The 142,666-nt window shown below is 45.0% G+C and overlaps 2 protein-coding genes and 1 pseudogene across 5 annotated transcripts in view; 2 read left to right on the plus strand and 1 right to left on the minus strand.

The window, feature by feature from the left end:
• The window catches only part of LOC130456099 (uncharacterized), a 4,613-nt gene extending 3,890 nt beyond the window's left edge, over positions 1-723 (plus strand). The window contains exon 2 of one of the 2 annotated variants that reach the window (XR_008914422.1): positions 555-723. Coding sequence is in view for 1 of the 2 variants with exons in the window: in XM_056808865.1 (XP_056664843.1) it covers positions 140-473 (334 nt within the window). In the remaining variant the exon portion in view is untranslated. Of the gene's footprint in view, positions 1-139 lie in introns of both variants that reach the window. The other variant, XM_056808865.1, reaches the window with a different exon arrangement.
• Positions 724-23,839: 23,116 nt separating this feature from the next.
• LOC100027598 (5'-nucleotidase domain-containing protein 2-like) lies at positions 23,840-112,205 on the plus strand. Of its 3 annotated transcripts, XM_056809220.1 has the most exons (15): positions 23,840-23,993; positions 24,408-24,644; positions 91,786-91,970; positions 92,739-92,813; positions 92,975-93,030; positions 93,510-93,603; positions 94,511-94,639; positions 99,620-99,680; positions 100,071-100,173; positions 100,416-100,517; positions 103,599-103,680; positions 105,913-105,999; positions 106,165-106,305; positions 108,910-108,974; positions 109,406-112,205. In XM_056809220.1, exons 3-15 carry the CDS (start codon positions 91,926-91,928, stop codon positions 109,665-109,667), a joined length of 1,302 nt encoding a protein of 433 aa, XP_056665198.1. In that variant the 5' UTR covers positions 23,840-23,993; positions 24,408-24,644; positions 91,786-91,925; the 3' UTR covers positions 109,668-112,205. The 3 variants fall into 3 exon arrangements, with proteins under 3 accessions (XP_056665198.1, XP_007506407.1, XP_001377850.1); XM_001377813.4 differs by lacking the exons at positions 23,840-23,993; positions 24,408-24,644 and adding an exon at positions 84,912-85,259; XM_007506345.3 differs by lacking the exons at positions 23,840-23,993; positions 24,408-24,644; positions 94,511-94,639 and adding an exon at positions 84,911-85,259.
• LOC107650486 (heterogeneous nuclear ribonucleoprotein D-like) lies at positions 79,825-80,588 on the minus strand (annotated as a pseudogene).
• Positions 112,206-142,666: the final 30,461 nt, after the last annotated feature.

Raw genomic sequence — 142,666 nt, forward strand, 5'->3', positions numbered from 1 at the left:
CTAACCTGCTTGGGACACCTTTGGGTGGAGGAGGTGATCAGATCCCAAGAGCCACACCACTGCCCCCCATGGTCTACGAGCCTCAGCCTCAGTCACTTCCCGAATATCTCCATCGGCCCTTTGTTGATGCTGGCAACAGGAGAGATGAAGGAAGGCTGTCCCAGGTCCTCCCAGACAATCAGCACCGCAGACATAGATCAATGGCCCTTGCCCTACCGGAGAGCATGCTGGCATCTCTGTCTGGAATCAGAGATGGAAGATTGGTAGAGGGAAGAAGACCAGGAGTGGCTGCTGCTGCCCACTGCCAGTCTCACCCCTACGGCTCTCAAGGACCAACAGTCAGGAATGAAAATGGAAGACCTAGAGCTCTTCCCCGGCACCCAAGATCCCCAAACCTCCTAGGTGGCTTTGTACAGGATGATGAGAGGGAGGAATATTTTCCCTCAGCCCAGATCCACCCAGGGGCATTATAATTGGGGTCTAGGAAGGACTAAAGCCCACTATCATATTCACTTCCTTCCCTCCCCTCCCCTCCCCTTCCCTGCCTCCTGCAGCTTTCCTGGAGATTGCAGAAGAGCAGAAGGCCCAAAGTCATCCTCTCCCCAGATATTGCTCATGGAGGATGTTCTTTGAAGTTTTAATGTGTTATTTTACATTCTTTTCTCTAAAAATAAAAAGCTCACCCGTCCCCAAAAGAAAAATAAAGATCTTCTATGGTGACTTCTTCATAGTCCTGCTTACTTCTGCTCCTCAGTCATCCCTTCTGAAAACACAGCCTCCTCCATCTTCCTGCCCCTGCTTCCCCCCATGCCACCTGCTCCCTTTCCCTGTGCTCCCAGGCTCTGCCCCCTGCTCCCCACCCCCTCCAGGCTCCCAGGGAAGGAGCCCTCTGGGGTAGAGGACTTGGGTAGAGAACAAGGTGGAGGTTGGGCTGGGAAAGCCTGGCACCCTGGTCTAGACCCCCTGCCTCCAGCTTCCTCCTCCACGGGGCCCTCCTCTGTCTCTAGCTTCCACCACACTCAAGGTGGGGAGGAGGTAGGGGCAGAGAGCCAGCTTGCCAGCCCGCCAGCCCTGAGGTAGCAAGCCCAGGATGTGGGCAGTCTCTGGTCTGGCCTCCACCTGGCACAGGCTTGACTGCAGTCAGGGACGGAGAGCCCATCTTCTCTGGGTCTGTTACACAGAGCCTGCCACGAGGGAAGGTGCAGATGTGGGCACCTTGGCAGTGACTAGCTGGTTTTCCTGGGCATCAGAAGGGAGGGGAATCCTCTCAGGCCAGGATCTGCCCCCTTCGTGCCCTGCTGCTCCAGGGCCAGGGCCGGCTCCCTGGGGTGGGGGGCAGGCTGCTTCCCTCCTCCCCTGGCTTCCATGACCCCTAGGCTCTGCTGATTGCACACAGGGGGCTCCTGCCCCAGGCTCACATGGGCTGGGGCCATGCTGCCAACTGTCGCCTGCTTCTAGAACCTTCCCCCTTGACTGCTCCAGCTGCCCCTGCCTGCCTGGCTTGCTCTGCTTCCCCAGCTCAGGAGTCAGCCTGGGCTGCTCCTCCTGGGAGAGGAGGGAGGGCACGGAGGGATGAATTGGGGCAACTGAGTGAACCCACGTGGCAGGCTCCATCTTGTGCCTCTGGTTGGGAGCTGGCTGGGCTCCCTCTCTGGTCAATGGTGGGACCAGCCGGATTCTGCCGAGGGCTGAGAACATTTTACTGAGTTGTGGGCATTGTGGGGAAGCCTGAGTGCACTATTGGGAGCTAAGCCAGGAAACTGGCCCAGCGGGACCTGCTCAGAGCCCATTCCAAGGGCCTGGCTAGACTGAGCAGAAATTCGGAACTAGCCTCGGGCCTGGCCTCCCCACTCCCTCCAGAGTGGGCTCTCCCTGGAGGCTGAGGGCTGGAAGGGACCTTAGAGGGCAGCATCTCCCACCCTCTCACTTTATAGCTGAGGAAACAGAGGCCCAGAGAGGTGAGGCCTCTGGACCGGGGAGGAAGGGGCTGAGGCAGGGCTCTGCGGCCCAGGGGGCTCTGTGCTGGGGGCTCAGGCAGACCAGGGAAGGCTGAAGAAGGCTCTGGTCCTGAGGGGAGGGAAAGTGCTGGGGGATCCACAGCGGCAGCCCAAGGCAGGGGCTCCTGGCCTCGACCCCCGCCCCGCCCCGCCCCGCCCCCAGGTCCCCCCCTCTCCTGAAGGAACCTTCGGGCAGCCTCTGCCCAGGAGAGCAGAGAAAGCTGGGCGGGGGAGCTGGGCCACAGTGCCCACAGAGGCCTCGGAGTCCCCGGAGTCCCTCTGGGCTCCTGGGCGCCCCCGGCATGGCTGAGGGGCCCGGGGCTGCCCCAGCGCTGAGATGAGGCACCACCCTCCGTCTGGAGGGCTGGAGCAGAGGCTGCTGCCCAAGCGCGCTGGAGCGTTCTGGGAAAGACAGGCCGGGCCGGTGTCTCGGGCCAGGGCCTTCCAGGAGCGCTCTTTGTGGTTCGGGAAAGCTGACAGTGCAGCCCCCCAGCACGCGGGGACCCCCCGGGACACGTCGGCCCCCGAGAGTCCCCGAAGGCGGGGGTGGGGGGTGGGGGGGGGAGAAAGGCCATCTGGGGAGAGGACAGGCAGGAAGCCAGGTCAGATGGGAGGGAGTGCCCGGGAGTCCCCGAGGGAGGACGTGGGGCCCGAGTGTGGGGCCTGGGGGCGGCGTGGGGGGTGCAGGCGGGCCGGAGGGCCGGCGGAGAGGTGCAGGGGCGGAGCTCCTGGGCTCTGGAGGGACGTGCTTTTTGCCTTTTGCAGAGAGGCTAACTGGGCTGTGTGTGTTCCCTGAGGGAGCCCCGGGGCTCGGGGCACGGAGGTCCCCGGTGACACTCCCTAAGGAGCTTCCCGAGGACGGATTGGGCCAGCCTGCTGCTGCCCCCGCGGAGGCTCGGGCCAAGGTCACAATTGAGGCTGAGCTGTCCAGGGCTGAGAGCTGATTGGCCGAGGGCTCCATTGTGACGTCACCGCCCAGCCAGTGAAATTGAGGCGCTCTGGCGGGCTTCAGGCAGAGGAGTCTTGTTTAACACAGCGGCTGCTGCGTCCAACAGCCCTGGCCAGGGTGAAGGCAGGCCGTGGAATGAGCCACCACCGCATGGGGTACTGATGCCATCCCTTGTTCTGAAGGCAGCCCGGGAAGGGGCCTGGGCTGGAGCCGTGGGGGGGGTCCCCGAGGGGGAGAGGAGCCCCCAGTTTCTGTTGTGGCTCTGTGTGTCTGGCTCTGGGTGGCTGCTTTTAGGCATTGCCAGACGGGATTCCGAGAAGGGCTGGGCTGGCCCCGGGTCCCTCCCTGTCCGTGACCGCGGACAGCCTCAGAGCCCTCGCCCGTCCCCCCCGTTCAGGCTTCCCAGCTGAGCTCTTTGGCAGACCCAGGCTCAGCACCCTCGACTTTTCCTAGCCTGCTGCCGGGGCTCGGAGGCAGGGAGGGAGAGGCCCTCGGGCGGGCGGGCGTCCGTCTTTCCCGCCTTGGGCCATTCTGCCCTCTTTCGGGGAGGCCTAACTGTGTGCAGGGAGCCAGCAGGGAGGGTGCAGGATTCTCCCTGCCACGCTGGGGGCTGGGCACAGCGTTTGGGGCTTTTCGGTATCTCCATCTGCGTCTGAGGTTGCCTTCCGGGAAGGCGGGTGGCCCAGGGGGTGCTTGGGAGCGGCAGCCAAGGTTTAAAGCCCCTGGCGATAGAGGAGAGCCCAGAGGTGTGGGCACTGGTCTGCCACCCCTTGTGTGTGGTATACATAGTTTGCGTTTATATGTGTGATTACATGTGCTATGTGTATGTATTAGTGAGTTATGGTGTGTTTATTTCTGTGTGGTACCTATACATTGTGGGAGAGATATATGGATTTCTATATGTGGTTAATGTGTACGTGAGTGTGGAATGTGTATTTGTGTCAGGGTGATAGGGCATGTATATATATGGTATGTGTGCTTCTTGTGCTGTCTGTTGGAGGGTGAGATGTATATTTCTGTGTGGGATAAGAATGATTATGGTAGGGAGCATGTATTAGGATTTTGTGTATGGCGTGTACATGTATGGGGAAGTATGGTGAATTTGTCTTTAGTGTATATTTGGATATGTGTTCTATGAAGGTTGTTATACATTTATGTGGTCGATGGGTGAGTGGTATATATGTTGTGTCAGTGTATGTATGACTGTGGTATGTTTGTGTTTCTGTGTGTGAGAGCCATGACTCCTGGGGGCCCCTTCTCAAAAACCTGTGCCCCAGAACACTAATGAGTACATGGAATGGTGAGTGTGTGTAGTTGTGGTGTGTGTCAGCATTTGCATGTATGTGCTGTGGGTGTGGTGTGTATGTGAGTGTGAGTGCTATGACTCATCCTGGTCCCCTTCTCACAAACCCTGGGTGCCCTCCCCCACCAGTGCACTTAGCCCAACCCAGCAGGTTTCTCCCACCCCACCCCGGGTATCAATGGTGATGAACATTCCCCAGCAGGAGCTTCCAGACTGCACAACACAAGCCCACAGATGCACCCCCAGGAACCTGCCTGTGGGCCCCAGGGGAAGGGTGCCTGGACTAGGGCCAGGACAGACCAGGGGCCAAAGGCAGAGGATGGGACCGAGCCAGGAGGGGACTCACGGGTCAGGTCTGTCTTTGCTTCCATCTACCACTGCCAGGTTCTTGCACTGATGCCTGTAAATCTTGAATTCTCCAAATGCTTCATCATAGTCCAGAGCCAATTCATCATGGCATGGATGGACACAGGTTGGGAGGGAACCAGGGGTCAGACTGTCCTTGATCCAGAGGTAGGTAAGGAGTTAGGTAGAGAATGAGGGAAGGAAGATATGGAGAGGTAAAGAGGGATGTGAGGAAGAGGAAGGAAGGAGGGATGGAGGGGGAAGAATGGTGAGAGTGATGGGAGATGATGGAGGGAGGTAAGGAATTAGGTAGAGAGGGAGGAGAAAGTATGGAGGGAGGGAAAGATGGGAAGGAATGATGGGGAGAGAAGGAGGGAGGCCTGGGAGGGAAGTAGAGAGGTTTAAAGGAATACAGGGAAGGAAGTGGTTGGAAGGCAGGGAGGGAGGAACATATGAGAAAGGGATGGAAGAATGTAGGGAGAATGGAATGGTGGGAGGGAATGAAACACATAAAGAGGAAGGGAAAGAATGAGTAAAGAAGGTAAGAAAGGAGAGGAGGGAGTTAAAAAATTAGGTAGAGGAAGAGGGTATGGGAAGGGGGTAGGAAAGGAGAGAGTGGGGAAGGGAGAAATTGAGGGAGGTAAGTAGGGAGAGGGACATAGGCAAGGCATTAGGTAGAGGAGAAGGTACAAAGAGCAGGAGGGAAGGGGAATGGTATAGGGAGGGACGTAGGGGGATGTTTAAGAGGGATCTAGGAAAGGCAGAAAGGTGGTAGGAAAAAGGAGGAAGGGATTCAAAAGGGAAGGAGTGAAGGAATGAAAGGAGGGAGGGACAGAAGGAAGTAGGAAAGTAGGGAGGAGAGAGGGGGAGAGGATGGAAATAGGGAGAAAGGAAAGGAGGGAGGCAGGCAAGGAGGGGGAATGAATGATGTAAGGAAAGAAGTGGAAAGGAGTGAGAGAGGAGAGAAATAGGAAGGAGGGGGAAGATGTAAGGAGGGAAGGAGGGAGGGAGGGAGGGAGAGAGGGAGGGGAGGGATTGAAAGAGGGGAAGGAGAGAGGGAAGGATGAGGGGAGGAGGCAAGGAGAGCAGGGAGGGAAAGGAGGATGGAAGGGAAGTAAGGGACAAAGTACAGAGGGAAGGAGGGAGGGAGAGAGGCAAGGAGGGAGGGAGATAGTGAGTGAGAAAGGAGTGGGGGGAGGACGTAAGAAGGGAAGGAGGGAGAGGAGACAGCCAAAGAGAGAAGGAGGGAGGCAGGCAAGGAGGGGGGATTGAATGATGTAAGCTTAGAAAGAAGTGGAAGGGAGGGAGAGATGAAGAAAATAGAGAGGAGGGGGTAAGATGTAGGGAGGAAGGGAGGCAAAGAGGGAGGGAGGCAAAGATGGAAGAAGGGAAGGAGGGAGGGAGGGTAAGGGAGGGCAAGGAGGGAAGAGAGAGAAGGAAGAGAGAGATATAAGAAGGAAAGGAGGGAGGGAGGGAGGCAAAGGGGGAGGGAGTGATGTAGGAAGGAGAGAGGGAGGGAGAGGAGGGAAGTAGAAAGGAATGAGAGAAGGATGTAAGGAGGAAAGTAGGGAAGGAAGGAGGAAGGGAGGAATGGAGAGAGAGGTGGAGTTGGAGGGAGGGAGGTACAGTGGGAGGGAGAGAGAGAGAGGTGGAGTGGGAGGGAGGGAAGTAGAGTGGGAGGGAGGGGGAGAGAGATGGAGTGGGAGGGGAGGAGAGAGGTGGAGTGGGAGAGAGGAGAGAAGAAGAAGGGAGGGAGGGGGAGAGAGAGGAGGGAGGAAGAAGGAAGGGAGGCGAGGAAGGATGGAGGGAAGTAAGGAGCAAAGTACAGAGGGAGGGAGGGAGAGAAGAGGGAGGAAGAGAGAGGAAAGGGAGAAATTGAGCTCCGGAGGGAGGGAAGGAGGGAGACAGGGAGGAAAGCAGAGATAAGGAGGGAAGTAGAGGAGGGGTGGGATGGAGGGAGAAGGGAGAGTTAAGGAATGGGAGGAGGTAAGGAGGGAGGAAGGGAGGGAAGGATGTAAGGAGGAATGTAGGGAAGGAAGGAGGAAGGGATGGAGGGAGAGAGAGGTGGTGTTGGAGGGAGAGAGATAGAGGGGGAGAGGGAGAGAGAGGTGGAGTTGGATGGAGGGAAAGAGGTGGAATTGGGAGGGAGAGAGGTGGAGTTGGGAGGGAGAGAGGAAGAAGTGATGGAGGGAGAGAAGTGGAGTGGGTGGTGGGAGGGAGGAAGGAGGAAGGGAGGCGAGGAAGGATGGAGGGAAATAAGGAGTAAAGTACAGAGGGAGGGTGGGAAAGAAGAAAGGGGTACACGAGGGAGGGTGGGAAAGAAGAAAGGGAGAGAGCTGCGGGAGGAGGCAAGGAGGGAGACAGGGAGGGTAGAGATAGGGAGGGAAGTAGAGGAGGGGAGGAATGGAGGGAGAGGGGGGAGGGAATAGAGTTAGGGAATTGGAGGTGGTAAGGAGGGAGGAAGGGAGGGAAGTATGGGAGGGAGAGGAATAGGAGGGAGGGAAGAGAGATGTAAGAAGGAAAGGAAGGGGCAGGCAAAGGAGGAGGGAGTGATGTGAAGAAGGAGAGAGGGAGGGAGAGGAGGGAAGTAGAAAGGAATGGAGGGAAGGATATAAGGAGGAAAGTAGGCAAGGAAGGAGGGATGCAAGGAGAGAGAGGTGGGGAGGAGGGAGGTTGGGAAGGAGGGAGGGAGAGTTGGAGTTGGAGGGAGGGACGTAAGAGTGGGAGGGAGAGAAAGGTCAAGTTGGATGGTGGGAGACAGAATTGCAGGGAAGGAGAGAGAGGTGGAATGGGAGAGAGGGAGAAAAGAAGAAGGGAGGGAGGGAGAGGGGTGGAGTGGGAGGGGGAGAGAGACTGGAGGGAAGGATCGAGGTGGAATGGGAGAGAGGGAGAGAAGGAGGGAGGGAGAGAAGGGATGGAGGAAGAGAAGTGGAGTGAGTGGGTGGGATGGAGGGCGGGAGGAAGGGAGGCGAGGAAGGATGGAGGGAAGTAAGGAGCAAAGTACAGACGGAGGGAGGGAGAGCGGAAAGGGAGGGAGGGAAGGCAGTTAGGGAATTGGATGAGGGAAGGAGGGAAGTAAGAAGGAAAGTATGGAAGGGGAGGGAGAGGAGGGGGTGGGAGGAAAGAGAACAGGAAGAGAGATGTAAGAAGGAAAGGATGGAGGGGGCAGGCAAAGGAGGAGGGAGTGATATGAGGTAGGAGATAGGGAGGGAAAGGAGGGAAAAGTAGAGAGGAATGGAGGGAAGCATGTAAGGAGGAAAGTAGGAAAAGAAGGAGAAAGGGAGGGATGGAGAGAGGGAGTGGGGAGGGAGCGAGCGATGTGGAGTGAGAGAGGGAGAGAGGAAGAAGGGTGGGAGGGAGAGAAGTAAAGTGGGTGTGAGGGAGGGAGGGGGAGGGAAGGAGAAAGAGGAGGGAGGAAGGAGGAAGGGAGGTGAGGAAGGATGGAGGGGGGAAGTAAGGAGCAAAGTACAGAGGGAGGGAGGGAGGGAGAGAGGAAAGGGAGGGATTGGGCTCAGAAGGGAGGCAAGGAGGGAGACAGGAAGGGAAGCAGAGATAAGGAGGGAAGTAGAGGAGAGGGGAGTGATAGAGGGAGAGGGGGAGGGAAGGTAGTTAGGAAATTGGAGGAGGGTAAGGAGGGAGGAAGAGAGGAAGAACAGAGGGGGAGGGAGAGAAGTGGAGTGGGTGGGAGGGAGGGGGAGGAAGTGGGAAGGAGGGGGAGGGAGGGGGAGAGAGAGGGGGGGAGGGAAGAGGAGAGAGAGAGAGGAGGGAGGAAGGAGGAAAGGAGTTAAGGAAGGATGGAGGGAAGGAAGGAGCAAAGTATAGAGGGAGGGAGCGAAGAAAGGGAGGGACAGAGAGGGAGGAAGGGGAGTGATTGAGCTCCGGAGGGATGCAAGGAGGGAGAAAGGAAGAAAAGCAGAGATAAGGAGGGAAGTAGAAAAGGGAGGTATGGAGGGAGAGGGGGAGGGAAGGGAATTAGGGAAGTATGGAAGGGAGGGGAGAGGAAAGGGAGGAACGGAAGAGAGAGAAGGAAGAGCAATGTAAGAAGGAAAGGAGGGAGTGGGCAGGCAAAGGGTGAGGGAGTGATATGAGGAAGGAGAGAGGGAGGGAGAGGAGGGAAAAGAAGAGAGGAATGGAGGGAAGGATATAAGCAGGAAAAAAGTAGGGAAGTAAGGAGGAAGGGAGGGAGGGAAGGGAGGTGGAGAGGGAGGGAGAGAAGTGGAGTGGGAGGGAGAGAGGTAGATTGGAAGGGATGGAAGGAGGGAGGGAGGTGGAATGGGAGGGAGGTAGAGAGGTAGAAGGGAGAGAGGGAGAGAAGTGGAGTGGGTGGAGTGGGAGAGAGGGGGAGAGGAAGAAGGGAGGGAGGGAGAGAAGTGGAATGGGTTGGAGGGAGGGGGAAGGAGGGAGAGATGAGGGAGGAAGGAGGATGGGAGGTGAAGGAAGATGGAGGGGAGGTAAGAAGCAAAGTACAGAGGAAGGGAGGGAGAGAGAGGAAGGGGAGTGATTGAGCTCTGGAGAGAGGCAAGGAGGGAGACAGGAAGAGAAGCAGAGATAAGGAGGGAAGGTAGAGGAGGGGAGGGATGGAGGGAGAGGGGGAGGGAAGGAAGTTAGGGAATTGGAGGAGATAAGGAGGGAGGAAGGGAAGTATGGAAGTATGGAAGGGAGGGAAAGGAGGGGGAGGAACAGAAGAGAGGGAAGGAAGAGAGATGTATGAAGGAAACGCGGGAATGGGCAGGCAAAGGGTGAGGGAGTGATATGAGGAAGGAGAGAGGGAGGGAGAGGAGGGAAAAGAAGAGAGGAATGGAGGGAAGGATATAAGCAGGAAAAAAGTAGGGAAGTAAGGAGGAAGGGAGGGAGGGAGAGAGGTGGAGTGGGAGGGAGAGAGGTAGATTGGAAGGGGTGGAAGAAGGGGAGGGAGGTGGAATGGGAGAGAGGTAGAGAGGTAGAAGGGAGGGAGGTGGAATCGGAGGGAGGTAGAGAGGTAGAAGGGAGAGAGAGAGAGAAATGGAGTGGGTGGAGTGGGAGAGAGGAGGGAGGAAGGAGGAAGGGAGGTGAGGAAGGATGGAGGGAAGTAAGGAGCATAATATAGAGGGAGGAAGAGAAGAAAGGGAAGGAGAGAGGAAAGGGAGAGATTGGGCTCAGAAGGTAGGCAAGGAGGGAGACAGGAAGGGAAGCAGAGATAAGGAGGGAAGTAGAGGAGGGGAAGGATGGAGGGAGAGGTGGGGAGGAAGGGACTTAGGGTATTGGAGGGGCTAACGAGGGAGGAAGGGAGGGAAGTAAGGGACGTATGGAAGGGAGGGAAAGGTGGGGGGACAGAAGAGAGGGAAGGAAGAGATGTATGAAGGAAACGCGGGAATGGGCAGGCAAAGTTTGAGGGAGTGATTGTGAGGAAGGAGAGAGGGAGGGAGAGGAGGGAAAAGAAGAGAGAAATGGAGGGAAGGATATAAGGAGGAAAGTAGGGAGGGAGGGAGAGGTGGAGTGGGAGGCAGGGAGAGAGAGTGGGAGGGAGGGAAGAGATAGAGGTGGAGTTGGGAGGGAGGGAGAGAGGAAGAACGGAAGGATGGAGAGTAGTGGAGTGTGTGGGAGGGAGAGAGGGGTGGGATGGAGAGAAGTGGAGTGGGTGGGATGGAGAGAGAGGAGGAAGGAGGAAGGAGGAAGGGAGGTGTGAGGAAGGATGGAGGGAAGTAAGGAGCATAATACAGAGGGAGGGAGGGAGAGAGGAAAGGGAGGGATTGGGCTCAGAAGGGAGGCAAGAAGGGAGACAGGAAGGGAAGCAGAGATAAGGAGGGAAGTAGAGGAGGGGAGTGATAGAGGGAGAGGGGGAGGGAAGAGAGTTAGGGAATTGGAGGAGGTAAGGAGGGAGGAAGGGAGGGAGGGAAGAGAGAGGAAGAGAGAGAGATGTAAGAAGTAAAGGAGGGAGGGAGATAGGCAAAGGTGGAGGGAGTGAGGAATGGAGGGAAGGATGTGAGGAGGAAAGTAGGGAAGGAAGGAGGAAAGGAGGGAGGGAGAGAGGTGGAATTGGAGGGAGGGAGTTAGAGCAGGAGGGAGGGAGGGATAGATGTTGAGTGGGAGGGAGAGAGGTGGAATTGGAGGGAGGGAGTTAGAGTGGGAGGGAGGGAGGGAGAGATGTTGAGTGGGAGGGAGAGAGAGGAAGAACTGAGGGAGGGAGAGAAGTAGAGTGGGTGGAGTTGGAGAGAGGGAGAGAGGAAGAAAGGTGGGAGGGAGATAAGTGGAGTGGGTGGGAGTGGGGAGAGGGGAGGGAGGAAGAAGGAAGGAAGGTGAGGAGGGATGGAGGGAAGTAAGGAACAATTTGGTACAGAGTGAGGGAGGGAGAGAAGAAAGGGAGTGAGAGAGAAAAGAAAACGATTGGGCTCAGAAGGGAGGCTATAGGAGGGAGACAGTTCAGGAAGCAGAGATAAGTAGGGAAGTAGAGGAGGGGGAGGGATGGAGGAGAGAGGGGGAGGGAAGGGAGTTAGGGAATTGGAGGAGGTAATAAGGGAGGAAGGGAAGGAAATAAGGAAAGTTTGGAAGGGAGGGAGATGAGGGGATGGGAAAGAAGAGAGAGAGATGTAAGAAGTAAAGGAGGGAGACAGGCAAAGATGGAGAAGGTGATGTGAGGAAGAAGAGGGAGGGTGAGGAGGGAAGCAGAAAGGAATGGAGGGACAGATGTAAGGAAGAAAGTAGGGAAGGAAGGAGGATGGGAGTGAGGGAGAGGTGGAGTTGGAGGGAGGGAGGTGTAGTGGGATGGAGGGAGAGAGAGGAAGAAGGGAGGGAGGGAGAGAAGTGGAGTGCATGAGGGTGAGGGGGAGGGAGGGAGAGATAGGTGGAGTGGGTGAGAGTGAGGAGAGGGAGGAGAGATAGGTAGAGTGGGAGGGAGGGAGGTAGATTGAGAAGGAGGGAGAGAAGTGGGGTGGGAGGCAGGGAGGTAGAATGGGAGGGAGGGTATAAGGGAGGGAGGGAAGGAGGGAGAGAAGTGGGGTGGGAGGCAGGGAGGTAGAATGGGAGGGAGGGTATAAGGGAGGGAGGGAAGGAGGGAGAGAGGTGGAGTGGGAGGGAGGGAGAGAGGAAGAAGGGGGAAGGGAGAGAAATTGAGTGGGAGGGAGGGAGGGAGAGAGGAAGAATGGAGGGAGGGAAGTGGAGTGTGTGGAGTTGGAGAGGGAGAGAGGAAGAAGGGAGGGAGGGAGAGAAGTGGATTGGGTGGAGTGGGAGTGGGAGGGAGGGAGAGAAATGGAGTGGGTGTGAGGGAGAGGGGGAGTGGGTGGGAAGGAGAGGGGTGGGAGGGAGAGAGAGGTGGAGTGGGAGGAAGGGAGAGAGGAAGAATGGAGGGAGGGAGAGAAGTGGAGTGGATGAGAGGAAGGGGGGAGGGAGGAGGTATGGAGGTGAGGAAGGATGGAGGGAAGTACAGAGCAAAGTACAGAGGCCAGGAGGGAGAGAAGAAAGGGGAGGGAGAGAGGAAAGGGAGGGATTGGGCTCAGAAGGGAGGCAAGAAGGGAGACAGGAAGGGAAGCAGAGACAAGGAGGGAAGTAGAGGAGGGGAGTGATAGAGGGAGAGGGGGAGGGAAGAGAGTTAGGGAATTGGAGGAGGTAAGGAGGGAGGAAGGGAGGGAGAAGTGGGGGAGGGAGGGAAGAGAGGAAGAGAGAGAGATGTAAGAAGTAAAGGAGGAAGGGAGATAGGCCTTAAAGGTGGAGGGAGTGAGGAATGGAGAGAAGATGTGAGAAGGAAAGTAGGGAAGGAAGGAGGAAAGGAGGGAGGGAGAGAGGTGGAGTGGAAGGGGGAGGGAGGAAGGAAGAACTGAGGGAGGGAGAGAAGTAGAGTGGGTGGAGTTGGAGACAGGGGGAGAGGAAGAAAGGAGGGGGAGAGATAAGTGGAGTGGGTGGGAGTGGGGAGAGGGGAGGGAGGAAGGTGAGGAGAGATGGAGGGAAGTAAGGAACAATTTGGTACAGAGTGAGGGAGGGAGAGAAGAAAGGGAGTGAGAGAGAAAAGGGAAGGATTGGGCTCAGAAGGGAGGCTATAGGAGGGAGACAGGTCAGGAAGCAGAGATAAGTAGGGAAGTAGAGGAGGGGAGGGATGGAGGAGAGAGGGGGAGGGAAGGGAGTTAGGGAATTGGAGGAGGTAAGGAGGGAGGAAGGGAAGGAAATAAAAAGGGAAGTTTGGAAGGGAGGGAGATGAGGGGTTGGGAGGGAAGAGAGAAGGAAGAGAGATGTAAGAAGTAAAGAAGGGAGACAGGCAAAGATGGAGGAGGTGATGTGAGGAAGAAGAGAGGGGAGAGTATGGAGGGAAGCAGAGAGTAATGGAGGGACGGATGTAAGGAAGAAAGTAGGGAAGGAAGGAGGATGGGAGTGAGGGAGAGGTGGAGTTGGAGGGAGGGAGGTAGACTGGCAGGGAGGGATGGAGGTGTAGTGGGATGGAGGGAGAGGTGGAGTTGGAGGGAGGGAGGTAGACTGGCAGGGAGGGATGGAGGTGTAGTGGGATGGAGGGAGAGGTGGAGTTGGAGGGAGGGAGGTAGACTGGCAGGGAGGGATGGAGGTGTAGTGAGATGGAGGGAGAGAGAGGAAGAAGGGAGGGAGGGAGAGAAGTGGAGTGCATTAGAATGAGGGGGAGGGAAGGAGGGAGAGAGGTGGGGAGGGAAGGAGGGAGAGAGGTGGAGTGGGAGGGAAGCAGAGAGAAAGAAGGGGGAGGGAGAGAAATGGAGTGGGTGGAGTGGGAGAGGGGGAGAGGATGAAGGGAGGGAGGGAGAGAAGTGGATTGAGTGGAGCGGGAGGGGAGGGAGGGAGGGAGAGAAATGGAGTGGGTGGGAGGGAGAGGGGGAGGGAGAGAGGTGGAGTTGGGAGGGAGAGGGGGAGGGAGAGAGGTGGAGTTGGGTGGGAGGGAGAGGGAGAGGGAGAGAGAGGTGCAGTGGGAGGGAGGGAGAGAGGAAGAAAGGAGGGAAGTGGAGTGTGTGGAGTTGGAGAGAGGGAGAGAGGAAGAAGTGAGGGAGGGAGAGAAGTGGAGTGGATGAGAGGGAGGGGGGAGGGAGGAGGGAATGGAGGTGAGGAAGGATGGAGGGAAGTACGGAGCAAAGTACAGAGGCCGGGAGGGAGAGAAGAAAGGGAGGGAGGGAGAGGAAAGGGAGGGATTGGGCTCAGAAGGGAGACAGGAAGGGAAGCAGAGATAAGGAGGGAAGTAGAGGAGGGGAGTGATAGAGGGAGAGGGAGAGGAAAGAGAATTAGGGAATTGGAGGAGGAGGTAAGGAGGGAGGAAGGGAGGGAGAAGTGGGGGAGGGAGGGAAGAGAGAGGAAGAGATGTAAGAAGTAAAGGAGGGAGGGAGATAGGCAAAGGTGGAGGGAGTGAGGAATGGAGAGGATTGAGGAGGAAAGTAGGGAAGGAAGGAGGAAAGGAGGGAAGGAGAGAGGTGGAATTGGAGGGAGGCAGGTAGAGGAGGAGGGAGGGAGGAAGAGAGGTGGAGTGGAAGGGAGGGAGAGAGGAAGAACTGAGGGAGGGAGAGAAGTAGAGTGGGTGGAGTTGGAGAGAGGGAGAGAGGAAGAAAGGTGGGAGGGAGATAAGTGGAGTGGGTGGGAGTGGGGAGAGGGGAGGGAGGAAGGAGGAAGGAAGGTGAGGAGGGATGGAGGGAAGTAAGGAACAATTTGGTACAGAGTGAGGGAGGGAGAGAAGAAAGGGAGTGAGAGAGAAAAGGGAAGGATTGGGCTCAGAAGGGAGACAGGAAGGGAAGCAGAGATAAGTAGGGAAGTAGAGGAGGGGAGGGATGGAGGAGAGAGGGGGAGGGAAGGGAGTTAGGGAATTGGAGGAGGTAAGGAGGGAGGAAGGGAAGGAAATAAGAAGGAAAGTTTGGAAGGGAGGGAGATGAGGGGATGGGAGGGGAGAGAGAAGGAAGAGAGAGAGGTGGGAGACAGGCAAAGATGGAGGAGGTGATGTGAGGAAGAAGAGAGGGAGGGTGAGGAGGGGAGTAGAGAGGAATGGAGGGACGGATGTAAGGAAGAAAGTAGGGAAGGAAGGAGGATGGGAGGGAGGGAGAGGTGGAGTTGGAGGGAGGGAGGTAGACTGGGAGGGAGGGATGGAGGCAGTGGGATGAAGGGAGAGAGGAAGAAGGGAGGGGGAGAGAAGTTGGAGTGCATGAGAGTGAGGGGGCGTGGGTGAGAGTGAGGGGAGGGAGGGAGATGGAGTGGGAGGGAGTGAAGGAGGGAGAGAGAAAGAAGGGGGAGGGAGAAAAGTGGAGTGGGTTGAGGGGGAGAGGAAGAAGGAGGGAGGGAGAGAAGTGGATTGGGTGGAGTGGGAGGGGGAGGGGAGGGAGAGAAATGAAGTGGGTGGGAGGGAGAGGGGGGAGGGAGGGAGGGAAGTGGAGTGTGTGGAGTTGGAGAGAGAGAGGAAGAAGTGAGGGAGGGAGAGAAGTAGAGTGGATGGGGGGAGGAGGGAGGGAGAGAGGAAGAACAGAGGGAGGGAGGGAAGTGGAGTGTGTGGAATTGGAGAGAGGGAGAGAGGAAGAAGTGAGGGAGGGAGAGAAGTGGAGTGGATGAGAGAGAGGGGAGGGAGGAGGAATGGAGGTGAGGAAGGATGGAGGGAAGTAAGGAGCAAAGTACAGAGGCAGGGAGGAAGAGAAGAAAGGGAGGGAGAGAGGAAAGGGTGGGATTGGGCTCAGAAGGGAGGCAAGATGGGAGATGGCAAGGGAGAAGTAGAGGAGGGGAGAGATAGAGGGAGAGGGGAGGGAAGAGAGTTAGGGAATTGGAGGAGGTAAGGAGGGAGGAAGGGAGGGAAGTAAGAAGGGTAGTTTGGAAGGGAGGGAGAGGAAGGGGAGGAAGGGAAGAGAGAAGGAAGACAGATGTAAGAAGTAAAGAGGTAGGGAGACAGGCAAAGGGGGGGGGAGGGAGTGATGTGAGGAAGGAGAGAGGGAGGGAGAGGAGGGAAGTATCAAGGAATGGAGGGAAGAATGTAGGAAAGGAAGGAGTAAGGGAGGGAAGGAGAGGAAGGTAGAGTGGGAGGGAGGGAGGGATGTGGAGTATGAGGAAGGTAGGGAGAGGAAGAAGGAAGGGAGGGAGAGAAGTGGAGTGGGTGAGAGTGAGGAGGGGAGGGAGGGAGAGAGGAGGAAGGAAGGAGGAAGGGAGGTGAGGAAGGATGGATGGAAGTAAGGAGCAAAGTACAGAGGGAGGGAGGGAGAGAAGAAAGGGAAGGAGAAGAAAGGGAGGAATTTGGCTCAGAAGGGAGGCAAGGAGGGAGACAGGAAGGGAAGCAGAGATAAGGAGGGAAGTGTAGAGGAGGGGAGGGATGCAGAAGGGGGGAGGGAAGTGAGTTAGGGAATTGGAGGTCGTAAGGAAGGAGGAAGGGAGGGAGGGAGAGAGAGCTGGAGTTGGAGTGAGGGAGGTAGAGTGGGAGGGAGGGAGAAGAGAGGTGGAGTTAGAGGGAGGAAGGTAGAGTGGGAGGGAGGGAGGGAGGGAGGTGTAGTGGGAGGGAAGGAGAGAAGTGGAGTGGGTGAGTGGAGGGGAGGGAGGGAGAGAGGAAGGAGGAAGGAGTAAGGGAGTTGAGGAAGGATGGAGGGAAAGTATGGAGCAAAGTACAGAGAGAGGGAGGGAGAGAGATGAAGGGGGGATTAATCTCTGGAGGGAGTCAAGGAGGGAGAAAGGGAGGGAAGCAGAGATAAGGAGGGAAGTAGAGGTGGGGATGGATGGAGGGAGAGGGGGGAGGGAAGTAAGAAGGGAAGTATGGAAGGAAGGGAGAGGAGGGGGAGGGAAGGAAGAGAGAGAAGGTAATTGGAGAAGGTAAGGAGGGAGGAAGGGAGGGAAGTAAGAAGGGTAGTATGGAAGGAAGGGAGAGGAGGGGGAGGGAAGGAAGAGAGAGAAGGTAATTGGAGAAGGTAAGGAGGGAGGAAGGGAGGGAAGTAAGAAGGGTAGTATGAAAGGAAGGGAGAGGAGGGGGAGGGAAGGAAGAGATAGAAGGAAGAGAGAGATGTAAGAATGAAAGGAGGGAGAGGGCAGGCAAAGAGGGAGGGTGATGTGAGACGAGAGAGGGAGGACGATGAGGAAAAAGTAGAGAGGAATGGAGGGAAGGAGGAAAGTAGGGAAGGAAGGAGGAAGGGAGGGAGGGAGAGAAGTGGAGTTGGAGGGAGGGAGATAGAGTGGGAGGAAGGGGAGATTTTGAGTGGGAAGGAGGGAGGAAGAGGGAAGAGAGGGAGGATGAGGTTGAGTGGGAGGGAGGGAGGTAGAGTGGGAGGCAGGGAAGGAGGGAGGGAAGTGGATGGGAGGGGAGGGAGAGAGGTGGAGTGGGAGAGAGGGAGAAATGAAGATGGGAGGGAGAGAGGAGGGAGGAAGGGAGGGAGAGAAGTGGAGTGGTTGGGAGGTGGTGGAGAGAGGGGGAGAGATAGGAGGAAGGAGCGAGGAAGGGAGATGAGGAAGGAAGTAAAGGAGGGAGGGAGACAGGCAAATATGGAGGGAGTGATGTGAGGAAGTTGAGAGGGAGCGAGAGGAGGGACATAGAAAGTAATGGAGGGAAGGATGGAAGGAGGAAAGTAGGGATGGAAGGAGGGAGGGAGGAGAGCGGTGGACTGGGAGAGAGGGGGAGAGGATGAAGGGAGGGAGGGAGGGAGAGAATTGGAGTGGGTGGGAAGGAGTGAAGGGGAGGGAGGGAGAGAGGAGGAAGGAATGGAGGTGAGGATAGATGTAGGGGGAATTAAGGTACGAAGTACATAGGGAGGGAGAGAAGAAAGGGAGGGAGAGAGGAAAGGGAGGGATTGGGCTTAGAAGCGAGGTAAGTAGGGAGACAGGAAGGGAAGTATAGATAAGGAGGGAAGTAGAAGAGGGGAGGGATGGAGGCAGAGGGGGAGGGAAGGGAGTTAGGGAATTGGAGGAGGTAAGGAGAGAGGTAGTGTGAGGGAAGTAAGAAGGGAAGTTTGGAAGGGAGGGAGAGGGAGGGAAGAGAGAGAAGGAATAGAGAGATGTAAGAAGTAAAGGAGGTAGGGAGACAGGCAAATGTGGAGGGAGTGGTGTGAGGAAGGAGAGAGGGAGGGAGAGGAGGAAAGTAGAGAGGAATGGAGGGAAGGATGTAAGGAGAAAAGTAGGGAAAGAAGGAGCAAGGTTGGGAGGGAGAGGTGAAGTTGGAGGCAGGGAGAGAAGTGGAGTGGGTGAGACGGGGGGGGGGGAGGGAGGGAGAGGAGGGAGGAACGAGGAAGGGAGGTGAGGAAGTAAGGAGCAAAGTACAGAGGGAAGGAGGTTAGGGAATTGGAGGAGATAAGGAGGGAGGAAGGGAGGGAAGTAAGGGAAGTATGGAAGGGAGGGAGAGGAGGGGATGGATGGATGGAAGAGAGATGTAAGAAGGAAAGGAGGGAGTGGGGCAAAGGGTGAGGGAGTGATGTGAGGAAGGAGAGAGTGAGGGAGAGGAGGGAAAAGTAGAGGGGAATGGAGGGAAAGATGCAAGGAGGAAAGTAGGGATGGGAGGGAGAGAGGTAGATTGGGAGAGAGGGAGAGAGAGGTGGAGTGGGAGGCTGTGAGGTAGAGTGGGAAGGAAAGGAGGGAGAAAGGTGGAGTGGGAGGGAGGAAGAGAGGAAGAAAGGAGGGAAGGAGAGAAGTGGAGTGGGTGAAACTGGGGGTGAGGAAGATGGAGGGAAGTAAGGAGCAAAGTACAGAGGGGGGAGGGAGAGAGGAAAGGGAGGGATTGGGCTCAGAAGGTAGGCAAGGAGGGAGACAGGAAGGGAAGCAGAGATAAGGAGGGAAGTAGAGGAGGGGAGGGATGGAGAAGGGGAGGAGGGAAGGGAGTTCGGGAACTGGAGGAGGCAAGGAGGGAGGAAAGGAGGGATGTAAGAAGGGGAGTATGGAAGGGAGGGAGAGGAGGTGGAGGGAGGGAAGAGAAAGAAGGAAGAGAGATGTAAGAAGGAAAGGAGGGAGAGGGCAGGCAATGGGGGAGGGAGTGATGTGAGGAAGGAGAGAGGGAGGGTGAGAGGTGGATTTGGAGGGAGGGAGAGAGAGAAGTGGAGTCTGTGGGAGGGAGGGTTGAGGAAGAAGAGAGGGGGGTTGAGGAGGGAAAAGTAGAGAGGCATGGAGGGAAGGCTGGTAAGGAGGAAAGTAAGGAAGGAAGGAGGAAGGTTGGGAGAGAGAGAGGTGGAGTTGGAGTGAGAGAGGTAGAGTGGGAACGAGGGAGAGAGGTGTTGCGGCAGAGTGGAAGAGTGGAAGAAGGAGGGATGGAGAGAAGCGGAATGGGTGGGAGGGAGGGGGAGGGAGATAGGTGAGGAAGGATGGAGGGAAGTAAGGAGCAAAATACAGAGGAGGGAGGGAGGGAGGGAGAGAAGAAAGGGATGGAGAAGAGGGATTGATGCCAGGAGTGAGATAGGAAGGAAAGGGGGATGTAAGTAGGAATGAAAGGAGAGGTAGGGAGAGAAAGAGAAGGGGAATGGAGAGGTAAGGAAAGAGGGAAGTAAGGAGTGAAGGATGGATGGAAGAGGCAAGGAGGGAAGGAGAATATAAGGAGGGAAAAAGGGAAGAAGGAGGGAGGGAGGGAGAGAGTAAGGGAGGGATTTAAGTAGGGAAGGGGAGGGAGAGAGGAAAGTTGTGAGGGAGGGACATTTCTCCCTATTCTCCTCCCTTTTACAAATAAGTTTTATTTTCAATATCTGTTTCTGCAAATCTCTACCAAACTCCCAACCTCCCAAATTTCCTTCCTCCCTCTCTATCTACATATGTTTTTCCATCTTTCCTCCTCTCCCTAAGAACCTCTCTTCCTCTCTCCCACCCTACCTCCCCCCTTCCCTACCTCCCCCCTTCCCTACCTCCCTCTTTCCTGTCTCTTCTTACATCCCTCCCTTCTTTCCAGTCTCCCTAATTTTGATGTGGGCCGATGCATTCCATTAACCCCACTAAACACCTGTAAATCTTTCTACCATCTTCTCACACTACCTATCTTCATATCTCCCTCCCTCCCTATGCTTCTAACCACCTCCCTCCCTCAGAACTTCCCTCCCACTCCCTTTTTACTTCCCTACTTCTCTCCTTACATCCCTCCCTCACTTCTCTCATTTCCTCCAGGGAGGAAACCAGGGCTAGCTAGGATGAGTGGAGGGAGGTAATTAGGCAAGGGAGGGAATGATGGAGGGATGGAGGGGAGGGAAGGGAAGGAGGGAAGGAGAAGGTACTTAGGGGAGTTCGGTAAAGAAGAGAGTAGAAGAGAGGGATACAGGGCATGAAGGTTGGGAGGGATAGAGGGAGGGAAATGGGGAAGGAGTAAGGTAGGCAAGGAGGGAGAGAATGAAGGAATGTAAATGGAGAGCATAGGGTGTTGACATTGGAGAGGGAAAGAAGGAGGTAGCAAGGTATGGAGATAGGGAAAGAAGGAGGGGGAGGTACAAAAGGAAGGGAGGTAGATGCAGAGGAAAGGGAGGGAGGATAGGTAAAGGGAGAGGAAGGGAAAGAAAGGAGGATGGTTTAGAGGGAGATAGGGAGGGAGGCAGAAAGGGAGATATGAGGCAGGGAGGTTTGGAGAGGGAGGAAGGGGAGGCAAGGAGGTAATTTAGGAGTTTTTGAAGAAGGTATAGAGGGAAGGAGGAGGGAGGGGGGAGTGATGTCTAGAGTGTGGGAGAATAAAAGAGATAGGACTTAGGGAGGAATGGAAGGGGAAGGAGGAGGGAGGAAAACAGGGAGAGAGAGAGAGAGAGAGAGAGAGAGAGAGAGAGAGAGAGAGAGAGAGAGAGAGAGAGAGAGAGAGAGAACGCTAATTTACAATTTATCTTTGCTTATTCCTGTTTATCTTAATTCTTGTGTTTGAACTTCTTAGTTTTCTGCTCTTAGATCTTTTCATCAGGAATTTTTGAAAGTCTATTTCATTAAAGATCCAAACTGGTAGATCATTTAAAGGCAAAACCCACAGGAATTAAAATTGCCTGTGAGAAAGATCCATGGGAAACTGTAACAAGAATGTAGATAGTACAGCTGGTAGGATAATGGTTCGGGTAAGATAATAGTTCCAGGAATCATCCAGAGTTCATAGAAATGGTCAGCAATGCTGTTATGGGAAACTAAAAGAAGGTGGAGGCGAGGGCACTCGGACCCATTCTCAGACAGACTGAGAATTCTACCTCTGAGGAGGGCTCTCTCAGATCTTTATTTAAGATAGACCCAGAGTTAACCTCTGACAGCCCTGGACAAGTCACTCAATCCCAATTGTCTAGTCCTGACTGCTTTTTTCTCTTGGAATTAATACCTAGTATTGATTCTAAGACAGAAGATAAAGGACTTACAATAAAAAACCCTTACCTTCTGTCTTGGAATCAATAGTGTGTATTGGCAGAAGAGTGGTAAGGGTTAGGCAATGGGGGTCAAGTGACTTGCCCAGGGTCACACAGCTAGGAAGTGTCTGAGGTCAGATTTGAACCTAGGATCTCCTGTCTCTAGGCCTGACTCTCAATCCACTGAGCAACCCAGCTGTCCCTGATTTACAATTTTTTTAAATGAAAAATAAATAACTCTTGTCATCTTCTGGAAGCATTGGATCTGGTTTGTGCACTTTAATGTGATCACTGCTTGCCTTTCAAGCATGAGTAGTTTCCCTAAAATGGAGGCACTGCATTCCACATTGGATGTATCTTCTTTTGGTTGCACAGCCATAAAGGCTGCATCTTTAAAATTGGCAAGACTAAGTGACTCTCTTTCTGACTCCCATTCTTTCCTGCCTATTCCTTCCTGCTGTATCTGGAGGGTGGTGATACAGATCATTCCCAGCCACGGGTACCATGAACTGAATCTGCGAGAGGCCAGGGAATACCTTTGCCCTATCCCTACTCTCTCTTACCTCACTTCCAGGAAATGGGCCTGGAGTCCAGGTTCTGGGTTGTTGTTCCTTCTCAGTTTTAGAGGACATCAGTGATCCCCATTGGATCCAGCTTCAGTTGTGGCAATCTTGGAACCAGGACTGCAGGCAGGATAGTGCAGCCACAAGCCTGTCAGGAAGTCTGGAGAAACCGAGATGCCAGGTACTGCAGCAGAAGGGATATAGGAACCCACCTGAGCTATGTGACTCTAATCTCCCTCCCCTTCCCAGAGTTTGAAATGGTGCAATGCATAATGTGTGTGTATGCGTGTGCGTGTGCGTGTGTGTGCGTGTGTGTGTGTGCGTGTGTGTGTGTTGGTGGGGTGGGGTCTTCTTTGTGTTAGGGGAGAAAGTCTAAATATTTGTGATTATACCTTTTGAGGACAATGTTCCTTTGGAAAAGTTTATCCTACTGTCCACGGGACTGGACTGTGGAGGACCCACTGCCTACAACTGAGGGAACACGATTGGAAGGGGCTGGAGCCATTGGCAGAGCTAGATCCTTGGAATCTCTTAAGGGCACTGGAGAAGCTCAGGAACAGCAAGTGGAATGCAGCTGGCCTTCTGGACACTGAGGGCCAGGGTAATGAGAGCTATGTAAAATCAATCTAATTTTCAGGGAGATCTGTTGCCTGGGCAAAGTTGGGTCTCTCTTGTGCCAGCCAGTTATTTCCTTCTTCCCAAATTCTCATTTATATTCCAATTGGTATTCCCAACACCTGCATTTCATTGACCCCAATTTTGTCAAACTCCTTTTAAGACTCTTGTTTCGTGTGAACTTTAGATGACTTCACCCTACTTAGTCTAACAAAATCAAGAATGTCTATACCCATACTTAAGGATTAAGTATTTAGGAGGGTGGCCTATGATAGACATGTGCTAGCAAATGACAAATCAGAAACAGCTGACAGACCCTTGGGCTGTCCTAAATCAAGCTTAAGCTACCATTGGTACAGATGAGACACAGGAAAGTGATGTAAAACCGTCTATATATTTCACATCACTTCTTCTCTCCGGCTTCTTTTGCGGCAGAGAGGTGGCTGGCTGTAGCTTGCTGAGCATCTTGGCATCTTCGCGTGGTGGCAGCTATTGTCCAGTTTAGTGGCGTTTCCCTTGAATACCATACTGGAGGAAGACTAGTAACCTAGTTCAGGTGAGGCGTCTTCTCTGAGCTCTCTCGGAGTTTAAGCTGATTTTTCCTCATTTACCTTCCAAACACTATCCACTTAGAAGCCTCTAATCTTCTTCAGAAACCTTGTGGCAGAGGATCATGAACTCCCCCTGGCACAGGCCAGGTGGGAGAAATCCTATACCCTTTCCCTCTCTCTTCTCCTTGAATTCTTCCCTCTATATTGACTAAACCACCATAGATTTCCAAACTGACTTGGATATTTTATTTGGGATATCCCCTGGGGACCAAAAATCAAACTTGGATTAGGTCACAACCCTAAATTATCCTTACATTCGTCTCTTCCCTGACTTCTCCTTGAATTTGTGCCCAAGCTGGACTTTCCTGGAGTTCATTGTTTGGAGATAGATTTTCTTAGGAAACCATTGTCTTCTTCTAGGTCTGTGTCCTGAATCTCCTGTAACCACAATGGCTTTCCAGAGCAGAATTCTTCTGTTGACATATGCTTCTTTGTGAACGTGTCACCCTGTATGGAAATTCTCCTCAAGACTATGGGAGGAAATCAGTGAGAAGTAACCCAAGAGAATATTTGCTTCTTGCGAAGCAGTTTGGTTGAGGCAGGGAGAACACAGGCAGGGTCGAGAAACTCAGTCCAGCCAAAGGGAGATCCTCGTCCCTTGCTCCAAAGGAAAGAACGCAGAAGCACAGGCCTTTCCAGGAGGCCAACGGAGCAGCGGGGCCTTCTTCATCAGCCAGTTTGTTCATCAGGACTTGCTGAGTGCCTGCTACATGCCTGATTAGAAAGCGCACAGGGAAGGGAGCAACGTAAAGCAATTGGGGGGAAGGGAAGGATGGAGACATTTCCCTTTGAGCTCTTTCTGCACAGGAATAAAAAACCATGTAAATACAGATGATGATGGACTTGGGCCCACTTGGAGGATCTCTTTTAGCTCATAAAAACAACTTGATCCTCTTTCAGATAAAAAACAGGAAAGGACCTGAGGCATATGCAAAAGCATTTCTAGCTGCTCTTTGTGTGGTGGCAAAGAATCCGAAATGGAGGGGATGCCCACCAGCTGGTGCATGATGGTGATGGTGGAATACTTGTGTGGGAAGGAATGAGGAGCAGGAGGCTTTCTGAAAGGGCCGGAAAGACCTCCATGACCTGAAGCACAGTGACCCCCAGGAAGAGCAATGTTGGGGAACGCTCACATGGGAAAGGCTGAGCTATTGTATCGGCAATCCAATGATCCGGGCCAATTCTGAAGGACTCGGGACAGAGGATGCTCTCCCCCTCCAGAAAGGGAATGCAGACGAGGCAGACGTTTGACGAGATTCCTCATTTACAGAAGTGAACAATCTGGGAATATACCCAGCTCCAAGGGCCTGCCAGCCCGCGGAGGGGGATGGGAAGGAAAGGGAGATAAGGGCCATCAGAGAACTTCGGAGAACTGGTGGCGAAATTTGGCATTTCATTAAAAAAGATCCTCTTTCAAGTGAGTGGTGTGATTCTGGCCCCTAGATCTTGATCCAAAGGGCGGTGGGGTACCAGGGTAGAGGGGGACACGGCTATGGGGGCTAGGGAGTAAGCTCCATGGATTGTATGGAGTGCGGGCACCATCTGGTGAGTAGGGAGGAGTATCTCCTCCATTGCTGGGAAGCGTCGCCCTCCCTGCACCCTCTGCTGGCCAAAACCTATCCTACACTCCTAGCTGGCTAGGGAGGACACGCACACTTGCCGGGACTCGGGCAAATCCCTTGCTCTTGCTGGCTCAGTTTCCTCATCCATGAAATGGGTGGGTCGGGCCAGTGGCGTTGTCCCAGGTCCCCTGGAGCTCCGAGGGAAGGGTCCTTTGTGTGACTTTGGGCGAGTCCTGCCTGGGGCTCCTCACTTTCTTCATCTGTCCAAGGTAACCAGTCACAAGGCTATCGGGAGCCCTTCCAGAACTATGTCCAAGATCCTGTGGGTCGAGATTGCAGCCAACAGACCTCACAGCCATCCAAAGGAAGCCATGTAGGCAGCGAGAATGAGGGCGGTCGGCCATGCCAGGCAAGGAGAGACTCCCCGGCTGGCTCTCCCCGAGGGGAGCCTGGAAGAGCTGGGCAGCTTTGTGAGACTTTGGCAAAGATCTCTGGGAGAAAGGGGAGTGAGTATTTCTGTGTGGGAGCTGTCTAACTGCATTGTGGGGGTCTCGGGCTTCTCTGGGCAGGGGAGTGTCTGCGTGCACAAGTGAGTGTGTGCGAGTCATGCAAGTGTGTCAGTGCATCCATGTGTGCGCCCACTCTGGCAGCCCTTTTCCCCTGCTTGCTTCTCGACCTATTAAGGAAGTTCATGCTGCTCTGAGTCTCCCTGGTACCCAGTGTCCATTAATTCTTGAACCTGGGGCTTTGCTCTGAGGCCAGCCAGGAGGCCAAATAGAGCAGGCCCACATGTCCCCCAGGGCCCAGGCGGGCAGCCCAAGGCTCTCTGCTCCTCCTTCCCTGGCCTTCCTCCCTCCCCTCCACCAACCTCTCTGGCTCAGCCTGAGCCAGAGTGGTTCTGAGTGGAATTGAATTCAACCTCTCTGGGTCCACTCTCTGTGTCCCCTGGCCCCTTGGCTGAATGAGTTAGTGACAGCCCTCTCAGAGGGGGCCCCCATCCATTCTGCCCTTCTCCCAGGAGGCGGTTGGAGCAAGAACCTAGAGAATCCCTAGGAAAGAAGGAAGGAAGGAAGGAAGGAAGGAAGGAAGGAAGGAGGGAAGGAAGGAAGGGAAGGAGGGAAGGAAGGAAGGAGGGAAGGAGGGAAGAAAGGAAGGAAGGAAGGAGGGAAGGATGGAAAAAAGGAAGGAAGGAGGGAAGGATGGAAGGAAGGAAGGAAGGAAGGAGGGAAGGATGGAAGAAAGGAAGGGAAGGAGGGAGGAAGGAAGGAAAGAGGGAGGGAAGGAGGAAGGAAGGAAGGAGGGAAGGAAGGAAGGAAGGAGGGAAGAAAGGAAGGAAGGAGGGAAGGAAGGAAGGAAGGAAGGAAGAAAGGAGGGAGGGAAGGAAGAAAGGAGGGAGGGAAGGAAGAAAGGAAGGAGGGAAGGAAGGAAGGAAGGAGGGAAGGAAGGAAGGAAGGAAGGAAGGAGGGAGGGAGGGAAGGAAGGAAGGGAAGGAGGGAAGGAAGGAAGGAGGGAAGGAGGGAAGGAAGGAAGGAAGGAGGGAAGGAAGGAAGGAAGGAAGGAGGGAAGAAAGGAAGGAAGGAGGGAAGAAAGGAAGGAAGGAAGGAGGGAAGGAAGGAAGGAAGGAAGGATCGATCAATGAGTAAATGAATGACCTGTTGGGGGAAGTGAGTCCATGTAGGAGAATGGGGACCATGACAGTTTCCATGGACAGGGAAAACCACTGAGGGCTGCACCATGATGCACCTGGACAGGCCTGGCTACACCAGGCTGGGCTCTGGGATGGAGACCATTCCAGGATCACTGTGTAGTAGTGAAGTGGATCAGGGAAGGACTTGCATTCAGGTCTCTAGGAGTGTGTGTGTGTGGGGGGGGGGAGTGGGACAAGGGTCCGAAGGGCCCTGCCAGCTGGATGTCTCCGATCTCTACAGAGACTCTTGCCTGGTCCCTTCTTGGTTCTAGAAGGCTTGCCAGCATGGGGGAGTTGGGGGTCCTGGACTGACATTCCCCACTAGCCCTGAAGACACAGCATCCGTTCCTGGGCACTGCTGGAGCCACAGATCGTGGGCCTTCCACTCTAAGTGAGGCCAAGATGTTGCTAAATAGGGTTCTGGGTGTCACTCTGGCTCCACACCGCTGGCCCTCTGGCTGAAAGCTCAGAGACAAGCTGGAATGTCCTCGGCAGAGAGAAACCCTCTGAGATGCCAGCCTGGTCCCAGGTGCCAATCACCAACTAGCCCTGGTACCTCAAAGCTGGGGCCTTCTTGTCTCCCATTCCCTGCTCCTTACACTGAGCACCACTGGCCTTGGCACAAGGCCCCCATTACAATGAGATCTGCTACTGCCTCCACTTGACCTGGCCCCTGGAGCTGCCCCTGCCCCCAACCCCCCACTGCCAGGTGGGAGCAGCAGCAAAATCTCTCTACCACCGGGAAGGCACCGCTGAAAGGAGTGCCACGTCCAGACCACTGGCCACACAGAAGGGAACTTTATTGATTGCCTGAAAGGCCTTTGGAATCAACAGGGAAAACATCCAAAGTGGGGCAGAGTGGGCTCACATCGGTCCCCTGGCCCTAGAAAACCAGGCATCACTGCCACACACACCGTGCCCTCGCCAAGGCAGGGATGGCTTCAGAGCCCAGGATCAAGTGTCCAGGAAGCTCTGGGGGCACCAACACGGGCAACGAGGCTGGAGAATCGTGTGGATGTCCCCCGGCCAGGCACAGCTCCCACGTGGCACCATTTCCGCACCCACTAGGAACTACTGCAGAGGAGGAAAAGGGCTCCCTTGGGGGAAGTAGTCAATGAGGAACTTGGAGAACAAGCGCCCACCCTGAAAGAACACAGGCACACCTAGAAGGGTCATTGGTCCGAGATGGGGCCCGACAGATGCCAACCAGGGAGGGGCACGGGGGTGGGGGGCCCACGGCCTCAGCCGGCCTGCTGCTGGTACTTGGCCGAGGCCACTCGGTAGTCAGTGGCGGCCTTAAACAGCAGGGACGGGTTGCTGGCGAAATATTTCAGGAAACGTTGCAAATGGCCCAGCAGCACCTGAAGGCTGGTGGTGCCCAGGGGAGCACAGGCTAGCATGGGGCCAAGCTGTAGAAAGAGGCGCAGCAGGTGGGCGCCTCCGTAGATCTGGGACATGCGGGCCCCAGGGTGGCGCAGCACTATCTGGCAGTGCTGCAGCTTCTCGAAGCGGAAGAGCAGCTGGCTGCTCAGCACCAGGTCAAAGAACTCCTGCAGGGCGACCACCACCTCCCCAACCGAGTACTTCCGGAAGGCCGTCAGGCAGTTTTCCTGGCACACGACATACTCCGCCAGGATGGCCTCCACCGGCTTTCTGGCAGGCAGGATGAAAAGCTGCTTCTCCATGGTCACCAGCTTCCAGTCCTGCACCAGCAGGGGCCGCAGGGCCTTGGGCAGGCAGATCTGGACTTCCAGCTTGCCCAGGCATCTGTGCTCGTGCGCAGCCCTTGCCCCTCCCCATCTCCCTCTCCCACTCCAGGGCTCACCTTTTTGCTTGTGTTTTCTGGGCAGCTGCTGCCCCTCTGGGGCCCCAGAAGGGCAGCCCTCCCCTCGGTCTCCCTGGACCTTGGAGGAGGCGCTGGGGAGCTTCCCCTGCACCAGTTCCTTGGCGGCCTTCTGGAGGGCCGAATCACTGTCCTTCTGCCTGTGGGTGGTGATGTAGCGGAGCACCCTGGCCTCCGGCACCCATTCGTACTCCCATTCGGGAGCCACGGGGCAGTCGGGCCCTCTGGAAAACATGCCTATGGTGCTGGTGCTGGTGCTGGGGACCACTTCCTCCTCCCCGAGGCTGCTCATGGCCCAGCTACCACCCTTGTTACTGCTAAGGCGACTGGTCCAGGCCCCTGGCCTGGGGGCAGGAGGGCTCCACCCAGGCAGGTCAAAAGGGTAGCTCAGGGACATCCTCAGCGGGACACCGTTACTCCCGGTGGGGTACCGCACCAGGTATTTCACCTGTCTGTCCTGCACGTCCCCCCGGATACACTGACCCTTGCGGATCCTCCCTTCGTGGAAGGTCAGCACGGGCTCCTCCTCCCGGACGTTGGGCCTGTCCTGGACTTTCCGACTCTTGGCCGGGGCCATTTCTCGGCGAGACGGGCCACCTCCTCGGGCTATTTCTGCTCTCCGGGACCTCTGGCTACAGCGAGCAGGGGGCTGCAGGCTGGCCGGACTGGGGAGGGGCTGGCGGGATGACCGAATGGCTCTCTGGACACCGGCCGCACTGTGGAAGGGCTGGTTGGACGACCCAATGGCTCTCTGGGTGCTGGCCGGAACACCGCTCTGCTCTCACAGTCTCTGGTGGCCAGCAAGAAGGGCCCTCACTGGGCTCGGGGCCGTGGGGACGCCATAACAGAACGCCACCATCTCCCTCACCCTCCTCCTCACAGGGGCGCAGGCACGCAGGCTGGCGCAGGTGGGCGTGGGTGGAAGCCCTGGAGCAGGCGCAGGAAAGCTTACAAAGCGGCTGCCTGAAGGCATGGGGAGAGGGCAGGCCTGTGCTGGGGGAGGGGTGAACCGACCCTCCCTCAAGTGGGAAAAGCTCCGATCTGGGTTCAAACCAGCCAGCCGCCATTGTAGGCTTCTTGGGTAAGTCTCTTCCCCAGCGCGTGCCATGGTTTCCTTCTCCCTAAAAAGGGGGAGGGTCCCGAACGCGCCCATCCGTCTCAGAAGACCCATTGGACTTTCGAACTCGGATTGGGGTTGAGGCCTGGTTCGGAGAAAAAGAGATAAGGTTTTCACTTACCGGGGAAAGAAAGGGGGGGGATAGTGCATAACAGAAACGGGCGGGATGATCATCGCTCAATGGCCGCCATTTTCTCTCAGCATCCACTACCTGGCCAATGCTGATTTTGGTTTGGTTTCGTTTCCTTTTTGTCAAAACCTTTACCTTCTCTCTTAGAATCCATGTGGGTTCCCAGGCTGAAGAGCACAAAGGGCTAAGGCAGTGGGGGTTAAGTGACTTGCCCAAGGCCACATGGCTGGGAAGCGCCAGAGGAACCCAGGACTTCTGTCTCTAGCCACTGGACCACCTAGCTGCCCCCATGCTGTTGGCTTTCTGCCCTTGGAAGCTCACTGGTTTGATCCTGCCAGGTTACACGAAGCCATCGTGTCTGGTTTCCTATCCCATGACCAGTGACCAGTCCCCGGGTGGGACTAGGCTAGAGCAGACATTCCTAGTAGCTATGAAAAGAGAGTCCACCTGTCCTTAAAATGGACAACCACATTGTCCTTGCTCTCTCTGTAGTCTTTTCCACTTCTCTAGGTTTCTTGTGGTGTCCACTGGTTTGTTTTTCCTCCTCCTCAACTGCTCCCGTTGATGGATCCTCTTCCTGATGGTGCCCTTGTACCAGGGGGTTAAGTGGCCCTTAGAGTTTCACCTGGGGCCCTCTTCTTTCCTTTCTCTGCCATCTCACTAGGGCTCACTCATATGCCAGTGATTCCCAGGCCTATTTTCTCTCTGAAGCTCAAATGCCTAGGGACCAACTTTATCTTTGTGGACATCTCCAGCTGCATGACCAACCCAAGGGTGGTTCAAATTCAATTTGTCCCAAAGAGAACTCATGATCTTCTCCCAAACCCCCACCATCCCCCAAGACCCTCAGACTCTCAACCTCAGAGTCATTCTGGCCTCCTCACTCTCTCACCTCCCATATCCATTTATTGCCAAAGGCCTATTGATTTCCACTTCACAGCAGCTCCTAAATACACTCAGACCTCTTCTGACACTCATACCCCACTGGTGCAGGCCCTCATCACCTCGTCCTTGGATTATTGCAATAGCCTGCTTAGGCCGGGGAGAAGGTCTGCTTGCCCCGTCTCTCCTCACTCCAGTCTATTCTTCATCCAGCCCATTCAGCTTAGGTCACATCTAGTTCTCCTTCCTCCCAGTAAACTGCAATGGCTCCCTATTGCCTATTGATTACACATTAGCTTTGGGAGCTGTGGACTCATGGACTTACAATTCACTTAAAGCCCTAGAGAGTGTTTGTCCTGCTCCCAAACATCATCATGACTTCACCCCTGGCTTTGTTGTACAATTCTCATCAAGTCACTCCCCTGCTCACAAATCCCACTTTTGCTTCTAGGAAGAAATTCTTGGTAGTCACATCCTTCCACAATCTGGCTCTTGCCCACCTCCTGGAATTTATGGCAGCCATGTCACTCTCCTTTATTTGTTGGGGGCCAAAGAACCTGGCCTACTTTCTGTTCCTCACACAGGACATCCCATCTCTCCCATCAATGCCTTCCCTCTTGCTCTATGCCCCCCCCAGAATCTTTTGACTTCAGGGCTCAGGCCAAGAGAGTCAGCCACAGAGGCTTTTTTTTTACTTCTGAGACTTGTCTCCCCTCCAGCTGCTTTGGATTCATACTTGGTATTTCCTCCAGTTTTTTGCGATCAATTCTATATATGTTGTTTTCTCCAGAGTTCCTACTTCAAGGGGCAAGGACCACTTTCTTTCTCTGGCCCCCTAACATTTAGCAGGCCCAGTGCTCAACCAGCAGTTATTTATTCTTCCCCAACCTGAATTCCATACACTGAACCCTTAAGCCCAGCAAGAAAAGCCTTGTCCCTGGCCATCGCCAGCCATGGCCTTGGGCACAGTCCCTCCCGTCCCACACCTTCATTATTTTCTAAAAGTAAACCCTCCCTCTCTATACCTAGATTGAGGGAGAACAGGCCTGAATGGTGAGTAAGCTGTTGCTCAGGTTTGACATTGGAGTGAACTGAGGCACTTGTAGGCCATTCAACAGTTAACCAAAGGAGGTTTACGAAGGTAAAGTGTAGAAAGGTACCATTCTAGGGTCCTGGGAGGACCAGTGGGCTGGCTCCACTAAGGAATTATGAGGCTATGACCAATCTTGGAAAAGCAAGAACTTAATAAGGAGAAAAGGTTAAGTGGTCAAAAGGCAAGATGGAAGTTGACTCACCAAAGAAGAAGGGGGAATGTGGATAGGATATACTAGGCGACAAGTGGGGTATACAGAGGAGGGGATGGAAAATGGGAGGGGATTGGGGGGCCTTGATGTACAGATAGAGAAGAAGGTACATAGCTTTGATGGGGTAAATGATCATACATTGATGTATCCGTCTGGGGGCTTCATGAGCATGGGGGTGAAGGTGGTCTTTTGTAAACTGGTTTTCAGGCCAGACTGTGTCCTGTCTCCAGGATTTCTGGGGTGGGGCGGTGGGCATGTCCAGCATGTCTCCCTCCTCTCTGATTTCTAAGGGTTTTTGAAAAGCTGGCGGTTTATCTCTCTTCGGTCACTTCTTCAAGGCTGAAGATGGGGCCTAGAGCTCTCCCTGACTATCAAAGAGAGAGGGAGTGGCCATTCTTGTGGGCAATAGTCCCAGCCATAGGGGCATGGCTTCAGTGACCACTTGGATCCTAGAAGCTACTAAAGAAGTGACAGCATTGCGACTACAAGGTCCACCCAGCAAGATGCCTGCAGCGATCTGGGTTATAGGAACGAGTTGGACAAGCAGTGAAAATAACTGCAAAATCCAGGATTGAGACACAGAACAACCAGCTGCCAGCATCTCTCACACACTGGGCAGTGCCTTGGTGACTGCTTCTCCTAATTGACAGGTGGGATGGTTCAGTCCTTGAGGCTGCAGGCAGTGTAGGAGCCATAGGAAGAGACTAGACTGAAGCCCTAGATCTAAAGGGAAAGAATCCGTATGCAGAGAGCAAAGAAGAGATGATAGCAACTGACAACAGTAACTAATGTTAGAATGGGAAGAACTAATGTTAGAGGCTTACAGACAGACACACTCTCCAGCAGGTGCAGAGGAAGCCTTTATTTCATTCCCGCAAGAATGGGCACTCGCCAAGCTGGAAGGCCAAGTGCCAAAGCTCATTTTAGCAAACAGTCTTTTATCCTAGTCCCCACCTACAAGAATACCTCCCCTCCCCTCTGGTCCTCATTGGCTGAGTACTAGGAAGTGCACAGTTCTCAAAAGCATTGCACTTAAGAACCCCTTAGTAGGCACAGAAAATGACTCTCAGAAGCATTCTATTCATTAGCTTCATTGCTACTTATTGAACATGTGAGATTAACATTGGGTTTATCTTATGCTCTCATTGCTGTCCTAGCCATCTTGAGCCTGTTCCAAGTGCCCCTTGGCCCCCTACCCATTCCTTCTTCCTTTGCTGATCATGCTCTTGTCTGAGAAGAGCCTTCCCTGCCCCCCACCCACTATTGCTTACAGGACCCATTTATCAGCACCTACTGGTCGTCACCAGACTGATTCCCCTAATTTGCCTGATGACCCCCTACTTTGGAGATCACTATGTAGACTACTGAGATGATCCTAATGGCTCCCCCAGGACATAAATTGACTTCCCTAAGAAAGGGAAGTGAGGCTTTGGGCAGGTGAGTATAAAGTATGGTTGGGGAAAAGCACTTTAAATAATTTTTTAAACAATCAGAAGTAATTTATTGTTGAGAGTCATTTAACATGAAATTATACAAATAAAATACAAATCCATGTTTGTCATAACACAGCTGGCAAATGACAAAGTTAAAACAAGAAAACTAAATTGGCCACTATATACAATTGGTCACATCTGTGTCATGTACACTACAAGTCTTTTACAAAATAGTCATCTCAGATCAATAGAAGACCACTCTTCATTCAATGCCATCATCCTGCAATTTAAGATCGCTGCAGCATCTGCACCTGTTTTCTCCATGTCCTCCTTTAATATGGCTGATAATTGTTTTGGTGATTACCACTCCTTCTGAATGCATGGTTAACTACTAATAACCCTCATGATGATTTGCTGGAGTCTTTTGGCAAGTATCCTATTTAAGATTTTTGCATCTATGTTCATTAAGGAGATTGGTCTGTAGTTTTCTTTCTCTGTTTTTGACCTGCCTGGATTTGGAATCAGTACCATGTTTGTGTCATAAAAGGAATTTGGTAGAACTCCTTCTTTGCTTATTCTGTCAAATAGTTTGTATATATTGGTATTAGTTGTTCTTTGAATGTTTGATAGAATTCACTTGTGAATCCATCAGGCCCCGGGGATTTTTTCTTAGGGAGTTTTTTTTTTGATATTTGATATGACTAATTTTTAATACTGATTATTATGAAGTAATACTCATGAATGAGTTTTACAAATATATCATTTGATCCTGACAAAAATTTTGTTAATAAGATACTTCCACAAAGTAGAAACTCTGAAAATATTAAAGAAAACACCCTGCTGTTACTTATGAATTTCTCGCTTTTAGAACTTACTGAATGGCCACACAAAGGAATGTTGTGAGCTTTGCTTTTTTGAAAATATATTTTATTTGATCATTTCCAAGCATTATTCGTTAAAGACATAGATCATTTTCTTTTCCTCCCCCCGACCCCCCATAGCCGACCCGTAAAGCCACTGGGCATTAGATGTTTTCTTGATTTGAACCCATTGCTTTGTTGATAATATTTGCATTAGAGTGTTCATTTAGAGTTTCTCCTCCATCATGTCCCCCCAACCGCTGTATTCAGGCAGTTGCTTTTCCTCGGTGTTTCCACTCCCATAGTTTATCCTTTGCTTATGAATAGTGTTTTTTTTTCTCCTGGATCCCTGCAAATTGTTCAGGGACATTACACCGCCATTAATGGAGACGTCCATTACGTTCGATTATACCACAGTGTATTAGTCTCTGTGTACAATGTTCTCCTGGTTCTGCTCCTCTCGCTCTGCATCACTTCCTGGAGGTTGTTCCAGTCTCCATGGAACTCCTCCACTTTATTATTCCTTTTAGCAAAATAGTATTCCATCACCAACATATACCACAATTTGCTCAGCCATTCCCCAATTGATGGGCATCCCCTCTTTTTCCAGTTTTGGGCCACCACAAAGAGCGCAGCTATGAATATTTTTGTACAAGTCTTTTTGTCCATTATCTCTTTGGGGTACAGACCCAGCAGTGCTATGGCTGGATCAAAGGGTAGATATTCTTTTGTCGCCCTTTGGGCATAGTTCCAAATTGCCCTCCAGAATGGTTGGATGAGTTCACAACTCCACCAGCAATGAATTAATGTCCCTACTTTGCCACATCCCCTCCAGCATTCATTACTTTCCTTTGCTGTTATGTTAGCCAATCTGCTAGGTGTGAGGTGATACCTCAGAGTTGTTTTGATTTGCATCTCTCTGATTATAAGAGATTTAGAACACTTCTTCATGTGCTTGTTAATAGTTTTGATTTCTTTATCTGAGAACTGCCTATCCATGTCCCTTGCCCATTTATCAATTGGAGAATGGCTTGATTTTTTGTATAATTGATTTAGCTCTTTATAAATATGAGTAATTAAACCTTTGTCAGAGGTTTCTATGAAGATTTTTTCCCAATTTGTTGTTTCCCTTCTGATTTTAGTTACATTGGTTTTGTTTGTACAAAAGCTTTTTAGTTTGATGTAGTCAAAATTATTTTACATTTTGTGATTCTTTCTATGTCTTGCTTGGTTTTAAAGCCTTTCCCCTCCCAAAGGTCTGACATGTATACTATTCTGTGTTTACCCAATTTACTTATGGTTTCCTTCTTTATGTTTAAGTCACTCACCCATTTTGAATTTATCTTGGTGTAGGGTGTGAGGTGTTGATCTATTCCTAGTCTCTCCCACACTGTCTTCCAATTTTCCCAGCAGTTTTTGTCGAATAGTGGATTTTTGTCCCAAAAGCTGGGATCTTTGGGTTTATCGTATACTGTCTTGCTGAGGTCGCTTTCCCCCAGTCTATTCCACTGATCTTCCTTTCTGTTTCTTAGCCAGTACCAAATTGTTTTGATGACTGCTGCTTTGTAATATAGTTTAAGGTCAGGGACTGCAAGGCCCCCATCATATGTGTTTTTTTTCATTATTTCCCTGGATATCCTTGATCTTTTGTTCTTCCAAATGAACTTTGTTATGGTTTTTTCTAAATCGGTGAAGAAGTATTTTGGTAGTTCAATGGGTATGGCACTAAATAGATAAATAAGTTTGGGTAGGATGGTCATTTTTATTATATTGGCTCGTCCTATCCATGAGCAGTTAATGTTTTTCCATTTGTTCAAGTCTAGTTTTAGTTGTGTGGTGAGTGTTTTGTAGTTGTGTTCATATAGTTCCTGTGTTTGTCTCGGGAGGTAGATTCCTAGGTATTTTATTTTGTCTAAGGTGATTTTGAATGGGATTTCTCTTTCTAGTTCTTGTTGCTGAGCTGCGTTGGAGATATATAGAAAAGCTGATGATTTATGTGGGTTTATTTTGTATCCTGCAACTTTGCTAAAGTTGTTGATTATTTCAATTAACTTTTTGGTTGAATCTCTAGGATTCTTTAAGTAGACCATCATGTCATCTGCAAAGAGTGATAACTTGGTCTCCTCCTTGCCTATTTTGATGCCTTCAATTCCTTTATCTTCTCTAATTGCTACTGCTAGTGTTTCTAGTACAATGTCAAATAGTAGAGGTGATAATGGGCATCCTTGTTTCACTCCTGATCTTATTGGGAATGCATCTAGTTTATCCCCATTGCAGATGATATTAGCTGATGGTTTTAGATATATACTGTTTATTATTTTTAGGAATGACCCTTCTATTCCTATGCTTTCTAGTGTTTTTAATAGGAATGGGTGTTGTATTTTATCAAATGCTTTTTCTGCATCTATTGAGATAATCATGTGGTTCTTGCTAGTTTGCTTGTTGATGTGGTCAATTATGTGGATGGTTTTCCTAATGTTGAACCAGCCCTGCATCCCTGGTATGAATCCTACTTGATCATGGTGAATGATCCTTCTGATCACTTGCTGGAGTCTTTTTGCTAGTATCCTATTTAAGATTTTTGCATCTATATTCATTAGGGAGATTGTCCTATAGTTTTCTTTCTCTGTTTTTGACCTGCCTGGTTTTGGAATTAGTACCATGTTTGTGTCATAAAAGGAGTTTGGTAGAACTCCCTCTTTGCTTATTATGTCAAATAGTTTGTATAGTATTGGGATTAACTGTTCTCTGAATGTTTGATAGAATTCACTGGTGAATCCATCAGGCCCTGGGGATTTTTTCTCAGGAAGTTCTTTGATGGCTTGTTGGATTTCAATTTCTGATATGGGATTATTTAAGAATTCTATTTCCTCTTCTGTTAGTCTAGGCAGTTTGTATTTTTGTTTCTCCTAAATTGGTGTATTTATTGCCATATAATTGGGCAAAGTAATTTCTAATGATTGCCTTAATTTCCTCTTCATCGAAGGTGCTGTCCCCCTTTTCATCTTTAATGCTGTTAATTTGCTTTTCTCCCTTCCGTTTTTTAATTAGATTGACCAGTACTTTGTCTATTTTGTTTGTTTTTTCAAAGTACCAGCTTCTTGTCTTATTTATTAAATCAATGGTTTAATCACTTTCGATTTTATTAACTTCTCCCTTAATTTTTAGGATTTCTAGTTTGGTTTTCTGCTGGGGGGTATTAATTTGATCGCTTTCAAGTTTTTTCATTTGCATTTCCAATTGATTAATCTCTGCTCTCCCTTGTTTGTTAATATAAGCATTCAGGGATATGAATTTACCTCTGATTACTGCTTTGGCTGCATCCCAAAAGGTTTGAAAGGATGTCTCGCCATTGTCATTTTCCTCGATGAAATTATTAATTTTTTCTATGATTTCTTCTTTAACTAAACGGTTTTGGAGTATCATATTGTTTAATTTCCAATTGGTTTTAGATTTGGTTTTCCATGTACCATTACTAGTCATTATTTTTATTGCCTTGTGATCTGAGAAGGCTGCATTCATTATTTCTGCTTTTCTGCATTTGTGTGCTATGTTTCTGTGACCTAATGTATGGTCGATTTTTGTGAATGTGCCATGTGGTGCTGAGAAGAAGGTGTATTCCTTTTTATCCCTATTTATTTTTCTCCATATGTCTATTAATTCTAATTTTTCTAAGATTTCATTCACTTCTTTTACCTCTTATTTATTTTTTTATTTGATTTATCTAAATTTGATAATGGTTGGTTTAAGTCTCCCACTAATATGGTTTTACTGTCTATTTCTTCCTTCAATTCTCCTAGTTTCTCCATTAGAAATTTGGGTGCTATATTATTTGGTACATACATGTTGATTAATGATATTTCCTCATTGTCTAGAGTCCCTTTTTTTTAATATTTAACAAATGTTTAGTAAGTATCCACTTATTACTTGAAAAGCAACACATTCTTATAAACCTTAAAATACTAAGATAAATTTCAATTTTTAAAACATAAATCACAAGATTAAGAATAATTTGTTAATAAAATAAATAAGCCCATTTTCTTTTAAAACTGTCATGTTTTCAAATTCTTGTATACCATAGGTTTTTTTTATTCAGTATTTACTTAGTAGAGTTTAATCTATTCCCCTTTCTAAACAGTGACTCTCCCCCCCCCCAACCACTTCCTGTGAAAGACTCAGAAAAATTAAGGTAAGAAAAAACTCAGAAAAGTACTTTTTACACATTTCCAACAGTGAGCCATTTTAAGAGAATCCTTCTGTCCATAGTACAGTCTATGAATGTATTGTTTACATAGAGAATACCCAAGAATAGTACAATCTTCTGTTTGCACAAACCACTCATCCATTAGACTTCCCACTGGCTTTACAAGAACTTCCTACATTTCCCTTAAATCAGTCTGTTCCTGAGTTCTCACTCCATGCTGCTGCCTTGTAGAATTCCTTGTTGTTGAGTCGTTTCAGTCATGTCTGACTCTTCATGACCTCTTTTGGGGTTTTCTTTTTTTTTTTGTGAAATTCTTTTTTTTTTTTAAATATATTTTATTTGAACATTTCCAAACATTATTCGTTAAAGACATAGATCATTTTCTTTTCCTCCCCCCCACCCCCCATAGCCGACGCGTAAGTCCACTGGGCATTAGATGTTTTCTTGATTTGAACCCATTGCTTTGTTGATAGTATTTGCATTAGAGTGTTCATTTAGAGTCTCTCCTCAGTCATGTCCCCTCAACCTCTGTATTCAGGCAGTTGCTTTTTCTCGGTGTTTCCACTCCCATAGTTTATCCTTTGCTTATGAATGGTGTTTTTTTCTCCTGGATCCCTGCAAATTGTTCAGGGACATTACACCGCCATTAATGGAGACGTCCATTACGTTCGATTATACCACAGTGTATTAGTCTGTGTACAATGTTCTCCTGGTTCTGCTCCTCTCGCTCTGCATCACTTCCTGGAGGTTGTTCCAGTTTCCATGGAACTCCTCCACTTTATTATTCCTTTTAGCACAATAGTATTCCATCACCAACATATACCACAGTTTGTTCAGCCATTCCCCAATTGATGGGCATCCCCTCGTTTTCCAGTTTTGGGCCACCAAAAAGAGCGCAGCTATGAATATTTTTGTACAAGTCTTTTTGTCCATTATCTCTTTGGGGTACAGACCCAGCAGTGCTATGGCTGGGTCAAAGGGTAGATATTCTTTTGTCGCCCTTTGGGCATAGTTCCAAATTGCCCTCCAGAATGGTTGGATCAGTTCACAGCTCCACCAGCAATGAATTAATGTCCCTACTTTGCCACATCCCCTCCAGCATTCATTACTTTCCTTTGCTGTTATGTTAGCCAATCTGCTAGGTGTGAGGTGATACCTCAGAGTTGTTTTGATTTGTATCTCTCTGATTATAAGAGATTTAGAACACTTCTTCATGTGCTTGTTAATAGTTTTGATTTCTTTATCTGAGAACTGCCTATCCATTTCCCTTGCCCATTTGTCAATTGGAGAATGGCTTGATTTTTTGTACAATTGATTTAGCTCATTATAAATATGAGTAATTAAACCTTTGTCAGAGGTTTCTATGAAGATTTTTTTCCCAATTTGTTGTTTCCCTTCTGATTTTAGTTATATTGGTTTTGTTTGTACAAAAGCTTTTTAGTTTGATGTAGTCAAAATTATTTATTTTACATTTTGTGATTCTTTCTATGTCTTGCTTGGTTTTAAAGCCTTTCCCCTCCCAAAGGTCTGACATGTATACTATTCTGTGTTTACCCAATTTACTTATGGTTTCCTTCTTTATGTTTAAGTCACTCACCCATTTTGAATTTATCTTGGTGTAGGGTGTGAGGTGTTGATCTATTCCTAGTCTCTCCCACACTGTCTTCCAATTTTCCCAGCAGTTTTTATCGAATAGTGGATTTTTGTCCCAAAAGCTGGGATCTTTGGGTTTATCGTATACTGTCTTGCTGAGGTCGCTTTCCCCCAGTCTATTCCACTGATCTTCCTTTCTGTTTCTTAGCCAGTACCAAATTGTTTTTTTTTTTAAATATATTTTATTTGATCATTTCCAAGCATTATTCGTTAAAGACATAGATCATTTTCTTTTCCTCCCCCCCACCCCCCATAGCCGACGCGTAAGTCCACTGGGCATTAGATGTTTTCTTGATTTGAACCCATTGCTTTGTTGATAGTATTTGCATTAGAGTGTTCATTTAAAGTCTATCCTCTGTCATGTCCCCTCAACCTCTGTATTCAGGCAGTTGCTTTTTCTCGGTGTTTCCACTCCCATAGTTTATCCTTTGCTTATGAATGGTGTTTTTTTTCTCCTGGATCCCTGAAAGTTGTTCAGGGACATTACACCGCCCCTAATGGAGAAGTCCATTACGTTCGATTATACCACAGTGTATTAGTCTCTGTGTACAATGTTCTCCTGGTTCTGCTCCTCTCGCTCTGCATCACTTCCTGGAGGTTGTTCCAGTCTCCATGGAACTTCTCCACTTTATTATTCCTTTGAGCACAATAGTATTCCATCACCAACATATACCACAGTTTGTTCAGCCATTCCCCAATTGATGGGCATCCCCTCGTTTTCCAGTTTTGGGCCACCACAAAGAGCGCAGCTATGAATATTTTTGTACAAGTCTTTGTGTCCATTATCTCTTTGGGGTACAGACCCAGCAGTGCTATGGCTGGGTCAAAGGGTAGATATTCTTTTGTCGCCCTTTGGGCATAGTTCCAAATTGCCCTCCAGAATGGTTGGATCAGTTCACAACTCCACCAGCAATGAATTAATGTCCCTACTTTGCCACATCCCCTCCAGCATTCATTACTTTCCTTTGCTGTTATGTTAGCCAATCTGCTAGGTGTGAGGTGATACCTCAGAGTTGTTTTGATTTGCATCTCTCTGATTATAAGAGATGTAGAACACTTCTTCATGTGCTTGTTAATAGTTTTGATTTCTTTATCTGAGAACTGCCTATCCATTTCCCTTGCCCATTTATCAATTGGAGAATGGCTTGATTTTTTGTACAATTGATTTAGCTCATTATAAATATGAGTAATTAAACCTTTGTCAGAGGTTTCTATGAAGATTTTTTCCCAATTTGTTGTTTCCCTTCTGATTTTAGTTACATTGGTTTTGTTTGTACAAAAGCTTTTTAGTTTGATGTAGTCAAAATTATTTATTTTACATTTTGTGATTCTTTCTATGTCTTGCTTGGTTTTAAAGCCTTTCCCCTCCCAAAGGTCTGACATGTATACTATTCTGTGTTTACCCAATTTACTTATGGTTTCCTTCTTTATGTTTAAGTGACTCACCCATTTTGAATTTATCTTGGTGTAGGGTGTGAGGTGTTGATCTAGTCCTAGTCTCTCCCACACTGTCTTCCAATTTTCCCAGCAGTTTTCATCGAATAGTGGATTTTTGTCCCAAAAGCTGGGATCTTTGGGTTTATCGTATACTGTCTTGCTGAGGTCGCTTTCCCCCAGTCTATTCCACTGATCTTCCTTTCTGTTTCTTAGCCAGTACCAAATTGTTTTGATGACTGCTGCTTTGTAATATAGTTTAAGGTCAGGGACTGCAAGGCCCCCATCATATGTGTTTTTTTTTTCATTATTTCCCTGGATATCCTTGATCTTTTGTTCTTCCAAATGAACTTTGTTATGGTTTTTTCTAAATCAGTGAAGAAGTATTTTGGTAGTTCAATGGGTATGGCACTAAATAGATAAATAAGTTTGGGTAGGATGGTCATTTTTATTATATTGGCTCGTCCTATCCATGAGCAGTTAATGTTTTTCCACTTGCTCAAGTCTAGTTTTAGTTGTTTGGAGAGTGTTTTGTAGTTGTGTTCATATAGTTCCTGTGTTTGTCTTGGGAGGTAGATTCCTAGGTATTTTATTTTGTCTAAGGTGATTTTGAATGGGATTTCTGTTTCTAGTTCTTGCTGCTGAGCTGTGTTGGAGATATATAGAAAAGCTGGTGATTTATGTGGGTTTATTTTGTATCCTGCAACTTTGCTAAAGTTGTTGATTATTTCAGCTTTTTGGTTGAATCTCTAGGATTCTTTAAGTAGACCATCATGTCATCTGCAAAGAGTGATAACTTGGTCTCCTCCTTGCCTATTTTGATGCCTTCAATTTCTTTTTCTTCTCTAATTGCTACTGCTAGTGTTTCTAGTACAATGTCAAATAGTAGAGGTGATAATGGGCATCCTTGTTTCACTCCTGATCTTATTGGGAATGCGTCTAGTTTATCCCCATTGCAGATGATATTAGCTGATGGTTTTAGATATATACTGTTTATTATTTTTAGGAATGACCCTTCTATTCCTATGCTTTCTAGTGTTTTTAATAGGAATGGGTGTTGTATTTTATCAAATGCTTTTTCTGCGTCTATTGAGATAATCATGTGGTTCTTGCTGGTTTGCTTCTTGATGTTGTCAGTTATGTGGATGGTTTTCCTAATATTGAACCAGCCCTGCATCCCTGGTATGAATCCTACTTGATCATGGTGAATGATCCTTCTGATCACTTGCTGGAGTCTTTTTGCTAGTATCCTATTTAAGATTTTTGCATCTATATTTATTAGGGAGATTGGTCTATAGTTTTCTTTCTCTGTTTTTGACCTGCCTGGTTTTGGAATCAGTACCATGTTTGTGTCGTAAAAGGAGTTTGGTAGAACTCCCTCTTTGCTTATTATGTCAAATAGTTTGTATAGTATTGGGATTAACTGTTCTCTGAATGTTTGATAGAATTCACTGGTGAATCCATCAGGCCCTGGGGATTTTTTCTTAGGAAGTTCTTTGATGGCTTGTTGGATTTCATTTTCTGATATGGGGTTATTTAAGAATTCTATTTCCTCTTCTGTTAGTCTGGGAAGTTTGCATTTTTGTATATATTCATCCATATCCCCTAAATTGGTGTATTTATTGCCATATAATTGGGCAAAGTAATTTCTAATGATTGCCTTAATTTCATCTTCATCGGAGGTGCTGTCCCCCTTTTCATCTTTAATGCTGTTAATTTGCTTTTCTCCCTTCCGTTTTTTAATTAGATTGACCAGTACTTTGTCTATTTTGTTTGTTTTTTCAAAGTACCAGCTTCTTGTCTTATTTATTAAATCAATGGTTTAATCACTTTCGATTTTATTAACTTCTCCCTTAATTTTTAGGATTTCTAGTTTGGTTTTCTGCTGGGGGGTATTAATTTGATCGCTTTCAAGTTTTTTCATTTGCATTTCCAATTGATTGATCTCTGCTCTCCCTTGTTTGTTAATATAAGCATTCAGGGATATGAATTTACCTCTGATTACTGCTGTGGCTGCATCCCAAAAGGTTTGAAAGGATGTCTCGCCATTGTCATTTTCCTCGATGAAATTATTAATTTTTTCTATGATTTCTTCTTTAACTAAACGGTTTTGGAGTATCATATTGTTTAATTTCCAATTGGTTTTAGATTTGGTTTTCCATGTACCATTACTAGTCATTATTTTTATTGCCTTGTGATCTGAGAAGGCTGCATTCATTATTTCTGCTTTTCTGCATTTGTGTGCTATGTTTCTGTGACCTAATGTATGGTCAATTTTTGTGAATGTGCCATGTGGTGCTGAGAAGAAGGTGTATTCCTTTTTATCCCTATTTATTTTTCTCCATATGTCTATTAATTCTAATTTTTCTAAGATTTCATTCACTTCTTTTACCTCTTTCTTATTTATTTTTTGATTTGATTTATCTAAATTTGATAATGGTTGGTTTAAGTCTCCCACTAGTATGGTTTTATTGTCTATTTCTTCCTTCAATTCTCCTAGTTTCTCCATTAGAAATTTGGGTGCTATATTATTTGGTGCATACATGTTGATTAATGATATTTCCTCATTGTCTAGAGTCCCTTTTAACAAAATATAATTACCTTCCCTATCCCTTTTGATCAGGTCTATTTTTGCATTGGCTTTATCAGATATCATGATTACCACTCCTGCCTTTTTTCTATCAGTTGAGGCCCAGGAGGTCTTACTCCATCCTTTAATTCTGACCTTGTGGGTGTCAACCTGCCTCATGTGTGTTTCTTTAAGACAACATATGGTAGGGTCTTGGATTCTAATCCATTCTGCTATTTGTCTCCGTTTTATGGGTGAGTTCATCCCATTCACGTTCAAAGTTATGATTGTCATTTGTGGACTCCCTGGCATTTTGATAGCCTTCCTTAATTCTAACCTTTTCTTCTTTGGCTCTACCTTTTAGTCCAGTGATTTACTTTGAATCAGTCCCCCTTTTCCCCTCCCTTGATGTTTCCCTTTTTAGTCCCTCCCTTTTTGTTCCCTCCCCCTCCCCCCTCTCTTTCCCTCCCTTTTTGTTCTCCCTCTCCCCCTCCCCCCCTTGGTTTTCCCTTCTCCCTACCCTTGTTGGGTAAGATAGAATTCAAGATCCCAATGGATCTGGATGTTTTTCCCTCTCAGAGTTGATATCCCTGAGATTAAGGTTTAAGTAAAAAAAACCCCTCTCTTCCTCTCCTTCTTGTAGGAGTTTTCTTCCCCTCCCCTTCCCATGTGAATCTTTGTGTTTGGTCTTTCTTTACCCCCTATTTATACATTACATTTTCCCCACATATTAGTATACATAGATTGATATAAATGTAGTCCTTATAGAAGAGAGTTTCAGTAAAAGAAGAAGATAACATTTTCCCCCTTTCCTTAATATTTACCTTTTCAGGTATTCCTTGCTCTTTGATTTTCGGTATCAAACTTTCCACAGAGCTCTGGTCTTTTCTTTGCAAAAAGTTGGAAGTCTTCTATTTTGTTGAATGCCCATACTTTCCCTTGGAAGTATATAGTCAGTTTTGCTGGGTAGTTGATTTTTGGTTGGAGACCCAGCTCTCTTGCCTTTCTGAAGATCATGTTCCATGCCTTAAGATCATTCAGAGTAGAACTTGCAAGGTCTTGTGTGACCCTGATTGGCATTCCTTTATATCTAAATTGTCTTTTTCTGGCTTCCTGTAGGATTTTTTCTTTTGTTTGATAGCTTTGGACTTGGGCAATTACATTCCTGGGAGTTGTCTTTTGGGGGTTTAGTGTAGAAGGTGTTCTGTGAGCTCTGTCAGTGGCTGTATTGCCCCCTTGTTCTAGAATCTCTGGGCAATTTTCTTTGATTATATCTTGTATCACGATGTCTAGTTTGGTGTTTATTTCTGGCTTTTCTGGGAGTCCAATTATTCTTAAATTTTCTCTTCTCCCTCTATTTTCCAGATCTATCACCTTGTCGGTGAGATATTTTATGTTCTCTTCTAATTTCTTGGTGTTTTGGCTTTGCTTTATTAGTTCTTGCTTTAAAGCCTGGTTTTCTTTTACAGTTTGGTCAAACTGGTTGTGTAGATGCGTGAATTTCTTTTGCATTATTTCCCACTTTTTCTCTCAGAAGGCTTCCATCTTTTTGGTCATTTCTGTTTCAAATTCTTCATGGGTTTGTGGAGAGTTTCCATTTCCTTTGGTAGATTTTGGAGCATTTTCTTGTATATCTTCTTCTATCTGCTCTGTATTTTGTATTTTGGCTGCATAGAATGTGTCCAAAGTCGCCCCTTTCTTCTTATTTTTCTTGGTATTTTGGGGCTTCTGTGCTTCTGTGGAGTTTGCCATCTCTGAATGTGGAGGACTAGCTTTTCTTATCTTTGTCTGGTGTTCAGAGGCTTTAGTCCTGGGCAGATTGTCGGTTCTATGAGCTTTCCCTGGGTTAAACTGAATATGCCTCACTGGAACTGGAATGGAAGGGTCGGACCACGAGGCCACAGTCTCCCCCCGGCTCTCTGGGTCGGGTTGCTTCCCGGAAGATGCCTTCAGAATCGCTGGCCGTAAGGCTGTTTTGTCGGCCTGCGGGGGGATCGGCTGCAGCTTCCCTAAGCTCCGAGGGCAGGGAGTTTCACTGAGACTTGGATAGCAGGATCCAGCCCGTGAGGCTGTCTTGCCCGCCCTGAGGGTTGCTGTTGTTTCGACCCTGCTCTCTGCGGGGGGAGCTCCAAGGGCTGTGACTTTCACTGGGACTCGGATAGAAGGCCCTGAGGGTTGTTGTTCCAAGGACCCTGCTCTCTGAGCCTGGCTGGGCTGCGGCTTCCCAGAGCCTTGGACTCTGCGCTCCTACCCCTTAGGTCCGAGTGATCTCGGGTTCTGGCTTTTGAGGGTAGCCATACCTTTTGATCTGGGTCCAGGTCCAGGAGGAGGATTCCCAGGGTCTGTGCTTTTGATCGTTTTGAATTTCGGTGCCTTAGGAGCTTATAGTTTGAGATCGGTCGGGAAGGGTTTTCCAGAGATCTGAACTTTAGCTTTCTCTAAGCCGCCATCTTAACCGGAAGTCCCTAGAGTCCCTTTTCACAAAATATAATTACCTTCCCTATCCCTTTTGATCAGGTCTATTTTTGCATTGGCTTTATCAGATATCATGATTACCACTGCTGCCTTCTTTCTATCAGTTGAGGCCCAGAAGGTCTTACTCCATCCTTTAATTCTGACCTTATGGGTGTCAACCTGCCTCATGTGTGTTTCTTTAAGACAACATATGGTAGGGTTTTGGATTCTAATCCATTCTGCTATTTGTCTCCGTTTTATGGGTGAGTTCATCCCATTCACGTTCAAAGTTATGATTGTCATTTGTGGACTCCCTGGCATTTTGATTGCCTTCCCTAATTCTAACCTTTTCTTCTTTGGCTCTACCTTTTAGTCCAGTGATTTACTTTGAATCAGTCCCCCTTTTCCCCTCCCTTGATGTTTCCCTTTTTAGTCCCTCCCTTTTTGTTCCCTCCCCCTCCCCCCTCTCTTTCCCTCCCTTTTTGTTCTCCCTCTCCCCCTCCCCCCCTTGGTTTTCCCTTCTCCCTACCCTTGTTGGGTAAGATAGAATTCAAGATCCCAATGGATCTGGATGTTTTTCCCTCTCAGAGTTGATATCCCTGAGATTAAGGTTTAAGTAAAAAAAAACCCTCTCTTCCTCTCCTTGTAGGAGTTTTCTTCCCCTCCCCTTCCCATGTGAATCTTTGTGTTTGGTCTTTCTTTACCCCCTATTTATACATTACATTTTCCCCACATATTAGTATACATAGATTGATATAAATGTAGTCCTTATAGAAGAGAGTTTCAGTAAAAGAAGAAGATAACATTTTCCCCCTTTCCTTAATATTTACCTTTTCAGGTATTCCTTGCTCTTTGATTTTCGGTATCAAACTTTCCACAGAGCTCTGGTCTTTTCTTTGCAAAAAGTTGGAAGTCTTCTATTTTGTTGAATGCCCATACTTTCCCTTGGAAGTATATAGTCAGTTTTGCTGGGTAGTTGATTTTTGGTTGGAGACCCAGCTCTCTTGCCTTTCTGAAGATCATGTTCCATGCCTTAAGATCATTCAGAGTAGAACTTGCAAGGTCTTGTGTGACCCTGATTGGCATTCCTTTATATCTAAATTGTCTTTTTCTGGCTTCCTGTAGGATTTTTTCTTTTGTTTGATAGCTTTGGACTTGGGCAATTACATTCCTGGGAGTTGTCTTTTGGGGGTTTAGTGTAGAAGGTGTTCTGTGAGCTCTGTCAGTGGCTGTATTGCCCCCTTGTTCTAGAATCTCAGGGCAATTTTCTTTGATTATATCTTGTATCACGATGTCTAGTTTGGTGTTTATTTATGGCTTTTCTGGGAGTCCAATTATTCTTAAATTATCTCTTCTCCCTCTATTTTCCAGATCTATCACCTTGTCGGTGAGATATTTTCTGTTCTTTTCTAATTTCTTGGTATTTAGGCTTTGCTTTATTAATTCTTGCTATTTTACAAGATCGTTGTCTTCCAGCTGCCTGATTCTGGCCTTTAAAGTCTGGTTTTCCTTTTCAGTTTCATCACACCGGTTTTGTAGATGCGTGAATTTCTTTTGCATTACTTCCCACTTTTCCTCCCAGAAGGCTTCCATCTTTTTGGTCATTTCTGATTCAAATTCTTCATGGGTTTGTGGTGAGTTTCCATTTCCTTTGGAAGATTTTGGAGCATTTTCTTGTATATCATCTTCTATCTCCTCTGTATTTTGTATTTTGGCTGCATAGAATGTGTCCAAAGTCGCCCCTTTCTTCTTATTTTTCTTGGTATTTTGGGGCTTCTGTGCTTCTGTGGAGTTTGCCATCTCTGAATGTGGAGGACTAGCTTTTCTTATCTCTGTCTGGTGTTCAGAGGCTTTAGTCCTGGGCAGATTGTCGGTTCTATGAGCTTTCCCTGGGTTAAACTGAATATGCCTCACTGGAACTGGAATGGAAGGGTCGGACCACGAGGCCACACTCTCCCCCCGGCTCTCTGGGTCGGGTTGCTTCCCGGAAGATGCCTTCAGAATAGCTGGCCGTGAGGCTGTTTTGTTGGCCTGCGGGGGGATGGGCTGTGGCTTCCTGGAGCTCTGAGGGCAGTGACTTTCATTGAGACTTGGATAGCAGGATCCAGAGGCTGTCTTGCCCGCCCTGAGGGTTGCTGTCTGCGGCGGGGGGTGGGGGGGGGGGCTCCGAGGGCAGTGACTTTTACTGGGACTTGGATAGAAGGCCCTGAGGGTTGTTGTTCCGATGACCCTGCTCTCTGAGCAGGGCGGGGCTGCGGCTTTCCAGAGCCTTGGACTCTGCGCTCCTACCCCTTAGGTCCAAGTGATCTAGGGTTCTGGCTTTTGAGGGGGGCCGTACCTTTTGATCTGGGTCCAGGTCCAGGAGGAGGATTCCCAGGGTCTATGCTGTTGATTGTCTTGAATTTCGGCGCCTTAGGATCTTATAGTTTGAGATCGGTCGGGAAGGGTTTTCTGGAGATCTGAACTTTAGCTTTCTCTAAGCCGCCATCTTGACCGGAAGTCCCTTAGGGAGTTTTTTGATGGCTTGTTCAATTTCATTTTCTGATAGGGGTTATTTTAGGTAATCTATTTCTTCCTCTGTTAGTCTAGGCAATTTATATTTTTGTAAATATTCATCCATATCACCTAGATTGGCATATTTATTTGCCATATAATTGGGCAAAATAGTTAATGAAATAAATAAAATATATAAATAATATATATTAATAAAAATGAAATTATATATAAAATTAAAAAAAAACAAAATAAAAATGATTGCCTTAATTTCCTCTTCATTAGAGGTGAGGTCTTCCTTTTCATCTATGATACTCTTAATTTGGTTTTCTTCTTTCCTTTTTTTTATTGGATTGACCTATTTGTCTATTTTGTTTGTTTGTTTTTCAAAATACCAGCTTCCAGTCTCATTTATTAGTTCAATAGTTCTTTCACTTTGATTTTATTAATTTCTCCCTTATTTTTAGGATCTCTAATTTCGTTTTCTTCTGGGGATTTTTAATTTGTTTGCTTTCAAGTTTTTTGATTTGCATGTCTGATTCATTTACTTCTGCCCTCCCTAATTTGTTAATATATGAACTCAAGGATATAAATTTTCCCCTGAGTACTGCTTTGTCTGCATCTGTAGATTTGGAAAGGATTTCTCATCATTGTCATTTTCTTCAATGAAATTATTGTTTCTATGATTTGTTCTCTAAGTGATTTTGGAGAGTCATATTATTTAATTTCCAATTAATTTTTGATTTGGCTCTCCATGTAGCCTTACTGATCATTATTTTTATTGCATCATGATCTGAAAAGGTTGCATTTATTTCTGCTTTTCTGCATTTGTTTGCCATGTTTTGACCTAGTATATGGTCAATCTTTGTGAATGTACCATGTGCTGCTGAAAAGAAGGTGTATTCCTTTTTGTCCACATTTATTTTTCTCCATATATCTATTAACTCTAATTTGTCTCAGATTTCATTCACATTGTTTACCTCTTCCTTATTTATTTTTTATTTGATTTATCTAAATTTGATAGTGGTAGGTTCAGGTCTCCCTCTAGTATAGTTTTACTATCTATTTCCTCCTTCAGTTCCACTAGTTTCTCCTTTAGAAATTTGGATGCTATACCATTTGGTGCATACATATTGATTACTGATATTTGCTCACTGTCTATACTCTCTTTTATCAGGATGTATTTACCTTCCCTATCCCTTTTAATCAGATTTATTTTTACTTTGGCTTTGTCAGATATCATTATTTCAACTCCTGCCTTCTTTCTATCAGTTGAGGCCCAATAGATTTTGCTACAACCTTTATTTCTAACCTTGTTAGTATCTACCTGCCTCAGGTGTGTTTCTTGTAGACAACATATGGTAGGATTTTGGATTCCACTCTCCTATTTGTTTTCATTTTATGGGTGAGTTCATCACATTCACATTCAAAGTTATGATTGTCACTTGTGTATTTCCCAGCATTTTGATATCCTCTCCTAGTTCTGTCCTTTCTTCTTTTGCTATATCCTTTTAAACCAGTGGTTTACTTTTAATCAATCCCCCTAATCCCCTCCCTTGATATGCTTCCCTTTCTGGCCCCTCCATTTTTGTTCCCTTCTTGTTTTTTTTAGGGTCTGTAAAGTTCCCTCCCTTTTTGTACTCCCTCCTCCCTACCCCCCTTAGTTTTACCTTCTCACTTTCCCTGTAGGATAAGATAAAATTCAAGACCCCAATGGACCTAGGTTTTCTTCCCTCTCAGAATTGATTTCACTGAGTAAGGTTTAAGTATTACCTATTAGCACTCTCTTCCTCTCCTTCTTCCAAGAGTATTCTTCCCCTTCCCTTCCCATGCATATCTTTGTGTGATAAAGATTATCCTATTTATTTTATTTCTTCAAGTATCTCTTGGTGCCATCTTCCATTCCCCCCTCCCTTTTTCTTTTTTTGCATATCATCTTATAGCACTTATTACCCCAATTTCTTTCTGGGAATCACTCTTCTAATTACTATAATAGTGAATATAATTTTTGAGAGTTACAAATAAGATTTCCCCATATAGTAATATATATATATATATATATATATATATATATATATATATAATTTGATCTAATTATAGCCCTTGAAGAAGAAAGTTTGAATAAAAAACATTTCTTCCCCTTTCCCCTCACTTTCTTATTTACCTTTTCATAATTCTCTTTATCTATGCATTTGGATATCAAACTTTCCACTTAGTTCTGGTCTTTTCTTTATAAATACTTGGAAATATTCTATTTTTTTGAATGCCTCTACTTTCTCCTGGAAGTATATAGTCAGTTTTGATGGATAGGTGATCCTTGGTTGAAGACCCAATTCTTTTGCCTTTCTGAATATCATGTTCCAGGTCTTGTGGTCCTTTAGTGTGGAAGCTGCCAGGTCTTGTGTGATCCTGATTGGTGCTCCTTGGTATCTGAATTGTCTCTTTTTGGCTTCTTGTAGAATTTTCTCCTTAGCTTGAAAGCTCTTGAATTTGGCAATAACATTCCTGGGAGTTATCTTTTGGGGATTTAGTGTAGAGGGAGTCCTATGAACTCTTTCAATGTCTATTTTTGCCCACTTGTTCAAGAACATCAGGGCAGTTTTCTTGGATGATTTCTTGTAGTATGATGTCAATATTTCTGTTTATTTCTGGCTTTTCAGGTAGACCAATGATTCTCAAATTTTCTCTCCTTGCTCTGTTTTCCTGACCTGACATCTTTTCAGTGAGATATTTTATGTTTTCTTCTAATTTGTCAGTCTTTTGACTTTGCTTTATTAATTCTTGTTGTTTTGCAAGATCATTGGCTTCCAGCTACCTAATTCTGGTCTTTATGGGGTGCTCAGGGAGGGGTAGAATCTCTGGTATGAGGGCTTGTTGTGCCCTCTTAGGGCAGCTCTCCAGCCTCTGACCCCCACCTGACCCCCAGCTCTCACTCGTGGCTCCCAGTAGCTGCTAGCATGTGGCAGCGGCCACACCCTGGGCAACACCTTCGACAGACCGGCCAAACCTTGTGAGGGTAGCCATCGGGTTGTCGACCCATGGTGAACCAGGGCTTTGCTCACCCAGCATGTGAAGACTGCTTTGGCTGAACAGACAGAAGAAACCAATAAAAAGGCTCAACGGCTGAGAGGGCGACGCAACAAAGCACTGTGGAGTGCTTAGAGCGTATTGGAGCACAAAGGACAACACGGCCATCCAATGCAGCTGAGGAAGTCTCCAGACATAACAATTTTTCGTGCCACTGGACCCAGGCTTCCAACGCCGAGAGAGTGGGACTGTCTCTGTGCATCGGCTTTTCCACTTAAATCTCTTTCACGCACAAGTATCTTTGTGCACATTCATCTATCCTAACCCCATCCACCCTTTTCAAGACCTGCGGCAATGGGGGAGTGGCGACTCAACAGGTGGAGGTGACCACTGGCAGTTGTAGTCATGATCCTGCACGTAGGCAGCCCACGGACCAGTGGTCACTCGGCTCTGTGGGCAGCAGGGACGTTCGGCAGCATCCTGGGCGACTGAGCAGCCCTCTCTAGGACAGCACTGCTCACCCTAATCAAGGGAGGGGACTAGAAAAAGTGTCCCAAACATTGCCTGCCCAACAAACACCCGGTCAGCACACCGTGGCTGGCGGGTCATCCCTTTAAGCGGTTGAAATCAAAGAAAAAATACAAAGAAACTCCTACTAGGAGCATGGAACTTCAGAACATTACTTGATAGAGAGAATACCCCAAGACCTGAGAGAAGAACAGCTCTAATCAGTAAAGAACTGGTGCGATATAACATCGACATCGCAGCCCTAAGCAAAACACGCTTACCAGAAGAGGGATCACTCAGCGAACCCACCACTGGATACACCTTCTTCTGGAAAGGTAGAGCCTCAAATGAAGACAGAATCCACGGTGTTGGCCTGGCCATCAAGACCAGTTTGCTCAAACAGCTTCCAGACTTGCCTGTGGGCATCAGCGAGAGGCTCATGAAGATCTGTTTGCCTCTCAGCAAAGACCGGTATGCCACAATCATCAGCCCATATGCCCCAACACTGACCATCACAGAGGAGACCATCGAGCAGTTCTACTCTGACCTGAGTGCCGTCCTGCACTCAGTGCCCACAAATGACAAGCTGATACTACTGGGAGACTTCAACGCCCGCGTTGGCCAGGACCATGAAAGATGGAAAGGAGTGCTCGGCAAACACGGAGTGGGCAAAATGAACAACAACGGCCTACTGCTACTCAGCAAATGCTCAGAGTTCGAACTCACCATCATGAACACTGTGTTTAGAATGGCGAACAAATATAAAACAACGTTGATGCACCCACGATCAAAACAGTGGCATCTCATTGACTACATCATTGTAAGCCGGCGAGACATCCAGGATGTAAAGATCACCAGAGCCATGAGAGGAGCTGAATGCTGGACAGACCACCATTGGTTAGAGAGACTCTTCAAATGCGCATTGCGCCTCGCCATCCAAAACATGCCCAGACAGTTCGCGCATTTTACAACGTGAGTCGTCTTAGAGATCCATCTTATTTGCAAACATTCCAGTCCTGCCTGGACGACAAGCTGTCTGCCAAGGGACCACTCACTGGAAGCTCAATCGAGAAATGGAAACAGTTCAGAGACTCGGTGAAGGAAACATCAAAGGCAGCCCTAGGACCAAAACAACGCAACCACCAGGACTGGTTCGACGAGAACAATACTGCTATTGTGAAGACCTATTGAGCAAGAAGAACAAAGCCTTTATGGAGTGGCAAAATAACCCAAACTCTGCTCCTAAAAAGGACAGATTCAAGTCTCTCCAAGCCACTGTGCAGCATGAGATCAGGAAGATGCAAGACCGATGGTGGGGAAAAAAGGCAGAAGAAATCCAGCGGTTTGCTGATACGAAAAACTACAAACAATTTTTCAGTGCCCTCAAGACTGTCTACGGGCCATTAAAACCCACCACCACTCCCTTGCTATCTTCTGACAGTGACACTCTCATAAAAGATAAAAAAGGCATCAGCAACAGGTGGAAAGAACACTTCAGTCAGCTTCTCAACAGACCCTCTTCAGTCGACCAAAGTTCCCTTGACCAGATACCCCAAAACCGCACCATTGAACAACTTGATGTCCCTCCTTCAATAGAGGAAGTCCAAAAAGCCATTCAACAAATGAGTGCAGGCAAGGCACCCGGTAAAGACGGGATCCCAACCGAGGTATACAAGGCCTTAAATGAAAAGGTGCTCCAGGTATTCCACATAGTGCTGACCAGCATATGGGAAGAGGAAGACATGCCCCCAGAATTCAGAGATGCCTCCATCGTGGCCATATACAAGAACAAAGGCTCACGAGCAGCCTGTGACAACTACAGAGGCATCTCACTACTCTCCACTGCTGGAAAGATCCTCGCCCGTGTTATACTCAACAGACTCCTGTCATCTGTTTCAGAGCAGAACCTGCCTGAATCACAATGTGGCTTCCGTCCAGATCGTAGCACCATCGACATGGTCTTCACGGTGAGGCAAATGCAGGGAAAATGCCTTGAGCAGAACCTGAGTCTCTACATTGTCTTCATAGACCTGACAAAGGCATTCGACACAGTGAACAGGGACGCATTGTGGGTGATCCTCAGCAAGCTCGGTTGCCCGGCAAAATTCGTCAAACTGATCCAGCTCTTTCATGTCGACATGACAGGGGAAGTCCTATCTGGTGGAGAGACTTCCGATTGCTTCAACATCTCCAATGGCGTGAAACAAGGCTGTGTCCTCGCTCCGGTACTATTCAACCTATTTTTCACCCAAGTATTATAACATGCTGTGATGGATCTAGACCTGGGCGTCTACATCAAATACCAACTGGATGGCTCACTAGTCGACCTTCGCTGCCTGACTGCAAAAACAAAGACAACAGAGAGACTCATCCTGGAAGCTCTCTTTGCAGATGACTGTGCTCTCATGGCCCACCAAGAAAATCATCTCCAAACCATTGTGGACAGGTTCTCCACCGCAACAAAACTGTTTGGCCTGACTATAAGCCTCAGCAAAACAGAGGTGCTGTTCCAACCTGCACCAGGGAGGCCAACGAACCAGCCATGAATTATAATTGACGGCATGCAGCTTTCCAATGTCAACACTTTCAAGTACCTGGGCAGCACCATTGCCAACGACGGGTCCCTAGACCATGAGATCAATGCCAGGATCCAAAGGGCCAGCCAGGCACTCGGGCAGCTGCGCTGCAAAGTCCTCCAACACAGAGGTGTAAGCCCTGCGATGAAGCTCAAAGTGTACAACGCAGTGGTCCTCAGCTCTCTCCTGTATGGTTGTGAGACATGGACATTGTACCGGAAGCACATGAAGCAGTTGGAGCAATTCCACCAACGCTCTCTCCGGTCAATCATGAGGATCCAATGGCAGGACCAAATCACCAACCAGGAAGTCCTCGACAGAGCCAACTCCACCAGCATTCAAGTAATGGTCCTCAAAACCCAGCTACGATGGTCTGGACATGTCATCCGCATGGACCCACAGCGAATACCAAGACAGGTGTTCTATGGTGAACTGTCAGCTGGAGTCAGGAAACAAGGCCGACCAAAGAAAAGATTCAAGGATCAGCTAAAGTCCAACTTGAAGTGGGCTGGCATTACATCAAAGCAGCTAGGACTCGCTGCCTCTGTTAGAAGCAGCTGGCGAACCCACATTAACCAAGCCGCCGCCACCTTTGAAGATGAACGACGTCGACGTCTTGCCGCTGCGCGTGAACGCCGACACCAGGCCACAACCGCACCTCCCGTAACAACTGGTGCTCCATGCCCCATGTGCCACAGACTCTGTGCCTCAGCCTTTGGACTCCAAAGCCACATGAGGGTACACCGTAGATGAAACTGCACAAAGTCAATAGTCATTCTCGATCACCGAGAGACTACCACTATTGGTCTATCCTGCTTTTCCTGGCTTCCAGCTATTTCTTCCCTTCTAATTTTGGTTGCATTGGTTTTGTGTGTACAACCCCTTTTTAATTTAATGTAATAAAATTATTTATTTTACATTTTGTAAATGTCCTTTAATGTCCTTTAAACTGTTATTTTCTCTTTGAACTATTTCCAACTTTTCTGCCAGAAGGCTTCCATCTTTTTGATAAGCTCCATTTTAAATTCTTCAAGAGCTTGTGGACAATTTCCAACGTTTTGGAAGGCTTTGGTGTATTTGTTTGAATTTCCTCCTCTATTTCCTCTGTAGCCTGGGATTTTCTTTCTTACGAATTTTCCAGGGTGAACCCCTTCTTCCTGTTTTTTTTTTGGAGGAAGGTTGTTGTTCCTGGGCACAATTTGCCATCACTGTGGAGGTTTTTCCTTCCCTTTTTAGTCATAAATCTGAGTGAGATGGGCAGGCTCTCTGTGTATGAAGTTAAGGAACAAGGATTTTGCTTGAGTCAAGCTCTCCAATCTCCACAGCTTCTGCTGTTTGCTACCATTCCCTGTGCTATCTTCCCACAAGTGGCCAGGTCTGTGCTCTTCAGCCTGCTGGGGTTTAAGGTGTAACTGCTCTCAGGGGTAGGTCTTTGGTGGTCTTAGTCAGCTCCTAAGGAGCTAGAGGTGCCCCTTACTCACTCTAGAGGTGCCCCTCATTCTCTTGCTGATTCTGGCTTGCGCTGGCTCTGACTCTGGCTCCGTAGGTGGGGTGGGGGAGGGGAGACCAGCTCACGTTTTCATGTGCCTTGCCCATTTATCAATCGGTGAATGGCTTAATTTTTTGTACAATTGATTTAGCTCCATATATTTGAATAATTAGATCTTTTTCAGAGTTTTTTGTTATGAAGAATTTCCCCCAATTTGTTGCTTCCCTTATACTTTTGGTTGCATTGGTTTTGTTTGTACAACCTCTTTTTAATTTAATGTAATCGAAATTATGTATTTTACATTTTGTAATGTTTTCTAACTCTTGCTTGTTCTTAAAATCTTTCCTTTTCCAAAGATCTGACAATTATACTATTCTGTGTTCACCTAATTTACTTATGGTTTCCTTCTTTATATTTAAGTCATTCACTAATCTTGGTATAGGGTGTGAGATATTGATCTAAACCTAATCTCTTCCACACTATTTTCCAATTTATCCAGCAGTTTTTGTCAAATAGTAGATTTTTTGTCCCCAAAGCTGGGTTACTTGGGTTTATTATACATTATCTTGCTGAGGTCACTTACCCCCAGTCTATTTCACTGACCCTCCCTTCTGTCTGTTAGCCAGTACTATATTGTTTTGATGACCACTACTTTATAGTACAGTTTAAGATCTAGTACTGCCTGGTCACCTTCCTTCACATTTTTCATTATTTCCCTTGATATACCTGATCTTTTCTTCTTCCAAATGAACTTTGTTATATTTTTTTCTAATTCAGTAAAAAAGTTTCTTGGTTGTTTGATAGATATGGCACTGAATAAGTAAATTAATTTAGGTAGGATTCTCATTTTTATTATGTTAGCTCATCCTACCCATGAGCAATTAATGTTTTTTTCCAATTGTTTAGCTCTAGTTTTAATTGTGTGAAAAGTGTTTTGTAGTTGTGTTCATATAGTTCCCATGTTTGTCTTGGCAAATAGATTCCTAAGCATTTTATATTCTCTAGGGTGGTTTTAATGGAATTTCTGTTTCTAACTCTTCCAGTTGGAGTATGTTGGAAATATAAAAACACTGGTGATTTATGAGGGTTTATTTTGTATCCTGCAACTTTGCTAAAGTTGTTGATAATTTCCACTAGCTTTTTAGTGGATTCTCTAGGATTCTTTAAGTAGAACATCATACCATCTGCAAAAAGTAATAGTTTAGCCTTCTCGTTGCCTATTTTAATACCTTCAATTTCTTTTTCTTCTCTAATTGCTACTGCTAGTGTATCTAGTACAATATTAAATAATAGAGGTGATAATGGGCATCCTTGTTTTACTCCTGATCTTATTGTAAAGGCTTCTAGTTTATCCCCATTGCAGATGATGTTTGCTGATGGGTTTAGATATATATTGTTTATTATTTTTAGGAAAGGCCCTTCTATTCCTATACTTTCTAGTGTTTTCAGTAGGAATGGGTGTTGTATTTTATCAAAGGCTTTTTCTGCATCTATTGAGATAATCATGTGATTTTTGTCAGTTTGCTTGTTAATATGGTCAATTATGTGGATGGTTTTCCTAATATTGAACCATCCTTGCATTCCTGGTATGAATCCTGCCTGGTCATAGTGGATGACCCTTGTGATGACTTGCTGGAGTCTTTTTGCTAGTATCCTATTTAAGATTTTTGCATCTATATTCATTAGGGAGATTGGTCTATAGTTTTCTTTCTCTGTTTTTGACCTGCCTGGCTTTGGGATCAGTACCATGTTTGTGTCATAGAATGAATTTGGTAGCACTCCTTCTTGGCCTATTCTGTCAAATAGTTTGTTTAATATTGGGATTAGTTGTTCTTTGAATGTTTGATAGAATTCATTTGTGAATCCATCTGGACCTGGGGATTTTTTCTTAGGGAGTTCTTTGATGGCTTGTTCAATTTCTTTTTCTGAAATGGGGTTGTCAAGGTAATTTATTTCTTCCTCTTTTAGTCTAGGCAATTTATATTTTTGTAAGTATTCATCCATATCATCTAGATTGCCATATTTGTTGCCATATAATTGGGCATAGTACTTTTTAATGATTGCCTTAATTGCCTCTTCATTAGAGGTGAGGTCTCCTTTTTCATCTTTGATACTGTCAATTTGGTTTATTTCTTTCCTTTTTTTAATTAGACTGACCAGCACTTTGTCTATTTTATTTGTTTTTTCAAAGTACCAGCTTCTAGTCTTATTTATTAAATCAATAGTTCTTTGACTTTCAATTTTATTAATTTCTCCTTTGAGTTTTAGGATCTCTAATTTAGTCTTCATCTGAGGATTTTTAATTTGTTCACATTCTAATTTTTTAATTTGCATGCCAAATTCATTGACCTCTGCCCTTCTTAATTTGTTAATATATGAACTCAAGGATATAAATTCCCCCCTGAGTACTGCTTTGGCTACATCCCATAGGTTTTGAAAAGTATGTCTCATCATTGTCATTTTCTTCAATGAAGTTATTAATTGTTTCTATGATTTGTTCTTTAACTAACTGGTTTTGGAGAAGTGTATTGTTTAATTTCCAATTAATTTTCAATTTAGCTCTCCATGTTCCCTTACTAATTATTATTTTCATCGCATTGTGATCTGAGAAAGTTGCATTTATTTCTGCTCTTTTGCACTTGTTTGCAATGTTTTTATGCCGTAATACATGGTCAATTTTTGTGAATGTACCATGTGCTGCAGAAAAGAAGGTGTATTCCTTTTTGTCCCTATTTATTTTTCTCCACATGTCCACTAACTCTAATTTTTCCAAGATTTCATTCACTTCTCTTACCTCTTTCTTATTTATTTTTTGGTTTGATTTATCTAGTTCGGATAGAGGAAGGTTCAGGTCTCCCACTAGTATAGTTTTTCTATCTATTTCATCCTTGAGTTCCTCTAGTTTCTCCTTTAGAAATTTGGATGCTATGCCATTTGGTGCATACATGTTGAATACAGATATTTCCTCACTGTCTATACTGCCTTTTATCAGGATGTAATTACCTTCCCTATCTCTTTTAACTAGATTTATTTTTACTTTGGCTTTGTCAGATATTATGATTGCGACTCCTGTCTTCTTTTTGTCAGTTGATGCCCAATAGATTTGACTCCATCCTCTTACTTTCACCCTATTTGTATCTACCTTTCTCATATGTGTTTCTTGTAGAAAGAATATGGTAGGGTTTGGGACTCTAATCCACTCTGCTATTCGCTTGCGTTTTATGGGTGAGTTCAATCCATTCACATTCAGAGTTATGATTACTACCTGTGTATTTCCCAGCATTTTGATTTCTGCTCCTTTTCCTGCCTTTTCTTCTTTCACTATTTCCTTCTACACCAATGTTTGCTTTTGAACAGTCCCTCTTGTTCCCACCCTTATTTTACTTCCCTTTCTGTCCCTCTCCCTATTTATCCCCCCCTTATTTTCCCTGTAGTCTTTCTAAAATTAACCCCCCGCTCCCTCCCTCTCGTACTGCTTCCCTCCCTACCAGACCATTTGTTACCCTTCTACTCCCCTATAGGGTGCAAATCTATTCTCTGCCCCCAATGGATTGGATTGTTTTTCCCTCTTTGAGTCACTTTCAAAGCACGTAAAAGTTGAGTATTTCCTGTCTCCGACCTCTTTATCCTTCCAGTGTGTTGATGTTCTCCCCCCTCCCACCATGAGCTTCTTTATGACATATAAATTTACCCCCATTTGTTTCTTTTCCCATTTCTTTTAATATTAACCTATTTTAAGCTCTAGTTTTATATATATATATATATATATATATATGCACACTCATGCGTATGTATTTTTGCATGCATATATCTATATACCTGTTTATGTCTTGTCCTTTCATCCTATACAGTTTGTTGCTATTCCCTCTAAGTATACTTCTTTTTGCTGCCCAGGTAATAACAACAGTTTTTAAGAGTTACCAATGACCTCTTTTCTTATAGGGATACATATCATTTTGACTTATTGAGTCTCTTAAAAATTTTTTTTTCTCTTTTCCCCTCTTTTTTAATTACCTTTTGATAATTCTCTTGAGTTCTGTGCTTGGACATCAAATTTTCTGTTCAGGTCTGGTCTTTTCTTTACAAATTCTTGAAATTCTTTTATTTTTTTGAATGACCATACTTTCCTCTGTAAGAATATAGTCAGTTTTGCTGGGTAGTTGATTCTTGGTTGTAGACCTAGTTCCCTTGCTTTCCAGAATATCGTATCCCATGCCTTTCTTTTTTTCCGTGTGGATGCAGCCAGATCCTGAGTTATCCTCACTGTGGTTCCTTGGTATCTGAATGACTTCTTCTTGGCAGCTTGTAATATATTTTTTTTGATCTGATAGTTCTTGAATTTGGCTATAACATTCCTGGGTGTTGTCATTTGGGGATTAAGTACAGGAGGTGATCTGTGGATTCTATCAATCTCCACTTTTCCCTCTTGTTCAAGGATTTTGGGGCGTTAATTGTTTCTATGATTTGTTCTTTAACTAAACTATTTTAGAAGCTCATATTATTTAGTTTCCAATTAATTTTTGATTTGCCTCTGCATGCTCCCTTACTAATTATCATTTTATTGCATTATAATTGGAAAAGGTTGCATTTATTATTTCTGTTCTTTTGCACTTGTTTGCTATGTTTTTATGACCTAGTACATGGTCAATCTTTGTGAATGTACCATGTGCTGCTGAAAAGAAGGTGTATTCCTTTTTGTCCCTATTTATTTTTCTCCACATATATATTAATTCTATTTTTTCCTAAGATTTCATTCACACCCCTTACCTCTTTCTTACTTATTTTTTGGTTTGATTTATCTAGATCTGAAAGAGGAAGGTTCAGGTCTCCCACTAGTATAGTTTTAACTATCTATTTACTCCTTAAGCTCTGCTAGTTTCTCCTTTAGAAATTTGGATGCTATGCCATTTGGTGCATACATGTTTAGTACTGATATTTCCTCATTGTCTATACTGCTTTTTATCAGGATGTAATTAACTTCCCTATCTCTTTGAATCAGATATATTTTTACTTTGGCTTTGTCAGATATCATGACTGCAACTCCTGCCTTCTTTTTCGCAGTTGATACCCAGTAGATTTTGCTTCATCCTTTTACCTGTGTGTCTACCTGCCTTATGTGTGTTTTTTGTAGATAACTTATGGTAGGATTTTGACTCCTAATCCAGTCTGTTATTTTCTTGTGTTTATTTGGGTGAGTTCATTCCATTCACATTCAGAGTTATGATTACTACCTGTGTATCCCGCAACATTTGATTTCCTCTCCTAGTCCTGCCCTTTCTTCTTTCATTATTTCCTTCTACACCAGGGGTTTGATTTTAATCAATCCCCTGAACCCCCACCCTTATTTTGCTTCCCCTTCTATCCCCTTCCTTTTTATTCCTCTCTTGTTATTTTTTAGGCTCTATTAAATTCCCTCCCCCTCTCTTTCCTTCCCTTTTTGTATACCCCCCCCCTACTCCCCCCTTGGATTTCCTCAATTGACTTCCCTGATGTTTTTCTTGTTGCCATCTTCCATCCCCCCTTTTCTTTTTTTGAATATCATCTTAAACCACTTGGTACCCCAATCTCTACCTAGGTATAATTCTTCTAACTACGAAAATAGTGAGCACAAATTTTAGGAGTTACAAATAACATTTTTCCATATAAGAATATAAACAATTTGACCTTATTGAAGCCCTTAAAGAAGGAAAAATATCTCCCATTCTTTCTTATTTACCTTTTCATGTTTCTCTTGATTTTTGTATCTGGATATCAAATTTTCCATTAATTTCCAGCTTTTTCTTTAAAGAAGAAAAGGCAGGACTAGGAAAAAGAGAAATTGAACAAGAAAAAATCCCCAGGTCCAGATGGATTCACAAATGAATTCTATCAAACATTCAAAGAACAACTAATGCCAATATTATACAAACTATTTGACAGAATAAGCCAAGAAGGAGTGCTACCAAATTCATTTTATGACACACACATGGTACTGATCCCAAAGCCAGGCAGGTCAAAACAGAGAAAGAAAACTATAAACCAATTTCCTTAATGAATATAGATGCAAAAATCTTAAATAGGATACTAGCAAATAGGATACTAGCAAAAAGACTCCAGCAAGTCATCACAAGGGTTATTCACGATGACCAGGTAGGATTCATACCGGGAATGCAAGGATGGTTCAACATTAGGAAAACCATCCACATAATTGACCATATCAACAGGCAAACCAACAAAAATCACGATTATTTCAATAGACACAGAAAAAGCCTTTGATAAAATACAACACCCATTCCTATTAAAAACACTAGAAAGCATGGGAATAGAAGGATCTTGTCTAAAAATAATAAACAATATATATCTAAAATCATCAGATAACATTATCTGCAATGGGGATAAACTAGATGCATTCCCAATAAGATAAGGAGTGAAACAAGGATGCCCATTATCACCTTCATTATTTAATATTGTACTATAAACACTAGCAGTAGCAATTACAGAAGAAAAAGAAATTGAAGGCATTAAAATAGGCAAGGAGGAGACCAAGTTATCATTCTTTGCGGATGATATGATGGTCTACTTAAAGAATCCTAGAGAATCAATCAAAAAGCTAGTCGAAATAATCAACAACCTTAGCAAAGTTGCAGGATACAAAACGAACCCGCATAAATCATCAGAATTTCTATATATTTCCAACACAGCTCAGCAGCAAGAATTAGAAAGAGAAATCCCATTCAAAATCACCTTAGACAAAATAAAATAGTTAGGAATCTATCTCCCGAGACAAACACAGGAACTATATGAACACAACTACAAAACACTCTCCACACAACTAAAACTAGATTTGAGCAATGGGAAAAACATTAACTGCTCATGGGTAGGATGAGCCAATATAATAAAAATGACCATCCTATCCAAACTTATTTATATATTTAGTGCCATACCCATTGAACTTCCAAAAAATTATTTTATTGAATTAGAAGAAACCATAACAAAGTTCATTTGGAAGAACAAAGGATCAAGGATATCCAGGGAAATAATGAAAAAGAAAAACACAAAGGAAGGTGGCCTTGCAGTCCCAGATCTCAAACTATATTATAAAACAGTGGTCATTAAAACAATTTGGGTACTGTCTAAGAGACAGAAAGGAGGATCAGTGGAATAGACTTGGGGTAAGTGACCTCAGCAAGACAGTCTATGACAAACCCAAAGACCCCAGCTTCTGGGACAAAAACCCACTATTTGACAAAAGCTGCTGGGAAAACTGGAAGACAGTGTGGGAGAGATTAAGTTTGGATAAAAACCTCACACCCTACACCAAGATAAACTCAGAATGGGTGAATGACTTGAACATAAAGAAGTAAACTATAAGCAAATTAGGTGAATACAGAATAGTATATATGTCAGACCTGTGGGAAGGGATAGACTTTAAAACCAATTAAGACATAGAGTCACAAAATGTAAAATAAACAATTTTGATTATATCAAATCAAAAAGTTTTTGTACAAACAAAACCAATGTAACCAAAATTAGAAGGGAAGAAACAAATTGGGAAACAATCTTCACAACAAAAACGTCTGACTAAGGTCTAATTACTCAAATTTATAAAGAGCTAAATCAATTGTACAAAAAACTCAAGCCATTCTCCAATTGATAAATGGGCAAGGGACACAAACAGGCAGTTTTCAGCCAAGGAAATCAAAACTATTAATAAGCACATGAAAAAGTGCTCTAAATCTCTTATAATCAGAGAGATGCAAATCAAAACAACTCTGAGGTATCACTTCACACCTTGAAGATTCGCTAACATGACAGCAAAGGAAAGTAATGAATGTTGGAGGGGATGTGACAAAGTCAGAACATTAATTCATTGCTGGTGGAGTTGTGAACTGATCTGACCATTCTGGAGGGCAATTTGGAAGTATGCCCAAAGTATGCTAAAAGACTGTCTGCCCTTTGATCCAGCCATAGCATAGTTTGTACCCCAAAGAGATGATGAGGAAAATGACTTGTACAAGAATATTTATAGCTGTGCTCTTTGTGGTGGCCAAAAATTGGAAAATGTGGGGATGCCCTTCCATTGGGGAATGGCTGAATAAATTGTGGTATATGTTGGTGATGGAATACTATTGTACTCAAAGAAATAATAAAGTGGAGGAATTCCATGGGGACTGGAACAACCACCAGGAATTGATGCAGTGTGAGAGGAGCAGAGCCAGGAGAACATTGTACACAGAGACTGATACACTGTGGTACAATTGAAAGTAATGTACTTCTCCATTAGTGGCAATGCAATGTTCCTGAACAATCCGCAGGGATCAAGCAGAAAAAAAACACTACCCTAAAGCAGAGGACAAACGGTGGGAATAAAAACACAGAGGAAAGGCAATGACTTGACAACAGGGGTGGAGGTGATATGACTGAGGAGTGACTCTAAATGAACACCTTAATAAAAATACCAACATGGAAAAGAGTTCGGACCGAGAACACATGTGATACCCAGAGGAATCATGCCTCGCCATTGGGAGGGGTGGTGGGAGGGAGGGGGAGAAAAAGAAAATGATCTTTGTTTCAAATGAATAATGTTCGAAAATGACCAAATAAAATAATGTTTAAAAGGGAAAAAAGAATTAGAAAGAGGAATTCCATTTAAAATCAGCCTAGACAATATAAAATACTTAGGAATCTATCTGCCGAGACAAACACAGGAACTATGTGAACACAACTACAAAACACTCTCCACACAATTAAAACTAGATCTAAACAATTGGAAAAGCATTGATTACTCATGGGTGGGATGAGCTAACATAATAAAAATGACAATCCTACCCAAATTAATTTACTTATTTAGTGCCATATCTATTGAACTACCAAAAAACTTTTTTTTAAATTTTTTTAATGTTTTTTTATTTTATTTGATCATTTCCAAGCATTATTCATTAAAGACATAGATACTTTTCTTTTCCTCCCCCCATCCCCCCATAGCTGACCCATAAATCCACTGGGCTTTACATGTTTTCTTGATTTGAATCCATTGCTATGTTGATATTTGCATTAGAGTGTTCATTTAGAGTCTCTCCTCTGTCATGTCCCCTCAACCGCTGTATTCAGGCAGTTGCTTTTCCTCGGTGTTTCTACTCCCACAGTTTATCCTCTGCTTATGAATGATGTTTTTTTCTCCTAGATCCCTGCAAATTGTTCAGGTACATTACACCACCACTAATGGAGAAGTCCATTACGTTCGATTATACCACAGTGTATTAGTCTCTGTATACAATGTTCTCCTGGTTCTGCTCCTCTCGCTCTGCATCACTTCCTGGAGGTTGTTCCAGTCCCCATGGAACTCCTCCACTTTATTATTCCTTTGAGCACAATAGTATTCCATCACCAACATATACCACAATTTGCTCAGCCATTCCCCAATTGATGGGCATCCCCTCGTTTTCCAGTTTTGGGCCACCACAAAGAGCGCAGCTATGAATATTTTTGTACAAGTCTTTGTGTCCATTATCTCTTTGGGGTACAGACCCAGCAGTGCTATGGCTGGATCAAAGGGTAGATATTCTTTTGTCGCCCTTTGGGCATAGTTCCAAATTGCCCTCCAGAATGGTTGGATGAGTTCACAACTCCACCAGCAATGAATTAATGTCCCTACTTTGCCACATCCCCTCCAGCATTCATTACTTTCCTTTGCTGTTATGTTAGCCAATCTGCTAGGTGTGAGGTGATACCTCAGAGTTGTTTTGATTAGCATCTCTCTGATTATAAGAGATTTAGAACACTTCTTCATGTGCTTATTAATAGTTTTGATTTCTTTATCTGAGAACTGCCTATCCATTTCCCTTGCCCATTTATCAATTGGAGAATGGCTTGATTTTTTGTACAGTTGATTTAGCTCTTTATAAATTTGAGTAATTAAACCTTTGTCAGAGGTTTCTATGAAGATTTTTTTCCCAGTTTGTTGTTTCCCTTCTGATTTTAGTTACATAGGTTTTGTTTGTGCAAAAGCTTTTTAATTTGATGTGGTCAAAATTATTTATTTTACATTTTGTGATTCTTTCTATGTCTTGCTTGGTTTTAAAGCCTTTCCCCTCCCAAAGGTCTGACATGTATACTATTCTGTGTTTACCCAATTTACTTATGGTTTCCTTCTTTATGTTTAAGTCACTCACCCATTTTGAATTTATCTTGGTGTAGGGTGTGAGGTGTTGATCTATTCCTAGTCTCTCCCACACTGTCTTCCAATTTTCCCAGCAGTTTTTATCGAATAGTGGATTTTTGTCCCAAAAGCTGGGATCTTTGGGTTTATCGTATACTGTCTTGCTGAGGTCGCTTTCCCCCAGTCTATTCCACTGATCTTCCTTTCTGTTTCTTAGCCAGTACCAAATTGTTTTGATGACTGCTGCTTTGTAATATAGTTTAAGGTCAGGGACTGCAAGGCCCCCATCATATGTGTTTTTTTTTTCATTATTTCCCTGGATATCCTTGATCTTTTGTTCTTCCAAATGAACTTTGTTATGGTTTTTTCTAAATCAGTGAAGAAGTATTTTGGTAGTTCAATGGGTATGGCACTAAATAGATAAATAAGTTTGGGTAGGATGGTCATTTTTATTATATTGGCTCGTCCTATCCATGAGCAGTTAATGTTTTTCCACTTGCTCAAGTCTAGTTTTAGTTGTGTGGAGAGTGTTTTGTAGTTGTGTTCATATAGTTCCTGTGTTTGTCTTGGGAGGTAGATTCCTAGGTATTTTATTTTGTCTAAGGTGATTTTGAATGGGATTTCTGTTTCTAGTTCTTGCTGCTGAGCTGTGTTGGAGATATATAGAAAAGCTGGTGATTTATGTGGGTTTATTTTGTATCCTGCAACTTTGCTAAAGTTGTTGATTATTTCAGCTTTTTGGTTGAATCTCTAGGATTCTTTAAGTAGACCATCATGTCATCTGCAAAGAGTGATAACTTGGTCTCCTCCTTGCCTATTTTGATGCCTTCAATTTCTTTTTCTTCTCTAATTGCTACTGCTAGTGTTTCTAGTACAATGTCAAATAGTAGAGGTGATAATGGGCATCCTTGTTTCACTCCTGATCTTATTGGGAATGCGTCTAGTTTATCCCCATTGCAGATGATATTAGCTGATGGTTTTAGATATATACTGTTTATTATTTTTAGGAATGACCCTTCTATTCCTATGCTTTCTAGTGTTTTTAATAGGAATGGGTGTTGTATTTTATCAAATGCTTTTTCTGCGTCTATTGAGATAATCATGTGGTTCTTGCTGGTTTGCTTCTTGATGTTGTCAGTTATGTGGATGGTTTTCCTAATATTGAACCAGCCCTGCATCCCTGGTATGAATCCTACTTGATCATGGTGAATGATCCTTCTGATCACTTGCTGGAGTCTTTTTGCTAGTATCCTATTTAAGATTTTTGCATCTATATTTATTAGGGAGATTGGTCTATAGTTTTCTTTCTCTGTTTTTGACCTGCCTGGTTTTGGAATCAGTACCATGTTTGTGTCGTAAAAGGAGTTTGGTAGAACTCCCTCTTTGCTTATTATGTCAAATAGTTTGTATAGTATTGGGATTAACTGTTCTCTGAATGTTTGATAGAATTCACTGGTGAATCCATCAGGCCCTGGGGATTTTTTCTTAGGAAGTTCTTTGATGGCTTGTTGGATTTCATTTTCTGATATGGGGTTATTTAAGAATTCTATTTCCTCTTCTGTTAGTCTGGGAAGTTTGCATTTTTGTATATATTCATCCATATCCCCTAAATTGGTGTATTTATTGCCATATAATTGGGCAAAGTAATTTCTAATGATTGCCTTAATTTCATCTTCATCGGAGGTGCTGTCCCCCTTTTCATCTTTAATGCTGTTAATTTGCTTTTCTCCCTTCCGTTTTTTAATTAGATTGACCAGTACTTTGTCTATTTTGTTTGTTTTTTCAAAGTACCAGCTTCTTGTCTTATTTATTAAATCAATGGTTTAATCACTTTCGATTTTATTAACTTCTCCCTTAATTTTTGGATTTCTAGTTTGGTTTTCTGCTGGGGGGTATTAATTTGATCGCTTTCAAGTTTTTTCATTTGCATTTCCAATTGATTGATCTCTGCTCTCCCTTGTTTGTTAATATAAGCATTCAGGGATATGAATTTACCTCTGATTACTGCTTTGGCTGCATCCCAAAAGGTTTGAAAGGATGTCTCGCCATTGTCATTTTCCTCGATGAAATTATTAATTTTTTCTATGATTTCTTCTTTAACTAAACGGTTTTGGAGTATCATATTGTTTAATTTCCAATTGGTTTTAGATTTGGTTTTCCATGTACCATTACTAGTCATTATTTTTATTGCCTTGTGATCTGAGAAGGCTGCATTCATTATTTCTGCTTTTCTGCATTTGTGTGCTATGTTTCTGTGACCTAATGTATGGTCAATTTTTGTGAATGTGCCATGTGGTGCTGAGAAGAAGGTGTATTCCTTTTTATCCCTATTTATTTTTCTCCATATGTCTATTAGTTCTAATTTTTCTAAGATTTCATTCACTTCTTTTACCTCTTATTTATTTTTTGATTTGATTTATCTAAATTTGATAATGGTTGGTTTAAGTCTCCCACTAATATGGTTTTACTGTCTATTTCTTCCTTCAATTCTCCTAGTTTCTCCATTAGAAATTTGGGTGCTATATTATTTGGTGCATACATGTTGATTAATGATATTTCCTCATTGTCTAAAGTCCCTTTTAACAAAATATAATAACCTTCCCTATCCCTTTTGATCAGGTCTATTTTTGCTTTGGCTTTATCAGATATCATGATTACCACTCCTGCCTTTTTTCTGTCAGTTGAGGCCCAGGAGGTCTTAATCCATCCTTTAATTCTGACCTTGTGGGTGTCAACCTGCCTCATGTGTGTTTCTTGAAGACAACATATGGTAGGGTTTTGGATTCTAATCCATTCTGCTATTTGTCTACGTTTTATGGGTGAGTTAATCCCATTCATGTTCAAAGTTATGATTGTCATATGTGGACTCCCTGGCATTTTGATATCCTTCCCTAATTCTAACCTTTTCTTCTTTGGCTCTACCTTTTAGTCCAGTGATTTACTTTGAATCAGTCCCCCTTGTCCCCTCCCTTGATGTTTCCATTTTTAGTCCCTCCCTTTTTTTGTTCCCTCCCCCTCCCCCCTCTCTTTCCCTCCCTTTTTGTTTTCCCTCTCCCCCTCCCCCCCTTGGTTTTCCATTCTCCCTACCCTTGTTGGGTAAGATAGAATTCAAGATCCCAATGGATCTGGATGTTTTTCCCTCTCAGAGTTGATATCCCTGAGATTAAGGTTTAAGTAAAAAACCCCTCTCTTCCTCTCCTTCTTATAGGAGTTTTCTTCCCCTCCCCTTCCCGTGTGAATCTTTGTGTGAGAAAGATTATTCTATTTGGTCTTTCTTTACCCCCTATTTATACATTACTTTTCCCCCACATGTTAGTATACATAGATTGATAGAAATGTAGTCCTTATAGAAGACAGTTTGAATAAAGGAAGATGATAACATTTTTCTCCTTTCACCTTTCCTTAATATTTACCTTTTCAGGTATTCCTTGCTCTTTGTTTTTCGGTATCAAACTTTCCACAGAGCTCTGGTCTTTTCTTTGCAAAAAGTTGGAAATCTTCTATTTTGTTGAATGCCCATACTTTCCCTTGGAAGTATATAGTCAGTTTTGCTGGGTAGCTGATTCTTGGTTGGAGACCCAGCTCTCTTGCCTTTCTGAAGATCATATTCCATGCCTTACGATCATTCAGAGTAGAACTTGCAAGGTCTTGTGTGACCCTGATTGGCATTCCTTTATATCTAAATTGTCTTTTTCTGGCTTCCTGTAGGATTTTTTCTTTTGTTTGATAGCTTTGGAATTTGGCAATTACATTCCTGGGAGTTGTCTTTTGGGGGTTTAGTGTAGAAGGTGTTCTGTGAGCTCTGTCAGTGGCTGTATTGCCCCCTTGTTCTAGAATCTCAGGGCAATTTTCTTTGATTATATCTTGTATCACGATGTCTAGTTTGGTGTTTATTTCTGGCTTTTCTGGGAGTCCAATTATTCTTAAATTATCTCTTCTCCCTCTATTTTCCAGATCTGTCACCTTGTTGGTGAGATATTTTCTGTTCTCTTCTAATTTCTTGGTATATTGGCTTTGCTTTATTAATTCTTGCTCTTTTACATGATCGTTGTCTTCCAGTTGCCTGATTCTGGCCTTTAAAGCCTGGTTTTCCTTTTCAGTTTGGTCACACTGGTTTTGTAGATGCGTGAATTTCTTTTGCATTATTTCCCACTTTTCCTCCCAGAAGGCTTCCATCTTTTTGGTCATTTCTGATTCAAATTCTTCCTGGGTTTGTGGAGAGTTTCCATTTCCTTTGGAAGGTTTCGGAACATTTTCTTGTGTATCGTATTCTATCTCCTCTGTATTTTGTATTTTGGCTCCATAGAATGTGTCCAAAGTCGTCCCTTTCTTCTTATTTTTCTTGGTATTTTGGGGCTTCTGTGCTTCTGTGGATTTTGCCATCTCTGAATGTGGAGGATTAGCTTTTCTTATCTTTGTCTGGTGTTCAGAGGCTTTAGTCCTGGGCAGATTGTCCCTTCTATGAGCTTTCCCTGTGTTAAACTGAGTATGCCTTAAGGCAGTGACTTTCACTGGACTGGAATGGAAGGGTTGGACCAGGGGGCCACACTCTCCCCTGGCTCTCTGGGTCGGGTTGCTTTCCGGAAGTTGCCTTCAGAATAGCTGGCCATGAGGCTGTTTTGTCCGCCCTGAGGGTTGCTGTTGTTTCATAGGACCCTGCTCTCTGCAGGGGAAGGGGCCACTGCTTCCCGGAGCTCCGAGGGCAGTGACTTTCACTGAGACTTGGATAGCAGGATCCAGCTGGTGAGGCTGTCTTGCCCGCCCTGATGGTTGCTGTTGTTTCAGACGACCCTGCTGTCTGAGGGGAGCGGGGCTGCGGCTTCCCGGAGCCTTGGACTCTGAGCTCCTACCCCTTAGGTCCGAGTGATCTCGGGTTCTGGCTTTTGAGGGGGGCCGTACCTTTTGATCCAAGTCCAGGTCCAGGAGGAGGATTCCCAGGGTCTATGCTGTTGATCGTTTTGAATTTCGGCGCCTTAGGAGCTTATAGTTTGAGATTGGTCGGGAAGGGTTTCTGGAGATCTGAACTTTAGCTTTCTCTAAGCCGCCATCTTGACCAGAAGTGCCCCAAAAAAACTTCTTTACAGAATTAGAAAAAAACTTTTTGTATTGAATTGGAAAAAATCATAACAAAGTTCATTTGGAAGAACAAAAGATCAAGGATATCCAGGGAAATCATGAAAAAATGCAAAGGAATGAGGACTTGCAGTCCCAGGTCTCAAACTATACTATAAAGCAGTGGTTATCAAAACAATTTTGTACTACTATTGGGAGATTCATAGAAAAAACTCCTTTTGAAAATGATCCCGTGATGGTCATAAATAAGGTTGAAAGCATTTTCTGCACATATAATACCACGTGGATTGATGTGGGAGATTTGTTCCAGGCCTTGCTAATTAATGGAAAGGGAAAGAAATAAGATCCTCTCTCTTGTTAATCAGGCCCAGGGAGAGGGAACAACTCATTGGTCAACTGATGATCCCAAACGGAACCCAAATTCAGAGTAAGATTACTTACAACTATGGCAGGCTAGAAATGAATTATTAAAAGCAATGAAAGCTTGTTCTGATAGACCAGATACATAGACTAAATTTGAACACCTAAAGCAGGAAGATAATGAAAACCCCTCTCTCTCATGTTATGGATAGGCTTATTGAGCTGGGAGATAGGCATATAGAACTAGATCTTTCAAGGGAAAGAGATAATCAACAACTCAGAATAAAATTTGTGAAAAACAGTTGTAAGGTATTATTTTATAACTAGCTGTCCAAACTGGCCTAATATGGACCTTGAAGAATTAAAAAGAGTGGCAGTTTATTCTTTTGAGGGGCATAAGGTAAAGGAGAAAGAGAACACTGACTTAATGGAAACATTAAGGAAGGAAATAAAAGCAGGGAGAGTTCAAAGCTCCCTTAAAAGATTCCACAAAACAACTACTAACATGTTATTTTTGTGGAAAGGTGGGTCTTGTAATTATGAATTGTAAGAAGAGAAATCAGGAAAATAGAAATAGAAGGTTCAGGATTTATGATATTTATAGGAGGGATAGTAATTCAAATGAGGCAAATCAAACCTCACAGCCAAACATCTGTACACAGTGTGGGAACTCCTTGCAGTGTGGGGGACCCCAGAGGTGTGGAGAAAGGAATTTAGATGAATGATGGTACTTGGGAGGGGAAGGGACCTCAAAGTGTCTGGAGGTGAATTTTAAGCTTTTTCAGACCCCTTTGCCTTATTGATGTTAACCGTTTCAATTTGTTCCCCTCCTCATAATGAAGAAGTCTCTAATTCAATTCGAAATACAAGATGTATATACTTACTATTAACCACTTTATAAGTTATCAAAATTGGAAAAAAAGGACTCTTGAATTCATTGCTTACATGGGTACCTTCTATTGACACTGAATGAAAGTTTCCTGTCAAATGTATTGTATTTGTTGACTGTTTCAAAAATTAATTTTGTTTTTAAGTTCACATATTAATCTTTTATATTAAATGATAGATTTATCACATTCTATTATACTATGTCACTTTAAATTACTGTGTTTTGGCTATTAGTTATATATTCTGTTGCATTGCCTTTATTTGCCCTTATGATTGTGTTAAAGAACATATCATTGTAAAAGTCCATAAACATCTTGAAAAAGCCCTTTTCCTAGCAAAACCATATAAGTCCTTAGGGACACTTAGTTTGTCACCAGATCCATTGAGGTCACATAATGCTTAAACAGCCTTTTGTTCCTTTTTTGCCTTTGTTAATTGTCACACAGAGATGATGTATGGACTCCATCAAGTTGTTTTCCACCTGTATATAAATTTTGGAGAATTCAGACATGATTTTTAGATATCTAGTAGCTTTCCTGCCTCTGAGTTGTTTGTAACAAGAGGTAAAGTTCCATTCTTAGTTGAAGTGGAGTGCAATGGCACTGTTATATTTTCCCCATCTCTGCATTTATTGAAAATTTAATGGATGAGACATCTGGAGTGATTTTCACTATTTAGTCCTCGGCTTCATGTGAAAGTGGGTGGGACATATTGGAGACAGTTGTTACACTGTTACAGTCTCATACCAGAGGGATGGAGGTGCCCAAATGGCTTAGTTACAATGAAATGGATTATAATTTCATCTGGAAGGTGGGAATGATTTTTCCTGTGAAGCCTAGTAGCTTCGAAATAGGATTTATTATATTTTTAACTCTTCAGATTATTTTACCCTTACACCAGAATAATCTTGATCCTTGGTGACATTTTAGACCCAAAAGGTTTTCATCAACAGTACAGAGGTTTCTCTCGTTTCTCCCACCAAATTTTGGAATGATGGCAATAATAGACTGTGTTAAAACCATCTCATTCAAGGTTGAAAGATTGGCTAAATTTGTAGAACTTGTGACAAATATCCATGAGCTTCAAAGGTTTTAAAATGTCATACAGCAAGTATAAATACTCATGTGAATCCTAATGATAGTGGGTTTGTTTGCTGTTGTCATTGATGGGCTCTTATACTTTTGGAGGTTTTGGTACTTAGAATCTGCATTAGTTGTACTACTATTTTTAACAGGCTTTTTACCTAGAGAAAAAATCATGTGCACTCACGTTGTGGATCATGGCCAAGTTAAAAGGGAAAGAGATTTCATTTTTGAGTGATCAGCGTTTGTGTTGTGCCTCTGCTTGGCTAATACATTGTCACATAGATTGTGAATTATGAAATTATGATTTATTGTTATTATTGCTTTTATTGCAATAGGATATTTGATTTTTTCTTCTCTTTTTTCCTATCCTTTGTAGTATTTGAAGTACATGGAATCAGTATTAATGTTTTTGACTTGAAGGATAAGTTTACAGTATCTATTAGCCTTAATAACTATGCATACCCAAAAGTTTTAGACTATGGAAAGCTGCCATTTATTGATAAATATTATGGGACTGTGATTGATTGTGTCAGATACCAGAAGAAGGGAAAAAAAGAGTCACCACACAGTACCACGTGGCACGAAGTCAAAAAGGACCAAACCAATCCAGGTAGGATTGTTGAACTTGTACACCAATATGGAAGGACTTGAACCTAGTGTGAGACTTGAGGTTGTGGCGCTTGACATGTTAAGATGCCAGACTCCTTGTTCCACACTCCTTATGAAATACTCTCAGTCAAGTACTGAAGTTTGGCTATCATCCTGGCTCCCTCTATCCCTGACAGTGAAGGTAAAATCAGACCAGGGAATGAATTTTCCCATTTCCTGCTGAAACCTAGTCCTTTCTCTCTTATAGTTTGGCAATTTTCTGTAGTCCTGACTGGCGATGGGTAAAGCACTATATTGCTGCAATTGTCCTACAGGCTTGTGGGAAATAAAACACTTTAATTGGGCCTTGCTAGTGATTCAAGGACCTGTTACAGGTTTATTTTTTTTTTACTCAGAATTTTATACATGTAAGATTTTTATTTTTTATTTTTAAAATTATTTTTATTATTCTTATTTTTATCACTTTTTTGTTTTCTTCTTTTATTTCCCTCTTATCTCTAACTATTGTAGCTTCCTTTTAGGATGTGCAGTATTGTATGTGCTTTTAGCTAGAAGATCTTTAGAGATATAAGATAGTTATGTTTAAATGATCCATTGGGGAGACTAGTCTCCCAAAGGATCATAGGAGGGTCTGTGTAGAGGGGATTTCATCCCCTCCCCCTCCTGGATTGCCATCCCAGTTCATCACATTCTTAACATGCAAGCTCTGAATCAGTGAATGTAAATATAAGGGCATTGGTGGAACAAAGGGGAGTCTTTTTGGGCACTCACAACTTGCAGGAGGAGGTAGGTGAGGGATGGACAGAGATTTGAGATTCCTGAAGGATGGGATGCAAGTGGTCAAACTTAGAGTAAGGAGGAAACTTAGATCTATGCTTATCTACCTTTTCTATCTCAAATGATGATTAATAAACTTCATGGAAAATAAGAACTTGTAGCTATTAATTTAAATATAATAGTACCAATAATGAATATGTATTTATTATAAGTATCATTGTTATTAATAATTAATAATTGTCAATAATCATAAACAAGTATCAATTATTTATAATTATTAATTTATAATAGTTGTTAGTGACTAATAATAGTTATTGATAATAATTAGTATTATTGCTAGTATTGTTAATATTGTGTTATACAATTATTTGTAATATTACATTTAATTAATTTGGGTTAATTTTGGCTTTGTTAAATTTTATAAATTTTGTTTTAATTTAATTCAATATTATTAATATTTAACTATTAATAATTCTTTTATTTAAATATATTTAATTTAATGTTATTATTTTAGATTACTAGTAGTATTAGTAGCAGTATTTACTTCTTGCCTGTTGCTGGCACTACACCCACATGTAGAGGGTAAGACACCAGAGGGTAGGAGTTTCCTAAAGATTAGGGAGAGAGAGATAAAGAAGGGAAAAATGGTGTGGCTGTAGATAAGCCCTTGAGGGTGTGGCCAGTCTGTAAGTAATGTTTGAGTGGGGAAGGGAGAAAAAAAAACACTTGTAAAAGTTCAGGCCTTTCCCCTCCCCCAGAGGTAGAGTCAGTGGCCACCTGTTTTCAAAATTGGGGGTGCTGGGCCTTAGGGGAGCTTGGTAGGAAGCTCCTAACTGCAAGTGGCTCGCTCAGCCAGTGCCAGATTTTCAACCCAGGACCTCTAGTCTTCAAGTCTGGCTCGTAATCTACTGAGCTAGCCTGCTACCCCTAGGTGAGATCAGGGTTTAGAGGGAGGCACGGGAGTCCCTAACACCTCAGTCTCCCCCCTCCAACCCTGAATAGCCAGGAAGCACCCCCAGGATTAATTTACTGTCCATTTTAAGGGGCTGTTCCCTGTACTCAAGAGCTAGGAAGCCTGCATCAGCTTCCCTGCAGGTTTGGCGGGCTGGGGAAGGTGCAGGCAGTCAGGGGGCTAGGAAGGCTTAGGAGCTCCTGCTGGGTCCCAGAGCCGCTTGGATTTCATGTGGAAACCTCAAGACTTGGGCTCCTTTCTCTACCAACCCACCCCTATCCAAGCTAAAAGAAATGGGGGAGGGGCACATGTGGGGAGGGTCCTTAAAGATCCCAGATGGCAGGCTGGCAAGTGAAGCAGCAGTTTCCCTCTCTGCCAAGGTGTGTCTGGCATATGAAAGCAAATGGAGCAAACAGGAGCAGCTCTGCTAAAGTCATCCTAATCTATGCTCAAACTCAAAACTCTCTCAGAAGAAAATTAAGAATCCTTCTTTTTCTGACAGTGGTTGCCATTCTATTAGATTTAAAATTAATATCTACAAGTTTTTATTTTCCATAAAGTTTATTAATAATCACTTGAGATAGAAAAGATAGATAAGCATAGATTTAAAGTCTCTTCCTTACTCTAAATTTGACCATGTGTAGCCCATCCTTCAGGAATCTCCATCCATCACTCACCTGGCTCCTCTAGCAAGTATTCAGTGCCAAAAGACCCCTCTGGGCTCCACCCATGCCCTTTTATTTACATTCATGGAGGAAGCTCTGGCATGTTAAGAATGTGATGAACTGGGTTGGCAATCTAGGAGGGGGTGGGGATGAAACTTCCTGTACACAATAGTCAGTTTTGTGATTGGATGTTATACATCCAATTTTCTTGCCTTTCTGAATATCATATTCCAAGCCTTTAGTATGGAGGCTGCCAGATCATGTGTAATCCTGATTGGTGCTCTGTGATATCTATATTGTCTCTTTCTGGCTTCTTGTAATATTTTCTCCTTAGCTTGGAAGCTCTTGAATTTGGCAATTACATTCCTGGGGGGTGTCTTCTGAGGATTTAGTGTAGAGCTGTGATGGAAACCTATGATACACGTAGCCATTTTTGATGACAGGCAGCAGCATGTGGGCTCAGTGAGCCTCGGGGCCCAGGAGCCACCTAGGGAGCCATGTGCCCACAGCCATGGCTGTGGCCATTTTCTGGCCTGGGGTGGTGGTGGAGGGCTGCTCCACATGCTGGTTGAAGGGGCAAGGGGGGGAGTGGCGGTCAGCATGCTCCTGTTGGGGTGGGGAGGAGGAACGCCTGTGCAAAAGGAGCATGTGCAGTTAGGCAGGCTGGTGGGCAGCAGTTGCTGCTCTCATAGTGCCATCTGGTTAGGGGTGGGGCCGGGTGGAAGATTGGACAGGGCTCTGGCCCACATGAAACAGAATAATGCCTGGAACCGATTACCTGACACTCTTAGCACCCTGAAAAATATAGCAATGGATTTACTCACAATTTTTCCCTCTACATATTTTTTGAGACCTTATTCTCAGCGTTAAATAATATCAAAACCAACAAAATAAAAAGATTGACAGATGAAGTTAGTAACGCTTGCTTGGGCTTTGTAGGATTCCAGGAAGAATCTCTGGGCTGAGCCACAGAGGGCTCAGCTCTGGTCTGGTCAGACAGCATTCCAATGCATGATTTATGAGCAGACCATGCGGTCTTTGTTCTGGGAGTTTGAAAAGAGCGAGCTGAACTTACCATGCCTCTAGCTTATACGTCATTGATATGTCAAGCCAATGTAAATCCACTATGTGCTGTTGCATATGGATTACCTCATATCTTACCTCATTATCTCAGTAAATAGTCAGGAAGGACACCATTCTCTCTCTTCTTCCTTTCTTCTCTCTCTCTCTAACCTGGCTGCAGGCCAAGGTCTTTCTTTATTCTTTTCTTCCCTTCTCACCTCACACCTGATTCCTAATCCTATCTAAGAATTCTACTTTCCATGCATTCTTGGTTATTTTTTATCTTCCTTCATTGTATGCCCTACAAAGGAAGATAAAAGGAAGAAGTGTCCTTCCATAACAATACGTGATCTGTGTGTCTGTCTCAATTTATTAAACCTCTCTCCGGCTTCTTTCTCCTCCTCAAAATCATAATCCTGTAGATATTTCCTTTTATGCAGTGGCTGCTGGCCGGCTCGCTACACACTTGAAGTGTACAAAATATCAACCTTCAATTGAAGATTTATCCAATGAAATTCAGCAACAAAAAAGTCACTAATGGGCAAGTTAGTTAAAGAATTCCCTATCCCCCTCACTTATTTTGATTTCACAGCACCCCACACAAGTGAAATAATATCAAGACCAACAAAAGAAACCAATTGACAGATGAACAAAAAGTCACTAAGCAGTTAAGTTAAATAATTAGTTTTTGGTTTATTAAATATAGTTATATATTACAATTATGCATTTTTGTTATTTAAATTATAAATATTGTGAAATTATTTTTTTTTCTCACAGTGACACACCACCTGAGTTATGCTCAGTTTTTTGGTGAATTTTGACACACCAAGCTCAAAAGGTTGCTCATCACTGGTGTAGAGGGTGATCTATGTATTCTTTTCAATGTCTATTTTACCCTCTTGTTGAAGAACATCAGGGCAGGCCGATTTTCTTTGATAATTTCTTGTAGTATGATGTTGAGGTTTCTGTTTATTTCTAGGTTTTCAGGTAGACCAATGATTCTCAAATTGTCTCTTCTAGACCTGTTTTCCTGGTCTATCATCTTCTCAGTGAGATATTTCCCGTTTCCTTCTATTTTGTCATTCTTTTGACTAATTGCTACATTAATTCTTGCTGTCTTGTGAGATCATTAGCTTCTACTTGCCCAATTCTGGTCTTTAAGTAAGGACTGGTTTTCATCTATAATCTTTTTATGTTCCTTTTCAGTTTGGTCTATCCTGCTTTTCATGGCTTCCAGCTATTTAATTTTAGTCTCCAATTTGCTTATCATTTCATTTGATTTCAGGGCTTCTTTTTCCAAGTGGAAGTTTCTGTCTTTTAAACTGTTATTTTCTTTTTGACCTATTTCCCACTTTTCTTGCCAAGTTTTTCTATTTTTCTAGATTTGGTTCATCATCTCAAATCTGAGCTCTTCAAGAGCTTGTGACCAAGTTCCATTTTTGGGGGGAAGGTTTGGATGTGTTTACTTGTTTGTCATTCTTTGCTGTCTCCTCTGTATTCTGGTTTTTTCTCCAGGAAAGTTATCTAGGGTCAATGTCTTTCACTTGTTCTTTTTGGTGGTTGTAGATTGTATTTCTTGGGAGTTGGCTATTGCTTTGTTGGTTTTTCCTTTCCTTCCCAGCCAGAGGTCTGGGTGAAGAGGGCAGGCATTCTGTGTATCAAGCTCCAGAGCAGTTTTGCCCTGAGGCTATTTTTGAGTCTCTGCTGTGTCTGCTGTGTGTGCGCCCCTCTCTGCCCTATTTCCGTGCCCAAAGTCCATGTTCCTCAGCCTCCTGATGTCCCAAGTCTCACTGCTCTCCTGGGTAAATCTGTGGTGTTTTTGGCCAGCTCCCCAGAATCTAGAGATTGCCCAGTGCTCCTTCTGACTTTGGAGTGCTGGGTTTAACTCTGGTGCAGTAGGTGGAGTGGGGGGAGGAGTGATCAGCTTGCCCTTATAGTGTGGAAATGCCCAAATCCCACCTACCTTCAAGGCTGTATCCTACAGTGGAGCCCCTTAGTTCATCTGTTTTTGGGGTTTTGTCCTTTCGAGGTACTGTATATTATTGGGTGGAGAGGAGAGGAAGAGCCTTCCTATCTACTCTGGGGCCATCTTAACCCAGGAAGAGCCACTGTAGTTTTGATCACCACTATAGACACTATTGTAATTTCCATGTCTTTGATCATAACATCTATTAAATCCTTGGTTCCACTTTTGGCCTTGATCTCAGCCATGCCCCCTAGTGTGTTGAAGGAGTTTCATCCCCTCTCCCTCCTGGATTGTGGACCTGGTTCATCAACATTTTTCACATGCCAGAGCTGCCTCTGTGAAAAGAGGGTGGGTGGAGCCCACCTGGGTCTTTGGGAACTCACTACTTCCTTGGGCAGCCAGGTGAGGGACAGCCAAAGATTCCTGCAGGATGAGATGCACTGGTCAAACTTTACAGGAAAAGACTTTACATCTATGCTTATCTGCCTTTTCTATCTCAAGTGATTATTAATAAACTTCATGGAAAATAAGAACTGGTAGATATTAATTTAAATCTGGCACAGTCCCACCTTGTCCACCAGCTGTAGAGCCCTTCCCTCCTTTCTGTTTTTGCTTTTGCTGCCTGTATACCTCTTTGGGCTAGGCAACTTTGATTTCACGCTTCCCAGAATCAATCTGATGATACCTGTTTCCTAATACTTTCTTTACTTGTTCTTTATCTGTATATGGGATAAAACAGAATCCTCTTATTTGTTTTTGTGTCTGTAGGAAGTTCAATATTCTCAATCTCTCCAAATGCTCCAAAATTATCTTTGATTTGTTCTTGGGAAGTATCTGGGCTCAGTCCATGGACAAATACTTTTTTTGGGGGGGGGCTTCTTTCCCTTAAAGCTTTAGCCCTTTGGGGATTTATCAATTTGCCACGGAACTTGTGTTCTTTAAGTTCCAGAACCTTATCGACACTGGCAGCATCTTTGAAAAGCACAAATCCGAATCCCCTGGATCAGGATCTGTTTTAATTGTGCCGATTTCTAATCCTAACCCTTACCCTACAACCTCTCCAAAACGAGATGGCTATTCAGTGAGATCTTTCTTGCTCATATCCCAGTTGAGCCCTCCACCCACCAAACCTTTTACCATCCTCCTGCTGATTCTTGCTGGCATTGATTTTGGATCCTTAGGCGAACTCCTTCATGCTGCTGTACTCATTCATGACTGTCGGCTGGGAGGCAGGTGTTCCAGAGAGGGAGTCTCAGCAGTGTGGCGCATGAAGGCGGATTTTAAAAAGTGGCTTAAATCATTCTTGATGAGAGAAAATGCAAGTGAAAACAACCCGAGATATCATGTCACACTGTCAGGCTGACAATTCTAAATGATGTGGTAGTCTCTCGGTGACCGAGAATGACTATTGACTTTGTGCAGTTTCATCTACGGTGTACCCTCATGTGGCTTTAGAGTCCAAAGGTTGAGGCTCAGAGTTTGTGGCACATGGGGCATGGAGCACCAGTTGTTACGGGAGGTGCGGTTGTGGCCTGGTGTCGGCGTTCACGCGCAGCGGCAAGACGTCGAAGTCGTTCATCTTCAAAGGTGGTGGCGGCATGGTTAATGGGTTCGCCAGCTGCTTCTGACAGAGGCATCGAGTTCTAGTTGCTTTGGTGTAATGCCAGCCCACTTCAAGTTTGACTTTAGCTGATCCTTGAATCTTTTTTTTGGTCGGCCTTGTTTCCTGACTCCAGCTGACAGTTCACCATAGAACACCTGTCTTGGTATTCGCTGTGGGTCCATGCGGATGACATGTCCAGACAATCGTAGCTGGGTTTTGAGGACCATTACTTCGATGCTGGTGGAGTTGGCTCTGTCGAGGACTTCCTGATTGGTGATTCGGTCCTGCCATCGGATCCTCATGATTGACCGGAGAGAGCGTTGGTGGAATTGCTCCAGTTGTTTCATGTGCTTCCGGTACAGTGTCCATGTCTCACAACTGTACAGGAGCGAGCTGAGGATCACTGCGTTGTACACTTTGAGCTTCGTCGCAGTGCTTACACCTCTGTGTTGGAGGACTTTGCAGCACAGCCAACCGAGTGCCTGGCTGGCCTTTTGGATCCTGGCATTAATCTCGTAGTCTAGGGACCGGTTGTTGGCGATGGTGCTGCCCAGGTACTTGAAAGTGTTGACGTTAGAAAGCTGCGTGCCGTCAATTGTAATGCACGGCTGGTTCGTTGGCCTCCCTGGTGCAGGTTGGAACAGCACCTCTGTTTTGCTGAGGCTGATAGTCAGGCCAAACAGTTTTGTTGCGGTGGAGAACCTGTCCACAATGGTTTGGAGATGATTTTCTTGGTGGGCCATGAGAGCACAGTCATCTGCAAAGAGAGCTTCCAGGATGAGTCTCTCTGTTGTCTTTGTTTTTGCAGTCAGGCAGCGAAGGTCGACTAGTGAGCCATCCAGTTGGTATTTGATGTAGACGCCCAGGTCTAGATCCATCACAGCATGTTATAATACTTGGGTGAAAAATAGGTTGAATAGTACCGGAGCGAGGACACAGCCTTGTTTCACGCCATTGGAGATGTTGAAGCAATCGGAAGTCTCTCCACCAGATAGGACTTCCCCTGTCATGTCGACATGAAAGAGCTGGATCAGTTTGACGAATTTTGCTGGGCAACCGAGCTTGCTGAGGATCACCCACAATGCGTCCCTGTTCACTGTGTCGAATGCCTTTGTCAGGTCTATGAAGACAATGTAGAGACTCAGGTTCTGCTCAAGGCATTTTCCCTGCATTTGCCTCACCGTGAAGACCATGTCGATGGTGCTACGATCTGGACGGAAGCCACATTGTGATTCAGGCAGGTTCTGCTCTGAAACAGATGACAGGAGTCTGTTGAGTATAACACGGGTGAGGATCTTTCCAGCAGTGGAGAGTAGTGAGATGCCTCTGTAGTTGTCACAGGCTGCTCGTGAGCCTTTGTTCTTGTATATGGCCACGATGGAGGCATCTCTGAATTCTGGGGGCATGTCTTCCTCTTCCCATATGCTGGTCAGCACTATGTGGAATGCCTGGACCGCCTTTCCATTTAAGGCCTTGTACACCTCGGTTGGGATCCCGTCTTTACCGGGTGCCTTGCCTGCACTCATTTGTTGAATGGCTTTTTGGACTTCCTCTATTGAAGGAGGGACATCAAGTTGTTCAATGGTGCGGTTTTGGGGTATCTGGTCAAGGGAGCTTTGGTCGACTGAAGAGGGTCTGTTGAGAAGCTGACTGAAGTGTTCTTTCCACCTGTTGCTGATGCCTTTTTTTTGTCTTTTATGAGAGTGTCACTGTCAGAGGATAGCAAGGGAGTGGTGGTGGGTTTTAATGGCCCATAGACAGTCTTGAGGGCACTGAAAAGTTGTTTGTAGTTTTTCGTATCAGCAAAATGCTGGATTTCTTCTGCCTTTTTTTTCCCACCATCGGTCTTGCATCTTCTGGATCTCACGCTGCGCCGTGGCTTGGAGAGACTTGAATCTGTCCTTTTTAGGAGCAGAGTTTGGGTTATTTTGCCACTCCATGAAGGCTTTGTTCTTTTTGCTCAACAGGTCTTCAATAGCAGTGTTGTTCTCCTCAAACCAGTCCTGGTGGTTGCGTTGTTTGGGGCCTAGGGCTGCCTTTGATGTTTCCTTCACCGAGTCTCTGAACTGTTTCCATTTCTCGATTGAGCTTCCAGTGAGTGGTCCCTTGGCAGACAGCTTGTCGTCCAGGAAGGACTGAAATGTTTGCAAATAAGATGGATCTCTAAGACAACTCACATTTTAAAATGCGCGAACTGTCTGGGTTTTGGATTGCGAGGCGCAATGCGCATTTGAAGAGTCTCTCTAACCAATGGTGGTCTGTCCAGCATTCAGCTCCTCTCATGGCTCTGGTGATCTTTACATCCTGGTTGTCTAGCTGACGTACTATGATGTAGTCAATGAGATGCCACTGTTTTGATCGTGGGTGCATCAACGTTGTTTTATATTTGTTTGCCATTTTGAACACAGTGTTTGTGATGGTGAGTTCAAACTCTGAGCATTTGCTGAGTAGCAGTAGGCCGTTGTTGTTCATTTTGCCCACTCCGTGTTTGCCGAGCACTCCTTTCCATCTTTCATGGTCCTGGCCAACGCGGGCGTTGAAGTCTCCCAGTAGTATCAGCTTGTCATTTGTGGGCACTGAGTGCAGGACGGCACTCAGGTCAGAGTAGAACTGCTCGATGGTCTCCTCTGTGATGGTCAGTGTTGGGGCATATGCGCTGATGATTGTGGCATACCGGTCTTTGCTGAAAGGCAAAAGGATTTTCATGAGCCTCTCACTGATGCCCACAGGCACGTCTGGCAGCTATTTGAGCAAACTGGTCTTGATGGCCAGGCCAACACCGTGGATTCTGTCTTCATTTGAGGCTCTACCTTTCCAGAAGAAGGTGTATCCAGTGGTGGGTTTGCTGAGTGATCCCTCTTCTGGTAAGCGTGTTTTGCTTAGGGCTGCGATGTCGATGTTATATCGCACCAGTTCTTTACTGATTAGAGCTGTTCTTCTCTCAGGTCTTGGGGTATTCTCTCTATCAAGTAATGTTCTGATGTTCCATGCTCCTAGTAGGAGTTTCTTTGTATTTTTTGATTTCCACCGCTTAAAATGATAAAAGGGTCAAATCGCCAGTGGTGGAGGGACTCTGGGGATCCAACCCTTTTGGAGAGCAGTCTGAGCTTGTGCAGCTTTCAAACTGTGTAACCCTTTGACAATTCGATTAATTTCCTGAGGCACTCAAGGAACTTGGGGGGAGGGGGGGGAGTGAGGACAACACTCCCAATGCTCTTTCCATGCTCGAAAGGGGCTATGCTAATAATGGCAGTCCCCATTCTTCTTGCTACTGGACTGTGACCCCTTCAGGGCAGAGACTGTGCCTAGCTCCCATTCCGATCGACTGCCTTGCTGTCTCAGGGCCAGGTAATGACTGCAATGACTTCTGGGGCACTTTGGGTCTTTTCCAAGACCGTGCAGCCTGTGCCCGTTAGGGAGCGAGAGGCTGTTCCCATGAAGCCAAGGCTTCAGGACGTCAGGCCAGTCAGGTTTGGCGCTCCCTCCCTCTCTCTCTTTCTTCTGTGCTTCAGTGCCCAAGATTGCATAGTCTGGGGCTCTCCCAGACCAGAGAGCAGGCGCGGGGCCAAGCGGGGCAGGGCGGTGCGCCGCGGTGTGCACGTGGAGAGAATTACAGTGGGCTGGACTCCTGGGAAGCTGCTCGCGGGGGAGGGGGGCGGAGATGCAGCTCACACTCTGCACGTACCCACCTCCGCAGCCGTGAGGCGTGGCAAAGTCGCTGGGAGGCCGGCCAATCACCGGAGGCAGCGGTTTCTCTCTGCGTCTCGGTATTGGAGAATGGAAGCCCCTGGGGCGGAGCTTGGCTGCAGAGCATAGCGCTTTGCCCCAGTAGTGGGGACGTCAGAAGTCGCTGCTCAACGGAGTGTTGGCTTTGACGCGGGGGCGGAGCTGTCTTGGCCACAGAGTTCGTTCATTGGCTGAGCTGTCGTAGGGGCCAGTCGGGGCTCGAGTGGGGGGGAGTGGTGCCTGGGGCCAGCGCGGGGCTCTCTAGCTGGAACCTCCACAGCTGGATTGGGCTCGCGGGCGCCATGGCCACGTCTCCTCCGACTCTGTGGGGCCGACTCGGAGTGCGCGCGGCGCTGAGCGTCCGGTATGGCTCCTGGGGGCCAGGCGCTGGGGGCACCACGGGGGACCGGGGGACCGGCTCGGGGGGCCGCCGCCGCCCGCCCCCCATCGCCGGCGAGGAGCCGCAGCGGTCCGCCCCCCTGCCCTCCGGCGCCCGACTGGACAACAAGAGCTTCCTCTGGACCCGCTACAATGAGATGAAGCGTCTGGTGCAGGGTGAGCGCAGGGGCCCGGGCCCCTCCCTCCCCCTCGCCCCCTTTTCCTTCCTCTCCTCCCCTCCCCCACCTCCCCTGCTCTATGGGCGTGCCGGTCGCCTGGAGCCGAAGGGGGGGAAGGAGCTGCCCCTCCCCCACATCAAGTGAGGCGGGACTCCTGAAGTGAGATGGGGGGGGGGAGAGGAGATCTCGGCCACGTCCCCATTGCCCAGCTGTCCCTAGGGGCCCCTTCCTCGGGTCCCTTATTGTTTCTAGTCGAGCCTCGTACCCAGAGAAAGAAATGGCACTTGTGCACCCCAGCCCACTCCACCACACCCTCCTCCGCGCTAAATTAAGGAGGGGGCTGCAGTTCCAGCCCCCACTTCTAGGGTCTTATGATCTGAGACTTGGAGCTGAACTGGACTTGGCTGAGGCTGCCTGCTGGCAACCAGTAATGGAAGGAACGGGGGGGGGGGGGGGGGGGAAGACCCCAGGAGGTCTGATCCTTTGTCCCACTAGTGCCTCCCCTTTCTGAACTTCGCTGCTCTCCAAGTGGCCGGAAATGTCATCCAGGGGCTGTAACACCCCCCCCCCCCCCGGGGGCTGCCGAGGGCACCACGAGGTGATCTGTGGCCTTTGTGTTAGAGCACACCAACTCTTGGGCTCTGGATGAAAGGGAACCCAGGTCTGATGTTTGGGGTTCCAGGGACCCTTCTCCTCTCTCTGGGAAAGCCAATGGGTCTGCTTCAAAACTGAGGTGCAGAATGGCATGGAAAAGTGGACTCCCTCTCACAAGCAGGAGTACCCCCAAGGTGCCTTTTGCAGCCCCTCTGCTACTCCATGGAACTGGAGCCAGAGAGGGAAAAAGAGCTACCTGGCAATGGGAAAGCTCATTTTTTTGCCTGAAGGGAATGACTGCCTCCCCAGATCATGGAAGCCCCGAAAGATTTCTTCCCTTTTTTTGGCCCTCGATCCATGTTGTTTGCTTTTTGGAAAAAGGGTAGGGGGATGTTCACCAAGAATCTGACTTGTGGGAGAATATTGACCTACAGACCTCGGAGCCCCCAAGATATTCTGGGATCTGAGCTATTTGTGGAGGCTTGAAACAGGTACACTGCCCCAGCTTTCTGAGCCTGTTACTCTAGGCCTTCCTTTGTGGGGGCGGGAGAAACCCCCATAAGAACAATTCCTCCCATTCCTCTGGCACCTCACAAAAGCCAGAGCCTCTTAACATTGATCTCACTTGACTCTCAGCTCCGTGCTGGGAGAGTGGAGTTCACCTTGACTGCTTTTCCCAGGACTTCAACGTGCCTATGGGTTTACCCTGGCCTTCTGGTCCTTGTGTGACTCTCAGTTCCATCTTTGGACAGGGACTTGGCGGTTGGTTCTGTCCTGATCTTGCTGTATGATGGACTTGGAAGTTCCTACTCCCATCTCTGTCACTCCTAAGTGTGTGTGGCTTTGTTCAGTCACTTATTGGACCTCGGAAATCTCTAAACCTGGTTACTACAGTGACAAGAACCAGCCTTTATTAAGTATCTGGCACTCCAGTAGGTGCTAGGGATATATAACAACCACAAAAACAGGACTTGCCCTCAAGGAGCTTGTATTCTATTGGAGGAAAACAACATATACACAGAAAATTCAGCTCAAAAATTCCTAGGGAAAGGAAGGAAGGAGACAAACAAACCACTAGGTCATGCAATGAATAGAGCATTATATTTGGAGGCCGGAAGACCAAGTTCAAATCTTGCTGTAGACACATACTAACTGGGTCAAGTCACTTCACTTCTGCCTCACTTTCCACAGTGGTAAAATGGGGATCATAACAGCACCTCTCTCCCAGAATGGTTGTGAGATAATAATTGTAAAGCACCTGGCACTTAAGTTGTTACTTAAATATGTCTTTCCTTTCCCACTCCTCCTCCCCAGGGGTATTCCAGCTTTGCTTTGAAGGAAGGTAGCCAGGGAGTCCCTGAAGTTGAAGTGAGGAAAGGCTGTGTTTTAGGCCTAGACTCTAGCCTGGGAAAAGGCAGATAGAGGATTATGAATGTTATGGAGGGGAGTGTGATATGCCTGGACAAGTAGTCAGTGATGTGATGGCAGAAAGGTTTTAAAAAGCCCAACAGAAGAGTTTGGGTTTGATCCTAGAAGCAGTAGGGAGCCACTGGAATTTTGTGAGCAGAGGAGTAACATGGACACACAAACGTGTTCAGAAGATGGGAATGTTGTTTGGCTAGCTGCGAGGCGAGGGGATAGCCTAGATGCAGGGAGACAGACCAGGCTATTGCAGTAACCCAAATCCAAATCTTTGGTGATGGCTTGAACCAGGATGGGTGATGGGGACAGATGAAAGAAGCTCTGAAGGTAGAATCAGCAAAACTTTGAAACCTATTGGAAAGGAGGCCTGAAGGAGGTTGTCTAGTTCAGGGTGTCTGTACAGCTTTGAACCTGCATGCCTAGAAGTGTGATGACATGTGCCACATAAAGAGGGGATTTGGGAAGAGGCAATAGTTGGGGAGGGAGTTTAATGCATATGAGCTTGCTGAAGGACACTCAGTTAGAGATAGCTTTGAGGCAATCGACAGTGCAGGACTAAAGAGTTCAGAAGAGAGACTAAAGTTGATTATTTATATCTGAGAGTTATCTGTCAAGAGACAAGTAGATCCAGGAGGATTGCTGAAATCACCCAAGAGGAAACATGTGGAGAGAGGAAGGAGAAGGCCCTGGAGAGAACCTTGGGGGATATCCATGCAAGGGGTGGCTGGCTGAGACATTCCCAATTATGAAACAAAGACCAATAAGTGAGAATTTGGGGTTAGGGTTAATGGGAAGGAAGAAAGCAAGAGAAGAAGAAATGGTTGGGGGAAAGGAGAGGGTCTACAGTATCAAATGCTTCAGAAATCAGCCTGCCTTCCCAAGGCACTAGTGAAATACTGCATGTAAAGAGCTCTGCCAGCTGGAAAATACTCTTATGTAAATATCATTTGGTCTCATGGAGAACATCTACACAGTTCTTGGTCAGGATTGTGCTACAGCCTTGGTCCTTGACATTGCTCTGTGGGGGAGCACTCCAGCATTATATCCTCATTTGACAGATAGGGAAACTGAAGTTCAGAAAGCTATTTAAGTAATCTGTCTTAAGGGCATATGAAGATGGGGAAATTGAGGCATAGGGGCTCTCCCTTGCCCCATTTTTTAACCCTTCCCTTCCATCTTAGAATCAATACTGTGTATCAGGTTCCAAGGCAGAAAACAGAAAGGGCTAGGCAGTGGGGTTAAGTGACTTGCCCAGAGTCACACACCTTGGAAGTCTCTGAAGCCAGATTTGAACCCAGGACCTCCTGTCTCTAGGCCTGGTTCGCTCTTTATCTACTGGGCCTCCTAGCTTGTCCCCTATTTTCCACAAGGGCCAAGGTCTACACAGCTCCCTGACAATACTCTTCCTCTACCTCAGGGGTTCTTAACCTGGAGTCCTTAAACTTGTTTTCAAACTAAAGTGTCTTTCAGTAGAATTGCCTGCCCAAGGGGTCAGTGAGGTGCCAGGCCATCCCAAGAGTGAAGATTTCATTGTTCTGTTTCCAGTGCAAGTCCTCTTTACCTTGGCCACAGTATGCTTCAACAGCTTCATGGGAGACCCAAGTAGAGAGGAAAACCCAAATGGCTGGGCTCCACTGCTGTTTGCCTGTGCCAAGTGTTCTGAACTCTGCTGAGAAGGCTTCAGAATCATCGTAATATGCGTGGAACAGGCCAGTTCTGGCTTTTGCCTGGCATGTGACCAAGTGTTTCAGAAAGCAGATGAAGAACAGAAAGGAGCTTGTGCTCGGAGGCATTTTGCGGCCGGCTGGTAGAACAGACTGCCTCTTGGTTTTCCCTTCAGTAGAGAGAACCCCACTCCCTCCTTTCCCACAACTTTCCTAATTGCCAAGTCCAATATTTTCAGCCAACTTCGAACTTACAAGCAAGATGTTCTTGATGTTTCCTTTCTGTCTCTGACACGTCCTCACAGAAATGGAGACCACTCACCAAGGAGCAGGGTCTAGAACTCAGCCCAATAGGAACAGTGCATTTGAGTCTATATATCACCAGAAAGACCCATTTTGTGGACATTCATTTTCCTATTCTCCGTTTGAAAATGACTGACTGACTGCTTGCTTTCTGGTTTTTGAACCAGACCTGTAGCTTTGTGGGGATGTGGCCCACTGCTGACTTTTATACAGCCCAGTTTATGTTATTGTATAAAAACCATTCTTCAAAAACCTACTTTGCTTTATCAACTGTTCAAAACAAATCAAACCACAACAGGCTGCATTTGGTCCATTTGCTACCTCTGGTAGTCTGCTTGTACCTTCGAGTCTCAGGGAAGTGAAATGACTAGTTCAGGGTCACATGGGCAGCATGAGACAGAGACATTACTTGAATTCAGGGCTTCTTGATGCTTCTGGACCATTTGCTCTGCTGACAATTATATTGAATTTGCTTTGTTGGGCATTGTACAGAAAGGGGAAGGTATAAGCCAAGCACAGAATGATGAGTCCCAGCACAGATGTTCTTGAATTGGGTTTGAGGAGAATGTGTCCACAAAAAGCTCTTGGTTTGACAACTGGAGGGCAATAATCTAGGAGGAATTAGACATACCATCTGTGTTCCTAGAATGGCCTTTGGCCATAGTCTGTCCTATCATCCCCATTCTTCTGGAGGTAAAGAAATTCAAGGCAGGAAGAGTAGTGAAGTGACTTGACCCAAGATCAGATGACTAGTTTTGCTAGTAGAGCCTGGTAGTAAAAGCCCTGGATTCAAACCACCTTTTCTGAGTGTGTGTCTGTCTGTCATAGACAGCTCTGCTGAGTGACACCCACTCTGTTTATGGTGACACCTTCTAGCTGTGCTTTTGTGGGTCTTGGTGCCTCTATTTCTGCTTCCCGTGTTCAGGGCCTCTGTTTGTTTTGGCATCTGGGACCCAACTTGGTTTTGAAATCCTACTCGCCTGGCCTTAAATTCTTGAGGGCCCCAGACAAAGGAGTTCCCTTTAGTCCAATGACTTTGCTGGGAAGTTAATATTTCTCAAAAAGAAGTATCTGACTTATTTGAGAGTAATTTAAAAATCTGTGCTCATCAGATTTACAGGTAAAATTCGGAAGGAGCAAAGTCCCTTTGCTTTACATCTACCTTCGGTTCAAGCCTAATTCTGCAGCTCTTATTGTCACTTTGACTCTGACCCCCTGTTTCCGAGAGAGACCGTGGAGTACTAAGAAGGCTCATGGAGGAGGAGAGTTGTGAAAGCTTCCAGAGATTTCTCCTGTCTCCAGTCTGGACCATTGTCTGGCTTGTCTCCTCTCCCTTTGGCTAAGAGGCTTCCCTCAGATCTCTTTCAGTTGGGGAAGCCATGTGGAATCAGTCGGCAGGCAGCTCAGGTCTAAGTGAATTCTGAAAGATCCCCCTGTACAAGCCCCTCCATCTTGAGGAGTTCTTCTCTGAGTTCTCTGGCAGAAGTCACTCCAGCTCCTGATGAGAAGAATACAGTCACCCACTTAGCAGTCTAGCTTGGACCAGGAAGAATGCGACACTTGCCTATTTCGACTTAAGCGGCTTCCTGAGAGTCCTGCAAATATATCACAGAGGGATATCAGATCCCATGTTTAATCCTCAGCTTCATTGTACAGAACTGGCTGGCAACAGCTCACATCTCTGTCTTCGCTATAAAGAAAATAAAGACTAGCTCTTGCCCTTTGGGGATGGAGAGGGACACAGAGAGGTGGAGGGCCCTCTGGGGACCATCATTTCTTTCATTCCTGGTTCTGACTCTATCTCCCTTTGCTCAGTATTGGCTCTCAGGAAAGGCTGTGTTTGTGAGCTAACTGCTCTTTCTCTGAGACCCATGAGGATGGGAAGATTTTCATCAAAGGAAAAAATGCAGTTTTGAGTTCCCATCAAGAAGAAATGGTTTCAGGAAAGGGTGTGCCAGTGCACAACGTATCGTACTTTAGAGTGCGTGAGTTTTAAAAGTAAAACATCAGAGGGTTGGGCGAGCTCTGGGGTCTGGACATTCGGAATTGCATGCTACGATATTGTGATGGAAATGCTGTGAGCTTGGGAAGCAAGGTATCCGTGACATTGCTAGCAGTTTGCCATAATTGGAGACCCTTCCACCTTGCAGTTAATAAATTCAATATTAGACATGGTCTTGGAACTGAAGACTTAACTGTGCCACACTCCCTCATTTTTTCCCCTTACTCCATGTGAGTAAGGCTTGGCGTCACAATCACAAAAGTATGGCCATTCCACAAGAAAAGCAAAGTTATGTGGGGCGCCACTTCCTGAAGTGGGCATGAAGGCCTCCAGAGCTAAGGGCGGCCATGTGGTTAGAAAGCTATTGTATTGAATAATTAAGTAGTCACCCAACAATTTGCTCTGCAGCAGATGCCAGGGTATTTGCCATTCTGCCTACACTCTTGTCATAAACTGTGGCCCAGAACTGGATGTGCTTTGCAGCGTGATCTTCTCTGACCGAACGAATGTAGCTCTTGTCCCATGTTTCATGTTTTCAGATCTGCTCCCCCCGGGTGTGTGCAACCTCCTGAACCCTTCAACCATCTATGCCAACAATGAGGTGTGCCTCGCTGACATTGAGATTTATGGTTTTGACTACGACTATACTCTGGCACTCTACTCCAATTCTCTCCATTCCATGATTTACAACACTGCCCGGGATATCTTGGTGGAACAGTATAAGGTAAGGGAGGCCTCTTCCTACCCAATCAGTGGCCTGGCCATCACCGCTTCCCTTGGGAAGTATTTGTACTTGTCATCAACCCTTTGAAGGTATTAGTCCAGCCTGATGACAAAGTCTGGTTGGGTGGGTTGCCTAGTTTGGCTAGGTTTTGAGGGAAATGGGGAAGGGAGGAAGTTATTTAAACCCCCCCAACTGTAAGCAAAGTGAACCTTTGCTCTTCATGGACATGTGGGATACTTGTATGTTTGTGGCACTTGAGTAGTAGACTAGGAGACCTGGGTGTAAATCCTAGCTTGGATTTTGGGTTACTGTGACCACAGCAAAGCACTGACCTCCCTGAACTTCAGTTTCGTCATCTGCAAAACAGGGTATGTGTACGCAGGTATTCGCACATGAGAACTTCTGTCATTAACATTGACCTCCAAAAAGTACCTCTTGAGTAGAAGCAGCAGCTTCATGATTGAATTGTGGGTGACTTTGGGGCTTTGCAAGTTATGAGAACTTTCAGTGGATGGATGCTTTTCATATGGCCTGTTTTCCTTACTACCTCCCCAGCCCTGGCTTCTAGAACAGATGAAGACTCTAGAACAGAAAGCAGAAACCCTTTAATCCTGGCTGACAGGCCATCGAGGGCCTTGTGCCTCCACACTGAGACTAGATAGATCTGGTGCCTTTTGGGGAGACAACTATATAAGATGGGGCTGTGTCTCCTCTTCTACTTGCTTCCTTCTCACGGACAATGAGTTGTTCCCTCCTCTTTCCCTGTAGTATCCAGAAGGAATCCAAAAGTATGACTACCTGCCAAACTTTGCCATCCGAGGATTGCACTATGACATCCCCAAGGTGAGGAGGCCTCTCTCGTTGCTTTGCTGGGAATGGTGGGGGGTGGGGTATCCATCACCCTGCCAGAAAGGGCCTGGGTGTGGTAGCATGACTTCTTAGAAGATTCTTTCGGTGGTGTTTTCCATGCACTTATTGAGTCTCTTCCCACTGGTCTTGTTCAGGGCTTACTGATGAAGATTGATGCCTTCCATTACATCCAGCTGGGCACTGTATACAGGTGAGAATTGCATGAAGGATGGAGGGAGAGGGGAACACCATGGTGGCTGAGGACTTTGGATGAATGGTGGAAAACCTCTATTTACACAGAGAGATGAGTCCTTGAAAATCTAGTCATTGGTTTGTCTTAGAGACTTGGGGACTCCTAGGTTCCCTCATTCGCCTTCCAATATAAGAGAGCCCAAGGGCCCATAGACAGAGGAATCAGTTAAAGGTGCCAAAAAGCCATTCACTGTCAACATAGATGTTTTGGGAATGAATTTCTGGGAATGAATGGTGATTTTTGAGCAGAAGCTATGAAAGTTCTCCCTAATCTGGCTTGGTTTCCTTCTTGATCAGCCATGCCCACATTGGGACACCAAGGGCCTGAGACTCCCAGAATGCTTTTTCTTTCCACAACTACCATTTCTTTCCAGTGGCCTCTGCTTCTCCACTTATCTTTTCTCTCATGGTTTGTTCAGGCTTTTTAATCTCTCCTAGGGGCCTCAAGCCAGTCCCAGATGAAGAAGTGACTGAGCTGTATCAAGGCACACATCACATTCCCCTCCATCAGGTTAGCGGATTCTATGGCAAGGTGAGTGGACAGAGAGTTGAACCCCCCTCTCCTGAGGGTTAGTCTAATACTCACTAGAGGGAAAGAAAGGGCGGGAGTGGGGAAATTGGCTTTCATGATCCCTCTTGGCTCACTTATCTCTAGCTTTTTGTAACTAAGCAGGATAAAGACCCAAGCTTATTCAAGCAAGGTGCTGTCTTTCCCTTAAACCTCTTCCTCAAAGGTTCCCTTCTTGCTCACTTGTCCTAGTCCAAAGCCAGCACTCTCCATTACATCACTTCTGACTGGTGCTTCCTAGTTAAGCATGTTCCTGAAGGGAGCTCTTACTGTTTGTTTGCTACCTTCCTGGACATTTATGTTAAACTAGTTCAGAGTTTTAGGCAGCCTACGCTTTGTTGGTGTTGTTGATGCTACTTAAAGGTGAGTGGGTAAGCAGGCTGACAGGTCTAGAATCCTCCCCTGTGCATAGATCCACTGGGGTCTGCCAGCTTAACCTGTTCCCCACGGAGACCAAATATGATGGAGAGAGATAGGAACTGAATCTCCATCTTTATTAGCTGAAGAAATCCATGGGGGGGGGGGGTTAGTTAGGTGCTTGTATTGAGGGAGAGGTCCAGCACGTCTCCATCACTGACTGACTTGGTAACTTCAAAAATGGGGACTTTGGACGCTGGAAAGGTTGGAACTTCTGGTTGTTTTTGGAGCTGGTGTCACAACAGAAGCCTTGGGGATATCAGGGAAGTGAATGGGCGACCTTTAGTGAAGCCACCTGCCTCAGATCTCTTATCATTGGTGAGGAGTCCTGAGCTGTGGTTCTGTCACTTTGCTAGGTGGCGAGTCCTGCAGATGACACTGCTAGGGCCACAGTGCAAGGCACTCAGTTCCTATTCCTCCAAGCATCTTACCTTCTCTTCCTTTCCCATCTCAGGGACCAGCAGTAAAGCAATTCATGGACATCTTCTCCCTTCCCGAGATGACTCTTCTTGCAGTGGCTAACGACTTCTTCATTTCCAATGATATTGACTATGACCCTATCCACCTATATAAAGATGTTACGGTAATGCTTCCGTCTTCTTCCCTGGGGAGTTTCCAACCTGAATTCTTCTTGAGAGAGCTTCTAGAGATTCCAGTTGAGCTAAAGATAAACCATTGGCTCCTGAATGCCTTGGACCTTCAGCCTTCCATCATTTAATTTCATGGCTACCAGTGGAATGGAATTAGGTCTCTTTTCCATCTAGAGGCAGGAGCTCAGGGAGAATAGTAACTCGCATCTCTTTAGCACTCAGCTTTCCCACACCCTTTCCTATGAGGCTGGCTGATGGACCATGGGAAGGTATTTGAAGTCTGTTCATATCCCCTACTCGAAGACTGATTGAATACCTGCTTTGGAGTGTGCTGTGCTGTAGGCAGAGCATCCTGTTGGAGAGATCAGATTGTATTGTTTCCTTTCTGTCATTCCCGAGTTGGAAATCTTAAGTGCCAAAGCTGTGGTATAGACAGTGGGTGCACCAGATGTTCAAAAGATGGAGTCATTATCTGGGGCTGGAGTGTTTGCTGAAAGTGGGGGGAGAAGAAAAAGAAAGGTTCGAGTTTTGAGAGGAGGGTATTATTAGTTAGGGCAGCACAAGTGGACAGAGCAGCTTAAACAAAAGTGCCAACACAGGACTGCCCTTAATGTTCACACGAGATGTAGTGGTGAGGGCTGGGAAATTGAAGACGGTGACCAGTCTGAGAATTTGGTTTGATTGGAGTGAAGTCAGGAGTTTAGACTCTAGGTGGAGGTGGGGCAGCCAGCAAAGTTGTTATATGCCAAGGGTGCTTTGTGGAAAGTTATCCTATGGGCCCAAGATACTGAGCAGACAGACAGTTAGCGAACCCAATGCAAAGGTCATTAGACAAGTTGAGCCTGAATGGGCATAGACTAGTGTGGTGACCCTGAGAATTTATAGGAAGGGACACTGACTTGCAAGGGAGAATCGACAAAAACGAATGACAAACCGAGTTGAGGGGAGGAAAATTACAGGTTCACATATTCCTACCTGTATTGGAGGTGCCATGCGAAGCGCTATGTCCAGAGGCAAGCTGTACCCACTGCCTGCTCTCAAGGAGCCCACAGGCTAGGCCCAGAAGTGGCTGGTTGCTGCAGCACAAGCTAGACTGTGGAAAATGGCTGAAATGTATCAAGTAAAGAAGAGGGACAGAGGAGGACTTCAGGTAGGGAGATCTAGGTAGGTTTTCTAGAAGAAATGGCAGATGAGACTTCAGTCAAGCTAGGGAGTGTGCACCTTGGGCATTATCAATGGTATGAACCAAAGCCGAGAGTTAGGAAACCACAGGATATGTTTTAGGTACTGAGAGTTTGTCAAGGCAAGATGAAATGATCTCTTGGGCTCAGTTTGTAGAGGTCTTGGGGTGCAGGCCAAGGCATTTCAAGCCTTTAAAGCCCTACACTTTCATTTTCTTGCCTTGGCATTGGGACTAGATCTCCCAGCTGGCCAACTCCCAGCTCCATGGTTCTCTTTCACTTTATTCATTAGGCAGTAGTGAACCCTTAAAGCTTTGAGAGTAGACTTGTTCATGGGGGAGAAGGAATATGTAGGGTAGATAGGGGGAAAGACACTGTAGGCAATGAAGGAGACTTTTCAGATGAGAGACAATGAGGGTCCAGACTAAGATGCTTGAAGTAGGGATGATAGGGAGATGGAGGGAGTGTGTAAGAATGGTGCTTCAGGGTCAATACCAAGGAGGAGGCTCAGAGGTAGAGAAGTCTAGGGGGAACCAGCCTGAGCAGGGAAAGGACTCCGGACTCTTGGAAAGGGCTAGTGGTGGTTGGGGGGGGGGTTAGTGGAGCCTCTATTGGCTCTTCCCTTCTCCACATATCATTGCTCAGAGGAGGAAGGGAACCCTTTCTGGGAAATGAATCGTTTCCAGAAGTGTGGAGAGTGACAGTGAGTGTCACACACACACACACACACACGCACACACACACACACACACAGTGTGTGCTTTTTTCTGACGGAGGTGGACTTCTTGTTATCTCTTGATTCCTGAAGAGCTCTGGACTATTTGGTGAAAAAGGCACCCATGAAAAGGATAGGGTGGGGATGGTTTATTTGGGGGGCAGCGGGGCAGCCTCTCTAGTTTGCACCTTTGTAATTGTCCGGTCCTCGTCTTTGTCCTTTCCTGGTGCTGCTGGTCCTCTTTGGGTGGCCTAGGCCATGATGTGGAACATTGTAGATCACAGGCTACTTTCTTAGAAACGACATCTCTTCCCCTGGGGTGGTAGCTGTGTGTGAGATGATCTGGCATTTTTCTCTGTCTTTCTCTCGCCTCCCCCTCCTAACTTGAACTTGGGAAAGAACAAGCTGTTCTCTTCTGGGAGAGTAGGGACTCTGACCAGAGGCTATTTTCTCTTATCTCGTGGCATCAGCTGCCCAGGAAGCTCTGAAGTTTGGAAGGCCATGCAAGCATAACAGCTTAATGAGCTCAATGTGGAGGGTAAGAGGTAGGCTAGAGAAGCCTTTGGTGGGGTTGCCCACCCCCAACTCCACGCCCCCCAGAAACAATTGGGCCTAATTAAACGTCTCCTCCCCTCTGTGAGGAGCTGCCTTGTTCACTTCCCAGAAAGAACATCAATCTTTCCATTGGCTTTTCTTGCCCACACTTCTGGGCTTGGGTTTTTGAGGGGAGGGAGCTCAGAACCTCCCTCCAAAGTCGTCACTGGAAGTGAACATCAGACAGGCTACACGTGAGTTCGAAGACAGTCGGAACACACCTAGAATAATGGGTCCCTGTCCAGGGGACATTCAGCTTCCCCAGGAACTCCAGGCAGTGGACCTGGGAGCCTGATCACTGTTGAGCACAAGAATGAGAAAGGCAGATGGTGCGTATCTAAACTGGTGCCTGGCACTGCCTGAATAGAGACAGTCCAACAGGCTGAGGCACTCCTGGCCCTGGAACATCATGGAAGTATCTTAAGGGGCCCCAGAAAGATGGTCTCATCACTCTGAGGGAGTTGACAAGAGCAGGACTCATGATCCAAGCTGCTTTGGGAGAACCCAGCAGCATGCTGAGCTGGGCATCTCTGTGGGCCCCTGAGGAGAGGACGACTGGGATCAGAATTCCCTACTGTAAGGAGCTGGCTTCTTGTTCCTTACTTTGGCTAGTGTAGTTGGCCCTCTGCCTCCCACAAAGTGCAACTCACTCCGAGAGACCACCCAGCCAGCCTCCAAGGTTGCTGATGGTGAGAGAACTTTCCTCTTGGAGTATAGAAATCAGCTAAGAGATTAGAGGAGGGAGTGGGTCTAAAGTGAATGGCCCTCAGTCTCTCCATTGCCTTTCTCTCCTTTTCCCTTATCCCCTTCTCCCTTCTCCCTTCTCCTCTTCGTCGTCGTCGTCCTCCTCCTCCTCCTCCTCTTCCTCCTCCTCCTCCTCCTCCCTCTCCTCTGTCTCCTCACTCCCTCTCTCTCCCTTCCCCCATACCCCCTGTGGCCAGTACTTTTCCATTGGTGTTTCTTACTGCTGGGAACATATTAGACATTCTCTGAAATTCTGGGTCTGTGTGTGTTGGTATTAGGTCCCCTGATTGTTTTTGTGTGCTGCAGCAGCTCTTTGCAAAAGGCTTGACTGTTTTCTGACATGGAAAGGGGAGGTGGTGCTTTGGAGTGGGTGGGATTCTGTCTTCTCCTTCCCCAGTGTGTGCTCTTGTGTTCAGTCTTGTGCTCCCTGTGACCCTTCCTTTCCCTTCCAGGTTGCACAGCAGCCTGCCTAGTTCCAGTCAATGTGGGGCCCTAGCTTTGGGCCTGTTTGTGTCACAGCTGCAAAAATTCGAGTCTTTTCTAGAATGAGGCTCAACTGAATCACAAGTCCCAACCACATTGGTTCAGCAACATTCCAACCTGGAAGAGACCTTCGAGGTCATCTGGTTTAATGCCCTCATTTTACAGAGAAGGGAACAGAGGTCCTCTGAAGTGAAGACACTTGCCTAAGTAGCATAGTTCAAATCCAGTGCTTTTGCCGTTTGAAAATGCAAGGTTCCCCAAGTAGGCTAGTCTAGGGATCATCTCATGAGAATACAAAGAATTACCTTTCCAATATGGTAAATATCCAACGATCAGAGCTACTTCAACCATGGGGTTGGTTCCTCAACTATTTTTTGGAGTCTCATCTGAGAATCGCTGCAATGGTTCCCCAGAGCTCAGCCCCTGCTTAGAAAGTCCCCAGGGAAGGGCAAGAGGTATTTATCTATGAGGTTTCCCTCAGAGAATCTGATAGACTAGTCCATTCTTCTTTTCTAACCCTCCGCAGCCCCTTCTCAGAGCCCTCCACTGAGTTGGCCTTTTTGCACCTTTGGAGAATTCCTTTGTCATCTGGTTTCTGGAGGGGTGAGACTCTTTTGTTTTTCCACAGCTCAAATAACTGCTTCCCTTTTCTTTTGGGGAGCCTCTTTGGCTTGCCCTGCTGCTGTCTTCGAGCTACGGAATGTGTAACTTGAAACCTTGAAGGCTGCTCTTTGACCCCCTGAAATGTGCAATGTACTGCTTCTTTGTACTCAGCTGGTTTCTGGCACCTCCGTCTGTCCCCCGAGGATATGAGAGCCTCTGCATTTCATCTCTTAAAAGCTTGGGCCAAGGCCCAAGTCTAGCTCACCGATTTGCACGATGGAGAATTTGTCCCAGCCTTAACTGGGCTGTTGAATCCACAAGTGAATCACTTCTCCCTGGAATCTAAGGAGGGAGCCATTCCTGAGAACTGGGTCCAGAACTTGCCATCGGAAATATAGCTGAAGATACACTTTCCAAAGCTTCCACTCGTTGTGGTGTCAGGGATAACGAGCCAGCTTTGTCTGGTTTGAGTCTTCCCTCTGACACCTGTTGGCCTTGTGGGCCTGGCAGGTCCCCAGCCGCTCTCTAAGATGGTGGGTGAGCTCACTCTCTATTTGCTGCCAGTGGCAGGACTTTACATGATGGGAGTGGGCTCCCCAAAATGCACCCTTGCCTTTTCTAAAACTGCATGCTTCCTCCCTTTGTTGCCTTAGGATGCCATCAGGGATGTCCACATCAAAGGTCTCATGTACAAATGGATCCTCCAGGACTTGGGTGAGTCTGTAGAGGCCCTAGAACATGTAGCTCAGATTGGAAGTGACGGAAAAGTGCCAGGCCTTTAGGTTTCCAACCGACTGCCCCAGGTGTCTCTTCTTTGCTGGTTTTCTTCTTGGAGGTCTGGCGGTCTCAAGTGGTGCCGCTCTGCCCTCCAAATGATGCACTACTGTTCTTGGGAGATCTCAGAGAGAGGCTGTTATCTTCACAGCTACCCCAAGAGCTTGGGGGTTTCCAGGTTTGGCATGAGCACTTGTCCCAGCTTTTGGGGCTTCCCAACTTGAGATGTGATTAGGATCGAGGCCCTAGATTGTGCCAGGCTAGTGACAGAGTCCCCTGCTTGGGTCCCCCTCACCTCCCTCCAGCTGTATTTTTGTTTCTGACTTGTAGAAAAGTACATCCTTCGGGGTGAAGAGACTTATGCTGTCCTGCGCCGCCTGGTGGACAATGGCAAGAAGCTGTTTCTCATCACCAATAGCCCCTTCAGCTTTGTGTGAGCTTGTGTGTGCCCCCAGGGGAGCTTGGGAGGGGTGTCCTAGAGAAAGCTCCATGTCTCCTCCTACTCTGCCCCCAGATCTGGTCACAGCTCACACAGGCTGGTGTTGAGCCCCTGTCCTGCAGAGGCTGAGATCAGCCCTGGGGCAGGTGCACAAAATGTCCCACAGCCACCCAAGGAAGAGAGGCCTGTGTTCCCTGCAGAGAGCCCCGCCTTCCAGCCCCCCCCTCTCTCTCCAGTGACAAAGGCATGAAGTACATGGTGGGCAAGGAGTGGAGAGATTTCTTTGACATAGTCATCGTGCAGGCGGATAAACCACATTTCTTTAACGATGGCATCAAGTAAGTGTGGGTCTGGGGAAATCCTGGGTCCTGGAAGTGATTTCATTGGTATTAATGGTGGGAAGGTGGAAAGGAAGGAAGCTGGATGGACCCAGCAGGTGGAACTTCTTTGGAATAACCCCTTCTTCTACTTCTCCTAACCACCCTGGGAGGGCAGACAATTTTATGGAGGAGGAAATGGGTTCTAGTGAAGGAGGGCTGGGAAGCATGGGAACTGAGAGGGAAACCCAGATTTCCTCCCTCCCAGAAAAACCCTAGTTTTTCTGCTCATTTAGAGGTCTCCCTCCCCCAAGATTCTTCTTTTTCACTTTGTCAGAGAAAACGTTTGGCCTTGTCTTACCTGGACCCAGGCCTCCTTGTCTCTTCCAGGCCATGACCAAATGCACGTGTCTTCCTTACCAACCCTTTTAGAGCATAAGGTCATGGGGACTGTGATAATTAAAAGAGTGGGAGACAGAAACTGTAAGAGTTAAAAGAGTTGAGGTTCATAAACTGTAGTGATTAAAATAGTGGAAGTCTTAAATTGTAGTAGATATAAGAGTGGGTGAGTAAATTGTGACCGCAGAAAATGTTTTCACTACAGTGTCTTTGAAAATCAAATATATAAGGTGGTCGCCAGGGAACTATTCCCAATTATGAATATACCCAAATCAACTGGGTTTTATAGAGAATTTAATTAATTACAAATGTGGAATTTAAAGAAAAGGATAGAGAGAAAAAAGGAAATAATGAGAAAAGGATAGGCCAGCCCAGGGCAGCCCTGGCCAATCCAGGCCTAAGCCTTAAGAGAAAAATCAGTCAGTCCTTAATCACTCACCATAAGATCTGTCCAAGCAAAGGATTCTAGTGACACCAGGCCAGCTCCATCTCAGCTGAGTCCACCAGCTCAATGCCTCAATCCCAATCTCCCCGAGAGAGACCCTTCAAGGCAGCCTTTCCCAGCTGACTCTCCTCAATTCAGCCTTTTCGTCTCCTTTTAAAGGGCATTTTCTCCTATGTTACCTCCCCTAAGTTCTTACATCTACCAATCACAGTAGACGTTTTCCAAAGGATAGCCCATTCTGAATTCACACCTGAGTAGACTAATCTTTTGAGTAATTTACATCAGGAAAGCTCTGACTAAGTTTCTCACCTCTTTGTTCCTTGTAAAATTCACAAGTTGCTTGACCTTTATAGGTACTTAGCACCCTTTTTGTATTAGTCCTAAAATAGGTATGGCTTAAGTATGGGTTTAAGTACTTTTCATTGTTCAGAAAAGAGTTTACAACTTTATCTTCCCCTAGGGCAGACTTAAGTAGGTGAAGTAGAGTTCTCACATTACTGATCTAAGTAGAGTTCACTGCCCAACTGGGGAATGGTCTTAATCCAATCTTATGAGGTAGGTTCTGGGAATTTTTAAGGTTTACAGGACTGTCTCCAGGTGTGTCTCTAACACTCAGCCCATTGTCTGGCCCATAGAAAGGGCTTGCTACACTTGCGCTTTCATTCATTCGAATTGAACCAATCTCTTGAATTGTGTCGTATTCCCTGAATATAGAGGTTGGTGTGGACTCATCTGATCCTCAGTAGGGAACCCAGCCCAGCCTTAGTCCCACAGGCCTCTGGGTTCCACATTCTTCCTCACTCTAGGAGCTCATGTCACTCTTTTGCAAAAGTAGGGCCATAAGATGGGAGTGGGTTCCATAATGCAGAGTTGGGCCAGACCGTCTCACTCTGCCTTTGGAAATGAAGCCTTCCACTTTGAATTTTGCTTGGAAGCTTAGCTGGACGAGGGGCAGTTGACTTGGGAGTTTTTGCTTTCCTTGATCCCTCATATGGTGCTTTCCTTGAGAGGCCAACTCTACTACTGTCCTTTAGTTTTTCATGGGAGAGCAGTTGGGAGCAGTGGAGGCTGTTTAGTGGATAGAGAGCCAGGCCTAGAGATGGGAGATCCTGGATTCCAATCTGGCCTCGGACATTTCCTAGCTGTGTGGCCTTGGGCAAGTCAATTAATCTCCATTGGAACCTATCAATACATGGTATTAATTCTAAGATGGAAGGTGAGAGTTTAAAAAAAAGGAAAACAAAGCAGAGACCAGAGGTGACTTAAAGGCAGATAGATGCTGTAGGAACACAGAGGACAGCACGAATGGATGGGCAGCAGAAGAGTTGGGGCTGGGGCCTTGAGTCCTTGCCAACCCTTGGGGGAACTTCTCTGGAGTGCTTAGGGACAGCCTCAGCTGTTCCTCGCTGGGCCAAATGACTAGGGCACTGACTGTAACCTAGAGCTGACTCATCTCTTTGATCTGAACCCTGGGGGCTCTCCCATGGACGCATCCTCTGGACCGAAGCCGTACGAAAGCACCCTGACCCTGATTCAGGCCAAGCCTTCCCTGACTTCCTGTGCTCCTAGAATAACCCTAGAATAAGGCATGCCCTTGACAGCTTTTATGTGGTAGGGGAAAGGGAGGAAAGCTTCTTTCCTGTTCCCCCAAGCTCTGCTGGCGGCGGAGGGAGGGATGCCGCTGTGGCAAGGTCTCAGGCTTTCTGCTTGACTGCTTTCCCTCTCTGTCGCAGAAGTGCTTGGCACTCCTCCAGCCCTCAGTCGCTGGGTAGTGCCTAAAGATGGGAATGAGGGAAATCTGCCCCCAGAGCCCAGGTGACATGAGGACCAATTATGGAACAGGGCGGCAAGTTAGCGTGTCCTCTGGGCTCAGTGGTACCAGCACCATCACAGCTCCCTAACGCCCAGCATGTCCCCATAATTTCCCTCCTGTAAATACTTGGGTTCTGTTCAGGACCCTTTCATTGGGCTGGGGGTGGGGAGGGCATGCGTTTTGCTCCTAGAGGCTGTCTGCCCTCTTCCTCTGGATGACCCCCTCCCAAGGCCAGAATCTTCCCTACTCCATCCAAGTTGTAAGAGAGACAAATGCTGCAGGGGCCCTGGGTTCCTGGGAGGCGAACAAGGAAGAGGTGGATTCCCTAGCCTGGCACCTGTTTCTGAGGGGACCTTGGATCCCCTTTGGAGGGCAGTAAGAGGCCAGGTAGCCCTCAGCCCAGTGGCCAAAGACAGGACACACAGCTAGCTTTTCTTTCCGGCAGACCTTTCCGCCGCTTGGACGAAAACGGAGACCTGCAGTGGGATAAGATCATCAAGCTAGAAAAGGGACAGGTCTACAAGCAGGTGAGGCCTGGGCCCATGGGCCTACTTTGGCAGAGGCTGCAAGACATGTAGGCACTTTGGATGCGTGTGGTGTCACGCGTTGTTCCGAGGGAAGCTTCAGGTCAAGGCAGAGAAGGAAGAAAGAGAAAGTAGTTCCACTGAGCCTGCAGGATGCGGGCCTGGAAACAGGACCGTCGATCTTCCACATGGACTCATCGGAGCTCTCTGACCTCTCTGACCTTGGATCACATTGGAGTTGCCCTGAGCTCCTTGCTCAGGGCTGAGTCGGAAACCCTTGGGCCCGAGATTCTCTCACCCTTTGCAAGGCCTCTCTTGGGGGTTGTGCCTCTGGCAGTAGTATTTAACTTCAGGGCTCCCCAATGTGCCAGGTGCAGATATTGTCAGTGAGAGCCTAGCCCCCCTGCCCTGGCCTGGAGTGCTTCTCCAGCCTTTGACCTTCACACTCAAAGGTCCCCCACCAGAAGAGGTGCTCCCTCAGGGCACGTGCCCAGGAGGGAAGTGGGGCTTTCTCAGTGTGAGAGGTAGGAAATGTTTCCCAGAGGTGGCATTCTAGCTGTTTCCAGGGCTGGAGGTCTTAGCCTGGGACAAGATAGACAGAGGAAGAAGTCTTTCCCCTCATCTCAGGCTTAGCCCCTGGCATCTGGGACAAGGAGCCCTATTATCCCCATTGCCAGGAGTCCCCTTTGTTTCCAGAAGAAAGTCGCTTCAAAGGGAGGAACAGAAAAGCTGCCCTTGTGTAGAGTCCTTCCTCCCATCATCCCATGAGTGTAAGACACCCGAAATTGGTACTTGTGTAGCATCGCTCCTACAAAACAGAGAAAGGAAACTGAGTTATCCGGAGAGCAAACATTTCTCTGGTATTGAAAGGTTGACAAAGTACTGTCCTTGTTACCTCATTTGAATTGAGCCCTGGGAGTTGGGTGCTATTATTATCCCCACTTCACAGGTGAGAAAATTGAGGCCAGTAGAGGATGTGACCTGCCCAGGGTCACACATAGCTAGGAAGTACTTGGGTCCAGCTTTGAATTCAGGGCTTTCTAACCTCAGGCCCAGCCTTTATCCACTGCACTGCCTTGCTACCTAGGTATAGGCAGTTATTTCCTTCAGACCTCAGAGAAAGCTTGGGCCAAGAACTACCTTTGGTCACCTGGATGGTGGGGCTTTATGCAGACCCTCAGCTTCTCCCCGCATCTTACTCACTTTGTAGTTCATCAACTCATCGAGGCCCCGTAGGGCTGAGATTGGGTCCTGAAGGGGAGCCCAGGACCCTTCTCATCTCCCCCCAGACAGATTTGAGGTCAGATTAGAACCCAGACCTCCCATCTCTAGGCCTAGCTCTCGGTCCACAGAGCCACCTAGCTGCTCCCTGTGGCAACCTTTTTACAGTCTACACCAACACAAAAAGTTCTCTTTCCACTGAGGTTTGGGCAGCTAAGAGTCCCCTATTTCAGCACAAAGCCATGTGTAGACATCATGTGCTCCTGAGCCCAGCCCAGAACACCTTACTCCCCCTAGGGTGAAGCAGGGGCCCAAGCACTGCTTCTTGCCAGACTTAAGGCTCTGCACAGCTGCCCACTCCTGACCTGGCATGATGTCTTTTGGTGGTTTCCTCAGGAGATCTGCTCTGGCGAGGGAGGGAAAGGCACCCACCAATCAGATAGGAGCCGTGGGGCCGGGAGAAGGATTTGGGAAAACTTCAACTTGGGTCCGAATTGAAAGGGAACTGACCTCCTGAGCAGCGGCTCTTGTTATTTTATTGTACGTTTTGTAGTGGACAGGGGACGGGGCTAGGGTTCATAGGAGGGGGTGTTTTGGTGTAGCCTGGAAGAGGTTGTAAATAGAGTAGCTATATGGCTCAGGCCAGGAGATGGGAGGTCCTGGGTTCAAATGTGGCCTCACATGCTTCCTAGCTGTATGACTCTAGGCAAGTCACTGAGCTCCCATTACCTAGCCCTTCCTGCTTTTCTACCTTGGAACTGATACCCAGTATTGATTTGAAGATGGAAGGGAAGACTTCAAAGTTTGCTGATGACAGTTTTTTCAAAAGGGGCACGGTGGTGGTGCCTGCTGCTTTTGTAATTTAGCTGGGGAGTAGGCTGCTGAGATTGGGGAACAGAACAGCAGGGACCCTAGGGCTCATGCTGGAAGGGCAGCATGCTTGAATGGCAATGAGTTTGGGGGAGAACTAGCATTGTCTCTACCCTAAATGGGGATCTCCTGCTCCCTCTCTAGGGGAACCTATTTGATTTCCTGCGGCTGACGGGTTGGCGAGGATCGAAGGTCTTCTACTTCGGCGACCACCTCTACAGTGATCTGGCAGTGAGTTTTCAGAGGGGGCCAGGATAGGGATAGCAGCTGTGTGGATAGGCAGCAGTGGGGGGGGGTCCCCTCTCAGGGGCCTACGGGAAACTTCACTGAGCACAGAGGAGTGTCAGGGAAGGCCATGACTGTTCTTCACCCTGCTTCACTGCTGCTTTCTCCAAGGACCTAATGCTTCGTCATGGCTGGCGTACTGGAGCTATTGTTCCAGAGCTGGAGACAGAGACCAAGATTGTCAACACAGAGCAGTATTCTCAGTCCCTGACGTGGCTGCAAGCCCTCACTGGCCTGCTGGAACGGATGCAGGTCAGTGCTTTTCCTCTGGCTACTTACTGTTATGATTAAAATTTTGGGGAAACTGAGGCAGGTAGAAATTAGTTTCTCTCTGCAAGGACTATTATATTTTTAGAGGTTTATTGAAGATTAAAATATAAAGAAAATACAAGTAAGAAAGGCACATGTCTAGGCCCAGAGAGCCTATTCACGACCACTCACATCTTGCCTGCTAGGTGGAGAGCCACATGTGCTCTGAAGCGGAAGTAGGGAAGAGAACCCAGTATCCTTTGCAGCCAGGTTAAATAGAAATTCTTGACCCTGCCCAGGTGGAAATCTCAGTGAGATTAGAGGGCATTCTGGGAGCTAGCTCCTGGGGATTGGAGTCTGGAGTTCAAGTCTCCATTTTTACATTTCTCTGTGTTATTGTTTGGGAAAAATAAATAATTTTCCCCCCTAAGGATCATGAAAACATAATCAATTTAAAGATTATAATAATTTGAGGATAAGAGGGAAAAAAAAGAACAAACCCAATAATTGCTGAACACATTGACAAAAAGCCATTAGGAGGCAGTCCCCTTTGGCATGAAAGTATACATACAAATAAATGTTCAATCAATTACACCCAAAGTTCATTCTTGTGCAGCTTGTGGTCTGGAGGCTTCTCCAACAGTTCAGTTTCTGGATTCAGAGAAGTAGCATCTTTCTTGACCTAAAATTCTTCTTAAAAGGAATTTAAACTTTGCAATTTAAATAATATTTTTTACATTTCCCCATCTTGAGGGTGATTGAAAAATACAGGATCACTTAGGGATGCATGGCTGAGGTATGAGGTATCTGAATCAATTGGCAAGAGAAAGACATCAGAAAAATCCAAATAAAAAAGAAAAATTTCTGGATGAAAAATATAGACTATCCAAGTCTTATGTGTAAAATTCTAAGTAAAGGGGAAAAAATCTATAACAGGTCCTTGAATCAGGGCCCAATTAAAATAAGCATTTACCCAGTCAGTAGGCAGGACTACAGAAAGTTACCACACTATGAAAGACAGAAAAAGGGGACCAGATTATAGAAGTCAAGTAGGAGCCAAGTTTGAGGATACTCGTCTGTGAGTATTTTCAGAGTGAGTGTGGATACAAGGAAAGCCTGTTGTAACAAATGTTAAACACAGTAACCTTGAGTTTTCACACTAGGTTCAAGTCCTATGTTTTGGCCTGGAAGTGCATTAATCCGTCCTGGATTGGTTTACCTTTGGCCCTATGCAATGACTCTTTTGTGTATATCTTGTCCTGGAATCAGACAGAATTATTAAGTAAAGTCCCGTAAATTTTTTTTAATAATTAGTGGCATCATTTTTATAGTCTCAAGCTTTTAGGGCATGCATTGACATTATAGCAAATATATTTTAAACTTATAGTACTGAAATAAAAAAGTTAAAGAAAATCTAAATGCTGGTGACATGTGCTTCAAATATAAAAAGGAGAGAAAAAAATAAAAAACTGGATTAGTATATTGCACATGCAAGAAAAATATAATCATTGACACACTGTGTCAGCTAAGAAAATAGAGCATAAAAGGCTTTCTTGCCAAAAATGAGATTCATTTCCTCTTCATATCTGGCCATGATCCACTGTGAGTGGATGGAATGGAGCTTTCGCAAAGCAAATGAATTGAGCAGTAGTACAAATATGTAGTTATCAATATCCCCAAAATTCTTGGTAGCCCAATTAATTACAATAGCAAACAAACACACTATCATATTTCACATAAATTGTTGTATGGCATTTTAAAAGCCTATGAACTGATGGATATTTGTCACAATTTTTACAATTTTTGCTGGACCGGGATCGGCTGAGCCAGATGAGCAAGAGACCACTGGGGTGGGCAGGGCCGGGACAGGAACGCAGGAAAGCGGGGCCGGGAGCCAGAGCAGGGCCGAGATGAGTCAAAAGGCTTGCTAAAAAGGCTTGGAGAAACACGGCTTAGAAATCATTATCTAGGCTATCCTTCTTAAAAAAAAATTGAGTCTTTTGTCCCATTAGGTCGTCAACTGTTAAGATTTAGGGCCAAACTGTGGCAGGTAAAAATTAGTTTCTCTGTCAAGGAGTATTATATTTTATGAGGTTTATTAAAGATTAGGAATTTAAGAATATACAAGTAAGAAAAGCACATGCGAAGTAGGGCCGAGAGGCCCATTCAACCTCACCTACATCATGAAAGACCCGTCTGCTTACAAGTGGAAACAGGAAGAGAGCCAGCCATAGGCGGAGACTCTTTAAATAATAATTTGCTCTCGGCCCAGATGAGAATTTCAGTGAGATTACAAAGCATTCTGGGAGCTAGCAAGGACTCCTAGGGATTGGAGTCCGGAGTTCAAGTCTGCATTTTTACATTCCTTGGGATCAAGAGTGGTGGAACTAGGGCAGGAAACTGCTTTGGCCACTTGGAAGTGTGTCCAGGTTAAGTACTGGAAGCTGGAGGCATTTCTGATCTCCTTTGGGCTGGGGCCTTCTGCCTCCCCCTTGTTGTCTCACTGAGGCCTTTTGGGCCCTCTAGCTTGGCCTTTGGAAGGACGTTGGGGTTGGGCCCACTGTGGCAGGACTTAAATGGAATGCTTCCTTTTCACTTGCTGCCTAGATGTTCCGGGATTCAGAGTCCCAACAGGTGCTCCAAGACTGGATGAAGGAGAGGCAGGAGATGAGGTGCGTTGGGTCTGGGTTTGGTTTCATCAGGGGGCGAGGGAGGTACTTGAGTGGATAGGCTCATAGGCATAGGCCACATGGCCTCCTGATCACAGTCACACAAGGCCTAGAGGCCTGGCCCCTGGCCTGATGGCTGCCCTTCTCCCTCCTCTCTCCCTTCGGCCTTCAGTTCAGCTCAGGAATGTGCCAGCCCCAGAGCAGATCGGGTGCTGTGCCTGGAAAACAGGCCAGCCCCCACCCTGAGAGACTTGTGTTCTAGGCCATAGTGACAGTTTGGATTTCCCAGCCATGCTGGAACTCATCTCCGTGCCCCAGGGGTTTTTTGTGTCATGCTGGCGGCCTGGAGTTTTCACTTGAACTTGAACGCCCCCGAGGGCCTTGCCCACTGGGGATGGAGTGTTGCAGAGCTCTCACTCTCAGTTTTTCCCCAGGGCTGTCACCAAGAACTTGTTCAACCCCCAGTTCGGCAGCATCTTTCGAACTTGCCACAACCCCACCTACTTCTCCCGCCGGCTGTGCCGCTTCTCAGACCTCTACATGGCTTCCATCAGCTGCCTGCTCAATTATGACCTTCGCTACACTTTCTTTCCCCGACGTACCCCTCTGCAGCATGAGGCTCCGCTCTGGATGGACCAGCTCTGCACGGGCTGCATGAAAACCCCCTTTCTGGAGGAAATGGCCCATATTCGCTAGGGCGTGAGCTTCCACCAGAGGGGCTGGGCCTGGGTTGTGGCTAGACTGTTCCTGGCTCTGCCCAGCCCCCAAGTCCCTAGCTCAGTCAGGGAGGGTATGTTGGGATCAGCTTTTGGCCTTGTGCCTCTTCATTATGGCTGCCTTCAGGACCCACGAGACCCCGCCTCATGCTCTTCCTCAGAGGCTCTGTCCACTTTGGTGCCAGGGAGCTTCAGGGATGGCTCCCCCTCTTCGAATGCTCTCTCTCTCTCTGGGCTGAGCTTCAGGGCTCAAGCCTGGCTGAGATAGAGAGAGCATCACTTAGAGTGTGGCTCCCTGGGCCCACTGAAGGGGCAGAAAGGCAGGCAGTTCCAGGGAACTCCAGGGGACCTTCTCTGCCTTTGCTTGCCATTGGCTAGATGGCATCTGAGGTCTAGGAGAATCCCAAGGCCCTGTTGTGCAGGAAACTTAGTTTGGGAGAAGGGGGGGGGGGCAGGAATGTGTGCTGTTCCTTTGGGGAAGGGGGGATTTGAAGCTGTCTGGGGGCTAGTAGGACTTGAAGGGCCACATCAGCCAGAGACTTTGGGATTCCCTGCCAAGTTTGGCCCTCTCCCCCTTCCCTCCTCCCACAGCCTTTGTGCCTTCTTGGCAGCTACAGGCCCCACCTTAGGCATGCAGTGTGCTGGGGCCTCAACCAGGCTGTGAAGGACCCAAGGGGAACTCTTAGGAGCGCTGAAGAGGGAGGTTAGGGATACAGGCTCCAGAAGGGTTAGTTCCCCAAGGTTCCCTCCTCTCCAGCTCCCCATTCTGTCAGAGCAGGTTCCACTTTGGCACTCCACTGGGAGACTGGCTGGGGTTCTTTGGCAATCACCTCCCCCCAGATGCTGGTAGGCTCCCCTTACCACAAACAGGGAATGGAAGCCTGTGTCTGTGTGACATCGTCTTCAATGGAGATGCAGGAGGGCACAGAGGTGCCATCGCTGATGCTTTTGGCCCTCAACGGCAGGGAACATCTCTCTGCTCCCTGGTGCACCCCCTTTCCTCACAGGTAGGCCCCTAGGCAGGGGCCGGGGACCTCGCCAGCTGCCATTCAGTCTTCCTCTGCCCTTTTCCTCTTAAAGGAAGACCAAACCAAAGAACCAGTTGGTTTGCCGTGGTCTGCTCTCCTCTTTCCTCCTTTTTGGAGAGTCATCTGCCAAAGGAATGACCAAACTTCTTGATGCAGGGGACGGGAATAGAAAGAGTAAGCCACTCTCTGCTGGGGAGGGCGGGAGCTTACATTTCTGGTACACAGCGGCACCCTGCCATCTCAGGAGCAGTACTTTGGAAGACGGGGCTGCTGAGGGGAAGCCAAGAAGACTTGACTGCTGTCTCCTCTCAGCAGACTGTTTTCAGAGTGTGGAGTGGCCAGCTGGGGAAAGGAGGGTGAGGCTGCAGGGTGGCTGGAGAGGTAGCCCACAGAACGAGACCCAAGGCAGTTGAACCTTGGCTATGGCCCAGGTTGCATGGCTCAACTTGCCTGCCCTCTGGAGTCCCACCCACTGCTGACAGCCTGGTATTCACCTGTCTGCCACTACTGTGCCACCCCCCCCAATGGCAGGATTTTCGGGGTCTGATCTCCCAGGAGAGGGAAAAGTAAAATGGTGATGGAGAGGGTAGAGGAAGACCAGTAGGCAGGAGAGGGTCCCCTAGCACTTGCAATAAGGACAGGAGAGACGTGTCCTCCACAAGCACTTAGTCAAATTTGAGCCCTTAAAAGTCATGGAAATCAAGAATAGTGGCCAGCAGCACCAGGAGGATGAGAGGCATCGCCCACGTGCTATTTGAGCCCAGCTTTAGAGATGGCATTGTTTAGAGGGAAGGGAGGGCAACCCAGGTGTGCTGTCCAGCTTGGGCAAAAGCAGAGAAAGGAGAGCTAGCATAGCATGTTCTCGGGTGTACGAAAGGCAGGGATAGGTTCGACTAGGCAAGATAAGCCAGGTCTAAGCTGGTTAGAGGTATTTGTGTCAGAGCAGGGGCCTTGAATGTGGCCACAGCTGGGCTGCTGGGTAAGGCCTTGGAAGGGAGAGCACAGGGCAGTTGCACAGGAGATTCCACTAGTTGACATAATACACTTCAAATATGTTATAGCAGCACTCTTTGTGGGAGCAATGGAAGGGAAAGAGATGCCCGTCGACTGGCAATGGCTATTTGGCTGGGTATTACTATGCCATTAGATGCCAGATGTGATGTTAAAAGCCAGGAAGGATGTCAAGTGGGCAGAGCTGACAAGTCAAAGCTGTCAGGAAAAAAAATCACAAAACTACGAAAGAAGATCACAGCCCCAAAGGAGATGGGGGATTCCTCCACCCCCCCCCCCAGGTTTTCAATGGCGGGAGACCAATGGAGGTGAAACATGACCAGTAATTTCAGACTTGACCAATGCATTTGTTACTTTTGCTGATAGGTCCTCTTTCTGTTTTCCCCTTCAAAATTCTTTGTTCTATGGAATGGATCTCAGGATCCTGGTGGGCTGGGATTTTGACAATGTAAAAGAAGATTAAAAATCTTTCCATTGGAGTTCTGGAGTATTGATTGGATTGTCTGTACAACCCAGGTCAGCAACATAGCAAAGAAACTGAAAAGGCTGATGACGATCTTGAGCCACGTTGAGAGGTGACGGTTCTGCAGTGTTCTGTACTGCTCAGCCTGCACCCAAAGCACTGCAGTGAATTATGGGGGCCGCATTTTCCAGGTGGTAAAAGTGCCAGTATGAATTTGTTCTCGAGTCATGTTTTCGGTCATGACTGATCTTCTGTGACCCCATTTAAGGTTCTTCTTGGCAAAGATATCAGAGTGGTTTGCCATTTCCTTCAACTCATTTTACAGGAGAGGAAACGGGCAAACAAGATGAAGTGGCCTGAGGCTGGATGTGAACTCTAATTTTCCTGACTATGCCACCTAGCTGCTTGACTTTATTAAACATAACTACATCCATGGTAAAATGTGATGGCTCTTCTCTAATGCTATCAGGTTGATCCTCCACCAGCTGTGTTCCTCTCATTAGTAGGTGCCAATCAGGAACAAACCAGTTCCACTTAACCCCATCAACTAACTTCCGGAGGGGCATTTACTCTGAAGATGCCAAAAGAGCAACACTTCAGGCATTTGCTCTTCACACCTCAGGAACAGCCTTATGCTACTTTCCCTGGGGAAAGTAGCTTGTCCTCCTCATCTTGAAGGACCAGGCCTGGAACCTATTTTCTCCCTGACCGCCTTGCCCCTAGAGCCCTTGCAGTCAAGTTAATGAAGAACCAGTTACTATACCCTGGAATGTGCTAGGAACTGATAAGGAGGGAAGGGAGGGAAATAATGTGATTATTGTAACCAAGGAATAATGTTCCAAATTGACTAAATAAATTGATTAAAAAAAAAGAAAGTGGATCCTTTTGGAGAAGGTGCTGAAAAGATGCCTGCAGAAGCCACACACTGTATCAAAAGATCCAGAATGACCTTTGGGATATAATGAACTGAACTGAAGGGGATTGAACATATTCTAATCTAAACTCTTATGTCAAGGGGGACTGCCCCCTAATTGGTGTTTTGTCAATGCGTCTATCAACACAGACACGATCCAAAGACCATCCCGAGAGGTCAAGTTGCTGGGTCCAATGGGCTGGGCCCAGGGGGGAAGCTCCTGGAAGATCAGGAATAAACTCTTAGCCTTCATGCCCCCCTAAACCAATAAAGGGGCCCAGGGCCAAATGTCTAGTGGCGGTAGTCTACCCCATTGTCAGGGATCATTAAGTTCTTCGGTGTGTAAGGGGTAGAAATGTGAGGGGTTTTAATAAAAGGTTGGACTGTATTATTTACAAATAGGGTCACCAGGAATTTAATTCCAAAGAGATTTATTTTAACTATTTATAAAATATAGAAAGAGTGAAAGTAAGAAAAAATCAGACAGAGGATAGGGCAAGATATCTAGGCTACACACTATTTTGCTCCCACCCTGGCTCAACCCAGACAGGGCTAGTTAGTCCTTAGCTGGAGGGGCCTCCGCCCTGAGCCAAGGACCTGGGGATGCAGGGAGGCTCTCTCAAGAGGGTAGATCTCTACTGAGGCTAGTCTCTTTAGAAAATCCAAGGAAAAGGAGTCAGTTTCACTCACCACATGTCAGTACAAAGGGAAGCAGTCTGAGATCTCAAGCCCGAACTCCTCCAAAGTCAAGTCGAAGACAAGACTGCAGAGCCTCACAGGAAGAGCTTGGAATTTTTAAAGACCATTTTTTCTTCACTTCCTGACTTTCTTCCATTTCATGTGTACCAATTACAGCTAAAGCTTTGTTTAGGACTGCCCAGGGGGCAGTCAGTTGATTCTGATTCATCATCCACTATCACACACATGGGTCACAGACCTCCCCCACTCAAGTGTGAGTGGGGTGTATATGCTTTTGGTGATTAAATCTAAAAATGGGCAGGGGAGATTTAATTTAATTTTCACAGGTGCCATGCTTGACACTCTGCCGCAGGGGTCCCCAAACTTTTTACACAGTGGGCCAGTTCACTGCCCCTCAGACTATTGGAGGGCTGGACTATTAAAAAAAACTATGAACAAATCCCTATGCACACTGCACATATCTTATTTTAAAGTAAAAAAAAAAACAAAACAAAATGGGAACAAATACAATATTTAAAATAAAGAACAAGTAAATTTAAATCAAAAGACTGACCAGTATTTCAATGGGAATTATGGGCCTGCTTTTGGCTAATGAGATGGTCAATGTCCAGTTCCACATTTGTCACTGCTGGACATAACAATTGAAGCAAGTGTGCATCAGTTAGTCTAGATCTGGTTGGAGATTTCAGATGTTTCATTCTGGAAAAGTCTGTTCACAGACATAAGTGCTGCCAAAGATGGCGTTGAGTGCATGGTTCCTGAGATTAGGATATATCTCAGAGGGGAGAGATGCATAGAAGTTAGGCCAGCTGCTTGACTTGAATGCGTCTTTTAGAGAGCCACAATTCTGCAGTTCAGCCAGTTCCATTTGGTAAATTGTATCCACATTTTTCAATGTCAATAGAGAATGGGTTACAGAAAAGCTGTATGTCCTGTTCATAGAGATGAAGCTCTTTAAATATGAATTGGAACTCCTTTTGCAACTTTTCCAGTGAATCCACACATGTTTCTTTTGGGAATGCAATCAAGGGTTTTTCCACTAATAGATTTTAAGATGGCAGAAATTTTCCACCTTCAAGGAGGCCTAATTTTACTTCAAATGCTTTCATATGTGATTGCATATCACAGATGAGCTTCCCTTTTCCTTGAAGTTGCACATTGAAACTGTTGAGTAGCTCTGTTACAGCTGTCAGAAAGGTGAGGTGCCATTTACATTTTGCATCATTGAGCTCTGGTACTTCTTTGTCTTTTGAAATCTTAAAAGCTGTAATCTGTAGAAGTAAGTCACAGAAATGTCTCAAAACTCTCCCTCGACTCAGCCAACAGACTTCTGTGTGGTATAGAACATCTTCATAGGCAACATTTAGCTCAGACAGAAATTTCTGAAATTGTCTGTAGTTTAGTGCATTAGCTCTAATGAAGTTAACACAAGATACCGCAATTTTCATAACAGAGTCCCACTTCAGTGATTTACTACATAGCAGCACTTGTTGGTGGATGAGGCAGTGTATGGCTATTGGATGAGAATGGTTACGTTTCTCCATCTCTTGGTTAATGTGAGCAATTACTCCCTTCTTAGACCCCACCATGCTAGGAGCACCATCAGTTGTCACACTGGCTAATTCAGCCCAATTCAGCTCCAAATCCTTCACAGTTTGGGAAACCTTTTCATAGATATCCTCCCCTGTAGTTGTTCCTTTGATGCTTTGCAGTGCAGCAAGCTCTTCTGTGACTTCAAAATTGTCATTCATCCCAAGAATAAAAATAGAAGTTGTGCAGAATTACGAACATCATTGTTCTCATCAAGTGCCAAGGACAAATAGGAAAATTTTCTTGTGGAGTTTTGCAAATACTGATTCAAATTGTCTCCCATTTCTTCAATCCTTCGTGTAATTGTAGATCCTGAAAGACTAACAGTACTAAATAAGCTTGCCTTTTCTGGACACATCTCTTTGGCAATAGAAAGAAGGCACTCTTTAACAAATTCTCCCTCCACGAATGGTCTGCCAGTGCAAGCTATTAGCTTGGCAACTTGAAAACTTGCTTGCAGTTGCAGATGAAATATTTAGCTGTTTCTGTTTTGCAAAAGTATTTTGCTGAGTTGTTGATGTATTTTTCAGTTTTAATATTTTATCTTTTCTCACATCTCTGACCAAACAATCATATTTATCTTTATTTTGAGTTTGATAGTGTCGATGCAAATTGTATTCTTTGAACACAAACACTACATTCTGGCATATCAAACACATAGCTCTTTCCTTGTACTGCATGAAACAGTAATCATAACTCCACTGTTCTTTGAATATTCTACACTCTGAGTCAATTTCTCTCTTTCTTGACATCATTGTTTCCTAGGGATTCCAAATTGCTATTAGTGAAATACCATATATATATATATATACATATAAATCTTAATATTTTTAAATTTGAGGTTCTTTCTAAAAAAGGGATTATTCTAGAAAAAACATTTTACATGATTGCAAATGTAAAATTTGCATGACATTGCCATATCAATGGGAGGAGGTGGGTTGAGACTAATTCTTTGAAAAATGTTGGAAACTATTTCTACATGTAATTGGGGAAAAATAAAATAAAATTTAGATATGAAAAGAGAAAAAAGAAATGGAAACAGAAAATTTGACAGTTTGTACCCTTAAAGACAGTCAGCAAGGAAACCCAAATACATGGTAAAGGGAGAAAAAAGGGTAAAGAGAGAATGGAATAAACACCTTAAACTATCCCACCTACCAAATGCACCAAAGGTTATAGGAATTTGTGGTTATAGAAGAAAGGAGGGATAGGTATTATAACTAGGACTCACAAATTTCTGTCAGTCAGACTGCTGAAGTAGATTTTTTAAAATTGGCTTAAGGCTTTTGCAGCTTTGAAAAACCTAATTTTATAATTCTTAGACATAAAAGGCCAAAAATAAAAGATTTAGTAAGCAATGAGTTCATAAGGCTTCCTAGACATTCATTTGCTCTTGTGGAAGTCAATTGACAAAGACTTAAACCTGGTAGGTCCTTAAAAAAGAGTTAGGTGATAATGAATTGAAATATGTATCTGGGGCATGCTTTTGCCAAAATAGACCAGGTTACTAAGATGACTGCAAAGGTTATGTTAAAGATGAAACATTTGTAAGAATTGGGTCAAAATGTTAAGAGGGATCTCACAAGGCATCTTTACTTGTCTGGAACTTGGCTATGTCTTTCCTCCTTTGACATTCCTTTTGTTGGTGCATTCTTGGTCTACTCATTAATGTGCACTACACAATTCAGGAACCCCCCCCCCATAATCCGCTATGTCTATTGAAGCCCAGAAATCTCCCACTTCTCTGCATTCTACTCAGTAAATATTTCTTGTCTGTCTAGAGTCTCAAGAGAAGAGCCCAATGTGAGTTATTGTTCTTTTAAGCTATAGCAGGGGGGGAAACAAAAACTAGATTTGAAAAAAAATGTTTGGAGGCAAAAATTTAACAAAATCAGTAAAAGAGACTATAACCAACATCAAATGATATCAATAACTATCTTCATTAAGAATATGTTATTTGAATGTCTTTTTCTGGAATTCAAGATCTTCTATTTAATGATACTTCATATTTCTAGTTTCATTTCATATTCTTCCCCTCCATGCATTCTGCTCTGGCCAAATCTCTACTATGTTTTCCTACATCTATTCCTTCATTCATTCTGTTGTCAAGATAGTTCAATGGATAGGACACTGAACTTTGAGTCAAAAATACCTCAATTCATATCCTACCTTAGATACTAGCTGCATGACCTTGGGCAAATCAATTAACATCTCTTCATATCAGTTTCTTTAGCTGTAATAGGAAAGAGAAGAGTGCCCAAAAAGAACAAAGAAAGAGGAAACAGACCCATATATTCAAATATATTTATAGTAGTTCTTTTTGTGTAAATGGTGGCAAAGAACTAGAAATTAAGGGGAAGGCAACCAATGGAGGAATGACAGCAAATCATGGTGTATCATAAGAAATTATCAGTTTCCAAGAAATCTGTCTAGGCTTACATGAAATGATGAAGAAAGAAGTGAGTAGAATCACTTAAAACTCTATAAAATAACTGCATCATTGTAAAGACAATGGACATTGAAAGAATCAAATATTCTTATCAATACAATAACTAACCATGATGCCAGATGATGGATGATAAAGTACGTCACACACCTCACAGAGAGATGAAGGCCTCAAGGTGAAGAATAAAACATAATTTTGTAAATGGTCAAAGAAGATATTCTTGCTATATTATTCATATTCATTACAAGGACATGGTTTTTCGTCTTTTTTTTCCTCCACTGGGAAAGGATTATAGGAGAGAAAAAAAATCAATTTTTGTTAGGTAAAAAAATATAAAAATTTGAATAAACAAACAGATTAAGAGATTGGAATCTGTCTTCCAAGGTTCGTCCCAGCTCTAAATCTTTGATCCTATATCCTTTCTCCCTATCTCAACTTGATGAATTACTAACCACCCTTTAAGGAGACTGGCTTCTTCCTCCAAAAAGCCTAAAAAAAAGTTTTCTTTGGTCTGTATTCAGACTATAACAGTCTTTTTTTTCTTTGGAAGCAGATGGCATTTTTTTAAAAATCACAAGTGCATTGAGATAGTTTTGGGTCATTGTATTTCTGGAAATTTCGAAATTATTCCCAGGAGTACACTATTCCTGTCGCTATTTTTTGGTTCTGCTTATTTCACTCTGCTTCAGTTTCTGTAAGTCTTTCCAGGTTTTTCTAAGCTATTACTGCCTGTTATTTTTCTCAGCTCAATAGTATTCTATTACAACCATATACCATAACTTACTCAGCCATCCCCCAGGTGAGAGGCATCCCCTCACTTTCCAATTCTTTGCCCCAGCAAAAGGATCTGCTTTAAATATTTTTGTACATTTGGTCCTTCCTCTTATTTTTTTTTATCTCTTTGGGATACAAATCTAGTAATAGTATTACTGGGTCAAAGGGTATGTACAGTTTTATAATCCTTTGGTTTAGGTCTAAATTGCTTTCCCAAATGACTTAATAATTTCACAATTCCACAAACAGTGCATTAGTGTTTCAGTTTTCCTACATTCCCTCCAAGGTTTGTCATTTTCCTTTTCTGTCAGAATGGAGTTTATGGTGGTTTAATCACAATAGGCATGATACTCAACCAATGGTACTTACCCCTCTCCAGGAATCAATCCATTTGAATTCTGGACCCTGGTGCTTGGTGGCAATTGAATCTTTTAGGGTGAGTGTGTGGTATATTTCAATTGTTATTGAGTATTATCTTACTCTTATACAAAAGGTGGCTTTAGCCTCCAGCTAATTTAGGAGCCACAAGTGAGAGCTGGGTGTCAGGTGAGGGTCAGAGGCTGGAGAGCTGCCCTAGGAGGGCAAAACAAGCCCTCCTTACCAGAGATACTACTCCTCCCTGAGCACCCCATACACCCCAAAGCAAAGCACTGTGGAGTGCTTAGGGCGTGTTGGAGCACAAAAGACAACACGGCCATCCAATGCAGCTGAGGAAGTCTCCAGGGGTAACGATTTTTCGTGCCAATGGACCCAGGCTACCAACGCCGAGAGAGTGGGACTGTCTCTGTGCATCGTTAAGTGTCTTTGTGCCCACTCATCTATATATCATAGATGAAAACGCACAAAGACAATCGTCATCCTCGGTTACTGAGAGACGACTACTACTACATATAAATATATATACACACAGCCCTACAAAAACAATATACCAACAATAATTTTGCCCACACAGAGACATATAGACTGCACTGACCATCAGTGCAGTCTGATCTGTGTCCATCAATGCAGCCTTCCCAGTCCACATCATTTCAGCCTCACCAGTGGCCATATTGGTGGAACTCCACTTTTACCTCAGACTCACACTGCTGCGGTGCTGGAACTGGCATGATTGCAGAGCTGGTTCCTCCACCACTTTTCCAGTTCACACTACCCTGTGCGAACTGCATTGTGATCTGTGAACTCACACAGGAATCTGATCGCATGGATAAGACCCATGAGATCAGATTCCACAGCAGGAAAAAAGAAGGCATGACACTAGTGTGTGTCCTCTTGCGGTCTGTATTTACGGATCTGTAATTATAGACTGTAATTAGAAAAACACATACCTTACTTCCCCCACATAGTACAATGGCAACCATACTCCCCCAAATGTACAATATAATAGGGGCCATTATGTTGTGTATCTAGGGGAGTATGAGGGCCATTGTACTACCATGTTCCCCCCAAAATAAGACAATGTCTTATATTAATTTGATCCCCCCCAAAACAGGGGGTGTCTTATAAAATGCCCAGTGGCAGTGGTAGACTTCTCACAGTAGAGGCCCACCGCTGATGTCACAGGCCAGATCACTGCTATCTAATGCCTGTATACAGTACTGGAGGTGGTGCTGAGCCTGTGACACAGTATACCACTGTCTGGTATAGCGGAGGGTGCAGTGCTGGCTGTGATGGGCCTGTCACACCTTGCACAGGTCCATCACCACCACCACTATGCCAGGCAGCAGAATACACAGTGCAGAATCCCCTCCCCCAGCTTGCCGCTTACCATGCTGATGTCTTCCACTGTGTAGCCACATAATCCTTTGTGTGACACCTTGTTCTTGGAAGGATTATATCACCAGAAGTAGTATTGTACGTGAGTGATGCCGTGCTTTGTGGCACTATGTAAAAATGGAGATTTGAACCCTGGACTTAAATCCTCAGAAGTCTTGGTACTTTCCAGAATTCCCTATACTCTCACCTGAGTGTGAGAACACAATTTAGTATTTAAAAGGCTCTCTGCCTCCCAAGACTCTTCTTCCGCTTGTGAGCACACGCGTCTCTATACTCGGCATGCAAGATGTAAGTGAATTGTGAATGGGCTAATCAGCCCTAGGCACGTGCCTTTCTTATTTTGTATTTTCTTATTTCCTTGATTTCTAATAAGCATTAATAAACCTCATAAAAATATAATACTTTTAGTAGAGAAACTAATTTAATTTTTACAGTTTGGCTGACCACGTTGGTTGTGATGAAATACCCTCAATCTTCTTAATTTTCCTAAATCTTTTCTCTACTGTAACTAATTATAAGTTCAGCTTTTAATAGCTACTGCCTAGATTTTTTTTTAAGCCACGTTTCTCCAAGGCTTTTTAGAAAAGCCTCTTGATCAGCTCGAGCCTGCTTGCCTGCTTGCCTACTGCCTGCTTCTGTGTTCCAGCAATCCGGACCACTTGATCGCTCTCCCGGTCCCAGAAACCCAGATCTGGCCTCCAACCCAGATCCATCGCTCATCACCCCAGGCCCAGCCCCAGGACCCAGGCTGCTGGTAGCTGCCCTTGTGTCTACGGAATCAAACACCAGCTGGTAAAAACGGGGGTGTTCTTTCTTTAGGTTACAATTAGACTCCACATGGATTGGGGGGCAGGGGATCATGGCGGAGGGAGAAGGAAGAGAAGGAAGAGACTTTTCCAAACAGGAAGTTACAAGCATGGCTTATTTAAAAGGGTATCTTTTGAGTGCACTGATTCTGTTATTTATATCACCTGAGATTCAGGGGGAAAATTCAACTCCCTGCAATTGTTTGGCCCAATTTGAGATTCCAAAAACCCACCCTCACCATGGGGAGGCAGCTCAGTGGTTCAGTGGATTGAGAGCCAGGTCTAGAGATGGGAGGTCCTGGGTTAAAATCTGGCCTCAGACACTTCCTGGCAGTGTGGCCCTGTGCAGGTCATTTAACCCCCATTGCCTACTCCTTACCAATTTTCTGCCTTCTGACAATAGGCATCTAACTGGATAATTAAAAAAAACCAAGGAACTTTAAAGTGTTTAAAGAACTTTAAATGTCTGTCTTTATTGTACTCAGAAAGCAACCAGACTAGGAAGAAAGGAAGGAAGAAGGAAAGAGGAAGGAAAGAGGAAGGAAGGAAGGAAGGAAGGAAGGAAGGAAGGAAGGAAGGAAGGAAGGAAGGAAGGAAAGAAGGAAGGAAGGAAGGAAGGAAGGAAGGAAGGAAGGAAGGAAGGAAGGAAGGAAAAAGAAAAGAAAAAAGAAATGCCTTTATGTCTTCTTGGTCTACTAAAATGGCTAACTTCAAAATGGAGAATTTTCTAAAATTCGATCTTGCCAAATATTACTCAATCTTGTGAATCTTAAAACTGCTCAGAGTCTACTTCAGAAGATTTGCTTAAGCTATTCCCCATTTTCTACAATAGAGGTACTTGGTCAGGAATGTATTGAGAACTTTAAAATTTCTCCACCCTGCTCAGACAGTGCCTTAGGGGAAGATAAAGTTGCAAATTCCTGATTGAACAATGAAAAGTCCCCAACTCATAGTTATAGTGAAGCAAAAACCCTAAGCTAGGTGGTCTATTTTTAGATATAATACAAAAGGGTGCTAAGTACCTATAAAGGTTAAATTAATCACTAAAAGGTCAAGCAACTTACAAAAGGCAAGCTTAGCAAAAGAGATGTGAAATACTGTTACAAGGGAATCACTTTAAAAGACTGATATATATTAATTTAAGGTCGCCAAGGAATTCAGCTATGCAATTCCTAAATGAAAAACTCAAGTCAGCCGTCAGCCTTTTTTGGAGTTCAATTACAATAGGAGCAAGAAAGGAATTAGAGATAGAGAGAGAGAAAAAGGGAGAGAAGGGAATAGGGCTTAAATACCCCTTCTGTTTAGGCTGGGCCAAAAGGCCCAAGCCCTTAGATAACTGGGGCAAAGAAAAGAGATCAGTCCCTATCACTCACGTGACCAAAATGGAGAAACAGTCTCAGAGGCCCCCACCTTCAGCTTCCTTCAGCGCAAGCTTCTCAGAGTCCACTGCAATCACCCCGACCAAACTCCTCAACCTCTCGAGTCTTCAGACCCCCCTGATCTTTAAGGAAACCATCCCAGTTGCCTCCCCTCAGTTCTCACATCTACCAATCACTGTCCATCAATTTCCCTGTGCCAATGGAGGCTCTAGCTTAACCCAGGACCGCCCAGAGGCTTTGCACATGTCTGTTGAAGGTCATATTTTCAAATGATTAAATCTTTGCTCCTTTGCTACAGCCCTTTCTAAATCCTATTAACCTGAGTAGGGTAGAGATTGGAATAATTAAATTTTGATCTAGGCTGCAGCCCTTACTCAATCCTGTTAGGACTGAATAGGGTGGAGATTGATTCCAAGTATCTCCATTGTATCAATTCTAAAATTAATCATGACTCAAAGAAATTCCTGTTCTATGCTTAAGCATAGGTCAAAGTCCTTTCCATTGTTCAGCAAAAGGTTTCTGTCCTAAAGTAATCTGAAGAAGGGAAGAGAAGGAACCTCCCATGCCAATGGGGTTCCCATTCCAATAGACTATCAGTAAGAAATTTTCCAAGTATGAAATATCCCAATGGTGAAATTTCCAACATTTATAAGTCTAAGGAATTTTGAGGTTTACAATCCCCCCTGATGATCATTGGGAGACTAGTCTCCCCATTGATCATTTAACATAATCATTTTGTAGTTCTAAATTCACTTCTAACTAAAGATATACACAATATTCAATTTTCTAAGAGAAATTAGAATAGTGAGAGAGGAAATAGAAAAGAAAAGAAAGCAAAACCAATGTTTGCTAGGCGCATTGACAGAAAGCCAAATTAGGGGCAGTCCCTTTTGGCATAAATGTGTACAGTTATAATAAATGTTCAATCAAAAGTTCAGTCCAATCAATCACATCCAAAGTTCATTCTTGATCTTCTTGATGAAGTGTAGGTTTTCGGCATCTTTCTGCAACAGTTCATTCTCTGGATATAAAAGTTTCAAGCTTCTTTCTTGAAGATCTTTTCTCGAACAAAATCAAAATCTTTGAATTTTTTTTTATAAAAGTAAAATCTTAAACAAAATTCTTGGATTTTTATAAAAATACAATCTCAAACAAAAAAATTCAAAAATTCTTAGATTTTAAATTAAAATACAACCCCCCCCCTGAAGTAAGTATTAAAAAAAATATCAAGTTTAGCTCAGAATGCAATGTTCAGTTATGGGGGTGTATGTGTCAATTATCAAAAGAATAGAAAAATAATCAAAAACATAAGAAAATTCAAAATAGACCTTGTATAGGTCCAGTTTAAAGTAATTTCTATCCCACAAGTATGTAGGACAGAATGCAGTAATATTTCACTTAGCCATTTGTAGCCAAGACTACAGGAAGTTGCCATAATATAAGAAGGAAAGAATTAGAATTCTATTTTGATGGGGAAATGTCATTCCCTTGTCTGATTTTTTTTCCTTCAGAGATATAGGGAGCCAGCATGATAGTCAAGCTTTGTACTTGTTTGAGTACTTCAAAAAGAGTGTAGATACAAGGAAGTCCTACGACTTAAACATAAGTTAAGCGTCGCAACCTCGAGTCTCACTTTAATATTTCTTGTGTGCCTATTGGCACTATTCAGGTTTAGTCTGTGCTCCTTGTTTTTATCCCTTTTCCTGGAATCAGACACAAACATTAATCACAGTCCTATAATATTTTATCAATAAATGGCAGGTTCCCATAGTTTAAAGCTTTTAGGTATATATTGATATTATAGCAAGAGTATATATATTAACTTGTATTACTGCAGGGAAAAAATATTAATATTAATTATGTGTACCTTCAGTACAAAAAATGAGAAAAAAATCAAATATTCTGATCAAAAAATAAAAGAAAAGAAATAAGAAAAAATAAGGAAAAAAATCAGTAATTCAATATATTCTTAAAAAAAACATCCATTTGTCTATGGATTATTATCTCCAATTCATATGATAAGATAGAGTCACAATTCATATGATAGGATAGAGTCAATCAGTCTCAGCAGAAGATGCTTTCTTCACATGTGAGCAGTGAATCCAAGAGTCTCTTTCTCCAATCTTTATAGATGTTGGAGTAGTTAATAATATTTGGAATGGTCCTTCCCGTGAAGGTTCAGTTGCTCCAGTTCGCTTGAAATTCTTGATATAAACTTTATCTCCTGGGTTCAGGTCATGCAGAGAAAAGTCTAATGGTCCAGCTTGTACTGCAGCTCCGGATTCATGAAGTTCACGTAGTTTGTGCTGTAACTCCTGTATATAGGAAGCAATAGTAATATCTCCCCCTAATAGCGATGTATAAGCCGGGGAGAAAGGCTTAGCCTGTATAGGCGGATGTCCAAAAAGCATCTCAAATGGTGAAATATGTAAGTCTCCTCTAGGCCTGCTTCTAAGATAAAATAGGGCCAGAGGGAGAATTTCAGGCCATTTTAAATGGGTCTCAGTGCATAATTTTCCAGTCATAGTCTTAAGTTCCTTATTCATCTTTCCTACTATTTGGAGAGGAGAAAAAAAAACTGAAAAAGGTTAATTAATATCAACAAAATCAATACAATCTAAGAAGAATTATCTTTATTATACTGGGAAGTTCCCTGGGCACCCTCTTGAAGGGCACCTCTCTGAGGGTCATTAGTACCTCGAGTATTTTTTGGACGAGCTCCATTTCTCATATATTGTTGTTGTTCATTATCATTATAATTTTCTTTAATTTGAGCATTGTCATTTTCCCAATTCCTATTTCTTTTTTTTTAAATATATTTTATTTGATCATTTCCAAGCATTATTCGTTAAAGACATAGATCATTTTCTTTTCCTCCCCCCCACCCCCCATAGCCGACGCGTAAGTCCACTAGGCATTAGATGTTTTCTTGATTTGAACCCATTGCTTTGTTGATAGTATTTGCATTAGAGTGTTCATTTAGAGTCTATCCTCTGTCATGTCCCCTCAACCTCTGTATTCAGGCAGTTGCTTTTTCTCGGTGTTTCCACTCCCATAGTTTATCCTTTGCTTATGAATGGTGTTTTTTTCTCCTGGATCCCTGCAAGTTGTTCAGGTACATTACACCACCACTAATGGAGAAGTCCATTACGTTCAATTATACCACAGTGTATTAGTCTCTGTGTACAATGTTCTCCTGGTTCTGCTCCTCTCGCTCTGCATCACTTCCTGGAGGTTGTTCCAGTCTCCATGGAACTTCTCCACTTTATTATTCCTTTTAGCACAATAGTACTCCATCACCAACATATACCACAGTTTGTTCAGCCATTCCCCAATTGATGGGCATCCCCTCGTTTTCCAGTTTTGGGCCACCACAAAGAGCGCAGCTATGAATATTTTTGTACAAGTCTTTTTGTCCATTATCTCTTTGGGGTACAGACCCAGCAGTGCTATGGCTGGGTCAAAGGGTAGATATTCTTTTGTCGCCCTTTGGGCATAGTTCCAAATTGCCCTCCAGAATGGTTGGATCAGTTCACAACTCCCAATTCCTATTTCTATAATTCTGGCTTCTATAACCATTATCATCATTTCTATAGTTATTATTTCTAAAACTATTATTAAACTGTGTATTCCTTCCAAACATCTTAAGAAAGGTTCTACAATCCATCATATTGTGGCCCTTCTTCCCACAGAAGTGGCAAGTAATGGATTGATAATTGGATTTCTGGAGAGGGGCAATTGTCGTTGGTTCATTATCATGCCCACTTTCTAATTTAGTTATCCTATCTATTACACATCTCATTTTTTTCTTCATTTCCTCCATGTCATCATTATTTTCTTTCTCCTTTTCTTCGTTTCCCTTTAAAACATATATAGCTGTTTTTCGCAATTCTTCAAGGTCCATATCTGACCATCTTGGGCATTGTGTTTTAAAATAATTTTTAATTGCTTTGCAAGAATTGTTTACAAAGATTCTTCTAACTTGTCTTAAACTACTCTCTTTAGTTAAATCCCAATCTAAGTATCTGTCCCCAAACTCGATAATTCTGTCCATAAATCTGGAGGGTGTTTCTTCGTCCTTTTGCTTAATTTTTTCCAGTTCCATCCACTTATCTGTACTGTCTGCACATTCCTTCATGGCCGTGAGGATGGCCTCTCTACAACGGTATAGTTGTAGATAATCCTCAGGATTGTTATAGTCCCATTCGGGATCCTGAGATGGCCAATGTGCTGCATTAAGCCCCCGGGTTTTGTTGACATGAGCAATTATTTTATTTTTTTCACGTTCACTTAAAAAAGCCTGGAGTAAGCTCTCAACGTCCTTGTAAGACGGATTATACTGAAAAAATATATCTCCCATCTTTTTTGTTACTAGAAAAGGATCTTGTTCATATGTGGGGATATTTCGTGTAAATTCATTTATTTCTTGGGGAGTAAACAGTATCCTATGTCTTAAAGTCACCACATCCCCATTCCGTCCTATTTCAGGTACTTCTCTTAGAGGAAACAGGCCTCTAGTTGAATTTTGCACCTGTGGGTCAGTTTGACAAGGACAGGTTTTTCTAGGAGGACAAGATCTCCCTTGCATTGGAATTTGGTTTTCTGTAGGAGAAGGAACATGAGAAACTGGGATTGCAGGGGAAGGGTTTTGGGGATTAAATTCAGACAAGATTTGCACTACACGAGAGAAGCAGTCTGTTAACTGGGCTATAGAGAAGGTGTTTTCCATCTCTATTTCAGGGAAGGAAATTTCCTCATTCAAAGGTTCAGAAACAGGTCTGTTTCTGGTAGAGTGGTTGTTTGCCAATTGATCCTGTAAGAAACTTTTTAGATCTTCTAATTGGGCTTGCATTTTATCCTCAATTTTTCTTATTTTATCATCTCTAAATATAGTATTGAGGATTACAAAAATGACAGTACCTATTAATATAAAAATTTGGAGGTATCCTGCATTCCTCAATGCCCCTACTTCTTCAGCTGCCATATAATTGTCAAAGAATGTAGTACTCATTTTTATATATATATATTTTGTAATTTCACAAAACACGTGGGGAGCAGGGCAAAGCAACAAACTTTCCACGGGTTTTTTTTTCTAATCCAGGAAGTTGTTCCTTAAGGGAAAGGATATTTAGAAACAGCTCTTCCAGCCAGGAGTTTAGAGTCCTGTTGCTGAGATTTAAAACAGCTGTTTTCTGTCTATCAGAGTCACACAGCTGGGAAGTATCTGAGGTCCGATTTGAACCCAGGACCTTCTGCCTCTAGGGCTGGCTCTCAATCCGCTGAGCTACCCAGCTGTCCCTTAAGATTAAAGGGAAGAAAAAGAAAAAACTGCTGATTCCTATTTAACTTAAGGAGAAAAGAAAAAAAGTTTTTTATACTCACGTGTTCTAGCAGCTGTGTCTTTAAGCCAAGTTTTTTAAGATTTGACCCATGTGTGCAGGCAAACAAAGGCTTAAGATCCCAGCACACATGGGTCAAATCTTAAGTGATTTATAGTATGATGTTTTTATGATTATGGGTTTGAAAAAGCAAATATTTAAGCATCTATACATGCTGCTTTGCAAAGTCTATTGTACATCTATATCCTGAAGAAGCATGTGATATTGCTTATCAATGCAAACTGTTGTGGATTAATTTCACCTCTGATAGATATCCACGGTATATTCTGGAGCAAAGGATGCATTTCAACATGCTCCTGGCACAAAGGTTGAACTGTGAAAAGTGATGGGAGATACTTACTCTCCTGGTTTATGGGTGCAAGCTCAAATGAAGAAGTGAGCAAAGTGATTACAGATTTTATAAATAACTGTGCACAACTGTCTATTCCAAACAGCTTGGAATAGCAGGGCTTTTAACAGCAATGCAAGGGCTAAATTGCATAGCTCATGACTTACATGCAAGTTATGGTGAAAAGAGCTCAAAGGAATTCATGTGCCCCAAGGTTCAAAAACTGAAGGTATATATGTTCTGTCACTTTCTAACTTTATAAGACCCAATGAGGCTTTCATTTGGGGTCGAGGTTTTCTGTTTTATTTTCTCAGATACATGGAGTCCATGGAAGATGATCAAGAGCATCTGATGGCAAGAAAATCTGCCCAGAAGGACAGATGGCAGAGGTGTCTGGCACAGGACACCAGAAATGCAGCACATGGATTATAAAGGCTATGACTGCCCTATAGGCAGGTTTAACACACTATCCACACACACATGTAATTGTATGAGAAACAATTTGACTACAGAAGAGTATCATTGAGTCACTAACAGATATTCTGTTCTAGGAATATATGGGTATTTGGTAAAAGATCTAACTTTATTACATGCCTGACAATTTTGAATGGTATTGGTACAATGTGTAACTTGAAATCATATTATTGGAATTGCTCCATGTTAGCCAAATTTGATCAAATATCAAAGGGTACAATTGGGAATGTTATGACAGTATAAGGAATGCTGTCCACTTGCAGCACAAAAGGGTATTACTATCCAACATGTAATGATGATTATTGTCTTAAAGGGTACATTATATTTGCTAACAACATATTTTTATGAGAATCAGACTTATCTAGAAGTCAATTTTGTTAAGCTATGACTGTTCCACTTTCATAAGGAAAGAGGTGGATATGGTATCACTAACCATCTATCTCTTCTACACCCCAGAAAGAATATAAGTTAAAGCTTTGTAATAATCAATATTGAAGGTGATGATAAAGATCACATTGTGTGAGATACCTGAAGTGGGTTAAATATCATCAAGATATTGAGACTGTAAGGGACCCAAGGGGATGATAATGTTGGGTCGAGGTCTTGTTTGTATGTTCACAGATAATGAAAACATCTGGTCACCCACGTCTTGCTTCATGCCAGCTGATACAGACCAGGAAGAGAAGCAGACGGAAGGTAATGGCATCAGCTATCTGCATGCCAGCCACAATCCAGGCACGCTGGAAGGACACTTCTTTGTTGACTAATATCACTCTAGAACAATGACATTACACTATTAGAGACATTGGCTATTAGACCACTGATGGACACTTGTCATGCTGACATCCATTGAGATGTGGTACCCAGAGCAACACCAAGTATGCTAATTCAGAAGGACTAAATCACACTTGTGTCTGTACAAGACACCAGATACATCCCACACTCCAAAGACTTTGCGATGGGATTGAGATGAAATAGCTACTAATTGTCTAGCTACTAAAGTATACCTTGTATTTTGTATATGATACTGTCAAAGGGAATCACTTTAAAAGACTGATATATATTAATTTAAGGTCGCCAAGGAATTCAGCTATGTAATTCCTAAATGAAAAACTCAAGTCAGCCATCAGCCTTTTTTGGAGTTTAATTACAATAGGAGCAAGAAAGGAATTAGAGATAGAGAGAGAGAAAAAGGGAGAGAAGGGAATAGGGCTTAAATACCCCTTTCTGTTTAGGCTGGGCCAAAAGGCCCAAGCCCTTAGATAGCTGGGGCAAAGAAAAGAGATCAGTCCCTATCACTCACGTGACCAAAATGGAGAAACAGTCTCAGAGGCCCCCACCTTCAGCTTCCTTCAGCGCAAGCTTCTCAGAGTCCACTGCAATCACCCCGACCAAACTCCTCAACCTCTCGAGTCTTCAGACCCCCCTGATCTTTAAGGAAACCATCCCAGTTGCCTCCCCTCAGTTCTCACATCTACCAATCACTGTCCATCAATTTCCCTGTGCCAGTGGAGGCTCTAGCTTAACCCAGGACCGCCCAGAGGCTTTGCACATGTCTGTTGAAGGTCATATTTTCAAATGATTAAATCTTTGCTCCTTTGCTACAGCCCTTTCTAAATCCTGTTAACCTGAGTAGGGTAGAGATTGGAATAATTAAATTTTGATCTAGGCTGCAGCCCTTACTCAATCCTGTTAGGACTGAATAGGGTGGAGATTGATTCCAAGTATCTCCATTGTATCAATTCTAAAATTAATCATGACTCAAAGAAATTCCTGTTCTATGCTTAAGCATAGGTCAAAGTCCTTTCCATTGTTCAGCAAAAGGTTTCTGTCCTAAAGTAATCTGAAGAAGGGAAGAGAAGGAACCTCCCATGCCAATGGGGTTCCCATTCCAATAGACTATCGGTAAGAAATTTTCCAAGTATGAAATATCCCAATGGTGAAATTTCCAACATTTATAAGTCTAAGGAATTTTGAGGTTTACAATACTCAGAAGATATAATATACCCAGAGAAGGTGAGAACTAAAGAGTGATGAGAACTAAGAATGGGCAGTCCTGGGGAAAAGTGTCTTCTATGATTGGTAGATGTGAAAATTTAGGGGAGGTGATATAAGGGAAAATTCTCTTTAAAAGGAGCTCTCTGAACTCAGTTGAGTCAGGAGTTCAGAGGAGGGTCTCTGAACTCAGTTCAGGAGTTGAGGATTTCAGTGAAGGACTGGAGCTTGCTTGGAACGATCTTGTGGTGAGTGATAAAGACTGACTCTCTCTCCCTTAAAGGTCAGGCCTAGACCATTTGGCCTAGGCCCTTTCTAATATTTTCTCTTCTCTTCTCTCTCTCTCTCTCTCTCTCTCTCTCTCTCTCTCTCTCTCTCTCTCTTCCCTTAATTCCTTCATTTGTATTAATTAAAATCTCCATAAAACCCAGCTGACTTGGGTATTTTCATATTTGGAAATTTTCCCATTGTGACCACTTATTTTTAATATAAATCAGGACACTAAAATTTATCTTTACAGTTTAGCAGAAACCATTACAGTTTTGGCAATTCACAGTCTTGGCAAAACCACATTTTCGCAGTTACAATTTACACTCCAGCTTCTAAGCTTGTCAGAAATAATTTTACTTTCAGTTGTTCATGGAATTTAGCCAACTGCAGAAGTCAATGAAACCTGGATTCTAGTCCAACAGTGTGACGCTTAGAAAAATCCTCTCCCCTTTCTGGGTCTCATCTGTAGTATGAGAAAATGAGACTCGATGAGCTCTACAGTCTCTAAATTAATACCATTATTCTTTCAGTTGTCTACAGACTTTGATAAAGCTTTGGTAAAGCAAATATAGTCTCCTCTCCCCAGATGTGTACCTCCATTGTTCTTGAGAGTCAATCACTGAATCTCTCTGTTCAAGGCTCAGCAATATATTCATTCATTACATGTAAAGATCTGTTTTTACTATAGTACTATTTGTCCCACCAAGTTGATGCTGAATAATGGGCAGCAGTAAAATGTGAATCGTTCCCATTACAATAATCTAGTTGACATGATTTCTTGCAGAATTTAGGAAAATAGAACCCATACAAATCATCACATAGCCATGACTGCTTCTTCCCATAATCCCCTTGTCCCATTTTTTGCTTCATTTTTCAAGAACTGCAGCTGAGAAGAGCTTTTGAAAACTAGAAATGGCCATGGGAAAAACAGAACTAGCAAAAGAAAAATAACCTAGAGGTTGTTAACGGGATACATATGACTCCACGGGGTCTGTCTATGGATTTTAAGGTGAGGAGATTTTTTTGACCATATGGAAGTTTTTAATGGTATAAACTCAGCAATGGTATAATAATGGTATAATGGTAAGTTTTAATGGTATAAGCTCAGCTGAATCAAAATTAAAATGTACACATTAAAATGGGAGAGAGGTGGAAGAGAAGGGAGTTGATATAGGAGATGGTTGCATTCAGACTAGCATGTGGTGTTTCCTATGTAGGACTTCGGTCACAGTCTGGGCGCTGGAAAGGCTTAATTCCAGTATGTCTTCAAAATGCCTTGTTAGTTCATCGGACCAAGCAAACTTCCACGTACATTCCTCCTATGTACATTTGTAGGGTTTCCCCCTGTATGTGTTCTTCTGTGGGCTTTCAAGTGAGAATCTTGAAAAATATTTTTTGAAAACTGTATTTCATTATAGTTGATTTCTTTAGTAATCAAAATCCCATGTATTTTACTTTATGCACTTAAAATATTACTCTAAGTAGGGGTCCATAAACTGCCAAAGGGGACCATGACTCAAACTCCTGAGCTAGTTAGCAACTCAAGAAAAGCTAGAACATTATTCTGGATCAGAGTCTGGCCATGAATGCCACATTCCCTTCCACTTTGTGTTTTCCCATTGTCTGATGTTCTGGTTCGACCCTAAACAAAAATGTACCCAACATTTATGTCCCAATTAAACTTTGAGGGACATCTATTAAAACTAATGGAAAGGAACTAAGCCCAAGACAAGTTTCTATTCTTTTTACAACTCTAATGACCCAAAGGCTTTCTCAGGCTGATCATAGCAACACAAAATTGTAGACTGGAAGAGACCTTAGAGATTATTTGGTACACAGCTTTTGTTTTTAGAGAGGAGGAAACTGAGGATCTGTAGTACTATGTTACAGAATGACATCATCTTGGATTCCTATACTCTGTGAGTTTACAATCCCAGACAATATACTGTGTAAAAGCCTAGGACATATACATCCAGTTCAGCAAGAGAAAGATATGTTCTGAATGGATAGTATAAAAAACACTCTCGACACAATTAAAACTAGATCTAAACAATTGGAAAAACATTGATTGCTCATGGGTGGGACGAGCTAACATAATAAAAATGACCATCCTACCCACACTTATCTATCTATTTAGTGCCATACCCATTGAACTACCAAAAAAACTTTTTTACTGAATTAGAGAAAACCATAACAAAGTTCATTTGGAAGAACAAAGAATCAAGGATATCCAGGGAAATAATGAAAAAAAATACAAACGAAGGTGGCCTTGCAGTCCCAGATCTCAAACTATATTATAAAGCAGTGGTCATCAAAACAATTCGGTACTGGCTAAGAGACAGAAAGGAGGATCAGTGGAATAGACTTAGGGTAAATGACCTCAGCAAGACAGTCTATGACAAACCCAAAGACAGCTTTTGGGACAAAAACCCATTATTTGATAAAAAAAAACTGCTGGGAAAATTGGAAGACAGTGTGGGAGAGATTAGGTTTGGATCAACACCTCACACCCTACACCAAGATAAACTCAGAATGGGTGAATGACCTGAATATAAAGAAGGAAACTATAAGTAAATTAGGTGAACACAGAATAGTATACATGTCAGACCTTTGGGAAGGGAAAGATTTTAAAACCAAGCAAGACTTAGAAAGAGTCACAAAACGTAAAATAAATAATTTTGACTACATCAAATTAAAAAGTTTTTATAAAAAAAAACCAATGTAACTAAAATTAGAAGAGAAGCAACAAATTGGGAAACAATCTTCATAACAAAAACCTCTGACAAAGTCTAATTACTCAAATTTATAAAGAGTTAAACCAGTTGTACAAAAAATCAAGCCATTCTCCAATTGAAAAATGGGCAAGGGACATGAATAGACAATTTTCAGTTAAAGAAATCAAAACTATTAATAAGCACTTGAAAAAGTGCTCTAAATTTCTTATAATCAGAGAGATGCAAATCAAAACAACTCTGAGGTATCCCCTCACACCTTGCAGATTGGCTAACATGACAGCAAAGGAAAGTAATGAATGTTGGAGGGGATGTGGCAAAGTAGGGGCATTAATTCATTGCTGGTAGAGTTGTGAATTGATCCAACCGTTTTGGAGGGCAATCTAGAACTATGCCCAAAGGGCGATAAAGGACTGTCTGCCCTTTGATCCAGCCATAGCACTGCTGGGTTTGTACCCCAAAGAGATAATAAGGAAAAAGACATGTACAAGAATATTCATAGCTGCACTCTTTGTGGTGGCCAAAAATCGGAAAATGAGGGGATGCCCTTCAATTGGGGAATGGCTGAACACATTGTGGTATATGTTGGTGATGGAATACTATTGTGCTCAAAGGAATAATAAACTGAAGAATTCCATGGGGACTGGAACAACCTCCAGGAAGTGATGCAGAGTGAAATGAGCAGAACCAGGAGAACATTGTACACAGAGACTGATACACTGTGGTACAACTGAACATAATGGACTTCTCCATTAGTGTCAATACAATGTCCCTGAACAATCTGCAGGGATCTAGGAGAAAAAACACTATCCTCAAGCAGAGGACAAACTGTGAGAGTAAAAACACCGAGGAAAGGCAACAGCTTTACTGCAGAGGTTGAGGGGACATGATTGAGGAGAGATGCTAAATGAGCATCCTAATGCAAATACCAACAACAGGGAAATGGGTTCGGAGCAAGGACACATGTGATACCCAATGGAATCACCCATCAGCTAGGGGAGGGGTGGGGGGGGGAGGAAAAGAAAATGATCTATGTTCCCAATGAATAATGTATGAAAATGACAAAATAAAATAATGTTTTAAAAACTAAAAAAAATTATCCAATAAAATCATAAATATAAAATTAAAAAAAATAAATGGATAATATCAAGCAAGTTAGAACTGGTTATACTTCCATGGATTAGAGAAAGAGTGAGTGCACCTTTCATGTATGTCTCTGAGTGGAAAAGTACTTTGAAAACATTTAAAACACTTTAAAGATGTAAACTATTCTGACAATTAGAATGGAAACCAAAGGAAAGAAGGGCTTCTTTTCCATTCTGGGCAGGGTTAGGGAAAGTCATCAATGACAAAGACAATAAATCAAGGTCATTCATCGCCCATTCATTTTGCCCAATAGTTCAAATAAAACAAAAGGGACTTTTTCTTTAATATATTTTCACCGAAAAAACCTTGAGGTGAAGAACTGTTGGTGGATGTGATCTGTGTTGTTCCAATTCTCATTTTTGCTTAAGTAATGACTGTCTTGGACTCAGGTTTGAGAGACTCAGCTATTAGGTGATCCTTTTCATAGGTTCCATCTGGGTTTTATATATCCTTCCTTCCTCCATTGCTCCCTGGTTCTCTCCCTCCCTCCCTCCTTTTTCTTTCCTTCTTTCCTTCTTTCCTCTCTCTCTCTCTCTCTCTCTCTCTCTCTCTCTCTCTCTCTCTCTCTCTCTCTCTCTCTTTCTTATATCTTTTTTTCCATCTCTCCCTTTCTTTCTCTTTTGTTAGCTTCTTGGCAATTCAGAATTCAAATCCATAAAACTTTGGGGTTGCTTCTTTATAACTGAGTCTTTGGTCATTCATGTACACAAATAACAGCACAGAAATGTCAAGTGTCACATGTACAAGAGTAAATGTGACGTAGCTTCCAGGGTCTGCCAAAGATGGAAAAAGCAATTTGTCTTTCAATTTGAAATGTTGCCCATCAGCTCATGCATGATCCCATAGGCTGGGGAGGGCAAAGGCTTCTATAACTCACCTACTTTCTTCCTATGGAAATACCTTGTCAGGTTCCAAAGAATCTTGCTGAACATCCAGTGAAGCACATCACCTTATTTAAAATTCCCAATGAGTCTTTTGGTAAAGAGAAAACAGTCTGTCCTCCCACTGTTATACAAATAACATACACTACAGAAACCATTTATGCAGCCTGTCACAATGCCCTGAATTAGAACTACCCTTATGACTTGTGAATAGACATGTTGCAAATGAAAACATATGTAGGCAATAAGATGAGCTGCAGGAGAAAAAAATAAAAACAAAAATATGACTTCAAATAAAAGCCTCTACTCCTAGCTGCTTGAGGGACCTCAACCTTCTTTAACCAGTCAGAAAACAGTTTCCACTCCTTTCAGTTAACTTCCGGGCTATTTCTCCATGACTGTCACGATCTTTAATCACAATAAACACTTTCCTTTTCTTCTTTTTTTTTTGTTAGAGACAGCTGTCATTAAATTTAGGAAGGGGTCAGTCTCCTCAAAGTCTGATTGGTTGACAGTCATTGCATTTGAGGGCAATCATCATTATTAAATTAGAGGGAATTAAAGTACAATTAGTAAAAATTACAGGAAATTATAATACAGCTTAATTTTCAAGCCAAATTCATCTTCCCAAGAAAACATTTTCTCCGTGTGCTTAAAATATGCCTGTATGTCTATTAATGCAAGGCCTAATTCAGTTCAAAACAGAAATCCTTCTCTAGTGACTTTGGCAGATGACTGTCCAATTTTTCCAAGTAGCTGTGAGACATTCCATTTTACTTGGGGCGAGCTCTGCTCATTAGGAAGTTTTCTCTGACATTAAGCTAAATTCCATCTGTTCCCTGGGCAAGAACAAAAAAACAAGATAATGTTGCCTCCCTCTAAGCAAAGGCAAGGTGTCTTCCCCCCAACCTCCACACCAATGTGATAGCACAGGATGCCACTGAAGTGGGAATTATATTGGCCTCCTTACTGTCCCTCACATGGACCACTCCACTTGTTAATTCCGTCTTTGCACTGGCTTTCCCCTATGCCTGTATTTTTCTCCATCTTTGCTTCCTCTTCATTTCCTTGGCTTCCCTCAAAACTCAGCTCAAATGCCTCGTTCTGCAGTCCTTTCCCAGACTCTTCTTCCCTCTTCCCTACCCCCAACCAAATGCCTTCTGCCTGAGAACACCTCCCATTTACACTGTTCATATCTTACTGTACTTAATTATTTGAAAGTTCTCTCCCTCCATAGACTTTGGGCACCTTGAGGGCAGAGATTAATTTTTTTTTTTTGCCTTTCTCTGTATCCCTGGTGCTTAGCACATAGTGTTGAAGAAATATGTGCTGGTTGACTAACATACTGTCATGAAGTTCTTTAGGGGGGAAAACTTTTGTAGCTCCTGGCCAGAAGGTGGGAGCAGTCTAAGTTCTGTGCAATCCCTCTACTTTTCCAAGAGATCATTAGGTACTACTTACTCTCTCTGAAGAGGGTTGGAATTCAAGATGAGTGAGGAGCTAGAAAGAGGAGCCCCTACAGAGTCCTGATTTCCAGGCCCAGAAGGTATCCCAAAGGCCCTTGGAGAGGATACACTTTTTCAGGCATGGATTAATCACACAGCTTCTGAGGTCCATTCCCACTCTGAGGTTCTGTGAAGATTGGGTTGACCTTTAAAAGGTTGTGGAGAAAAGGAGAGCAGATGCAGTAGGGCAAGAAATGGACTTGTAGGGAGGCGCTAAGTTTGAAGAAGGGGATGAAGTTTGGGTTCTTCCAAACATTGAACCACTTCAAGGTAAACAAGTATTCTTGTCTATTTTCTGGAAACGGCTGTGTTCTGGGAGAAGTGCTGGGATCCTTCAGTAGGCAGATTCAGCACCTGATATCTAAGTTGCCCTTTGGCTTAGTTCTGTGAATGGTCTTATAATTCGAGGTTGATTTTTTTCAGGTATGTCCACATATGTGGTTGTTTTGGCTCTTGCAGGACATCATGTTTCAGTTATGAAGAGGTTTTGACAGAACTGAGCATTTCATGTCTAAAAAGCAGGACTAGAGATTTGGACAGGGGAACTCTATGTGACTGATGGGAAGTGAGAGTCAGATTCTACCTTGCCAAGTTTCTAAATGTATTAGCCATTTCCATAACTCTAACCCTGTAGATCTCAGCCTTGTGGAGGACTTGGAGATCCCTGGTTTCCTCCTGCCGAGCCCATGGCTGGCCAGAAATGTGACATTCCAGATTTGTCTCAAAGGGAAAGGATTACAGGCGGGCCAGATCAGTGTTCTTTGTAAGGGAAGTGTCTCCTTTGGAGTGGTGGTAACCAAGGCTCTGGAGGGATAGAGGAGGCAAATGCAAGTTCTGGGTGACCCTGGAGGCATGACCCTTCCCTGAAAGCATGCCCATCCAGCCATGCATCCCTCCTCATCTCAAAAGTGGGGAAGTGTCGCTCCTGGCAACATAGGGCCGACCTCGGCCTTGCAAGGATGAGACAGCTATTCCTTTTACCGGCATGTTCACTCTTCTCCTTGGTCCTCACCATGTCCTGGCTAGGTCTGTGAAAGGAGTGAAGCAGGTAGAGAATACACTAGACGCTGCTGCCTGGCTGGCTGGCAGGTTGGCTGTCAGCGTGCTGGCATCAGTGCCTGCCTAGATGGAGAGATGGCTGGAACCTGTAGGGTAGCCTGGTCACTCTTGGGCTCCACTTGTACCTTGTGTTCTTGGCTCTCCCTCAGAATGGGATGCCACAGAGCCGTCAGCAGTAGCAGAAAGAGCAGCAGCAGCAGCAGTAGCATTAAGGCAGCTTTTCTGTTCCATGTCTAGGTCTCCTGCCTTTTGGGTTGAAGGTGTAATGTGCAGTTCTGGCTCCAATTCCATGGAGGACACACACACACACACACACACACACACACACACACACACACACACATGGTAATGCAACACACAAGAGGTACTTTATTGAGCAAACTATAGCTTGGGGCTGAGCACCAAAAGTGCTGGCCCCGAGGCTGCGATTTGCAGGCTTTTTATACACTTTTAGGGTAGAGGGAGTAGAGAGGAATCCCTGGGGTGGGGGGGAGTGAACGGGAACTCCTGGGGCTGGGGTCCTGAAACCCAGGTGCCAAAAGGGAAGACCCATCAGTCTTAGTCTTTGGTACCCAGATGTTTAACCTGTGGTCATGGTGACTGAGGTTAGGTCAGTGAATCCTGAGATCATATATCTTTGTGAAAGCTGGGATAACAGTCTGACCTGCGGCTGCTACATAATGTATTTCCTTAGTGGGTTTGGGCTTGAGAAGGAGAAAGGAGTCAGAGAAAATGGGTGATAAATCAAGAGACACATAGAAGTGAATTGAAATGGGGAGCAGCAATGGCCCCTGATACTATTTTCCTTAGAAAAATAATGAAAGGAAAATATGAGACATAAGAGACCATGTGGAAGTAAAATTTCTGAGATAGAAAGCACATGGCCGACTTCCAGTCAAGATGGTGGCTTAGAGAAAGCTAAAGTCAGATCTCCGGAAAACCCTTCCCGACCGATCTCAAACTATAAGCTCCTAAGGCGCCGAAATTCAAGACAATCAACAGCATAGACCCTGGGAATCCTCCTCCTGGACCTGGACCTGGATCAGAAGGTACAGCCCCCCTCAAAAGCCAGAACCCGAGATCACTCGGACCTAAGGGGTAGGAGCGCAGAGTCCAAGGCTCCAGGAAGCCGCAGCCCCGCCCCTCTCAGAGAGCAGGGTCGTCTGAAACAACAACAACCCTCAGGGCCTTCTATCCGAGTCCCAGTGAAAGTTACTGCCCTCGGAGCTCCCCCCGCCCCCTGCAGAGAGCAGGGTTGTCGGAAACAACAACAACCCTCAGGGTGGGCAAGACAGCCTCACGGGCTGGATCCTGCTATCCAAGTCTCAGTGAAAGTCACTGCCCTCGGAGCTCTGGGAAGCCGCAGCCCATCCTCCGCAGGCCGACGAAACAGCCTCACGGCCAGCTATTCTGAAGGCAACTTCCGGAAAGCAACCCGACCCAGAGAGCCGACCCAGAGAGCCGGGGGAGAGTGTGGCCCCCTGGTCCGACCCTTCCACTCCAGTTCCAGTGAGGCATACTCAATTTAACCCAGGGAAACCTCATAGAACCGACAATCTACCCAGGACTAAAGCCTCTGAACACCAGACAGAGATAAGAAAAGCTAATCCTCCACATTCAGAGATGGCAAACTCCACAGAAGCACAGAAGCCCCAAAATACCAAGAAAAATAAGAAGAAAGGGGCGACTTTGGACACAATTCTATGGAGCCAAAATACAAAATACAGAGGAGATAGAAGATGATATACAAGAAAATGCTCCAAAATCTTCCAAAGGAAATGGAAACTCACCACAAACCCAGGAAGAATTTGAATCAGAAATGACCAAAAAAGATGGAAGCCTTCTGGGAGAAAAGTGGGAAATAATACAAAAGAAATTCACACATCTACAAAACCAGTGTGATGAAACTGAAAAGGAAAACCAGGCTTTAAAGGCCAGAATCAGGCAGCTGGAAGACAACGATCGTGTAAAAGGACAAGAATTAATAAAGCAAAGCCAAAACACCAAGAAATTAGAAGAGAACATAAAATATCTCACCGACAAGGTGACAGATCTGGAAAATAGAGGGAGAAGAGATAATTTAAGAATAATTGGACTCCCAGAAAAGCCAGAAATAAACACCAAACTAGACATCGTGATACAAGATATAATCAAAGAAAATTGCCCTGAGATTCTAGAACAAGGGGGCAATACAGCCACTGACAGAGCTCACAGAACACCTTCTACACTAAACCCCCAAAAGACAACTCCCAGGAATGTAATTGCCAAATTCCAAAGCTATCAAACTAAAGAAAAAATCCTACAGGAAGCCAGAAAAAGACAATTTAGATATAAAGGAATGCCAATCAGGGTCACACAAGACCTTGCAAGTTCTACTCTGAATGATCGTAAGGCATGGAATATGATCTTCAGAAAGGCAAGAGAGCTGGGTTTCCAACCAAGAATCAACTACCCAGCAAAACTGACTATATACTTCCAAGGGAAAGTATGGGCATTCAACAAAATAGAAGATTTCCAACTTTTTGCAAAGAAAAGACCAGAGCTCTGTGGAAAGTTTGATACCGAAAATCAAAGAGCAAGGAATACCTGAAGAGGTAAATATTAAGGAAAGGGGAAAAATGTTATCTTCTTCTTTTACTCAAACTCTCTTCTATAAGGACTACATTTATATCAATCTATGTATACTAATATGTGGGGAAAATGTAATGTATAAATAGGGGGTAAAGAAAGACCAAATAGAATAATCTTTCTCACACAAAGATTCACATGGGAAGGGGAGAAGAAGAAAACTCCTATAAGAAGGAGAGGAAGAGAGGTTTTTTTTTTTACTTAAACCTTAATCTCAGGGAAATCAACTCTGAGAGGGAAAAACATCCAGATCCATTGGGATCTTGAATTCTATCTTACCCAACAAGGGTAGGGAGAAGGGAAAACCAAGGCGGGGAGGGGGAGAGGGAGAACAAAAAGGGAGGGAAAGAGAGGGGGGAGGGGGAGGAAACAAAAAGGGAGGGACTAAAAAGGGAAACATCAAGGGAGGGGACAAGGGGGACTGATTCAAAGTAAATCACTGGACTAAAAGGTAGAGCTGAAGAAGAAAAGGTTAGAATTAAGGAAGGCTATCAAAATGCCAGGGAGTCCACAAATGACAATCATAACTTTGAACATGAATGGGATGAACTCACCCATAAAACGTAGACAAATAGCAGAATGGATTAGAATCCAAGACCCTACCATATGTTGTCTTCAAGAAACACACATGAGGCAGGTTGACACCCACAAGGTCAGAATTAAAGGATGGAGTAAGACCTTCTGGGCCTCAACTGATAGAAAGAAGGCAGGAGTGGTAATCATGATATCTGATAAAGCCAATGCAAAAATAGACCTGATCAAAAGGGATAGGGAAGGTAATTATATTTTGTTAAAAGGGACTCTAGACAATGAGGAAATATCATTAATCAACATGTATGCACCAAATAATATAGCACCCAAATTTCTAATGGAGAAACTAGGAGAATTGAAGGAAGAAATAGACAATAAAACCATACTAGTGGGAGACTTAAACCAACCATTATCAAATTTAGATAAATCAAATAAAAAAATAATTAAGAAAGAGGTAAAAGAAGTGAATGAAATCTTAGAAAAATTAGAATTAATAGACATATGGAGAAAAATAAATAGGGATAAAAAGGAATACACCTTCTTCTTAGCACCACATGGCACATTCACAAAAATTGACCATACATTAGGTCACAGAAACATAGCACACAAATGCAGAAAAGCAGAAATAATGAATGCAGCCTTCTCAGATCACAAGGCAATAAAAATAATGACTAGTAATGGTACATGGAAAACCAAATCTAAAACCAATTGGAAATTAAACAATATGATACTCCAAAACCGTTTAGTTAAAGAAGAAATCATAGAAAAAATTAATAATTTCATCGAGGAAAATGAAAATGGCGAAACATCCTTTCAAACCTTTTGGGATGCAGCCAAAGCAGTAATCAGAGGTAAATTCATATCCCTGAATGTTTATATTAACAAACAAGGGAGAGAAGAGATCAATCAATTGGAAATGCAAATGAAAAAACTCGAAAGCGATCAAATTAAAACCCCCCAGCAGAAAACCAAACTAGAAATCCTAAAAATTAAGGGAGAAATTAATAAAATCGAAAGTGATAGAACTATTGATTTAATAAATAAGACAAGAAGCTGGTACTTTGAAAAAACAAACAAAATAGACAAAGTGCTGGTCAATCTAATTAAAAAAAGGAAGGAAGAAAAACAAATTAACAGCATTAAAGATGA

This window comes from Monodelphis domestica, chromosome X, assembly GCF_027887165.1.
Source record: "Monodelphis domestica isolate mMonDom1 chromosome X, mMonDom1.pri, whole genome shotgun sequence".
NCBI classification, from domain to species: Eukaryota; Metazoa; Chordata; class Mammalia; order Didelphimorphia; family Didelphidae; genus Monodelphis; species Monodelphis domestica.

What these genes read in the sequence shown, in the direction of transcription:
- LOC100027598 (XM_001377813.4), top strand. Translation starts at nt 85,007, where the DNA reads ATGGCCACGTCTCCTCCGACTCTGTGGGGCCGACTCGGAGTGCGCGCG. An exon ending in GATGAAGCGTCTGGTGCAGG is followed by an intron (nt 85,260 to 91,785) that starts GTGAGCGCAGGG and finishes TCATGTTTTCAG; the next exon opens with ATCTGCTCCCCCCGGGTGTG. An exon ending in CAGCTGGGCACTGTATACAG is followed by an intron (nt 93,031 to 93,509) that starts GTGAGAATTGCA and finishes AATCTCTCCTAG; the next exon opens with GGGCCTCAAGCCAGTCCCAG.